The sequence below is a fragment of the Hippopotamus amphibius genome, chromosome 13, assembly GCF_030028045.1.
Source record: "Hippopotamus amphibius kiboko isolate mHipAmp2 chromosome 13, mHipAmp2.hap2, whole genome shotgun sequence".
Lineage (NCBI taxonomy): Eukaryota > Metazoa > Chordata > Mammalia > Artiodactyla > Hippopotamidae > Hippopotamus > Hippopotamus amphibius.
In genome coordinates this window covers 103,045,736-103,184,057 of record NC_080198.1, presented here as the reverse complement: position 1 = coordinate 103,184,057, position 138,322 = coordinate 103,045,736, and the positions used below count along the sequence as shown (strand labels likewise).

Genomic DNA, 138,322 nt, shown 5'->3' with positions numbered 1-138,322 from the left:
CTGCCAATGCAGAGGACACAGGTTCGATCCCTGGTCCGGGAAGATCCCACATGCCACGGAGCAGCTAAGCTCAGGTACCACAACTACTGAGCCTGTGCTCTAGAGCCAGAGAGCTACAACCACTGAGCCCATGTGCTGCAACTATGAAGCCCCAGCACCTAGAGCCGGTGCTCCACAACAACAGAAGCCACTGCAATGAGAAGTCCGTGCACCACAATGAAGAGTAGCCCCTGCTTGCTGCAAATAAAGCCCGAGCACAGCAATGAAGACCCAACACAGACCAAAATAATATTTTTTATTTTTTAAAAAATTTAAAAAGAAAAAGAAAAAGTCTAGCTGTCTCCTAATTTTAAGGACACAGTTAAAGCAATAAGGAAAGAGATGTACCAGGTAACTGCTCACCAGAATAAAACAGTTATAATTTTACAATATTAAAGTAGGTGAAATAGACTTTAAAACAAGCAGCACAGTTATAATAGAGTGACCGCGACACAATGAAACCCTTTATCAGGAAGATTTAATAACTCTGACCTTGTATGTACCAAAAACACAGCTTGAAAATACATAAAGCAAAAATTGACAGAATTATAAGAACAAATGATCAAATCTACAGTCACAGAAGGAAAGTGTGGTACATCTGTGTCATAGCTGATAAGACAGCCTTACAGTGACTAAGGTTACAAAAACTGAAGAGCACAGTTAACAAGCACGACTCAATATGTAAAACCCAGCACCCCCAAATTAAATAATTTATTATTTTCAAGCACGCATGGAATGTTTCCTAACAATGGACACATTGCAAGGCCACAAAACCAAATTCCTACAAAATACCAACTATTCTATATTCCACTGACCGTGTTTTCCGTTGCAGTAACAATAGAACTGAGAAACAGTCACCAAACATTTGTAAATGTAAAACCATAAAACCGTACCTGACTAATGGTTCAAAGCCTGGATTGGAATGGGACTTAAACCATGTAGAACTTGGCAGTAAAGAAAATGTTTAAGATGCAGCTAAACTCACACTTGGAAGGGAATTTCTGTTCTGAAAATGCACATGTGGGAAGCGAAGAAAGGTGGAGAAGCAGTAGGAGGTTAGACGTGGATAGCAGGGCGAAGCCATGGAGAGGAAGGAGGAAAACAGGACTAGAGAAGTGATTCATGGGACTAAACATCAGAAAGAAAGCAAACATTCGGCAAGATTAACAAAACCAAAACCTACCTGGACTTCCTGATGGTTCCAAAGACTAGAATACAGCAGAAGTGATGAGACGTCACCTCCAAGGCGAGGCTACAAGAAGGCGGTGGCTCTCGTTTCTCTCTCCCTCCCCCTCCATCCCCTTCCCGGTCTTCATCCCCTTCCCAGTCTTCATCCCCATCTTCATCTCTATCCCCATCTCCAGCCCCATCACCATCCCCATCCCATCCCTTCCCCATCCCCAACCTTATCTCCATCCCCATCCCCATCCCCATCTCTACCTCTCTCGAGCTCTTTGCTCTGGGGAAAGTAGCTGCTGTGTCCTGAGCTGTCCCGTGGAGGGGTTCCCATGGGGAGACACTGACATCTCTAGCCAGTGGCCCTGTGAATGAGCTAGGAAGTGGCCGTGACCCCAGTTGAGCCCTCAGAAAACTGAAGCCCCAGCCAACACATTGATGGCAGCCTTGTGAGACCCCGCGGAAGCAGCCCCAAGCTCAGCATGTCTGGTTCCTAACACAGGGAAACTGTGAGGTGACACATGTTTGTGGTTTTCAGTCACTGAGTTTTGATGTAACCTGTTACACAACGATTAATAACTGATGTAAACTACGGAAGTCGTAATGTGTAAGACTGAAGAGTAAACGCGGAAAGAAGGTTTACTGAACAGTATTATGAATGAGCAGTAAGACATGACCACAGATAGAACAGAGATTTTAAAATCAAAAGAAGATATTATAGGGCTTCCCTGGTGGCACAGTGGTTAAGAATCTGCCTGTCATTGCAGGGGACATGGGTTCGATCCCTGCTCCAGGAAGATCCCACATGCCACGGAGCAACTAAGCCTGTGAGCCACAACTATTGAGCCCATGTGCCACAACTATTGAAGCCCACGCACTTAGGGCCCATGCTCTGCAACAAGAGAAGCCACAGCAATGAGAAGCCCATGCACTACAATGAAGAGTAGCCCCCACTCACTGCAACTAAAGAAAGCCTGCACAGCAACGAAGACCCAACACAGCAATAAATAAATTAATTAAAGAAAAAAACCCAAAAGAAGATATTATAACCAACTTTGTCAGTAAATTCAAAGCTTAAATAAGATAAACAATATTCTGTTAAAAGTAAACTTATCAAAACTCACTCAAGAAACAATAGAATACTCAAATAACCCAATAACCACAAAGAAGGTGAATCACCAGTTTAAAGATGAAACCCCATCCAAAAATGCAGATGGTTTAAAGAAAAGTTCTATCAGATATTTCAAGAGTAGGTAATTCAAATCTTATAAAAGTGTTTCAGGTAATTGAGAAGTAGGAAAGCTACCCAAATAACCTTGAGAGAGCAAATGCAGATGTTACAATTAAAAAATTTTAAATATAGACTAGTCATATTTAGAAACAGAAATACAAAATTATCAAATAAAATATTAGCAAACCAAATCTGTCAATATGTATAAAAATAATTACACCAAATTAGGTTTATTTCAAGGATATAAAGATGATTTATCATTAGAAAATAGATTAATATTTAACACATTAACAATCAATGGAAATTTTCGTTGAATCACCGCAATAAATACAAGGAAAATATTTGGTAAAATCTAACACACGTTATTTTTTCATCAAGGTGAAGCTGACATAACATAAAATTCAATCATTTTAAAGTGGACAATTCAGTGGCTTCTAGTATTTTCACAGTGTTTTGCAACCATCACCACTATATAATTCTAGACCATTTTCATCAACCCCCAAAGAAACCCTGTGTCCATTTAGCAGTCACTCCCCATTTCCCCCTCCCCTCGTAACCTTACAACCATTAATCTGCAGATAAATGTCTCCAGAATTTTCCTATAATTTCATCTAAATTCAATTATGCAAGATGTAGCTTTTCATGTCTGATTTCTTTCACTTAATATAATGTTTTCAAGGTTCACTCATGTTGTAGCAGGTATCAGTACATCATTCCTTTTTATGGCTGGATAAAATTCCATTGTGTAGATATATGTTTTGTTAGTCCATTCATCAGTTGATAGGCATTTGATGGTTTCCACTTTTTTGCCTGACTTTTTACTGGAGAGTTCAATCCACTTATATTTAGTGTAATTACTGATAGCAAAGGACCTACCTTTACCATGTTTCTATTTGTTTTCTATTTGTCTTACTTTTTTTTTTCCCAGAAAAATATATATGTGTTTATTTGTTGTTTTCTTAGTGGTTGTTCTGTGGATTACAAGTAACATCTTGGCGCTTCCCTGGGGGTCCAGTGGGTGAGACTCCATGCTCCCAATGTAGGGAGCCTGGGTTTGATCCCTGGTCAGGTAACTAGATCTCACATGCATGCTGCAACTAAGTAGCCCACAGGCCACAAAGAAAATCCTGCTTGCCACAACTAAGACCCAGTGCAGCCAGAAAACAAACCAAAAAAAAAAAAACTTAAAAAAACAGGTAACATCTTAATTTATAATAATCTAGTCTGAATTAATACGCACTTAGTTTCAAAAGTTTACAAACCTTTATTCCTGTTTAGTTCCATTCCCACCCCTTTATGTTGCTTTTGTCACAAATCACAATTTTATACATTGTATGCCCATCGGTATGCTTTATAATTATTGTTTTATGTAACTGTCTTTTAAATCAATAGGAAGTAAAAGTGGACTTAGACCAAAGCACAACGATACTGTTTTTTGCATTTACCTGTGCTCTTTGCTTCTCTGTGTGGATTTGGGTTACTGTGTAGTGTCCTTTCATTTCAAACTGAATGATTCTCTTCTTGAGGGGTAGGTCTGCTAGTGGCAGACTCTCTCAGTTTTTGTTTATCTGAGAATGTCTTAATTTCTTCTTGAATGTTGAAGGATAGCTCTGTGGGTGTTGAATTCTTGGTTGATGGATACTTTGAATGTACTTGTCATCCCACTTCTTCCTGGTCCCCATGATCTCTGATGAGAAGTCAGCTGTTCCTGTTATAGAGGCTCCCTCATATGAGTCAGGGTCTCACTTTGTATTTGGTTTTCAGCAGCTCGATTATTATTATTTTTTATTTGGCTGCAGCGGGTCTTAGTTGCAGTAGGTGGGCTCCCTAGTTGTGGTGTGCACGTGGGATCTAGTTCCCTAACCTGGGATTGAACCTGGGCCCCCTGCTTTGGGAGTGCAGGGTCTTACCCACTGTGCCACCAGGGAAGCCCCCCAGCAGCTTGATGATTATGTGTGTTGTGGATCTCTTTGAGTTTATCCTACTTGGAATTTCTTAAGCTTCTTGATGAAGACATGCATGGTTTTCATCAAATTTGGAAAGATTTTGGCCATTATTTCTTCAAATATCCTTTCTGCCCCTTTCCGTCTATTTTCTCCTTCTGTGACTCCCATTACGCATATATTGGTTCACTTAGTGGTATTCCACGTGTCTCTCAGGCTCTTTTCATTATTCCTTTTTCTCTCTGCTTCTCGGATGGTCTAGTGCCGCTTGACTTATTTTCAGGTATACTGAGTCTTTCTTTTGGATTGCCAAGCCAAGCCAAGCCAAGCCAGGGACTGGGGGTAAGCCAAGGGTGAGAAAAATGACACAAATCCCCCTGCTGAGCGTGAACTGCCTTTTTCTTAAGTATTCATCTTGTTGCTTTAAATCTTTGACTATTTTCCAGAGTTTTGATAAAGCTGATTCTGATAGTTTTTGCCAGTTTCTTTGCTAGTTTTTGGAGTTCCACTTGCCACCATCTCACTGTTTGTTAACATTTTTGATGCAACCCTGTGAGAAAACTATGAGGAGATGGGGAATTCCTTAACTTAATAAAAAGTATTAACCACAAGTCGACAGCAAACATTGTAAGCAATGGTGTGGCAATGGTTACCCAACAGTGTGAGTGTTCTTATAAATTTATTTTATTTATTTATTGGCTGTGTTGGGTCTTCGTTGCTGCACACGGGCTTTCTCTAGTTGCTGCGAGTGGAGGCTACGCTTAATTGTGGTGTGCAGGCTCCTTATTGTAGTGGCTTCTCTTGTTGTGGAGCACGGGCCCTAAGTGCGTGGGCTTCAATAGTTGTGGCGCATGGGCTTAGTTGCTCCGTGGCATGTGGAATCTTCCCAGAGTAGGGCCCAAACCCATGTCCCCTGCATTGGCAGATTCTTAACCACAGCGCAACCTAGGAATTCCGAGTGTTCTTGATACACAGAACTGTACACTTAAAAATGTAAGTGTATTGAACTTGGTGTACCCCACCAAAAAAAAAAAATTAATTAATTAAAAAAAAAAAGTAAGTGTAAGTTTTATGTTGTGTATATTTTACCACACACACAAAATCTGAATCCAGTAACCATAAAAAAGTGAGATATTATAAACATTCGATGTCAGGAACCGCAAAAATACATCCACCATTACTGCTTTCATTATGCCAAGATCCTAGCTACGAGCAGAGCCAGGAAGATTGAAAAGGGGACTTCCCTGGTGGTCCAGGGGCAAGGCTCCGTGTTCCCAATGCAGGGGCCCGGGTTCCAACCCCAGTCGAGCTAAGATCCCGCATGCCACATGGTGCGGCCAAAAAAGAAAGATTGAAAATAATCAACCAAACTCCAACGAATTGTAGGTTATCTGAAAATCTACACAGAAAATTAAAAGTCTGCAGACTAATGTTAGAACTAATAAGACATCTTTTAAAATCAAAATGTAAAACAATGAGAAAATGTAATCTTTAGAGAAAAGGCACAGAGCCAGGACTGTGATCCCCACGTGGTTCTCTGTCCTCAGGCCTCCTCAGGCCTGTCGCGTTGGGGCAGAACCAAGACACAAGTCATGGTCGGTGAGCACCTGACAGGACTGTGTGTCACTTCTGAGGTAGAACGTGGAACTACTGGTACAAAATCCTGCTGGACTCTCTTCTGCCGTGGAGCCCCAGGGCCTTGAGCGTGGCAGTGCTGGATGGTGGCCCTCCGATGCCTCTACGCCCTGTGGACTCCCGCTCCCTGAGTGACACATTCACGTCCACAATCGTGACGCTTGAGATTTTAGCTCCTGCCTTGCCAAGTGACTGTCTCCTTTACTGGATTCAGGAAGGTCCACCCTCAGTAGAGGCTGAGGGTGGCCTCTAGCCTCCAGCCAGCAGTAAACAGGGGCCCCAGTCCAGCCACCTGCCAGGACCAGGGGGCTGCCGACGACCACGAGGAAGCTCAGGGAAGACCTTCCTGGCCCGGCTTAGAGGAGACACGGCCGGTTAAGACCTCGCCCACTGCCCTGGGACCCCCTAAAGCTAAGAAGCCCCTCAGCTGGGCCCACTCCGGACCCACAGGATCTGTGCTGGGTGCAGTCACTGACTGCGTGGAGATGCTGTCACGCAGCCATCACTGACCAGTACACAAGCCATGGCGACACCCTGTGTGTTGGCCCACAGGGGTGGGGGCCGCCCTGGACGTGGTGAGGGCCTGCAGAGGCGTGAGTGACAAAGAGACCCGTCTTGTCTTAAGCCACTGATATTTGGGGCTTTGGTCACTGCTACAGAACCTGGCCTAATTATTGCTGGAAGATGATGGAGGACATTCTACACCTGAAGACAGTGTAGGGCTAGCGATGGGAGAGATGAAGCATGAGGGGGGCGGTTCCAGTGGCTGGGGGGGGAGCTGCCCCGAGAGTCCCTCTGGACAGAGGCCACGGCCCTTGCACGAGGACATGGCCGGTCCCAGGTGACCCAGCACCCCTCACCTGACGCCCTGCCTGGATTCTGAGGGTCCAACCCAGCCAGTGTGTGGGCCCGGCGTCCTCCTGGGGCTGGGGGCAGGGGGAAAGGGGAGAAGGGGTACTGTCTGCTGTACCACCTTCGTCACCTGACACCAAATCTCGACCTCACGAAGGGTCACATGAGTCCAGGGGAAAGTCAGCCCAGTGCCAAAAAGAAGACAGAGCAAAGCCAGAGCCACCGGCCCCCCACCAAGGACCGGAAGCCGTCATGGTTGCTTGTCCCTTCTGTTAACCAAGAACAAAGACCCGGTGGTAATAAAGAGGCTTTATTTGGGGTTTGTTAGGATCGAAGCCCAGATCTAAGCCCTGGAATTGTGTTCCAACGGCCTGCAAGATGGGGGCTTGGAAAGGCAACACACGGTCCCAAAGCAAACACAAATTGCTTCTCGAGAATCAGGATGGGGGGACTTCCCCGGTAATCCAGTCCTAAAGAATCTGCCTTCCACCCCCCGCAGGGGATGCAGGTTCGATCCCTGGTCAGGGAACTAAGATCCCTCATACTTTGGGACAACGAAGCCTGTGCGCCGCAACTACAGAGCTCAGGTGCCCCAACTAGAGAGCCTGTGTGCCGCAAACTACAGAGCCCACACACCGTGGAGCCTGCACATCGCAACTAGAAAAGAGAAAACCTGCAGGCCACAACTAGAGAGAAGGCCACGCTCCTCAACGAAGATCCCACATGCCCCAGCCAAGACTCGACACAGCCAATATATAAATACACGGAGAAAGGAAGGAGGGAAGGAAGGAAGGAAGGAAGGAAGGAAGGAAGGAAGGAAGGAAGGAAGGAAGGGAGGAAAGATGGATCAGGATCGGAGCTGGAAGAAGTGAAGCCAGGATGGGTTGGGAAACTTTGAAGCTACAAGGTTGCAGCTGACAGCTGCTCACTGATGTTCTTTTGAAAAGGGCTGGTGATGTCCTTGAGTCTGATACAGTTCAGAGAAAATCCAAGCTCTCAGAGATGCCAGAAGTGTTTGAAACCACATCCACACGGACCACGTGGCTCCATTCTGGATGCCCGAACCAGAGCCACGCCATTTTGATTTAAAAAAAAAAAATCCTCCTAACCATGTCATCACCTCCCACCCCTCCTCCCCCTTTGTATGCCTCCCTCCCTCCCTCTGTGACAGGAGTTTGGGGGGTCAGAGCACCCCAGCCCTGCGGCTCTGACGACATGGTTTAGTAAACCCTTGGACGGTCCTGCCTACAGGGTGGAGGTCAAACTGTGAACAGGAGAGGGAACCATCACCACGGCAACCGTTTACTTCCTCCTCCAGCAGGACAAATCCAAACAGCTCAGCAGAGGTATTTCAGTCTGTCTGTGAAAGGAAAGACTGCATTTCATCCTTTGGGTTGTGTCTGCAGGAAACTGGGCCACGGCAGCCGAAAGTGAGGACTCCGGCGGATTCGTGACACCAGAGCTTGGGCGCTCGGCCTGGCAAAGCTCCTTCCCCAGCACAGGCCTTCCAGGACCCCCCTCAGACCTGGCTGGGGGCAGAAAGCGGGTTAATTCGGGGTCGGGCAGCAGTGCGGCCCCCCCAGGCCCGGACCGGCTCCAGCTCTCAGGGCCCAGGCGTCACCGAGAGCGGGCGGGGGTGAAGCCACGTCCTCACACGCAGAACCCGAGGCCAAGGACGCCCCAGAGCCGGCAGATGAGAAAGAGGGGGTGGACGGGTGGACACAGAGGACGGCGCGCAGGCTCCAGGGAGCACGGAAGGCAAGCTCGCGACCACCCGGGGCAGAAACTCGTCGCTAAGAAAAACCCAGAAGGACGGGTGTGCGTTGAACTGTCTCCCCCAAAAGACAAGTCCCAGCCCCCGCACCCAGGCCTGCGGATGCAAACGTGTTTGGAAACAGGGTCTTTGCAGATGTCATCACGTTAAGATGAAGTCAGCAGGTGGGCCTTGATCCAACCTGACAGGTGTCCTTCTCAGGAGAGAGAAGTTTGGGCACTGACACACAGAGCAGGCCGCGTGGCGATGGAGGTGGAGACGGGAGGGGTGTGGCCACAAGCCCAGGACTGCCATGCACACTGGGCACCTGGAAGCCAGAAGGGGCAGGAAGGCCCTTCCCCGGGGGCCTCCGAGGGAGCACTGCCCTCTTGACCTTGACTTCTGGCCTCCGCGACTGAGGAGGTGCGCCCCCCCCCCCCCCCCCCCACTGCGGGGCTTTGCTGCGGGAGGCTGACAGAGACCTCACCCTCCTGTTGGTTTTCCCCATCTTTTTTCTTAATTTGGAGGAACTTGCTAGAAACAAATATCTCTGGTAGTAAAAAAAACCCACATCTGACTTTGACCCGTGCACTCTGTGTCCCTTGCTTCTCTTTCTTCTGTTAAACTGACGGAGAACGGGAATGAACGCTATTAGAACAGCGCCTGCCTCACCAGTGCGTTAGGATGGAGTTGCTGCGGTCCTTCCCTGCTCCCCCCCCATCCCTCTGTTTTCTCAGCATCACGCGCCCCAGAATGGGTGCTCAAGTGACATCCGTAAGGATGGTCACCAGAGGGCTCATGAGAGACGGACGGCAGCACAGGGACTCGTTTGTTGCTTTTACAACTTTTGTACTTTTCTCTATCTCCTGGGTTGCTCTCCTAAGATTGCATTATTTTTATTAGCAACCATGCAATTTAAGCAGATTAAAAGCAGTCAAACAGACTTGGGAGCCTGAAGCATGGAACTAGGAAAGGGAGGTAGGTCATTCAGGCACCAGCTCCCATGGAAGCCCCTCTTTCTCCTTGGTAAGTGTTATTTTGTCACATGTTTTGATTCAAGACTCTTAACCAAGCAGGACCTCACGGGATCTCCTGCCTCTTGTTCGTAGAAAAGCTTTAGCCTCCTAGGCCTTCCCTGAGTTCCAAAGAGCAAATTTAATTGGAGAAGTGAGAAAATGCAGAAACAAAGGGAAACAGCCAAGCAAGACTAAATAATAATCGTTTCGCCGTAAAACAGAGTCAAAGACCTTCAGTTGCTCCCCCAGGGCTGTAGATACTGTTCTGAGCCATGTCCTCGTGCTGTTCTGCAGATACTGAAACCCCACCAGGGGGAAGAAGTTAACTGTGTGTCACCCACCTGCCCATAGACCCCAGACTGGGTGTAGCCAGGAAACTGATCATTGAGATTCCTGAAACGTCACCCAGTCACCTCACCACCAACCAATCAGAGAATTTTGCACAGGCTGATCAAGCACCCTGCAACCCACACCCCTCCCACTGCCTTTAAAACCCCTTCCCTGAAAGCATTCGGGGAGTTTGGGTCTTTTGAGAAGGAGCTGCCCTTTCTCCTTGTGGGGCCCCGTGCTAGGCACCTTGCAGTAAACGCTGTACTTTCCTTCCCCACAGCTGGGCGCGGGTAGATTGGCTTTACTGCAGATGGGCTAGAGGACCCACGTTTGCTTCCATAGCCTGGGACCGCCGTAACAGAGTACCCACAAACCAGGTGCCTTAAGACAGCAGAAATGTATTGCCTGGCAGTTATGGAGGACAGAAGCCTGGGGTCAAGGTGTCTGCAGGGACGCACTCTCTCCGGATGCTCCTGGCAGAATCTTCCTGCATCCTCCAGTGTGAGAGCCTCCGGAGCTCCTGGGCTTGAAGCCGCAGCCACCCATCTCTGCCTCCATTGCCACGTGGCATCCTCTCTCATCTTCCCATGAGGACCCCAGTCATATTGGACCTAGGGCCCACCCTATTCTAGTGTGACCGCACTTTAACTAATTCTATCTTCTACAACCCTATCTCCAATTAAGTTCACTTTCTGAGTTCCTAGAGGTTAGGACGTCCATATAACGTATCGCTGGGTACAATTCCACCCCCAATGGCTGGCTGGGGCTGGATATGTCAGACACCCTCCTTGCTTCCTCAGCTCAGCCACCTTCCCCCAGAGCTGTCCATCAGAGCCGGCAGAGATGACCAGAGGCCCCAGCCCACAGAGCCGGGTGTGGACAAAGCTGAGGGTGGGCCCTGGCCAGGGGGCGCAGTCGCTGCTCAGCCCCAGCACTACAGGACGTTCCGCGGGGTGCCCTGCGCATGGGCGCTCTCTGTGCTGAAGGGAGGTCGCCCCGCCACTTCTGCTCTGCGTTGACATCATCTACCATCACTGTCATTATTAAAGTCAAAGTCCTTGTAATTAAAGGCATAGATAATTGTTTAAAAACCTTATTTTCAAAACCCTCCAGGGACTTCCCTCGAGGCACAGGGGTTAAGAATCTGCCTGCTAATGCAGGGGACATGGGTTCGAGCCCTGGTTGAGGAAGATCCCACGTGCCATGGAGCAACGAAACCCATGCACCACAACTACTGAGCCTGTGCTCTAGAGCCTGCAAGCCATAACTACTGAAGCCCTTGTGCCACAACTACTGAAGCCTGCACGCTTAGAGCCTGTGCTCCGCAACAAGAGAAGCCACCAGGATGAGAAGCCTACACACCACAATGAAGAGTAGCCCCTACTCGCCGCAACTAGAGAAAGCCCATGCACAGCAACAAAGACCCAATGCAGCCAATAAATAAATTAATTTTAAAAAATAAATAAAAATAAAATAAAATAAAATGCTTTTTTAAAAATAACTTTTATTGAGATACAGTTAACAGACAATAAACAGCATATATTTAGAGTGTACAATTTGGTATCCCAATCTCCCAATTCATTCCCCCCCAACCCTCCCCGCTTTCCCCACTTGGTGTTCATATGTTTGTTCTCTACATCTGTGTCTCTACTTCTGCCTTGCAAACCGGTTGATCTGTACCATTTTTCTATATTTTGCATATATGTGTTAATACACGATATTTGTTTTTCTCTTTCTGACTCACTTCACTCTGTATGACAGTCTCTAGGTCCATCCATGTCTCTGCAAATGTCCCAGTTTTGTTCCTTTTTACAGCTGAGTAATATTCCATTGTATGTATGTACCACATCTTTAAAAAAAAAAAAACCAGCCACTCTCCTGCTCACCACGTGCCCTCAGTCAACTGGGAACATCCGTCATTTCTTTGCTCACTGTTGCTATTTGTGTCCCAGATTTGGTTTTCTTCTTGTTCTAACAGTCCTTTCAGAGGGCATGGGCGTAAACTTTGGGAACCCTTGTATGTCTGGAGATAAGTCATCTCCCAGTTCCTCTCAAATGATCACTGGGCTGTGTGCAGAGTTCCAGCTGCAGGTCCTTCTGCGCAGGGCTCGGAGGCGCTGCTCAGCGTTGCTGGGAAGAAGTCTGCGGTCAATGAGCTTCCTGTCCATCTGTGGCAACGCAACGTGGGTCTCCAGTGGCTTTCTTGATGGAATATGTGGCCGCAATTCATTTGCTTAAAAATAGTTGTTGGGCGTCTGCTGTGGGCCAGGACTGCCCCAGGTGCTGGGTGCACGGCAGGGAACAAGAAAGACAAGCCCCGCTCGTGGAGCTGCCGGCCACGGGGCACAGACCGTGCGCCAGGTCGCTAGGCCACGCAACGCCAGACACCGACAGTGGCCGTGAGGGGAGAATAGAAGGGACGGTGCCAGGAGATCAGGTGGCGCGGGAAGGTCCCTCCGAGGAGAGCCCTGGATGAAGGGAGCGGCGGAGCCTGGCGGGAGCTGACGAAGCTCGTGGAGGAGGCTCACGGCGCCGTGTGGGCGGGGAGCCTGGTCGGGTTCCCTTTGCTCTATGGCGACTTGTCCCGCACACTCAGCGGGCCCTGCCCACCTGCCCACCCAGGCCTGAGAGTTTCGAAGGGTCCTGTTCCTTTGGGTCCTGCTCCTCCGCTCCGCCCAGCCCCCTGCAGCGCCGGTGGGGGTGGGGGGTGGGTGCGGGGACGACTTGGATTTGCCTTTCCTACCTCCCACCTCTGTACCCCCATGTATCGGGTTCTAGAAAAACTTCTCAGTGTGATTGTCCAGCTAACCACTCTGCTCCTCAGCTACATTTTCCAATCAGCCCAGCTCGAAAGAAAATAACTTCCGTCGGTAACGGCTTCTTCACGATGCCAGGCGGCTTGCACAGTGTTTGGGGCGTGGAGGTCGAGTGGGATGCAGGGTTGCGCCCGGATACCTGCCCCTGTGGCGCGGGTGCTCCCACAACCCCTAGGGTCCCCAGCTGCTGCGTTCTGATCATCTCGCCAACCCGCTTGAAGGAAGACCCCTCACTACTGATCTCGGCTGGGGGTAGGTGCATACAGCCAGCTGACCTGGCTCTTGGTCAGTGACCCTGACGTTCCTCAGGCCCTGCTCCGGGCTCCAGGCCCCCCACCCCCGGCACAGACACCCTGTGAGCTGCCCCGCCGTCTTGACCGAGGCATACCCACCCTGGGCTTTGCCCCCTGCAGCTGTCTCCCTTCGCAGCTTCTGTTGGCTTCCTGGTCTTCCTCGGAGTTGGTGCTTCACAGAAGGAGGCCCATCCTGTTTCCTGCTGCAGTCCACTCGGCGGGGGGGGGGGGGGGCAGGCAGACAGGCTGAGGAGCACGGGGTTGAGGACACAGTGGCAGTGCCCAGCGGAGGACCAACTTCTGGAGCCTGCTGGATGGCAGGTCAGGCTTTGGCCAAAATGGAAGCGTGTGGAGGGGCCTCCAGAATCTCTGGGTGCCACTGAGGTTGGTCTGGTGGGAGGGAAGGGGGGTCGGGGGGAGCCCTTTCTCAATGAGCAGAAATTGCTTCTCCTCCTCCAGCAACAAGTGCGGGGAAGTGGTGCGTGTCAGTGGCTGTGGCTGCGATTACCGGTCCAAACAGGAAGCAGACAACCCCGTGTTCCCCGACGTCAGGCAAAGAAGCGAGCCCACAGACTCAGGAGAGGTGACATCTCCAGCCCGTGAACCCCTGCTGGGAGTGTGGAAGACGCCTCCCCAGGCCCCTCAAATCCCCATTTTCCCATTTTAAGCTTAGCTTGTTAAGCGAGATAATATCTGAGCCTTCTGTGCTGGAGTGACTACCAGTGGTACCAATGACACAAAAAGGATGATTACAACACATATTGATGCCAAAAACTCCAAAGAAAGGCCCTGCAGGGGTGTGGGCACCAGTGGGCCGTGGGGCTTAGGAGAGGGTATCTTCCTTGGGTGGACTTAGGGTCCAGGGTGGATGGGGTTGCAGCCAACCCTGGGGCCCACCTTCAACAGATGAGCCAGCGTCCACGAGCCTCTCCCACCAGAGCCCGCATCCAGGTGAAATCCTTGGAAAGCGCTCTCCTCTGTATGTTCCCCACTTTGCCACGAGGTCTTTAAAACTGTTACTTCCGATCTCTGCTCCCATTCCCAACTCCTAGGGTTTCTCAAACTTCCACTTTCCTTTCCAGATTCTTATTAGGCATTTTTGACAGCACATCGATGTCCATTTCCTTGAGTCCTACGGAGAACGACTGTCATCAGGAGGCTGTGGAACATGGACTCCAGGGCACAATGCCGGTTTGGTTCTGGAGCCTCCGCTTACGAGCGGGGTGCCCGTGGCGAGGAGCCTGGCAAATGGAGACTGGGTATCACCTTCCTCATGGGCAGCTGGAAACGAAGAGAACCGATGTGAACTGGAGACCGTGCTCTGCCTTCCCCAGGGATCTGGAGACGTGAGATAGTGTTGATGCCTTCTTCGTGGGTGGTTGGGAGGGTGAAATCAATTGATGAAAAATGGAGATGATAACAATCTCTTCCCCACAGATCACTGGGAGAGTAAAGCAGCTTGATGGAAGATGAGATTAGCAAGGCTTCCCATAGGAGAATGGGAGGAGGAAGTGGGTTGACGGAACGTTGAGATTATTTTGCGCCTTTTCCGTGAGTGCTTGGGTGGAAGAAAGGGGCTGATGGATAACTGAGATTGTGGTATGCCTGCCTTGGGTGAGGTTGGCAGGTTAAACTAGATGGATGGGATGAAGGAATTATAACTTGCTGTCCCCTTGGGAGGTTGGGAGGGTGACACGTGGGGATGGAAAGTGGAGATTACGACATAAACCTCTTCGAGGGTTGTTGGGAGGACAATGAGGATTGAGAGAATATGTGTATTTCACAAGGCCTTCTTTGGGTTGGTTGGAAGGTTAAAGTGGGTTGATGGGGAATGGAGGTTATGACCCCACCTCTCCCCCTGCAGCCAGGGAGTGGCGGCAGTGAACAGAACGTGGGGCTTTGACCCCACAAGGCCCTGCGTGGGGTCTACATAGGACCAGACGGACATGCTTGGGAGGCACAGCATGGGGGACCCAGGGAGGAGCGCTGCCTGCACTGGGGTTTGAAACATCAGCAGGAGTGTTTACAGGGTAGACTTGGAAAGGGCTTCACACCAAGCAGAGCCTCACCTATGCCCCGAATGACTGGCCCTTGAGGCTGCCGCCCTTCTGCCTTGTGGCTGGTCCCACGTGAGCCCCAGGGCCTGCGCCCAGCCCCTCCGGTGCCGCCCAGGGACCCTCCCCAGTCTCTCTCCTAGCGTGCACCCATGACGGCGGCGTCCAGAGTCCAGCTACGGATCCCTGGTGCTCGCCCACCCGCTGGCTGGCTGTGGATGAACCAGCCGGGCACCCCTCGTGGTACCCAGGTCCGCACGTCCTCAGCCCGTGTCTACTGTTTGTCCCACGCGGGAACCTCTTTCTTGCTACTCCGCCTTCTCTGCTTGCCCTCGGCCGTCTCTGCCCACATCAGACTGGGCTGGTTAGAAAGTGGGATCAGCACGAGCGATATTTACTTAGATTATTCTGGGAATGAACTGGGTCAGCTGGAGCGACTTCACTTTCACACAGCACAATTTCTGGCCCAGCGCGGCTTCCGTGCAGGTGGTGATGAACTCACCCACGAGTGCAGCGTCAGCAGCTCCAGGGTGGATGACGTCCCCTGGTCAGCAAGGGCAGGTCTCCGCGTCAGCTCCTCTGGGATTCTCTCTGCCCCTTTCCTCATGGCCTCACTTTGACTGCTGCAGCTCCGTCACACATTCACCCTACCAGGTCAAAGGCAAAATGTGATGACTGGCATCTGCCGTTCTTTACGGAAGGAGATAAAACGTTCCCAAACACCACCTGCCTTCTACACAGGTATCCTCTCAGGGCTCATTGGCCAGAACTGGGTCAAATGCCCACCCTACCCCCAATCAATCCTAGCCGGGAGGAAGGGGAGGGCCATGGCCGATCTCCTCCGGTCATGGTTCATTCCTGGGGGTGGGCCTACTTTCTGTGAGCCCATCGCGTCAGGAGACCAGAACAGCTTACGTTTTATTTCTTAGTATTCATTGCATTCAGCATAGAAGAAATGGCTGCTGGGAAAATACCAGCAATGTTCACAACAGGAGGCAAGGAAGTCAAGGACCCAAAGTCAAGGACCCAAGGTCCAGGTACAGAACGGATTGTGCCCGTGGATGTGAAGTTACCGAAAATAGAGCCGGGTGTAGCAGCGCCAGCAGCAAGTGGAGCTAAAGCCTGCAGTGATCCGCGTAATGACAGAGAAGGGACAGACGACTGTGTCACAGAGACCGGGCGCACAGCCGGCGGAGGGCAGCCTTACCGCTACCGTTACCAGGCAACCGGACAGTTAGAGCCAGACCCACAGGCAGGTAAGGGGCCCGTTAGGCCAACGGTCAGGGGAGTGGTGGTCGTCAAGGGGCGCGTGAGGTAAGAGGCAGATCCCACCTTCTCCCCCGGAGCCCTCCCGCGCGCGCACCTCGGCCTCGGGACGCCTGGTGAGCTGGGGGCCCAGGGAACAGGCGGGGGGGGGGGTGTCCCGCAGGGCTCCAGAGCCCTGGCCAAGACCGCCCACTGGCCGGGCCCAGGCGCTGAGGCAGCGGTGACCTCTCCCCCAGCCCACCCGCACCTCTGTCACCTAATGGCAGTAGCAGTTTGCATGGGACACAGTCTGGGGGACCTGGCCCCCGCCGTGTGGGCGGCCTGCAGAGCCTGAGGGCCAGCTGGGCCCTGGGCGCCCGGCTCCCTCAGTGAGGACGGCTGGGCAGGGTCTGGGGACCTGGCCCTGAGGGCACCGCCCGCTGAGAGCTGCCTCTTCGGCCAGGCCTGGGCACGGGCGGCAGGACCCAGACTGGGTGCTGGACAGACGCTCTGGGGCAGGGTAACCGCCCCCCACCCCCAGGGACCCCTTTCTCTTAGCCAGGCCTGGACCTGGGAGGCTGAGAGCTGTGCTTGGGACCTTGCCCTTTCTTGTCAGAACAGAGAGGGACATTGGTTTGGTGGAGGTTTACAGGAACATCCTTACCTGACCGTGACCTGACCTCAAGAACAAAGGATCTGACATGGAGAAAAGAAAGCTGAAAGCTTTTGGGTTTGGGGTGTTTTCAAGCATGAGCTCCCCAGCTCTAGCATGGCCCTGCAATAAACCTTCCTCTGATCCAAACTCCGACGTTCTGGCGCTGTTTGGCCTCACTGAGCACTGGGCACACGGACTTACGCTTGGCAACAGCTGCACGGGAGACGTGATGGGGTGCTGCCCAGGAAGGCGACGGCCACCTCATGGCCTCTGTGGCCCTGGACCCTCCTGTGCCATGACCCTTCCTCCTCTTCGAGTCTCACCTCCTCTGTCCTTGCCGCGCGCCGCCTGCAGTCCCTCCCCCCCGCACTCCAAGCGCCCTTCACGGAGGGCCTGTCCTCCCAACCGGCTATGGATGGCGGACGCGGAGGAACCCTGGGGAGCCGTTGCAGCCCCGGGATCCAGGCAGGCTCGGTGTCACCATGGGAACCCTGGGCGGAGCTTAAGCGAGCGGCGGGGCGGAGGACCGCGAGGGAAGCGGAGAAAGCCGCCTCGCGATTGGCCGGAGGCGCGGCGGCCGTCACAAGGGGGCGTGGTGACGCGCGGGCGGGTATAAAAGGCGGGCTCCGGCGAGGCCGCGCGCAGAGCGGCGATGGCGGCGGTGCTGGGATTCTCTCTGCTGCTGCTCGTCGCGGCGCCCTGCGCCTCCTTCCCCGAGCCCGCCGACGGCGCGCCCGGCGCCCACTCGTCCTTCCCCGGGCCCCTCTCCCGCACCGAGCCCTCCACGTTCGCGCTCGCGTCCACCTTCGCGCCCCTCTGCGGGCCAGCGAGTCTGCGCACCCGCAGCCGGTGCCTCCCGCACCCGCGCCGCCCGTCGGGGATGGCCCGGCTCCTCGCCCTCGCGTTCGCCTTCCGCAGCGGGGATCCGGCGCCGGAAGGCGAAGAGCAGCGGACCCCCGCTCAGCCGGGGGTTGCCCCTCCCGGTCCTCCGGCGTCGCAGACCGGCCTCGCACCGGCCGGCGGAGCGCGCCCCGACACGTGCCCGGGCTCCAGCTCCGCGCTGAGCGGAGGGCGGCCGCCGACCGTCGACTTTGGACCGCCACTGCCCGACCCCAGATCCAAGGTCTCGACCATGGACTTCCTGCTCCACGAAAGACAGCCGCCGGCTCTCAGGGAGAGTTCCTGGGACCCCTGCCCACCTCCATGCGAGCTCTCGGTGGACTCCCTGCAGAGCCGAGGACAGCCACGGACCGTCGGTCACAGGCTTTGGTTTAGGAATGTTAAAACCCACGTCTCCTTGGACTCCACGCCCGGCCAAGGTCCACCCCTGATGCACACCGAGATTCCTTTGGCCCTTCCTGAGCTTGGGGACCCTACAGCTAATCTTCCTGCGCTTGAATCTGCTCCCCTAAAAGGACGAGCTCCATCCCAGCATGAGCCACCCAGAGCCATCCGCGGAGTTGTAGCTTTCCCATCCGAGGTCCCCACCTCAGCTGCCCCGCTGAGCAGGGGACTACCACCCACCAGCACCAAGAGTCCCTTGGATGCCCCGCAACGTAGGGAACCGAAGCCCGAGGTCTCTGGTTTGCTCTCCCCACAGGACAAAAGGCCACCTTCACGTGCAACTGAGGGTGCCCCAGACCCTCACCCACCAGCATCCAAGCTGTCTGCACTGAGGCCCCCACTCAACCAAAGGCCGCCTGGGATGAGCAGTCAGTGGCCCATAGACCCCCACCTCCTTGGGGACCGTACAGCTGGGGTCTCTGCTGAGGACTCCCCGGTCTGCACACAGCACCAACCAGCCCACGGTCGGAGCCGCCCGCAGCCCCATCTGCCTGCTCAGGCCCCCTCTAGCCTCTCTGCCCCTAACCATGGATTTGGTGGGGGGCAGCCCCCAGCCTGCCCTCAGGAAGCCGAGTGTGTGGGCCCACCTGCTTTCTCTCCTTTTGTTCCTGAGGTGGACTCCCCGTGCAGCCAAGGGAAACCAGCCCACGTGGAGAGTCACCTGCGCCTCCACACCTTTGCAGACCCTCCATCCAGACTTTCCCACTTTGACCCTTCAGGTGGCAAAGGGCCACCGCCAGCCCTGGCTCCCGCCCCTCCAGGACCCCAGTCCTGTGTGCCGTGGGGACCCAGCCCTGAGCTTTCCCTTGGTCTCCAAGTCCTTATCTGCCCATGGGCCTTGGCCCCTCTGGCTGGAAGGGGCTGGTACCTGGTGGAAGAGAAACATCTCATCCCCGTCACTGTGCACCCCCCCACCGCGCGGCCCTCCCAGAAGCAGCGCCCAGAAGTTGCAGAGGGTGAGGAGAGTGGCCTTGGAAACCGCCCATTGCCACTGGATGACCTTGGCCCTGACCGACTCCCTGACTCCCCAGTGGCGCCCCAGCCACCAGAAAGGGAAGGACAGGCCCTGGCAGCCCCTCCTGCCCAACAGGAATTCAGTCGCTCTGGGAGACCAGCAGGAAATGGGGAAATGGGGCAGGAAGAGCGACCTGGACCCAAAGAAGTGGGGCATCCTGACCCAGACCGGAGAAATCCCAGGCCACCAGACAGACTTGGAAACGGCAGCGGCTCATGGCCCGTGCTTGGAGCCGTGCAGGATGTGGTCCCCTGGATGAGTCACTGTGCCAAGGTGTTGATGGGCCCTTGGCCTGGGGCCAAATTCAACTCTCTGTTCTGGTGGTATATCACCTGGGGGGTCCTCCTCTTCTTGGGAGTTCTCTGGTTCAGAGGGAGGAAGGAATGCCGTTCCTTAGAACAGGAGAAGCTGGAAGAGCTGTCTGAAGGGATGAAACTCATGGATAAAGCTCTGGAGGTGTTTCACAGTAAGCTGAAATTCATGAAGACAGTTTTTCACAGAAAGAGGGAAATTAATAAAAACCTCTCTAAGAAAGTGTCTGAACTAAAGGAATTGCTCAGAATGTCTGAAGAAGAAAACCAAAGGTGGAAAAACCTATTTCACTTGTTACAGGAAGGACACCACTTAGAGAACTTGCTGGAGGAACAGATGTCCCTGCACGTGGCTGGAGATGAGGCGGGAGCCTGTGAGCACGTCCCAGGGGAGCCCCAGGCCCTGAGCACAGAGGGGTCGTTGGCTGAGCTCCTCCAGGTCAAGGACAGGTTCTCCCGCCTGGAGGGGGAGGTGGAGGCATTACGGGAACAGGCTGAGCGCTGGAGGCGGCAGGAGGCTCAGGTCCGAGAGCTGGAGGGCTTCTTCCTCGGGATGCGGGACTTACTGGAAGCTTCTGCACCAGGGATGTTTCCACGGTGTGAAGGCCTGGCATTCCTGTGCACCCCCACCCCTGAACCGGGGGCCTAGAAGGGGGGCGGGGGTGGCGTGAGCTTCACCATGTGCATGAGTTTTGAATAAATTGTTGTGTTGGAAGGCAACAGAGGTGTCCCCCGGTGACTGCCTCCTGGGGTCGCGGCTGCGCCAGCCACAGGTGTCCTCATGCCCTCCAGCCCGCTGGGTCCCAGCTGGTTCTGACCTGCAGACCCAGCGGCCCTCGAGGCCAGCACCAAGCCTGAGGGCAGGAGGCCGAGCGGAGGGGCCACGGCCAGGTGTTCCGAGCGTTCGCGGCAGAGCCTGAGTTTGGGCCCTGGTGTGATGGCAGCAGGTGCCTGTTGGATGCGGCCTCTGACGAGCAGACGTGGGGGGCGCGACGCGGGTGGAGAGAGGCCCGGGCCGTGGGGTGAGGGGTGGGCGGTGAGGGTGGCAGGTGAGAGCCTGGAGCGGGTCCGGGCCGGTGGGCCGCGTGCGCGGAGCCGCGGAAACCCTGCAGGACGCGGGGGGTGTGGGTGGATGAGGAGGGTGGTGTGGACAGGACACAGCCGAGCAGGGACGCGTGGGAACAGGTGCGTCTGGGAGAGGAGCGAGGTGGCTGCTTCCTGGAGGCAGAGCCGAGGGTGCGTTGGACGCTGGGGGCTGGGGGGAGCTCAGGTGAGCTGGGGCCTGGGGCAGTGCGCCCCACACCTGGCCTCTGCCCCCCCAGCCACAGGCTGCAGCCCACCACCTGCGTTGCCTCCCCACTGCCACGAGCCCCCACCCCCCACGGCAGGGTCCTGGGGGCCCCCAGGGAAGCTTGGAGCTCCAGGGAGCCAGGGTGGGACGGCTGGCTTGAGGGAGTGTTGACAGATGTGGCGTTAGAATGTATATTATTTTTGAAACATGTATAAGGTCCCAGGCGCCCTTCACCCCTTTTGCCCTGATGGTGACATCTCACGGTAGGAGGACATTTTCCAGGATGCCGGCCGGGGCTGGCACGTGCTGTGTGAGTCAGGGGCTGTCCGTCTGTCACGTGACCAGCTGCCCCGCCCCCACCCCTCCTGCCCCCGGCAGCCACCCGTCTGCTCTGCATCTTGGGAGCTTTGTGCTCTGGAGAGTGCGACCTGAGTGGAAGCACACAGCTGCGGCCTTTTGAGATACGGGTCGGGTTTACGTTTAGCTTTTTAAGAACCTGTCAAACTGTCTCACGAGCGTGTCTTACACTCACACTTCCCCCAGCCGCGTGAGACCTGCCTTCTTTCCAGTGTCGTCTCGCAGCAGGCGGGCCGTGGTGGCCTTCAGGTTTCCCGTTGCATGTCGCTCGGGGCCAGTGCAGTCGACTGTTTTCTCATGCACTCATCTGCCATCTGTATGTTCTCTCTGGTGAATGTTCATCTTTTGCCCGTTTTCTATTTGGGTAGCTTGTTTTTTTTAAACGTTGAGTTTGAGAGTTCTTTTGTCGGACACGTGATTTGCAAGTATGTCTTCCCAGTCTGTCACTTGTCTTTTCGTCCTAATAGGATCCTTGGTAGAGAAAAATTTTAAATTTTGATAGAGTCCGATTTCTCGCCTGTTTTATTTTATGGGTTGAGCTTGTAGTGTCATGTTTGTCCTGTGCTTCCTTCTGAAAGTTTTATAGTTTTACATCTTACTTTGAAATCTATGCTGTGATCCGTTTGTGTTCGCTTTTGTATAAGGGGTGAAGATGGGGTCAAGATATTTTTGTTTATCCGTTTTGTCTTTGTTTTGTGGCCTTTGGACATCTAGTTGCTCTGCGACCCTTTGTTGCAAAGACCCCCCTTCTCCGTTAAACCGACTTTTCACCTTTATCAGAAATCAGCCACATGAGTGCAGGTTGGCGTCCGGGTCCTGCGTCCCGCTTGGCGGTCCTGTGTCTTTTCCTCCACCGATAGCGGCCTTGAGATGGAGTGTACGGATTTCATTCTCCCACTTTGTTCTGCTATCCTAGTTCCTTTGCGTTTCCATATAAACTTTAGAATAATCTTGCCTGTGTCTATAAAATAATAAAACTTTCTGGGATTTCTGTAGGACTGTGTTGAACCGGGAGACCCATGTGGCAGACGGGGCATCTTGACTGCGGTGTCTGAGGACCTCTCTGCATCCTCCCCCCGCCATGGGGGTGCCGTTGCTGCCCCCGACCCCCTGCCTGTCCAGCTGCTGAAAGACCGGGGTCCCGACGATGCCCAAAGCACGCTCGGAGGCGCGCACCCCCGGGGCCAGGCCGCCCCGGCCCTCAGCGCCGCCCACCTCCCCGCCACCGAGCACAGCCTCTGCGGCATCGCGGCCGGGACGCGGGCACAGCCGCTCGGGGGGTCCCGCTCTCAGGGTGGACTTGGAGAAGGAGGGCGGTGGCAGCTGCTGACCTGCCCCCTCAGCCTGGAGCCCCCGGGCCCGGGCTCAGAGGTGCGCGGGAGCCCCGGGGGCCGCCGGCCTGGGCCGGTGTCCGTGCGGAGCAGGAGCGGGGCGGCTCCGCGGCCTGAGGCCTCGCCCTCCGCCCGGGGTCTCGGTGCGGTTGGCACAGGGCCTGGACGCCCGTAGCTTCCGTCTGTTCCAGAGCAAACGCGTCGTGACCGTGGACCCTCTTGGCGGCAGCCGCAGAGCCTCGTGACCTGCTGAGTTGCCGTTTTGAGCACCTGGGCCCGACTCGCAGAGAAGGGGCCGGGGGTCTGGCCCCGCCGGCGTCCGGCCCCCGCGAGCCCGCAGGCCTCCTCCCCGGGGCGCGCTCAGCGGGCCGCGTGCGGCGTGTTCTCGGGCCGCGCCTGTGTGGGGGTCTGCCCTCCGCTCTCTGGGGTCCCTCCGCGGGAGCGGGGCCGCCGGCCTGGCGTTCGCGGCAGCCACACCGCGTTCCCCGTCGCCCTCGGAGCGGGAGGCTTCCCGCTTCTCCGCACCCTCGCTGACCCTTGCTAGTTTCGGTCTGGGGTCCTTTTGCTGTTTTCCATCTTTAGGCCACGACCATCATGGTGGGTGTGAAGTGGCACCTCGTGTGGTTTTGATTTGCATTTTCCTAGGGACTGAAGTGGGAGGTAAGACTCCTTCACCCCCTCACCCTTCAGCCGCGTTGACGTAGGACACGGCAGCGGGAGAAAAGCAGAGACGTTTTATTTAATGAAATTCTGCCTGCGGGTGGGTGTCCTCGCAGGACAGTGAAGCCCCGAGGGGTGGTGAGGCCCCGCAGCTTATAAAGTGAGTCGACAGGGAGTGGCAGTTGTGGGAGAGACGCGGGAAGGTCTGGGGGCGTGAGGGGAAAGTACGAGGGGCCTGACGAGGGCTGTGTGCCGAGCCCTCGCCTGGCCGCCCGCCTCTGGCGACAAGTGCAGGAGGGTGTCCTCACGTGGCGTCTCGCCTCTGCTCTCAGGTAGAAAAGGGGAAGTCAGAGCACGCTTCCTGCACCTGCTGTTTTCCAGGTGCCTTTAACAGAGCCTAGCCAGTGTGGCAGAGCAGCGCAGCGCGGCGCGCCCTGAGCCCCTCCCCGGCGATGCCAAGCGTCCTTCCACCTGCTCAGCGCCGTTCGTGTGTCTCCTTTGGAGAAATGTCTGTTCAGGTGGTTTGTCCGTGTGGACGTAGGGTGTCTGTGTGTCTGTGGTTGAGTTGCAGGCATTCATCTGCATTCAAGGTTCCAGATCCTTATCCGACACACAATTTGCAGATTTTTTCTCCCATTCTGTTGCTTGCCTTCTCACTTTCTTTTTTCTTTTTTTTTTTTTTTGGCATCTTAGTTCCCCAACCAGGGATAGAACCCACGCCCCCTGTCGTGGAAGCGCGGAGTCCTAACCCCTGGGCCACCAGGGACGTCCCTCTTCTCACTTCCTTGATGGTGTCCATTGATGCACAAAAGTTTTAAATTTTGATGAAGTGCGATCTTTGTGTTCTTAAGTGTTGCTGCGGGTGCCTTTTGTGTCATATCTAAGACTCCATCACCAAGTTGAGTCCTAGATCTCTTGAGGGGAGTTGTGCCCTGGCCTCTGTCCCCACCTCTCACCGCTCTCATGCTGCACCGTAGTCTCCACGTGCCCTGCCACGTGGCGGCGGCCACACCGATGCCCAGCCACCGCGCATCTGCCGCCTTTCCTCCTGGGTCCGCTCACGTGGGCACCCCGCGCGCCCCCTCCATCGCCTGCCCCTCGGCCGCCCCTCCGGTGCGTGGGGGCGGGGCGCGGGCCCCAGGACGGCTCCCGGCCGGGCAGGGGGGCTCTGAGGCTGCGGGCGTCGGCAGCAGGGTCCAGGGAGGGGCGAGGGCAGGGGCAGGCGCAGCCCGAGATGGACACCAAGGACGGCACTGCCTCTGCTGTGCCTCCTTAGGGCAGCGCGCGTGCGAACCACACCGGCTGCAGTGTCACCTCCCCTTAGGAAAAGGGCTCCTTTTCATTCACGCCTAACCGGGAACAAGGGAGGGCCCCCACCTCCACGGGACAGCACGTCCTGGGAGGCTTCTTTTGTCAACTCCGCTCTTTCCTTCTTCGTTACATTTTCTACAAAGGAATTTAAAATTACTGTTAGTGCTCTAAAGGGATTTTCTCAGTAACATTCTTCCTGTGAGCTTAAGTGAATAAAATAAACCTGTCAGAGTGCACTGGCCATTCAACATGAAAGTATCGCCAGAAATCAGGGAGTTACCGTGTGAAATGTGGAAAATCCAGAATGAAGATCCTTCAAAAGCAAAAGGGGCGCCGACCTGCGGGGGATGATACATCTGTTGTTACTGTAGCAGAAGGTTATTAGAAGCAAATGCGCTGAAAGAACCAAGCAGAACACTTGTCTTCCTAACGTGTTGGGGGGACGGGGCCCCGCCATCGCAGCTCCCAGTGGAGGGACTCCCAGGTGCGACCCTTCACCCTGCGTGTCTCCTGGGCGTGCCCGTCGACCTCCGGGGGTGCTCCTGCCACCACGGAGAACGGGCACCGTCACTCGGCCTGTCACCAAGAGGCTGCTGGACTTGCCTGTGTTGTTTTTTTCCAACGTCGTCGAGACCTGAGGATGGAGGGCCGGACCACATTCTGGAAAGTCTGGGGCCTTCTCCGGAGAGGGGAGACCACCCCTGCGTTCCCTCCCACAGAGGCGGGAGGACTTCAGCGCGCTCTTCCCGCTGCCCGTGGCCTGGTGACGGTGACCGTGACCTCTGCCGCGTGCAGGTGGCAGCTCGCGGAGTTGGGGACGGGGAGGGACATCCCGCGGGCAGGATGGGGAGGCTGGCGCCAGGCGTAACGCCACGATACGGAGCAGCTCGGCGGGGCTCAGGTCCCAGGTGCTGCCGCCCACCCGTGTCCTCGCTTGCAGTCTTGAGGACTGGTGTGAACTGCCTCTGATTCACGTTGCGCGTGAACTCAGACCCAGCCCAACTGCAGGTCAGACGGGCTCACCCTCCACACACGTGCCTGACCAGGAAGGAGCCTGCCCTCCTCCAGTGTAAACTGCGCAGAACATAGAGTTCTCCATCTTTGCTGCTCTAAATGCACAGCTCAGCGGTGAGTGGTGTCAGATACACTCACAACATGGTGTTCTCATGACCACCACCTATCTCCAGAAAGCCTCCATCTGGTAAAACGGAAACTCTGTCTCCACTAAACACCGGCTCCCCCAGCCCCTGGCGCCCACCGTCCGACTTCCTGCCTCCGTGGTTCTGACTCCTCCAGGGACCTCCTATCGGTGGAGTCACACAGGGTCTGTCCTTGGTGACCGGCTTGTTTCACTGAGCATCACGTCCTCAGGGTCCACCCTTGTGGCAGCAGGTGTCAGAATCCCCGCCCTGCTGAAGGCTGAATCAGGCTCCAGGGTGTGGGTGGACCCCGCTTTGTTTCTGCGCCGTCCTCTCCACCATCCCCCCGTGGACGCTTGGGTTGCTTCCGTGCGTTAGCTGTGAGCACAAGTGTGCAAATCGCTCTTTGAGAGCCTGCTTTCAGTTCATGCGAGGATAACCCCAGAGGTGGGCTCGCTGGATCACACGGTAGCTCTGGTCTTACTTTTCTGAGGACCCTCCGTGCTCTTTCCCGTAGCAGCTGCACTAACCTGCGTTGCCGGCGCAGTGCACGGGGCTCTCGTTTCCCCACCCCCCGTCCGCAGCTGCTGTCTCCTGGGTTTTGATCATAGCCTCCCTGATGGGGTGAGCTGGTGCCTCACGGTGGCTTTGCCGTGTGTGTCTCTAAAGATTGGTGGTGTATTAGCCATTCTCGTATCTTCAGAGAAATGTCTGTTCACGTTTTGCTCATTCTTGAACAGGGTTGTTTGCTTTTTGCGGTCGAGTTTTAGGAGGTCTCTATACTCTGAGTATTAATCCCTTATCAGGGATACAGTTTGCAAATATTTTCTTCCAGGTATATGGTTGCCTTTTTGCTCTGTTGATAATATCTTCCGATGCACACATTTTTAACATTTTCGTGAAGTCCAGTTTGCCTGTTTTTTCTTTTGTTGCCTGTGCCCTTGGTGTCATATCCAAGAAACCATGATGAATGTCTCAGAGAATGTAGTAGAGAAGGTGGATAGGGGATTCCCTGGCGGTCAGTGGTTAGGACTCCGCGCTTCCACTCCAGGGGGCACGGGTTCGATCCCTGGTTGGGGAACCAAGATCCCGCATGCCGCGTAGCACGGCCAAAAAGAAAAGGAAGAAAGAAAAGAGGTGGACAGTACACATCAACAGATGGGAAATTCCTGCCAAATAAGGACACTCAGCTAAGAGCTCATTCCCAGCCGACCTGCAGCGTGAGAAATGCCGAGCGCAGCAGTTGGAAGGCTGGACTCAGACGAGGGGAGGAGAGACCAAAAGGCCGAACGTGTGGGCGACGGTACAGTCATAGCTCCTTTCTGTACAGGTGGAGGGAGATTATCTCTGTCGAGAAAGATTTATGTACTCTGACAGCTTAGAGCAAAGGTAATAAGTTCTGTTGGGTTTATAGTGTAACAGAAGGGAAAAGAGAGGATGACAAGCGTGAAGGGTGTGGAGAGATTAAAGGCAACCTCCTCCAGAAATTCTTGTCGTGTGATGTAGCATGAGGTGACGTGAGAGGTGTGAACACTGAAACCCAAACCAAACCCGCCCAGTTCCAGCACCTCCACACCCCCCCCCGCCCCCGCCCTGGTCGTGTTTAATCTCAGAAGGGTTTGAGCGCTCAGCGCTGAGGTCCTGCATGTCTACTGTGATGGTATTTTACACTCTTTGGTCCCCATGCCTGTTGCTCAAATATGAGAAATACAGTTGATTTTCAAGTTCTGGCTGTACTACAAACAGCCCCCAAACAGAGCATCTTTCTTCAGTTCCTGACGCCATGCGTGGACACATGTCAAGGTCAGGCCCAAGGTCGCTGTCTGGGGCCAGAGCCCAGGTCCCAGGCTGCCCACGCAGCTGAGACAGAGCCTCTCCTCAGGGATGCGGGATAGGAGTTGGGGTCCCTTCCGACCACCCCCAAGGTGCCCCCCTGGGCCAGGGGCCCCCACTGGGTGCTGAGAACAGGAGTCAGCCCAGGCCTGCCCCACGTTCTCCAGGACCCCCTCACCTGGGTGAGCAGAGGAGCCCTCCGTCACCCCTGCTGCTCTTGAGAGCCTCCTTCTGCCCCCAACCCCCGCCTGCCAGCCGGGCCCTCACTGTAGGAACCACAGGGTGATGGGGAGGGAAGCGGGGATGGCCCCAGGGGAGAAACGCATGTTTTGTGGATCATTCAGCCACCCGCCCGAGCAAGCCTGTGCCGAGCCTGGTCTGTGCCGGCCCAGCCGTGTTTTCCAGGGCGTCCTGTGGCTAAAGGCACGTTGCCCTGGACTCGGCGGATAGACAGTTACGTTGCTGATGCAGGACCGTGCGGGATCCCTTTACTGTGTTACAGAAACAAGGCCAGAAGTGCAGACAAAAGAATTTCACTCTTGACTCCACTGTCTCTTGTGGGCCAAGAAAGTAGAAGCTGCTCTTTCGGAACCGCAGGGCTCGGCTCGTGCAGAGTTTGGTCCGCCCTCGAGACAGAACGCGCGGAAACAGAGCTTGCTCAGGCAGCCCTGGCCTCACCCTTCTGCCGGGAGGTGGGCTCTGCTCCCCTGGGGGTCTCCTCCCTGGGGGCGCCCCTGCTGGGGGCTAGATGACCCCGTGAATTATTCCAGGATGGAAGGCCCTTGTCTGCAAAGATGTCTCATTACAATTATTTACACGTTGGAACACGGTGAAGACAGCGTGATTACCCGGCAGTTGCAGGTATTTTCCTCTGTGGATCAAGACACAGGTTCCTGTGACATCCGGGCTGAGATCCGGCCACGAGGCGACCAAACGCCGGTGCCCGCTGACAGCTGTGGCAAATGGCATTCCTGACGGATGAGACGGTGTACCAGAGTAGGGAATGAGACCCCAGAGCATACATTTTTATTGGGGGACAATTTCGTGACAAGCAAGCAACGTGCAAGCCTCCAAGCGTGAATGGAGCTGAGCAGACCCGGCCTTGTGGTCCAGCGTGAAGCCCGGCTTTCCCAGCACCCGCGAAGCGTCCAGCCTTTGGAGCCGCCAAGCAGCGGAGTCGGCGGTGCAAAGGGCATCTGTGGCTTCACCCAAATCCCCGCCGCCTTAGACCCTCTGCGCGCGAGAAGCGATTTTCGCGAGTGTGTCTGCTGCTCACACTGGAATTCGTCAGCTTCACTATTATTTGTATCCTAGGGAATTATTACTCAACAATTAAATCCCCATTTTGACTTCTTGAAGGTACATTATTAGGGGTTTAGCTACCTTTTTCTGTAGTAGCTACAGGATTGGGAACATTTAATGTAGAGATCAATGTTTGTGCACCAGATGCATATTTCTTCGTTTTTACCGGGTATCGAAACGCACCGCCACCCGAGCATCTGAGAGGGACTGGGTGCTGGTCTGTCGCCGCCGCCGCCTGAGCCGGGAGCCCACAGCCCTGCCTTCCCTCCCTGGGGGTCCGGCAGCCGGAGGCCCGAGGGGTCTCCCCTAAGGGGCCACCTCGGAAACAGCCCCTTCGTCAACCCGTCCTGCCGCGTCCCTCATCCACACGGCCACCGTGCCCACCTGACGGGACAGAAGGCACAGGGTCACCTGCTGCCCAGGGAGGACCCCGGCGTCTGCGACACGCTGTGCCGTCACAGTGGCCCAAAGCTCCGCACAGAGGCCCAGGGTGGAGCCCTCGGAGGCCGTGAGACTCCGGCAACACGGGGGACGAGACATCCAGGTGCTTCTGACGGCCCCGGAGGCGCCAGGGAAAGACGGACACCGGCCCTCCCTTCCCGCGTAGCCTTGAGGGTCCCTTGGGGTCAGAAGCAGCTGGGGATCCGGGTCGCGGCTGACACGCGGCCTCCGGGAGGGAGGAGGGGGCCTGAGACTTGGACCAGACATCCAGGCAGGTGTTCCCCCAGCATCCCTCACCCCCCAGGTGCACTTGCTGTAGAAGCAGAGCCTGTCCAGGCCTGCACCTGGGACGTGGACTTGAAAGGAAGAGCCGTCCCCCAGCCCCGTCCCCAACCCGGGATCCCTCACGCTGACGGCCCTGCCTCACGTTCACCTTGGAGCCAGCGGGTCCTGTGGGGTGGCCGTGAACTTACTGCAGACCTCACTGAACGGCCGCCGCTCCGACCGCTGGTGTGAGCTTGCTGCAGACCTGACGGGGGCGGCCTGCGAGCCTCTCCGTGAGGATGAACGTCACCGCTCGGAGGGGGTCTTGCCCTCTCCCCAAGCAGGCCGACGCCCCAGAACGTCAGGCTGGTCCTCTCTGTGGATGACGCACGAGCTTTCCAGCACCCCCAACGGAGCACCACAGAGTGGGTGGGGGCCGGCAGCCCGCCAGCCAGGATCCGCTCCAGGTCGCCCAGGTTCCGGGGTTGCCGGCAGTCTTGGGGCTGCTCGGCTTGTCGACGTGTCACCCCGTCCCTGCCTTCATCTTCGCACGTGCGGGGTGTGTCCCAGGGTCCCCTCTGTAAGGACCCGGCCGTAGGGGATGCAGGCCCACCCTGGCGACCTCAACGTAACTTGCTCATCGGCAAAGACTCTGTTTCCAGATCAGCTCACGTTAAGAGGTACTTAGTGTTGGGACCCCAACGTGTGAGTTTGGAAGGACACAGTCCAGCTCACAGCAGGTGGTTTAGGACGAGGAGGTGACAGCAGGGACTGGGAGCCTTGGTAAGAAACATGAGCTTCAGAGAACGGAGTCAAATCCACGAAGGCCAGGGCCCCCACATCAGAGGGGCTGCCAGGGGTCCGGGGGGCAAGGGGGGGGTCACCTTCAGAGAGCACTTAATGTGAGGCTCGCACCTCCCGCCCGAGACAGAAGTGTGGCCTCTGGGTTCTGGGGCAGCACATCCACGGACACCAGTCCACCCAGGGCCGAGGGGCCCCCAGAGCCGCCGGGGGCGGGCCAGGCTCCGGGCCAGGCCGAGGGCAGCAGCCGTGCGACCCCTCAGTGCCAGAGGCACCTAGAGGAGGAAGACCCAGTGCAGAGGGCGTGGCGGCCCCACAGGGCAGTCAGAGCCGCCGCCTCGGGCTCTGCCGCAGGAGGTGAGCCTGTCGGCCGTCTGTGCCGGAGGCGTCCAGGCCCCCGTCCTGAGCTGACCCCCCGGGCCCGGCCCACGGCACAGCCGAGCTGGCTGTGGCTCAGAGGTTTGGTCCCATCTTCTGACTTTCTTCATTTCCGCGCGAGGTTAAGCTGAGTCTGCTCTTCTGTCCCAACTGGAAGGGAACGTCTTGTCTTCCCTTTTGTGTCTCTCTGGTCATTTTTAGCAAGAACTGCAGCTTCAGGAAGCATCTTTCTTGGATCTGGTGTGTGCTGGAGCTGAGTGGTTGTAAGAAGCTGCGGGCAGCGGGGACGCCGTGTCCCGGAGCACGGACGCTGTGACAGTGGCCCTTGCCGGAAGGCACAGGAGATTCATCCCGGTCCCTTGAAAGTGGCATCTTTCCAGGAGCAGCGCCACCTCCGCACTGCTTCCCAAGACCCCCGCCTTCCAGAGACACTGGCGTCTGTGAAGGACACAGATGATGGAGGACAGCGGGACGGCCTCCTGGAGGAGGCGTGGCCACGTGGCCCGGGCTGGCTCCCGCATGCCGCTGGGGACCAGGCTCCCAGGCGTGTCTGTCATCACTGGGACCCACACCTGGGACCCACCTGCTTCTGCTGAGGGCAGGAGAAGCCAGGTCCCCTCGTGAAGGACAGGGCACCCCTTCCCCTGCCTCGGGGGACCCCCGGCCACCCGGCACCCTGTCCTTCAGCCCCCCGGCAGTGGACGCCTTCCTGGGGGCAGAGTCTCCACACAGTCCCTCACCCTCCCAGCCGACGCCGCTGTGGTTATTCGCTCCTCTGAGCCACACATCATGGAAGGCGTGTCACATCCGGCACCCTTCCACCCCACCCCGGGTCCCTGCAGCCTGGCCTCCCAGGTGCCACCAGGCACCATAGACCCTGCCAGTCGGCGCATCCAGGCTGAGGCCAGCTCTGCCTCCCACCTGACGTTCGCCTGGCCCCCTGGGTGACCCCTCGGCCCCACACTCAGCCTGCCATGCCCACGGACCCCCACCCCCAGCCCTCCCATCAGGCCGCCATGGTCCTAAGCCTCAGCCACTTGGACAGCCTGTTACAAACATTTGATATTTTGATCGCCTTTTCCTATTAACATAAAACAAAGTTAATAAAAACTCAGACATTACAGAAATATAGAAATTCACAGGGACTTCCCTGGTGGCGCAGTGGTTAAGAATCCACCTGCCAAAGACATACGGACGGCCAAGAGGCACATGAAAAGCTGCTCCACATCACTAATGATTAGAGAAATGCAAATCAAAACGACAATGAGGTGTCACCTCACACCGGTTAGAATGGGCATCCTCAGAAAATCGACAAACAGTAAATGCTGGAGAGGGTGTGGAGACGAGGGAACGCTCTTGCACTGTTGGTGGGAATGTAAACTGATACAGCCACTATGGAGAACAGTATGGAGGTTCCTCGCAAAACTGAAAATAGAACTACCATATGACTCAGCAATCCCACTACTGGGCATATACCCAGAGAACACCATCATTCAAAAAGACACATGCACTCCAATGTTCACTGCAGCACTATTTACAACAGCCAGGACATGGAAGCAACCTAAATGTCCATCAATGGATGAATGGATAAAGAAGATGTGGTACATACATACAATGGAATATTACTCAGCTGTGAAAAGCAATGAAACTGGGACATTTGTAGAGACATGGATGGACCTAGAGACTGTCATACAGAGTGAAGTGAGTCAGAAAGAGAAAAACAAATATCGTATATTAACATGTATATGTGGACTATAGAAAAATGGTACAAATCAACCAGTTTGCAAGGCAGAAAAAGAGACACAGATGTAGAGAACACACATGTGGACACCAAGTGGGGAAAGCGGGGAGGATTGGGGGGGAATGAACTGGGAGATTGGGATACCAAATTGTACACTCTAAATATATGCAGTTCATTGTATGTTAACTGTATCTCAATAAAAATTCTAAAAATAAATAAATAAAAATAAAATGGAAAAAAAAAGAATCCGCCTGCCAATGCAGGGGACCTGGGTTCGAGCCCTGGTCCAGGAATATCCCACATGCTGGGGAGCAACTAGGCCTGTGCACCACAACTACTGAGTCCACGCACCTAGAGCCCATGCTCCACAACAAGAGAAGCCACCACAATGAGAAGCCCACACACCACAATGAGGAGTAGCCCCTGCTCGCCGCAACTAGAGAAAGCTCATGTGCAGCAACAAAGACCCAACACAGCCAATAAATCAATCAATAAATAAAGAAGCAAGACTATTGAGGAAAATAAAAAAGAAATGCACAAATTAGGAGACACTTCCTTGCACAGACCCCAATCTGGTCACTGTCATTGCTTATTCTGAAAAGAAATGAAGTCACACTTTCCTGGGGACGCAGTGACAAATCAGCACAAGATCGGTGGCTTAAAGCAACAGAAGTGTGTCCTCTCAGAGTCCCCGAGGCCAGGGGTTCACAGCCAAGGCGTGGTCGGCGTGTGGCGGCTCCGAGGGAAGACTCGCCCGAGACCACCTTGTGGCTCCCAGGGCCACCGCCCTCACCGTGGCCACCTGGCTCCATCCCACCTCTGTCTTCATGTGGCCCCGCAAGTGTCTCAGTTCTCTCCTCTCCCTTCAGAGGACACTGGTCGTTACAGGCAGGGTGACCTCTTCTCAGACCTTAACGTCATTGCATCTGCAAAGACCCCGTCTCCAAGCAAGGCATCCACAGGGGTGGGGGTCCAGGTTGGCTGAACCCTGGGGGCTGCTCAGCCCCCTGCAGGTCCCTTCGCCACCTACTGATACACTTTGGATATTTTTTTGTGCCGGTACTTGCATTCCTACCATATTTCTTTGCAGGTTCTGAACACCACTCCCCAATTTGGGTGCCCCCTTCACACGGGTGGCGGGGTGACAGGCAACCCCGCAGTCAGCACTCTTGTCCATGTGTCTCCGCGAACCTGTGGGGCGCGGCCGCAGAGAGAGCCTGAGAGTGTGTCCGTGGGGCAAAGGGTATCGACGTCTACACATTCAGCTGTTACTGGTAAAGTAGGAAGGAGTAGTTATATAGACAATATCCAGTAGAGTGACAGGAAAGGGAAAAAGTAAACCCAAAGACACATCCACGAAGGAAAGAATCGATGGTTGGACTTCTTTAAAGTTACACTTTTTCTTTTGACCATTTTCACCTGTTTCCCCCACCTCCACCCCCCCACCCCCGTCTGGCGACCACCGATCTGTTCTCTGTTCCTGTGAGCTCAGTTTTAGGTCCGCACGTGAGATCACACAGCACTGTCTTTCCCTGTGTGACTTACTTCCCTTCAGCATAATTCCCTCAAAGTCCACCCACGGTGCTGCAAATGGAAGGATTTCCTTTTTCATGGCTGAATAATATTCCTGTGTGTGTGTGTGTGTGTGTGTGTGTGTGTGTGTGTGTGTGTGTGTGTGTACACCACATCTTCTTTATCCATTTATCTATTGCTGGGCATTTAGGATGTTTCCATGTCTTGACTATTATAAATAATGCTGTGCTGAACATAAGCGTCCATGTATCTTTTCAAATTAGTGTTTTCATTTTCTTCAGATAAATATCCAGAAGTAGAATTGCTGGATCATGTGGTAGTTCTATTTTTTATTTTTATTTTTTTATTTTTTATTTTTTGGGCACACGGGCTTAGTTGCCCCGTGGCATGTGAAATCTTCCTGGAGCTGGGACCGAACCTGTGACCTCTGCATTGGCAGGCGGATTCTTAACCACTGCGCCACCTAGGAAGCCCAGTTCTATTTTTTAAACCCACCACACTGTTCTCCACAGTGACTGCACTAACTTACATTCCCACCAACAGGGCACAAGGGTTCCAATTTCTCCATATCCTCGCCAATCCTTTTTTGGATAATAACCATTCTAGCAGGTGTGAGGTGATATCTCATTGTATATTTTTTTCTTAATTTTTAAAAAAATTTTTTCAGCCGTGCTGCGTGGCACATGGGATCTTAGTTCCCTGAGCAGGGATTGAACCCTCGTCCCCTGCAGTGGCAGCGCGGAGTCTTAACCACTGGACCACCAGGGAAGCCCCTCATTGTGGTTTTGATTTGCATTTCCCGAGTGGTTAGTGATGTGGAGAACCTTTTCATGTAGCTGTTGATCATCTGTATATCTTCTTTAGAAAAATGTCTATTCAGTTCCTCTGCCCATTTTTAATCAGACTGCTGTTCTGAAAATTAAACATTTCTTTTCAGATTGCTTTTTTGAAAATTAAAATTTCTTTTTTAAAATTAATTAATTTATTTATTGGCTGCATTGGGTCTTTGTTGCTGCCCACAAGCTTTCTCTAGTTTTGGTGAGCAGGGGCTACTCTTCGTTGTGGTGCGTGGGCTTCTCATTGTGGTGGCTTCTCTTGTTGTGGAGCACGGGCTCTAGGCGCTCAGGCTGCAGTAGTTGTGGCACGTGGGCTCAGTAGTTGCGGTGCACGAGCTTAGTAGCTCTGCGGCATGTGGGATCTTCCCAGATCAGGGCTCGAACCCATGTCCCCTGCATTGACAGGTGGATTCTTAACCACTGCGCCACTAGGGAAGCCGAAACATTTCTTTTCCTTGAAAGACACTGTCAAGAGAATGAAAAGACAAGCTACAGACTGGGAGGAAATATTTGCAAATCACAGGTCTGACTGTTATCCAAAATACAGAAAGAACTCTTAAAACCCAACAATAAGAAAACAAACAACCTCATTAGAAAACGGGCCAAAGACCTTAACAGACACCTACCGAAGAAGGTATACAGATGGCAAATAAGCACATAAAAAGATGCTCCACATCCTGTCGTCAGAAAAATGCAAATTAACACAAGATCCCACTGCACACCTGTCAGAACGGCCACAATCCAGGACACTGACACCACCACACGCCGGCAAGGATGTGGTGCAACAGGAACCCTCAGCACTGCTGGTGGGAACGCAGGACGGTGCAGCCACATTGGGAGACAGTTTGGGGGTTTCTCGCAAAACTAAACACACTCTCACCATGCAGCCGAGCAATCATGCTCCTTGGTAATTATGCAAAGGAGTTTGAAACTTATGTCCTGCACACAGAGGTTTACAGCAGTTTTATTCACAGTTGCCAAAACTTGGAAGCCGCCGAAGTGTCCTTTAGAAAGTGATGGATAAATAAACGGGTCCATCTGGATAGTGGAGTATTACTCAGCACCAAAAAAGAAAGGAGCTGTCAGGACGTGAAAAGACTTGGAGGAAACGTCAATGCATGTGACTGAGTGAAAGAGGCCAATGTGAAAAGGCTACAGACTGATTCCAACTATATGACATTCTGGAAAAGGAAACACTATGGAGACAGAAAAAGATCCGTGGTTGGAGGGCAGGAAGAGATGAGCAGGTAGAACACAGAGGATTTTTAGGGCAGTGAAACTCCTCTGTGTTGATGCTGTGATGGAAGGCACATGTCGTACATTTACCCAGACCCACAGAAGGTACAAAATGGGGAATGACCCGCAGCATAAACTTGGGGTGAGGATGACGCGTCAGTGGAGGTTCGTCAGTTGTAACAAATGTGCCCTCTGGGGCGGGATGTTGATGGCGGGGGAGACGGGCTATTGGGACCCTCTGTACCTTCCCCTCAATTTTTCTGTGAATGTAAAGCTGCTCAAAAAAAAAGTTTTTTTTTTTTAAATAAAAGTGATGTTAGGTTGAACTCCCAAAGAAATTGTTGATATTTTTCTATTGTTGATCTATAGAAGCGATCGCTTCATATAATTATGAATAATCAAATAGAGTTTGGTCTTTAAAAAAAAAATACAAACTTCTGGCAGGTCTGTCCATTTTTGTTTTGTTTTGTCTTATTTTTAATGAAATAGAGAACAATATTCGGAATGAGAAGGGCATTAACAGTAGTTACAGACTGTGAGGGGTTCTGTGAGCACTCGTGTCTGTCTTGTTCTTACAGCAGGTTAAGGGCGTGACTGTCTAAGAAAGCAAGTCTCTGGGACGGAGTGATTACGGAGGGCTCTGAGTCTCCACCTGGGCTGGGGACAGCAAGGCCACCCTCCCTGGGGGAGTGAGACACCAGCAGGCCACACGAAAGGGCTGGGAAGATGTTCTGTGGCCCTGAGAGGGGCTGACCTGAGGCAGGAGTGGGAGGTTAGGCGGTTTCTGGAGACGGCCGCGCTCCGCCAGCCGGGGGACCCAGTCACCCCCCCCCCCACTCCCACTGCCACCGCAGGACACACACGCTCAGTCTATGGCACCCACAGAACTTTGGAGAGACATTAAGGGAGACCTGAATGCTGGGAAAGCTGTACCACGTTCATGGTTTAGAAGCCTTGGTATCATCAATATGTCCGTCGTCTCCCAAACTGATCTATAAATTGGATACGATCTAAATCAAAACCCCAGACTTGACTTTTTTTTTTTAGAAACTGACAAACTGATTCTGAAATTTAAATGGAATTGAAAAGGATCTAAAATAGCCAAGACAATCTTAAAGAAAAAAGGAGGAAAGTCAGAGGGCCTATACTCTGTGATTTCAGGACTTATCATAAAGCTACAGAACCTAGGATAGTGTGATTTGCTGTAGGGATGGACCCAGAGGTCACTGGAACTCAGTCAAGAGTCCAGAAATGGACCAGCGCAGAAGCAATCAATGGATTTCACAGGAAGCTGCCGATGCGATTCAGTGGGAGAACATTGTGGACACACAGCGCGGGGCCCCCGGGCGTCTGCACGGAGATGAGCGCTGGCTGCTGCCTCACCGTCTGCAAGTTAATTCAAGGTGGGGCGGCGGCCGCCACGTCGAAACCAAAGCCGCTAGGGAGTCAGGGGTTTCTCAATAAGAAACGGAAACCAAGCTCCATAACAGAAAATAATGGGTACATTAGACTTCAATTCAAAAGGCAAATTCAATACATAACAAGCCAAGCAGGTTGGGAGGAAAATACCACGAACCATATATCTGGGACGATACTTGTATCCAGAATAGACCAAGTACAATCAATGATGAAAAGAGCACACAATTTAAACAGAAGCAAACCATTTCAGCAGAGCGTTCACAGAGCTGTGTGTGCGCGTGACCAGTCTTCACGTGGAAAGGTGCTCAACATCACTAACCAGGTGAAGTGAAAATTTAAACCACATGCACCAAAACAGCTGCAACGGAAAAGGCAGAACGTCGGGGACGGAAACTGTCTCCTGCTGGCGGCAGTGGACGTCGGGACAGCCACTTCGGAAAGCAGCTGAGCAGTTTCTGGTAAAGCTGAACACCGCCCCAGCGCTTCCATCAGAGACGTGCTCCAGGGGAGCTGGGGGCTGGGGCACAGCAGTGCCCGGCGGGGACGTGCAGCTGGCGACGGCCCACACACCCGCCCCTCCGGGACGCGTGGACCAGCCAGGCATGGGCACCAGCCGGCCGCCCGCAGCGGGAAGGGGTGACGTGCCGACGGATGAGCGGGGAGGACCCCACCGGCCTGGTTAATGGTAGCAGCTGGGCGAGACGTCCACGTGTCGTCTGAGTCCGTCTGACAGACTGACACAGGGCGAGGCGGGGCTCTGCGCGTTTCCAGGAGCTTCCGCTCTTTGATGTAATTCCTTTTATTTCTTAGCGGTTGCCCTGTCATAATTGCTTACTTTCCACATTTCTGTCATCTTGCTTTTTTAAAAACATTGGCCAGCTAGTGGGGTTGTCTGTTTTATTTTCTGAACAACCATAGTCTGCATGTCTATTTTTTCTACCGTTGTCAACTTTTCTAACCTTTTAATTTTTGACTTTTATCTTTATTATTTCTTCTATCTGCTTCCTTTAACTGTCTCAGTAAATTTAAAAAATAGAGTCTGTAGGTTATTATTTCTCTCCTCTGTAATGAATGCAACTCTTTTTATTGAATGAGAGATTCTTTGAATTCTAGAGTACGTCACCGCTGTCACACGTTCCCCCCACACGATTTCGCAGAATCCCATGGTAACCCCCTCCCCCCGATACCCCTGTGTTGCCCCTCCCCCCTTCCCCTCCCCGCCGGTGACCGCTCCTTCGTCCTCTGCACCTGCGAGTCTGCCTCTGTGCTGCTACGTACATCTGCTTGCTTTATTGTTTAGGTCCCTCACATAAGCGATATCACAGTATCGGTCTTTCCCTGACTGGCTTACTAGCATAAGGCCCTCCAGGTCCATCCATGCGGCTGCAAATTTCCTTTTTTAAGGCTGAGTGATATTCCGTTGTGTATATGCACCACATCTTTCTTATCCCTTCCTCTGCTGAAGGACAGTTGCGTTGCTTCCATCTCTTGGCTACTACGAATAGTGCTGCTATGAACATGGGGGCGCACATATCTCTTCGAATGACTGCTTATTTTGGGGGGTATACAGCCGGGAGTGGGGTTGCGGGGTCCTAGGGCAGCTCTATCTTTAGTTTTTTGAGGACCCCCCACACTGTTCTCCGCAGTGGCTGCCGCAGCTCACATTCCGGCCAGCAGTGCACGGGGTCCCTGTCCCCCACCCCCTCACCGACGTTTGTCTTCTTTACGATGTCCGTTCTGACAGGTGTGAGGTGAAGGCTCACCCTGGTTTTGAATTTAACGCGATGTTTAAAGCTGTGGAGCTCACTGTGCTCTTTTATTTTTACTGTGCTCTAGAAAGTCTGTCTCTGTTCCTAGCTCCTCCTTGGCTGCAGAGAAAGGCTCTGCCATTTCAGGGTGGAAACACATCCGGAAAGTCACGGGTCCCGTGTCTGCTCTGCGATGCCCTGCCTCTCCTTTGCGGCCTGCGGGGTGGGCCGTTCCAGCGCCTCGCCTGGGAGCCCCTGGATTATCTGCTGGGCTCGGCTGTTGAGAGCTAGGGACAGGGTGGGTCCAGGTCACTGACGTGACCCCAAAAGGAAGAAAACCCGTCACCGTGCCTCGCCGGCCTCGGGCCACAGGCGGTCTGCCCTCCACCCCGGTCACCGTCTTCTTCCTCCCAACACCCATTTCCGAAATCAAACCACAGGCTGGGGGTGTCTCTGGGAAGATCTCCCGAGGCACCATTGCGTCCTTTCAGGGGGCCTCACCTGGGGGAGAAGGCTCCGTGCACGCACGCTTGTGCACGCACGCACGTGCCCGTGGGTGCCTGCTTTCTTTCGCCGGAGTCACAGGGGCCCTGGCCCCGGGCGGCCGGCCCCTCTCCCTGCAGCTTTCTTGGCTCCCGCGTCCCGGCGGGGCCGCACCTCTGCCAGCGACACACCAGCCGGGTCTTAACTCTGTCCTGGGTCCCAGCCTTCTAATTCTCAGGCTCACAGCACCTTGCAGTGGGAACGTTTACATTCTCGGGCCCTGACGGGAACGCTCTCGAACACCGGGCACACGTTTGAGCTCCGCTCAGGACCAGGGAGGCCCCCCTGCCCGGCCGCACGCCTGGCCTCCACCTCGCGGCCCTGGAAGCTGCTGCCTCGGAGAGTTTATCAGCAGCGGGTGTTGTGAAAATAACAGTTATGTAGCTCGGGTGAATTTAATCTCTTCAGCTAATCGTAGAAACTAAGTATAGGTTGTTTTGCCAAATAATTTCAGGGGAAAACCAAACAATGTTATTTTCTTACCCGCTGTGTGTAAAGTCTTATTCTGTGTGGGGCACATGTTTTATTCAAGAATCAGTTTTTTAAACAGAATTGGCAGGTGTTGGCCACCTCCTGCGAGATCAAAATGAAGATCGAATCACCGAGGTCAGTTCCGGTTGGATAGGGGCCTGGGCAGCGTCCCTGAGCCCTGGGGGGGTGACTGATTCTCCGGCTGTCCTGTGGGTGGCTGAGATGAAAGAAGGGCCCCCGGGCTGGACACCCCTCCTCCGTGACAGACAGCATCCACCCTCACCCGTAGGACCCGGGGGAGGGGACATCCTCCCGGCGACCTGTCCAGGAGGCACGAGCCTCTCTTCTCTGACCCCCGACCTGCGGGGAGCGCCTCTCGTGACCCCCCCTTGCCCCTGCACAGCTGATGAGTGTGGACCTTGGATCCTAAGATTCTGGAAGCCTGAGTGGGGCCGACCGGGCAGCGGGTGGGCCCTGCAGAATCACAAAAACAGTTTTGTCTTTGATCCTCAACCCCCTGGGATTTCCTGGGTGATGGGCGTGTCCTCTGTGATTCATGTGCCTTCCCAGCACAGGCGGGCGTCTGCCAGCGAGGTGGGGCCGAGGCCCCGAGCGCCGTCGGGACGGGCTCCAGGGACTGGGGCGGAGCCTCGGCCCCCAGCCCCGGACCTCCGTACCTCCGGGGAGGGCGTGGGGCTGCCGACGGTGTCAGAGCTCCTGAATGCTGAGACTGGAGAGGGCCCCCAGCCCCAGACCTCCGGGGAGGGCGTGGGGCTGCAGACGGGGTCAGAGCTCCTGAATGCTGAGACTGCAGAGCGCCGGGCTGGTGAAGGCGAGGGGACGCTGGGAGGGTCAGGAGGGCGAGTGAGTGCAAGGAAGTGCCCCCACCCCTCACCCCCCACCTGTGCTGGGCTCTTTGCTGGTCCCAAGCTTCAGCCTTTATCGTTAACAAGTAAACATAGATAAATGTGCCTGAGATTTGTGGATCGTTCCTGTGAATCGGAGAAGCCGAGTGAGGGGGGGAGCCTCTGATTGTGTCGCCGCGGGGGGACGCGTTGGGGAGGGGCTGCCCACGTGCAGCTGGTGCTGGAGGGAGGCAGCCTTGCGGGACTCAGCCCTCCTGTGGGCGGCACCGCCGCGGGGGACAGGCATCCAGCTGGTGGGGACACCCCCGGCACCTGAGGGGTGGGGCCTGGGAGAGAGGCCCTCGGTCTCCCCCAAGCAACGCCCTCCCATCTCCATCTCTCTCTGTCACTCTCCAGCCTCTTTCCGTCTCTCTCTTTACCTCTGCCTCTGCCTCTCTCCCTCTTTGCTGTCTCTCCCTTTCAGCGGGCTGGAATTAACCCCCATCACGCAGGACCGGGGTCCTCGTTACCCTCTCTGCCGTGGAGCTCGAGTGCATCTTGCTTTGGGCCTTGGTCAGGCCCCCTGCCCATCCCCCAGCCCCCGCCCCGTGCCCTGTTCCACGCCAGGCCCTGCAGAGTGGTGCCCTCGGGAGCAGCAGAGCAAGGGGACCCAGAGACAGCCCCTCGCAGGCAGGAGGGATGATGGGTACGGCCCTTGGGCCAGCGGCCCTGAAGGCATTTCCAGGATGCAAAGGTGTGACTCACCTGGGTCCCCCCACCCCGCCCTCCCACAGCCCGCAGGCATTCGCTGAGAACACCGCTCTGGGTCTTTCTCCCAAAAGTGCATCCTTGCACGGGGGCAATGCTTTGCATGGCCCGAAAGGAAGCGTCGGAGAGAAAACCAGAGTGTGAAGGCTGCTTCCACACGGACAAAGTAAATGTACAAGCACATATATGTTAATAATAGATGTAAACTGCAAAAGGATGCACGTCGTCTGAAAATCTGTTCAGCCGCACGTGCCCTTGGGTTCCTACAGGCTCTGCTCCGAGGGCCACTTGTGCACACAGACGGGCCCCTCCCACGACCCCGGGACCCAGAGACACGCTGCCTCCTCCTAGACAGTTCCGTGACCCGTGGTCCCGGACCCCCGAGTGACTCTGCATGGCTGGGCCGCCAGCAATGGGCCCTCGGGTCACCTGACACCAGGGCCACGCGGGGACCCGGTGGGAGGGGGACGGGGTGCAGCGGCTGCCGGGAACCCATTCGCCTCTGTGTTCAGGCCCCGACGCCAAGTCTTGTCTGCTCAGAGCATTCGAATTAGCGAAAAAGCGAGGCCTTCCAACTTGACCTTCACTCCCCCAGGGTCAGGCGCTCTCCTCACTCTGACCCCAGTGCAACCCCACAGGCGACTGTCCCACGCGCCCAGCCCCCGCCTGCGACGCAGACGTTCCATTTTCATTGCATTTGTATTGAGGCTAAACATTCCAGAACCAACTTGCAAAAGCGTGACTGTGCCCTGGCTCAAGGGCGCCACGGGCAGGCGGGCAGGAGGCCGAGTGCCAGGCGCTGGGCACCAGGCACTGCTGGGCACCTGCTGGGCACTGGGCAGTGGGCGCTGCTGGTGCACAGGCCGCCCTCCCGCAGGCGTCCCAGAGGAGAAGAGCTGCCGGGGAAGCTGCATCCGAGGGCAGCACACCAAAGGCTTCCCAGGGCAGGAACTGGGGAGCCCCCCGCTGCCGGCCCCCCAGCACTGACATCTGTGTGACATGAGCACCACGCACTGGGCTAAAGCAGAAGGGGTAAGAACATCCCACATGTCTAGGGGCTCACAAAACGGACCATAACTGGCAGGTGTGTAAAAGAGGCAGCAACTTGGTTCCCTCCAAGAAGGGGGTCACGCAGCCCCCAGGCCCTCAGAGCTGAGGGGGGCCGTTCCCACGGGGCTGACAGGCGAGAGCACCAGCCACGAGGCCTGGCCCACCGTTCAGCGTACCCACAGCGACCAACGCGGCTCCAGAGGCTGGGGCTGGGGCCTGACTCATCCTTACGGCAAGGGACACAAAGTAAGTAACGTTTTCATACCAGTAAAGATTATTCAGAAAGGACCGATCACTCAAGTGCAGCTTTGTCTTCAAACACGAGAACGGCGAGAGTGAACGGCCCAGAGCTCACACAGTGTCCATGGCGGGCAGACCTCTGGGCAGTGGGCTGAGTGTTTGTGTCCCCAGACCCTTATGTTGACACCCTACCTCCTGTGTTTGGAGGTGCTTGGAGGTGGCCTCTGGGAAGCCCTTGGGTGCTGCAGGCGGCACCCCTGAGACCGGACCAGTGCCCTTGTAAGAAGAGGGAGCGAGCTGGGACTTCCCCGGTGGTCCAGGGGCTAAGACTCCTCAGGGCGCCCGGTTCAACCCCTGGTTGGCAAACTAAGATCCCACAAGCTGCGCGGCCAAAAGAAAAAAAAAAAGAGGAGCGAGTGAGGGAGGAAGGCTACGCACACTATTGCGGCAACGCGCAAGGTCAGGACTGTGCAAGTCCACGTCCACGAAGCTTGAGGAGGCCGATGTACGGGGTGAAGGGTCAGGAGCAGGGCAGCCCTTGGGGGCACAGACCAGGACAGGGCAGGCAGCCATGAAGGCTGAAGGCGGTGTCCTCGATCCTGCCCAGGGAGGCGGGCACGTGACCTTCCACGCACAGGCAGCCCTGCTCCCTGATAAGGCAGAACGGGTCTGAACACAGGTGCGACTGACTGCATCCAGCTCTCACCTGGCGGCCCCGGCGACCACCTCGCTGCTCACACAGCCTCCAAGGCCAGGCTCCTGCCCTGTGGCTGCACGTGGCCTCAGGTGGTGGCGTCCAGGGTTTGGGGACAGTTTTTAGTTGTACCTTTGTTCACTTCAGTTCGTTTAAAATGTGTTTTTTTAAGTTTATTTTATTTTATTTATTTATCTTTGGCTGCATTCGGTCTTCATTGCTGCGAGCGGGCTTTCTCTAGTTTTGGCAAGCTGGGGGCTACTCTTCGTTGTGGTGCACGGGCTTCTCATTGCAGTGGTTTCTCCTGTTGTCGAGCACAGGCTCTAGATGCATGGGCTTCAGTAGTTGTGGCACGTGGGCTCAGTACTTGTGGCTCTCAGGCTCCAGAGCACAGGCTCAATAGCTGTGGCACATGGGCTTAGTTGCTCTGTGGCACGTGGGATCTTCCTGGACCAGGGATTGAACCCACGTCCCCTGCATTGGCAGGCAGGTTCTTAACCACTGTGCAACCAGGGAAGCCACATATTGTACATTGTTCATATATAAAAATGCAAATGATTTTTGTGTGTGTGTTGACTTTGTATCCTGCTACTTTGCTGAAATCATGTATTTGTTCTAACAGTTTTTTGTGTGTGTTTGAATCTTTAGGATTTTCTAATATAAGATCATATCATCTGCAAACAAAGACAATTTTACTTCTTCCTTCATAATTTAGGTGCGTTTTATTTCTTCTTGCCTAATTGTTCTGGCCAGAACTTCCAGTACTGCTGAAAGCAAGAATCCTTTCCTTGTGCCTGATCTGAGAAGAAGTTTACAGTTTTTCACCATGGAGTATGCTGTTCACTGGGCGTTGTTCACATATGACTTTTTTATGTTGAAGTAGCCTTTTTTTTTCTTTTCCTAGTTTTTGTTTTTAATTTTTTATCATGAGATAGCTTTAATTATTTAAAATATTTCTTCTGTGTTAATTGAGATGATCCTGTGGTTTTTTCCTTCATGCAGTTAATGTGGTATATTGCATTGACTGATTTTCCTATGTTGAACCATCCTTGCATTCCAGGAATAAATCCCACTCAGTCATGGTGCGTAAGCCTTTTAATATGCTGCTGGATTCTATTTGCTATTTTGTTAAGGATTTTTGCATCAGTGTTCATAAAGGATACTGGTCTGTAGTTTTCTTGTAGTGTCTTTGTGTGGCTTTGGTTCAGTGTTATGCTGGCTTCAAAGAATGAGTTAGGAAGTGTTCCCCCTTCCTAAGGTTTTCTGAGACGTTTGAGAAGGATTGGTATTAGCTCCTCTTTAAGTGTTGGGTAGAATCCACCAGGGAAGCCATCAGGTCCAGTTTCCTTGTTGAGAGATTCATGTTTGTTGTTACTGCCGATTCAATCTCCTTACTAGTTATATTTCTGTTCTCATTTTCTATTTCTTCGTGATCCAGGCCTGGTAGGTATTGTATTTCCAGGAATTTGTCCATTTCACCTGAATTATCTAATTTGTTGGTGTACAGTTTTTCATAGTGCTCTCTTATAATCCTTTTTATTTCTGTAGAATTCGTTTCAATGTTTCCACTTTTATGTCTGATTTTAGTAGTTTGAGTTGTCTCTCTATTTTTCTTTGTCCATTGAGCTAAGATCAATTGTGTTGATCTTACCAAATAACCAACTTTTGGCTTTACTAATTTTCTTTATCATTTTCCTATTTCCTGTTTCATTTATTTCTGCTCCAATCTTTATTTTTTTCTTCCATTCTGCTAGCTTTGGTCTAGTTTGTTCTGCTTTCTCTAGTTCCTTAAGTTGTAAAGTTAGTTTCTGGATTTCAGATTTTTCTTTTTTTCATGTGTTTATAGCTATACATTTCCCTTCAACACCACTGTCAATGAGTCTATTACTTTTGGTAAGTTGTGTTTTCTTTTTTACTCATTTTGAATTATTTTCTAATTTCCCTTTTGATTTATTCTTTGATCCATTGGTTCTTCAGTTTCCACAAACTTATGAGTGTCCCATGTTCCTCGTGTTGCTGATTCTAACATCATCCTGTTGTGGTTGGAGGAGGTACTTTTCTATGGTGTCTGGCTTTTTAAGTCTATTGAGACTTAATTTGTGGCTTAACATGTGATCTACCCTGTAGAGTGTCTCATGTGCACTTGAGAAGGACGTGCATGCTGTTGTCTTTGGGTAGAGTGTTCTGCACGTCTGTTAGATCTAGTTGGTTTACTGTGTTGCTTAGGTCCTCTATTTCCTTACTTATCTTCTCTCTGGTTGATCTATCCAATATATGAGTAGGGGCCTATGACTATTATTTTGGAACTCTCTATGTCTCCCTTCAGTTTTGTCAGTTTTTGCCTCATATATTTTGATGTTGTCATTAGGTGTGTAAATGTTTATATGTTATAAGTTCTTGCTGTATTGATCCTTTTGTTAATATTTAATGTCCTTTTTTTGATTTAAAGTCTATTTTTTCTGATATTAATATAGCCATCCCAGCTCTCTTTTGGTTACTATTTGCAAGGAATATCTTTTCCATCCTTTCAATTTCAATCTATTTGAGTCTTTGGATTTAAAGTGAGTCTCTTGAGGACAGCATATAGTTGGGACATGCATTTTTACCCACTCTGCCAAACTCTGCCTTTGATTAGAAACATCAATCCACTTACATATAAAGTAATTACTGATCGGGAGGGACTTACATCTGTCATTGTGCTATTTGTTTTCTTATAGCTTCGCCCCCCACACACACTCATTTCCTGCATTACTGTCTTCTTTTGTGTTTAGTTGATTTTTTATAGTGAAATGTTTAAATTCCTTTCTCATTTCCTTTTGTATATATTCTATAGTTATTTTATTTGTGGTTACCATGGGGTTACATTTAATATCCTAAAGCTATAACACTCTAATTTGAATTTCTACCAGGTTAACTTCAAGAACAAAACCCCTGCTCCTTTACAGCTCCATCCCCACCCCTTTCGGTTGTTGATGTCACAAGATGACATCTTATGCACATTGTGTGCACAGAAATATAAATTAAACATTCTTTTAAACGTATCATTCTTTTAATTATGTAGAAAACAAGATTTGGAATTATAAATCAAAATTACAATAATACTAGCCTTTAAACTAACAATTTTAAAAATGTATTAGTCTCTTAAATAATATAGAAAACAAAAAGTGCAGTAACAAGCCATTGTTTCAATACCGCTAGCTTTTATAATTGCCCATGTAGTTACCTTTCTTGAGATCTTTATTTCTCCATATGGTTTCGAGTTACTGTCTAGTGTCCTTTATTTTCCTTGCGCATTCCTAGTAGTCATGACCTTCCACAGCCTGTTCATCTGGGAAGGTCTTCATTTCTTCCTCACTTTTGAAGGACTTTTGTCAGATACAGGGTTCTTGGTTGGCTTCTTTTTTTCTTCTTTTAGCACTTTTAACATGTCAGCCCACTGCTTTCTGGCCTCTAAATTTTCTTTTATCTTTCTTTTTCTTTCATTTTACATACAGATGTTTATTTCTCCACAGTTTACATTTTTTTAAATTGAAGTATAGTTGATTTACAATGTTGTGTTAGTTTCTGGTGTACAGCAAAGTGAGTCAGTTATACGTATATATATATTCTTTTCCATTATAGTTTATTGCAGGATACTGAATATAATTCCCTGTGCTATACAGTAGGTCCTTGTTGTTTACCTATTTCATATATAGTAGTTTGTATCTGCTAATCCAAAACTCCTAATTTATTCCTCACCCACCCCCTTTCCCATTTGGTAACCATAAGTTTGTTTTCTATATCTGTGAGTCTGTTTCCTAAATAAGTTCATTTGTTTCATATTATAGATACCACATATAAGTTATATCATATAGTATTTGTTTTTCTCTTTCTGACTTACTTCACTTAATTTGATATCTTTGAGTGTGCCCATGTTGCTGCAAACGGCATTATTTCATTCTTTTTTATGGCTGAGTAATATTCCATTGTGTATACGTACACCACATCTTCTTTACCCATTCGTCTGTAGATGGACACTTAGGTTGCTTCCATGTCTTGACTGTTGTAAACAGTGAACACTGGGGTGCATCTACCTTTTCAAGTTATAGTTTTCTCTGGATATATGCCCAGGAGTGGGATTGCTGGATCATATGGCAACTCTACTTTTTGCTTTTAAGGAACCTCCATACTGTTTTCCATAGTGACTGCACCAATTTACGCTCCCACCAACAGTATAGAAAGGTTCCCTTTTCCCTACACCCTCTCCAGCATTTATTGTTTGTAGACTTTTTGATGGTTCTGACTGTGAGGTGTGAGGTGATACCTCATTAGAGTTTTGATTCGTTTTTCTCTGATAATTAGCAGTGTTGAGCATCATTTCATGTGCCTGTTGGTCATCCGTGTCTTCTTTGGAGAAATGTCTCTTTAGGTCTTATGAACATTTTTTAATTGGGTTGTTTGGGTTTTTGTTATTGAATTGGATGAGCTGTTTGTATGTTTTGGAAATTAAGCCCTTGTTGCTTGCATCCTTTGCAAATATTTTCTCCCAGTCTATAGATTTTTTTTTTCATTTTGTTTATGGTTTCCTTTGGTGTGCAAATGCTTCTAGGTTTGATTAGGTCCCAGTTGTTATTTTTGCTTTTATTTCTATTGCCTTGGGAGACTGACCTAAAAAAACAAATTCTCTGATTTATGTCAGAGAATATTTTCCGGCCTCTAAAATTTCTGGTAAGAGATTTGTTGATAATCCTATTCAGGAGTGTATGTGATGATTTGCTTCTTTCTTGTTGCTTCCAAGATTCTCTGCCTTTGTCCTTTGAAAGTTTGATTATAGTGTGTCTCAGCATGGGTTTCTTTGAGTTCATCTTACTTGGACTTTGTTGAGCTTCTTGGGTGTTTATGTTCATGTCTTTCATCAATTTTGAGAAGTGTTCAGTCATTATTTCTTCATTCTCCCTGCCCTTTTCCCCTCTCGGCTCCCCCTGGGACTCCCACAGTGTGAATGTTGCTCTGTCCCACATGTCCCTTAAGCTCCCTTCACTTTTCATCAATCTTTTTTCTTTCTGTCCCATGGACTCAAGAATTTCCATTGTTCTATCTTCAAGTTCGCTGATTTTCTTCTGTCTGCTCAAATCTGCCTTTGAATCCATGTGTTGAATTTTTATTTTCGTTATTGTATTTTTCAGCTCGAGAATATCTTTTTTAGGTTTTCTATCTCTTTATTCATATTTCCATTTTATCCGTACATTGCTTTCTTGACTTTCTCCACAGCTTCTTTCAGTTCTTTGAGGATCTTTAAGGTGGTTGTTTTAAAGTCTTTGTCTAGAAGACCTACCATCAGGTATTTTCACTGGCAGTTTCTGTTGATTTATGTTTTCCTTTGAATAAGCAATACTTTCCTGTCTCTTTGTGCACCTTGTGGTTTCTTGTTGTTGTTGCTGAACACTTAACACTGGACATTTGAATACAACAACGTGGTGACTCTGGAAATCAGATTATCCCCCTTCCCCGGGGTTGCTGTTTTGTGTTATTGTTGTTGTTTATAGTTGTAGGCTGTCTCTGTGCTGAAGACTAGCCCGAGGTGTAAACTTAAGGTCTTCTCAGGTCATTTCTGAGCCTTTTCCCGGGCATGCAAGGTCACTTTCTGATTTTCCTCATGTATGCATTTGTTTCTGAATGTCTGGCTCCCAAAAGAGGAAAAAGAAAGGGCTGCCAGCCTTTTAAATCCCCTGGAAGTCACTTCAGCTGGAGGGGGAGGGTCTTGCAGAACTGGGGGAGGTGCAGCAAAAGTGCCACCGATGTGTTCATCTGCACATCTGTGACCAGAAGCATCAAGCAGTGATCAGAGCCATGTCCCCAACATTTGTATAGGGTCTTTTTTCCCCACCCCTGGTTCCTGCAAGCTGTGTGCAGGCTGCTCCAGAAACACATGCACAGCTGTCTTCCACGAGCATAGGGGGTCCAAGGTGGGTAGCTGCTACTGTGCTAAGAACTAACATTGACCAGATTAACCACAATTAACCATCCAAGGCTTTCTCTGGATATTTCAAGCCTTCAACAGACCAGTCTGGAGTTCCCAGATGGTTCCATCAGAGGGTTCTGCCCCTGCAGTTGCTGTCCAGGTGGGAGACGGAGTCTCACCTCACAGGTGCTTCCTGCTCTGTCATCTTCCCTGAATCCTCTCTTTAGAAAGTACTTGTTATAAGGAACCTATAAATAACAGGAACACAAACTAAAATGTGGGATGTGTCACACATCTGTGTGTGCATGTTTGTTTGTTTGTTTGTTTATTGGCTGCATTGGGTCTTCATTGCTGTGTGCATACTTTCTCTAGCTGCGGCAAGCAGGGGCTACTCTTTGTTGTGGTGTGTGGTCTTCTTATTGCAGTGGCTTCTCTTGTTTCAGAGCATATGCTCTAGGCACATGGGCTTCAGCAGTTGTAGCACGTGGGCTCAATAGGCTCTAGAGCACAGGCTCAGTAGTTGTGGCTCGTGGGTTTAGTTGCTCCACGGCATGTGGAATCTTCCCGGACCAGGGATGGAACCTGTGTACCCTGCATTGGCAGGCAGATTCTTAACCACTGCGCCAGCAGGAAAGTCCGTGCATGTATTATTTAAAAGCATTATTTCTTATCGATCACATGGTAGTTATAAGAATGTCAGATATAATGACCTATGCAATCTAAACAAGACAGACTGATTAAATAATTCCATAGTGGGAAAATAGCCATGTGTGTGGACAGATGTCTGCAGCAGCAGGAATAGGTGATGGGATGTCAGGATTGAAGGACCATGTGCACTAAGATTGCTTTCCCCTCCATCATAGTAAATACCTTTCACTAACACATATATATTCCACAAATATCTGAATACACAGGAATGAAGCATGACCTGCCACATGTGCAAAGTGTTCTCACTATGATCTTTCTGTGACACTCCCACAAAATAGTCAATAGCAAACCTGGTGCAGGTAGCAGGAAGCCTCAATTATTTACCCCAGGTTGGACTTGGAAGGTGTTCAACTCAACATTAATATTTGTAAAGAGCCTATTTCTCCTTTTGCTGTCTCCTTCACTATTGACATGCACAATTGACAACCAGTTGATGCTTGTTTGACCTAAAGTTGATGACTGAAATATTCTTAAAAACAGAAGAATTTTAATGACATATTGTAGTCACCCAATTAACATAAAACGTGGATCATCTATAGCTTTAGATCAAAGGTAGAGGGAGTGCATCTGAATATCAACGTGCTAGGTACACTGTTCTGTACTTCCTACAACTGTCCTAAGGCGTGAACCTAATACAACCTCGTCAAAGCAGGCTCTAATCTGAACTCTTTGATCAGAGAAAATCCCAAACAGAAGAGATGTCACTCAATCTTTCCTCCGGGCCTTTTAAGAAAGTAGGCCAAATTTATAAATTATTCAAGGTTCCTGTTGAGCCGTGGTGTTTTTCTCTGTGTAACTGTCTAGAAAACAAACGAAAAAGAACCAGCTAATACTGTGACAGCACTGACCTGGCCTTCACTCATTAGGAATCAGGAGCCTTGGGACTTCTCTGGTGGTGCAGTGGTTAAGAATCCACCTGCCAATGCAGGGGACACAGGTTCAATCCCTGATCCAGGAAGATCCCACATGCCGTGGAGCAACTAAGCCCATGAGATACAACTGTTGAGCCTGTGCACCTAGAGCTTGTGCTCTGCAACAAGAGAGGCCACTGCTAAAGTTACTTAAAAAAAAAAAATTAGGAAACTTGAACAGCAGTTCAGAATGTTCTTATACATCCCCATTCACCTGGCTTTTTGCCAACTATTATGGCCAATGTGTTGGGGGGGGGCATGTTCAACAAATTAGGCTTAAGGACCCTCTCTAGCTGAGTAGAAACCCTTCTAGAAAGAGTTGGTGGTGATTTGAAGCTATGCTATAAAGCTATAGTAAATAAAACAATATGGTCCTGGCATAAAAATAGACACATAGACCAATGGAACAGAATAGAGAGCCCAGAATTAAACCCCTGCATATACAGTCAACTAATATTTGATAAGTAATTATAGACAAGACTGTATTAGAAACATTAAGCTTGCTAAGTGACTAGGTCTTAACTGTTCCCAGCACTAGAAGAAATGATAATTTCATGGTCAACAGAGGTGTTAGCTAATGCTACAGTAGCAACAATGTTGCAATATAAATGTATCAAAGCAGGACACTGTGCACCTTAAACTTAGGCACAATGTTGCACATCCAATATATTTGAAAAAAAATAGTTAGCTGGCTCTGTGAACCTATAGGGAAGACAATGTCTGCCTGAATGCTCAATTCCAAGTTCCCCTTGGAGAAAGAGCATTAAAATAACTTGAGGGTCTATTTTATTGGCAACTTAGAATGCAAAAGATATTATTTTTAAACTTCTGAAATTTATGTACCTAGGTTAAATAATACAGTTTTCCAAAGCTGCATATGCTCATTTCATACCCTTGAAGTAAGAGTTTTTCTGCTTGAAGTACAAAAACAACTTCCTAAAGCTCCTAGGCAGGAACACTATTGTTTTTATGACCTGTGATTAGATAAACTGATCAATTTCAGTTGGTAACATCCCTTTTTTGCCTTGGCAAGTGTTTAACAAATTCTAGAACAGATGCATTTTTCTAGGCTTACACCAACAATTTCATTCCAAATGTCCCCTGAGAGGTATATGCCATACACAGGAATCCATCTCTGTCCTTTTCACTTTCACACATTCCATCCTGTGTCTGTTCACCAACAGGAAGAGGGTGCCAGAAGTGGGATGTGAAGGCAGCGAGTCCCAAGAGGTGATGGCCCCTGGAACTGAGCAAGGTGCTCACACTGAGCCCCTTGTGCTCATCACGTCCATGAATTGCCACCTGCTTTTGTTTGGGTGAGTCTCTTCTTAGACCCCAAGCTTTTCTCTTTTTGCATTTTGAGCTCTCCAACTTTATTTGGGATCTGGAAGGTTTTTGTCATTTCAGGGGAAAAGTTTTGTCCTTTCCAGCTCAAGACTTTATTCTTGGTGAGTACTCAGTTGTTCTCTGGGGCATGGAGTAAGAAGATTCTTTTGGGGGGATTGAGCTGTGATCTAGGGGTTTGCTTTATTCCTTTTGGAATCTGGGCTAGGACTTGAGCAACTTTCTTGGGTTTCCAGGAGACCTAAGGGAAATGGGATCCTGGTCATCTGCATGTTTTGAGGGCAGCCTTCCTTCAGGGGCTCCAGCCAGTTCCATGTTTAAAAGCTATGGATCCCCCACCTGCATATCTTTAGCTAAGTGGGCTAAAAAAAGTAAAAGTCATCTGGAATTACAGTGGGCACTATGGGGGACTTTTGATTTCCCTAAACTTGTTCTTCTTAAGATTAAATTGGAAGACCATGGTTCTAAAATTAAACAAAATGAATGGCATATTTGTTTTCATTGGTAACTGGAAGCTGCCAAACATGCACAAAATGTAAAATTGCCTCTTTGCAAGATATCATTTCTAAATTGGCTGAAACAAACAAAAGGGGAAAAAAAAAAAAAAAGGAAAAGAACAAAATGGCTTCCAAAGCCCTAGTCCCCCCTCCGAGTTATTTGTCTTGGGTGGGGTCTTGTGTGTCTTCCCACTCCCTTTGCCTCAGACTCCACTCCTGGCCCCCACCACCTTCCTCTCCCCTCCTCTATGGAAACCTGCCTCTTTAAAATGAGCCTCCGAAGAGCCAAGTGCTGACCCTTAGTTACTGTTTTTAAGTTAACTGGGGCAAACCAGCTAGGTGAGGACATCCCGACTCTCGATCAGGAATGCTTTCAAAGAAAGATCTTGATCAAAAGGGGAAAATGTGGAATTAATTAAGGAACAGTCAGCTAACTGGTGGGGTCAGGACAGGCCTGTAGGGGGTGCTCTCACGCCCACCATGTTTGTCAATCATCCCAACAGGAGGATGCCTCTACCGGCTATCCAGCAGGAAAAAGGAAATGTCCCTCCGACCACGCCCCCACAGCCCAGCCAATCAGAGACTGCAGTAGCTCAGCCAGTGGGAAGCCTCCCTGCCTTGTCTGGCTGGCCGTCCGTCTCTCCCCCCCACACCCCACCCCCAGCTCCTCCAGTGGCCTCTTTGGTTAGCACAGTCCCTCCCAACTCCCCCTCTTCCCGACGAACGCAAGTCCCCATGCTGGTCCCCTGGATTTGCCTGCGGTCTGCCCTGTCTGCATATGCGGAACGGCAGGTCGCCCCGCTGTTCCTGCATCGTTCGCTTTCGCTGGAGGAGCAGCTGGCTGTCACATCGCCGCTGACAGGGGCTGGGCTAGCCTTGAGCGGCGCGGGCCCTTCCTGCCTGGGTGCGCTCGCTCAGGGTGATGTGGCCAGGTCCCAGGAACCTGGTTTTATCCAGGACAGGAAGCTCCGCACCCTCGCGCGGTTCTATCACCAGGACCTTGCTAGAATGCTGCAGGGCCCGGGGGGCTGGCGGGTCCGGGCGGCCCCCAGGACAGGGGCTTTCTTGCGTCGCCTTAGGGGTTTTTTTCAATGCTAAACAGTATTTCTTTAAAAAATCTTTTCAGGTTTTTCTCTTAACTAGGGAAATCTAATTTAATTTCTATGTCTCAAAGGAATAAGAAGGAATAGGCACGTGAAGCGGCTGGAAGGAGACGGGAGTGGGGGTGCACGCTCTCCCCGCACCGCGCCCCTGTGGCTCCGTGGGGGCCGCTTCCCTAACCTGTTCCGTTGCCCTCCGCCAGCCGGGCCCTGCGGCTCCGCGTCCCGCCCCAGCCGGCTCACAGGCCCCGCGGGCTGCGGACGTCCTGGCCGCGACGGCCGCGCAGGGTCCCGGCCCGGAGGGGTCCCTGCGAGAGCGGCCCTCACCACGAGGGAGGGGTGACTGCCTCCCGGGGCCGCCCCACGCGAGCCCGGCCGCACCACAGCCGTGCTCCCCGCGGGGCCCCGGCCCCCAGCCCCGGTGTACGCGCTGCGCAGCTGGCGCCGGGACCACGGCGGCAGGGACCGGCGGGAGAGGCCGGGAAAAAGACGCGGGCCCGCCCCGCCTCAAGTTCAAGGAGAAACCCCGCCCAGGCAGGCTTCACGCTGATTGGCTGAACGAGAGAAAGGCCGGTGGTGATTGGGTGGGGTGGACGCCTCTCGGCGCGCACGCCGCGGCCGCGCCTTCTTCCTCCGCCGCGGGACGGGGGGCGGCCGCGATTGGTGCAGACGGCGACGCGCCCCGCCCCGCAACGTCATTACCCGGCGTGCCGCGCGCCGCGTTTCCCCTCCGCCCGCTGATGTTTTGGCCGATCCAAGATGGCGGTGCAGGAGTCCGCCGCTCAGCTGTCCATGACCCTGAAGGTGCAGGAGTACCCGACCCTCAAGGTGGGGTGTGTGGCGGGGGCCGCCCGCGCCTGGCCGGGCCCGCGGGCCGGGCGGCGGCGGGGGGAAGGGGGGCGGGGCGGGGGCCGGGCCGCGCCCTGGGGCGCCGGGCGGGGGCCGGGGTCTGGGGGCCGGGCTTCCCCGGGGCCGGGGTCGACGCCGGGGGCCTGCGGGCGGGCGGGGGCCGGGGGCTGGGGGCCGGGCTTCCCCGGGGCCGGGGGCGCCGGGCGGGCGGGTGTGGCGCTTGGGCGTCCGTGCCCCCGCCTGCCTTCGTGACGGGGCGGGGAGCGCGTCCGCCCGGCGCCGCGTTTTGGCCTGCGGGTACCGTGAGCTGCATCAGCGACGGCCCTGGCCGTGGAGGGCTGGGGGCGCGGGGGCGCGGCGCCCAGCACGGGGCCCGTCGTCCTCCCGGAAGCGGGTGTCGGCGGTGCTAGCCTCTCGTGAGGGAACCTGTGAGGACAGAGCTCGCGACCCAGCGGGAGCCCGGTCGCGGGCGTCAGCCAGCCTGAAATGCAGCCCTTGCCACTCGGCGCCGGTTGGGTGACCTTGGATGGTCGCTGAGGCGCGGCGCCCGAGGCGCGGACGAAGTCGCCGTCCCGGGGAGGGGCCGGTGCTGGCTCCCGCCCGGTGCGTGGGGCGCCTGCCGGTGCGCGGCTGCGGGGGGGCCGCCGGGAGCAAATCCCCTCCGCGCTCAAGGTGACGGCGCTCCCGGGAGAGCCGCGGCCGAGCTCACGTGGGTCCGCCCGCCTTTCCCGGGGGCCGGCTCGCGTCTCTCCTCCGGAGACGCCCGGCATCCCCGCCCACCCGGCGGTGCCAGGGGGTGGGTGCGGCGCGGCCGCCTCGCTGCGAGCGCTGTGCTTCCGCCTCCCGGGAGACCGCGGGAGGGTCCCTCATCCTCTGCGGCTGCTCCCTGCTGTCGGGCGTGGGTGGGGCGGGGGCTCTCGTTGCGGGGAGGCGCTGCCGGGGCACCCGGACGCCTGTGCGCCGGAGCCCAGGGGCAGGGGTGGTGTTTGTACCCCACTTGAGCAAGGCCCTGCGGCTCAGAGGCCCCCCACTCCCCCGCAGGCGGAGGCCGAGTGGGGAACCGCTCACTGCGGCCTTTTGTCGCGCCCGCCCGGTCAGGCCTGCCGCTTGACTGACAGGTGAGGAGGTTCGGCGATGAGAACTGTGGTGGTGACGCTGGGGAACTCCAGACGGGAAGGAGCTCTCCTCCCCGTCCTCCTCTAATCGTGAACGTGGTGTGAGTTGCAGACTTACCAGATAGCCTTTGATTACAGTAGTCATGGAGATACTCCTAGAGGTAAAGAAATAGTGTCGTGTCATTTCAAGGGAGCTTGCCAGATAAAAGAGTTTTACTTCTTTTTTAGAATTTCTTTTTAAATAAATAAATTTATGTATTTATTTCTTGGCTGTGTTGGCTCTGTTGCTGTGCATGGGCTTTCTCTAGTTGCGGCGAGCAGGGGCCACTCTTCTCTTGTCGTGGACGGGCTTCCCATTGCGGTGGCTTCTCTTGTTGCCGAGCATGGGCTGTAGGCGCACGGGCTTCAGTAGTTGTGGCAAGAGGCTCAGTAGTCATGTCTCGCAGCCTCTAGAGCGCAGGCTCAGTAGCTGGGGCGCACGGGCTTCGTTGCTCCGCGGCATGTGGGATCCTCCCGGACCAGGGATCGAACCCGTGTCCCCTGCATTGGCAGGCGGATTCTCAACCACTGAGCCACCAGGGAAGTCCTAGAATGATTTTTAAGAGTAGAATTTTTGCAAGATACTCTCTGTTTTCTGTCACAGATTATTTAGATCCCACGTGATAATTCCCGTGTTCTCTTGACACGTGTGTCGCTGCTGAAGTAACATATTTTTCAGGAGTAATTCCTCGTGGATAATGAGGAAGTTTCACTAGGAGACCAGGGATGCTTGATTTAAAGGCATTTGTCAGTGGAGAATTAAACAGAACATGGGGAGAGCTGCTGGCTGCGGAGCTGGGGAAGGGCTGAGGGCCAGGGTTCTGAAAGGTGTAGGTTGTGCTTCTTTAGTGGGAAGGCAGGTTCTCCCGCAGGGGATGGGGAGTCCTTCCTGTGGGAGGGCTGGGCAGCTTCCTCCCAGCCTCAGGGCGGCTGGGCGGTTCCTGGCTACCTGGTGAGCACTTCTGTTCTTCTCTCCTGGCAGAGTGGCCAGAGGCTGGAGCGGCCCTGGCCTCCAGCGACCAGTGCGCTCTGACCTGGTCCCTGTCCTCCTGAAGCCGCTGCTCCTGCTCCACGGGGCGCGGCGGGGGCCCGGCTGGCACAGGCCTGTGGACGTTTGGCTGCGTCTTTGCCGGGGGAGCTGTCGGATGCTCAGCTGCGGCCGCCCGCCTCTGGGATGCCTCCGGCTTTGCCGCGTGTCCGTGGCGGGGGCGGTCCCACCACTGGTTTGGACCTTGCTGTCTGGAACTTGTCCTGACTGCAGCAGGCGCTCCCGGAACACGCCTTTCCTGGGAGTGCTGCCGGGTGTCCGGTTGTGGGTCATGTCCCGCAGCCCTCAGGGGAAGAGAAGTGGAAACTCAGGTGCGTCACGCACCACGCGGAACCGGAAACCCTATTTTAATTATGTTTTTCGAAGTTTTTTCTGATTATAAAAGCAATTCGTGTTTATTCTCCAAATTATTTTGTTAATTATTCCTTTAGTCTTTGGAGTTTCTACTTCTGTTTTTTCCTGCAGATAGCTGAAGGAAAATCATATTTTAGAGGTTTTCTTTGTCACCACCCAGACCAGGTGGGTGTTTGCTCAGCCCAGGGGAAGGGACCTGGCGTCGCTGCGGGAGACCTGCTCTGGACCCTGGCTCCTCCCCTTGAGTCTCACCTGGGCCCACCTCGGGCTCGCCTGGAGCTTCCTCTCGGCACCCCAGCCTGCGGTCCCCAGCATCAGCACCCCTCTCGCAGCTGTGTCCTCCTCATCGCGTGTGCCAGGCCAGGGAGCGGGGGCCTTGCTCCTAACTGGGTCTGGAGGCCGACTCTCCTGTGTCTTTGAATTCTCTTCAGGAATATTTAAATTTTCTGCTTTTAATGGAGTGACAGTCTTGTTGACCAAGTACTACCCTGCAGTTTCAAATCCTGTCTTTGTACTTGTAGAAAGTTTGTGTGCCAATTATATGCCTAACGTTATACCTTTCAATGCAGTTTTCCAAACTGGGTCTCAGCTGGGCTTGGGAGTCATGCGTTCTCAATTTTGAGAAACACCAGTAGCATGAAGCTTTCGGACACTGGAGACAAGTACCTGGTCATGCTGCGTCCCAGGCGGTGGCCCTGGGCTGGGCCCGAACCTCTTTTTACTTTAGGTTTTGTGACTTAGAGAGTGAGCGAGTCCCTCCCTCAGGTGCTGGTCCTCTCTGGTCTGCAGACACTTGCATCACCATTGCCGCCTCCTTCTCAGGCTTCAGCCTCGTCACACCCTCAGAGCACTGTGTGCTCTCAGCTGAAAGGGCCCCCGCGTGGCTTTGGCCTCCCAGAGCCCCGCAGACCCGGAGCTCGGCTGGATGCCCCTTCCTGAGGCGCGCGCCCGCCCCGTGTCCTCCCGGCCTCGCGCTCTCCTCACGCTCACGCGCTGGCGGGATGTGTGACCCCACGAAGGACAGGGCGTGCTGTGTCCTGCCAGGGATCTCGTGTCCTCCACGCCGGGGCCGTCTGGAGAGGTGTGGGCCGACCTGAGGGGCCCCTGCTTGCTGTTTGTGTTTTTAAGTATTGTTAGTGTTTTGAACGCGTCTGAAGTCTGGAGGAGGAAGGGCCTTCTCACCTCGCCTGCCCTGTGAGGGGCGGGCTGTCGGGCAGGCGCTGACCCCCGGCCCGGGGCAGGTGCTGGCAGAGCTGCCGGGCAGCCGTGCGGCCCCCGCGCACGCCTCGGGCCCCTGGCTCCGGGTCGCATCTGTCACGACCCTGACTGCTGAGATGCCACGTGAGCGCTCTTGTAACTCGGAGCGAACCCAGGTCCCCGAGGTGCCGGAGCCCCCGCCTCCCGTGCTCGCGCGCAGGGCGGCCGCGGGGAGAGACGAGGGAGGCTGGGAGGAGGCGTTACGCGAGGCGCACGGGGTGTCAGTGCAGTCCCGGGAGGAGGGCGGGGGCCTTGGGGGTGCAGTGGCCTCGGGGTTGCCGGGGAGGAGCTGCGTGGGCTGAGTGGAAGTCTTGGCGACCCTGACGCCGAAGGCTCTCGTTCCCATGGAGCAGGGCAGCTCCAGCCGCCCACAGAGCCCTGTGAAGAGGGCAGGGGCCACCGGGTGCCTGGCTGGCGACGCGGCCCCCGAGGGGCAGGATCGGGACAGGGCGGGCAGATGGGCCGGGAAGAGGCCCCAGGCCGCCGGGGAGGATGTTTGATGCTCCCCTGAACCTGGCCGAGCAGTTTCCGCCCGGGTAATGGTGGGTTATTTTCAGGTGTACATTTTTAAGAACATGTTGAAAATGAGAATTATTCACTGTTTCGGTCACTGCTAACCCATAGTTAACAGCTAAATCCTGCTGAGTAGTTTCGTAATCAAACTTAGTACCTTGAACGTGGCAGAGTGGAGAGAACTGCGGCTGCGCCGCTGGCACGGACCGCAGAGCCAGTCCGCCCCCAGCCCCCACACGCGGCCCCCGGCCTGGCCTCCTCTTCCCCTTTCCCGTCGTGAGGATGGCCCCGCTGCCCTTCTTGGCAGGTCATCTGCCCCGTCCGAACCAAAGCTCCCCTGGCTCCCGACCCCCTGCCCTCCCAGCGCCTGGAAGGGCACCCAGCCCGAGGGAGGTGCCGGCGGTAGCTGTTGACCAAGCAGGCTTCTCCTTTGTCTCAGGGGGAATCCCTTACACATTCACATCTCATGCCTGTCCACCAGCAGCACTCTGGGTGTGGCCGCCTTCAGAGCTTCCTTTCTCACGGCCCCACCTCCGCCCACAGCCCCCTCTCTCTCCCTCTCCCCCGAGACTCAGCCGAGGGGGAGGCGTGTCTGCGCCCTCTGTCCACTCATGGGCAGGACGGTCCCATCCATGGTATGAAGGTGTGCACACGTGACCCTCTAGGTGACAGGTGGACAGCACCCCCTCTGAGATGGCCGCCTCCTGGCCCCATGAGCAGCTCCCGGGCAGGTTTTGCTCCATCGTTCCCTGGCAGGGCTCTGACCAGGGTCTCCAGATGAACCCTGACAGCGTCTGCTGCTCACCCCCACATCTTGCCACGTGTGCCCACGGGCCGCCCTCTCCTTGAGATACAGCCCCACCCAGCTCCTGTGACGCCACCACGCATGGTTCCTCCCAGGCTCCCACCGTGCCTCATCCTCCGCGTCGGGGCCGCCCGCTGTCTTGGTGACCTGGTTTGAGGCCCCCTGCGTGCACTGGTGACTCCCAACTGGATCCCCTCCCGCCCCAGAGCCCTGGACCCGGGAACCTGTCAGACGTCCTCTCTGTGCGGTGTCACAGCACATGGGAGCCTGAGCTCGCCATCTCGCCCACCTCCTCCCCAAACCCACTCCCCCGTCTTCCTGGCCTCCGTGGGGGACAGTGCTTCCATGCCATTCGGCTCAGGCTGGACCTTGGAGCCAGCCTTGACCCATCAGCTCTCAGAGTCCACATCCAGCCCGTCCTCACCTCTTCACTCTGCCTTCAGAACAGACTCAGAGTCTCACTGCCTCTTACCGTCACTCCTGCTGCCGCCATGGCCTAAACCTGTCCCCTCTCTGGGTTGTTAAGGGCGTTCCTAGCTGTCCCCAGCTCTGCCCCTGCCCAGTACAGCCACCTGGTTGCTAGGGGATGCCTTCTTCTGTCCTGCCAGCTTCCTGTCTTTCTTGAGGTAAAGTCCAAGCTGGTTGGAGTGGCCTCCTCTTCCTCCTCCCCCGCCTCTGCCTTCCCCACCTCCGCTCCTTGGGACGCTGAGCCACAGGGGCCTCCCCGCTGCTACAGGATGTGCCAGCACGGGGGTGCCTCAGAGCCTTTACTCTCACTTACTTGGTCCAGAATCCTTTGCCCCAGGTGTCCATCTGCGTTATTCCCTCACTTTCTCTGGTCTCTGCTCAGGTATCACCTCGGTGCGGCCACCTCATTTAAACTGAGCGTCCCACCGTCTCCCCCTTCTGCTCGTTTTTCTCCTTAGCTGCGGCTGCTGTCTGACTCACTGTGTTTTGCTTCTTTGTTTCTAACCACTGGGATTGTAAACTCTGCGGATCGGAGCACAAAGAAGAAATAATTCCTCAAATAACAGATGAACTGTTAAATATTATTTTGGCAGTTCTATCCAAAGAAGTAAGAATTGAAACAGAAGCAAATGTAACTGTTAGAGTGAATGAGACAGAATATGTTTACCCAGAAACACAAGCAAACTAACTGGAAAATGACTACAATTAATTAGAAAGGTCAACACAATAGCTGGGTACACGAAAAACAGACAAAAATCAGTCTCTTTTCTGCATCCCAGCAATAACCAGTAAAACACCTCCTGGGAAAACGCCCAGAAAAGGTAAAGCGTCAGGGTAGCTGGCAGCAGGCCAGGCGGTGGACACCGAGCGAGGCACTATGCTTTCTTTAGAGGCTGCTGGGTCTCTGTTTGAAGATGCGAAAGCAGCTGTAAAGATACCACCTGACTTCGTGTGCTTGATCAGACGTTTCTTATGTATAATGAGGGAAGCACCAAGAAAGGTGTCTCTGCTGAACACCAGAGTCCAGTCTGAAACTGCTCAAGTAACAGCCTCGTCGTAAAACTGCTGCTTTGGTTGTATGGTGTATCTGGAAGGTGAGAAAGTGTGTTTCCATGGTGTGATGTGTGCCGTTGGCACCAGTGCCCGCTTGTGCTCTGCATGTTGTGGTTGGTCAGTGAGCCATCCCAAGGGATGAGGACCCGGCCCACGTGGAGGCCCAGCGCCAGCTCCCCATCCGGCTGCGGCCGCGGTCGGTGCCAGGCGGCCTGTGTGCATGCTGCCGGATCAGGACTTGAGCGTGTCCTGCCCTTGCTGAAGTGGGCATGAAAAGCGGCATGAAAAGATTCCTACAGGTAACCCGCAGTTGTGTGGGAGAGAGCCTGCCTCCCAGAGAGGGAGCACGGAGGTGCTGACGGTGCCCTCCCCGCCTCCAGCTCTGTCAGCACTTGGGGGAGTGAGAAGTCAATCTCATCACACCCCTAGAGGTGGACCAGGAACGTGTCATTTTCCAAGAGGCCCGTTTAAGAGCCTGTTTGAAGCACTGCTGTCCTCGGTGAGCCTCCCTCGGGTGTGCTGTGCCGGGGAGGTCAGCCCAGGAGAGCATGGAGCCGCCCTGATTGGTGAGACTCGGGCCACACACAGAGGCAAGAGACAGGGGCTCTCCAGGAAGGGGGTGGGGGGGGGGGGCGTTGCCTGCCATCCAGGGCACAGCCCAGCACTGTAGGGGATGTGGTTAGAAATCTCTTCTGAGGTTTCTTCATTGTGAAAGATAAACGGTCTCATGCCATTGGGGAAGTACTTTCTTCCTGTGCTGGTAAAAATGGCTGAAAACGTTATGATGACAAACTACAATGCATTTCTTTGTCAGCAAATACTGTGAGAAAACCCACAGCAAACACTGGAGAAGGTTTGAAGAAACACATACTAAAGCAAATGACACAGTGTGGGAGGATTGCTGTAGAGCTGGATGAGAGTACAGATGTTTCATAACAGGTCTCAACTTAGGGTGTTTGCCAGATTCTGTTTCAGTATGAAAACAGGAAGGATTACTTTTTGTGAGTCACTGAAGGAGAAGGAGGTACTAGAAGAAATATAATTTAACATTCAGCTAATTAAATGGAGAAATCCTATCATCTTAGAAGCTGTATTGCAACAAATTACCAAGGAAACATGAAGCAGATTTGATTAATACAAATTTTAGATCTTTGGTATAACCAGATAAGAAAAAAAGAATTAACATTGGTGCCACACAAACAGCCAAAAAATGGAAGAGGAGGGAAATTTCCCAACTTGTTCTGTGAAGTCAGTTTTACCCTGGTGCCAAAACCAGACAAACAATACCACAAGGAAACTACAGACCAGTCCTTGTGAATGAATAGAGGTCCTGAAGTGCTCAACTACATGCCAGCAAACTGAATCTGACAAGATATGAAAAGGACTGTGTACCATGACTAAGTGGGATTTACGCCAGGAATGCAAGGTTGGTTCAACATGTAAAAACCAATGTAATGCCATATTAATAGTATAAAGGACAAAAACCACATGATCATCTCAATGGACACAGACAAAAGCACTTGGCAGAATCCATCACCCTTTAATGATAAAAACACTCAACAAACTAGGAATAGAGGAGAACTTCCTCAACCTGATAAAGGACGTCTCTGAGAAAACCACAGCTGACATCATGCTTAGTGGTGAAACACCAAAAACTTTCCCCCTAAGGTCAGCAAAAAGACAAGGATGTCCACTCACCATTTCCGTTCAGCATTGTCCTGGAGGTTCTAATTGGGGCAGTTAGGCAAGAAAAATAAATAGCAGGCATTCAGATTGGAAAGGAAGAAGTAAAACTCAATTTGCAGATGAAATGATCTTATAGATGGAAAATCCTGAGGAATACACACACACAACACACACGCCCCCCTGTTAGGACTAATACTGTGGTTCAGCAAGGTTGCAGGATACAAGATAAGTATATAAAAATAACTTGTGTTTCTATACCCTAGAAATGGACAGTGAAAAGGGAAATGGAAGAAACAATTTTATTTATAACACCATGATAAATTGGATTTCATTAAAGAGCAAAAGCTTGTGTTTCCAAGGATGCTGTTAAGAAAGTGAAACGACTACTCACAGAACAGAGAGAAAATATTTGCAGATCATTTCTGATAAGGATCTAGTCCCCAGAAGATGTAAAGAATTCTTCAGTCCAATAATGTGAAGACAGCCCAGTGTAAAACCGAGCAAGTGATTTGAGGAGACCCCTCCGAAGGAGAGATACAGATGGCTGCTGAGCGTGCATCGTGGGTCGTCATTGACACAGCACAGCCACCATGAGGCGCCGCTGCGTACACACGGGATGCTCATGCTCACGAAGATGGACAGCAGCGACGGCTACGTGAGGCTGTGGAGAAGCTAAGATCCCGGGACATCTGAGGAGTGGGGAGTGGTGCAGCCACTGTGGAAGACAGCCTGGTAGCTCCTCAGGAAGTTAAACATAGAGTTCCCACATGATCTGGCAGTTCCAATCTGAGATACCTACCAAGAGCAACGAAAACATGCCTGTACAGGGGCTTCCCTGGTGGTCCAGGGGCTAGGACTCCACACTCCCAATGCAGGGGGCCTGAGTTTGATCCCTGGTCAGGGAACTAGATCCCACATGCCGTAACTAAAGATTCCACATGCGGCAACTAAAGATCCTACACGCAGCAGCAAGGATTCCGTGTGCTGCAAGTAAGACCCGGCATAGCTAGCTAGCTAGCTAGCTAGATATTTTTTAAAAAAAGAAAGAAAGAAAACATGCCCATACAAAAACCTGTGCAGGAATCTTTATAGCCTTATTATTCATAGTAGCTCCAAAGTGGAAGCAACCAAAATGTCCATCACCTTAGGAGTGCTTAAACAAATATGGTATTTGCATAAAAAGGAATAAAGCAAAAAAAGGAACTCAGCCAGAAAAAGGAATGAAGTACCTGCTACGTCATGGATGAATCTTGGAAACATTAGGCTAAGTAAAAAAAGTCAGACACAGAAGGCCATCGAATGTATGATTCCATGGATATGAACTGTCCAGAGTAGGCAGGTCCATTCAGGTAGACAGATTAGTGGGTGGCTGCCTGGCTGTGGGGAGGACTTCCGTAGGCAAGGAGTTTCTTTTTGGCGTGGTGAAAATGTTCTGGAAGTAGATGGTGGTGATGGTTGCACAACCTTGTGATTAAACACCACTAAGTTGCATACTTGAATTAAAGAGGTGAATCCCGTGGTATCTGAATTACGTCTCAGTTAGAAATTGGTAAAATAAAAAGATGCAGCTTACTTTAAATTATCTTTATTCTTAAATTGTCCTTCAGAGGGCAAAAGTGTTCGTAAACTTTTGATAAAGATTCGTTTATTGATTTCTCTTTTACAGCTAGTGTATCCCTGCCTATTTCACAGTTGTGGGGATCTTCTCCTGTGTTTACGTCTAGGAGTTTTACAGCCTCAGCTTTTGTGTAGGCCTGTGTTTCAGGGGAGTGTGTGCTGGTCGCAGCAGGCACAGGTTTGTCCTTTTCCCACGTTGGGGTCCAGTCCCGCACCTCTGCTGTGGAGATGGTCGGTCCTCCCTGCCCTGAATCGCCCTGGCTCTCTGGTTGGCCACGTGGACCGTGCGTGTGGGTCCCGCCCCCGGGTCCTCCACCCTCCACGGTCTCCGTGCCTTCCTGGACCAGTGCTTTGAATCAGGCACCATGGCCAGAGTCGTTCAGAATATTTTTTTATTGTGGTAAAAAACAAATTAACCACCTTCATTGTGTCTGCGTGTCCGGCAGTGCTGGGCTGTGTACAGACCTCTAGGCCTCTTAGTTGGCTCGGGCCTCTCCCACAGAACGCCCCCCCCAGCGCTGTTCCTCCCTGTCCGGAGGCGGAGCCCCAGAGCAGGGGCGGCCCCGAGGCCAGCACAGCGGCTGCCTGTTGACCTGGGAGCCCCCGAGGCGTGCGGTGCCCTTGGCGTGCTTGTGATTGGCGCCTCCCCGAGTGTCAGTGCTGCCGAGCGCCTGCTCACACGCCACGGAGCCGTCGGGGTTCTTGACGCAGCCAGGATGGTGACCCTCATCGGGCATGGGGTGTGCAGGCACGTCCCCCCGTTCCCGGGTTGTCGGGTCGCTCTGATGAGTGATTGCTTTGCTTTGCAGAAGTTTTGAAGTTTAACATGGTCTTGTTTGTTACCCTGTGCTTGCCTGTGCTTTAGGGATGTGTTAGAGAACACACGTCTTTTCCCTTGGTCTGGCCCTTCCTTGGTTTTCCCCCTCACTGCCATTTCTTATGTCTCCTGATTTCGTCGTTGTCTCACCAGGGACGGTCTCTGAGTAATTTTCCTCCCAGAAAGGGTTTGGCTGCTGAGCTTGGAGCCTTGCCTATCTGAAAGCATCTCAGTTTTGCCTTGTTCTCAGTGATGCTGTGGCCGGGTTTAGAGTCTTCAGCATTTCTGAAATTCCATCCCTTCTTCTGGCAAAAGCCCTTTGGGAAGGAGCCTGTGGAGCTGTGGGTGACAGAAAAACGGGACAGTTGGGAAAAGGCGGGAGAGGTGAGGCCTGGGAGGCCCGGTGTCCCCGGGAAGGACGTTGATTCCAGGAGCTCATGCAGGGGGAGGGTGGCCAAGCTCAGAAGGGGGCATGGGCCGCAGAAGGCAGGACTGAAAGCTTAGTACCGTGGAGCGTGTGGCCCGGCCAGCGTGGCCTCTGAGCATGTTGGCCAGTGGTCTGCGGCATGGGAGGATGGCCAGGTCAGGAGAGGCGCAGGGCTGTGCGTGGTTTGGTCCCACACGTGGCCTCTTTCCTCAGAAGAGAAGTAGCTTGACTGCCACCACGCAGTACCTGCTGTCGGGGCTGGATCCTGACGAGGGACTGAAGGGAAGATGAGAGCATCACGGCTTCCTTTCCAGATCAGAGGTAACAGTCGGGGCCTCAGCCTCCTGAACTTGCTTTGAAATCTGCCCTCCTCCCCCTTTGGGGGATGCACACAGGTGCCTGGCATGTGCCCCGTGTGTGCGGGCTCCCCGGGCAGAGACGGGGACATGCGGGCTCCCGGCCCGTGATCACACCTGTGCCTTTGCCGGCGTGTGACTCTTCTCCTGCGTCGTGGTGATTTTGATTATATTTATTGGAATAGCATTTTAACGTGTAGATGTGATAAGAAAAAACAACTTTGGAGTTTTTATTGTGCATTGTGGGATTTATTCAGCGTGTTTCCTGGTAATTCCACTGTTTCGTTTTATGTACGCGTGGGTCCAGCTCAGATTGGAGGTGCACAGTGTGTTCATGTAGCCGGCCTACACGCCCCCGTCCTCAGGGCATAGCCAGTGACCTGCACCCCGTCCTCCTGGAAGCGAGCACCCCTCCTTCAAGCAGTGACATTAGCGCTGACCCTCACGTGGGTTTAACACGGTTCTAGAAGGGAGTTTGCAGTCATCAGTGACACCCCACCAGCCCCCGACCTCAGCCCCTGCAGGCGTCTCCCCTTGTCTGCACAGCATGGGGGCTGCCCAGGGGGTCGTCGGGTCAGGATGATCCCCAGGGTCAGTGTTACGCGGTCTTGGGGGTGCTCTGCATGTCACTCCCATGGCACAGACCCCACCCCCACCCCTCCCAGTCCTGGTCGTGGAGACCGCGGGTGGTGGTTGAAGGCTGGGCTGCACCTCTACCCTCCAGAAATCCCATTCTGTGGTGGGACACACCCTCCGCGGGGGGTGGGGGTGGAGTGTCATTCATTGCACGTGGTTTGTTATCTACCACGAGCCCAGGACCATGTTGGGTGCTGTCTGTAGGAGGGCTGTACACAGTGGTCACTTCCAGACCCAGTGGACATGGAAGGAGCCCCCTCCATTTTTTCCTACATGAAGTACCGAGTCCAGAGGAGGCGGGCAGTGTTGGGGGTGGACCGCAAGGACCAGTCTGGTGGCCTGTGCAGGGGAGCCCACCGCCAGCAGGGGGCCCTGAACGTCCTCATCAGGCCATCTCCCGTATCCCACCGGGCTCCATCTCTCAGCTTGGCTGTGCTTTGTCAGCCATCCCCCAGCAGCTCATCGGCGAGCCCGAGTCCCTGTGACGTGGCTGCCCTTCCCCGCGCCCTCCCTGTCACACGTGGCAGATGTGGCTCGGCACATGGCATTCTGCCCCTTGGACCGATGTGCCCTGGGGTGTGAACAGGCCTGTTTACGCCCTGCCAAGGGGGAGTGGGAGCCGGGGGCAAGGATGGTGCTGGCCTTGCTGGGTCTCTGGGAAAGAGTCCTGCTGTGGTGGCCCCCTCTCGGCTGGACCCAGGCCTTTCCCACCTCTGCCATCACCCCGGGGTCTCTGCTCCCGGGAAGCCCAGGCTCTGAGCCAGGCCCTGTACCTGGCACACGGTTGGTGCCTAGCAAGTGTAGGTGAAGACAGCTCTTCCCCCGGGAGGGGGTGCTTTCCCGCTGGGCAGGGCTGAAGGCGAAGCACTCAGAGCGGACGGCGCGTGGCAGCCGTCACAGAACTCCACCGAGACCCTCCGTGTGAGCAGCGCGTGCTGGTGGGGAGGCCCCATATGCAGTGGGTCTCCCTGTGAGTCCCCAGGGTGCGGTGCCGGACCCTGCCTGCCGCACTGTGATGACCCTGGAGCCCAGGAAGGGGGCCGACGAGCGTGTGAGCAGCAGTTCTCCAGACTTTTCAGGGATGCTTTGTGGGTTTTCTACCTTCCCATGTTCTATAGGGAGTGGGTTGTTTTTTATAACTGGGGGGGATGGGCGTCCTCTGAGATCAGTTCAGTGTGTGCCTGTGATGTCTCATGAGCGCGGACGCCCTCCCCTTCCTCACTGAGGTGCTGCTTTCTGTCCGTCCTTGACCTGGTGCCCACCAGGCCCATCAGTGTCTCTGCTGCACCTGCCGGGCTCATCACAGGGGCATCGTGGGCTTTCACATCCATCCATTAAAGCCCCCAGTGCTGCTCTCCTTTTTGGTCATTTCCTTAACTGTGTTCTTCTCGATGAATTGGGGATCTTTCTGTCTGCTGACACGTGGGAGGTTTCTGGGAAGAGTGGAGGTGGCACTACATCTTAGATGTGGGTCAGGCTGCATCTCAGACGTGGTGTCTTTGTCCGGGAACACAGGGGACTGTTGCTCACACAGGCCTTTTGTGGGGCTCAGGCGGGTTTTAGAGGAGACACATTTTTAGAGAACGAGAAGCTGAAGCCTCTCGCCTCAAAAAGTGCCAAGAAGGAGCCCACACATCCTGCGTGGAGGATGGGTGGTGCCCACCCACCAACGGCATGAACTCAGCGGCCTTCTGTCTTCCGCAGGTGCCCTATGAAACGCTGAACAAACGCTTCCGCGCCGCACAGAAGAACATTGACCGGGAGACGAGCCACGTCACCATGGTGGTGGCCGAGCTGGAGAAGACCCTGAGCAGCTGTCCGGCCGTGGACTCTGTGGTCAGCCTCCTAGATGGCGTGGTGGAGAAGCTCAGTGTCCTCAAGAGGAAGGTCAGTGCTGCTTCTGGGCGGTGCTGCCTGCCCTGCCCCCAGGCTGCGTGTACCCCATGGGTTCACCCTTCCCTGGTTGTCCTGAGACGGGGCCACCTTCTGGGGGAGCGGCAGTGGGGCGGAGCTGCAGTGGAGCGGTGTCCCCACCCCTGCTGTCTGCATGCTGGAGTCTGTCAGCTGTAAGGCCTGCTTCCTGACCCACGTTCCTGTTCCTGTAGAGCTGGGTCATCCTGTCTCCAAACGTCCCAAGCCCAGGTCGGGGGGCCAGGATGAGTAGTAGAATGATTTATTATTTTCACAATTTCACCTCAAAACAGCACATACAGTATCTTGTTTCTGGGAATGGTAGGTGTGCCCACTGATATGCCCCCAAAAGTGAGATATTTGAAAACATTTTATTCACCAGAATTGGAGCCCCCTGGTCAGGGGGACCAGAAGGAGAGGGACCCCTGCTACCTCAGGAGAGCCCCCACCGAGGGCCTCACTGGCCAGTGACGTGGGGCCATTGGTGGGGGGGTCTGATGGCAGGATCCTGCAGCACTGTACCTCAAGAAGCGGACTTGCTCGGCAAAGCATTGCAGCCAGGTTCACAGCACGTGGGTGAGCCACGACCCATCCCCCACCTTCAGCCTGGTATGAGGGGTCCTGGCGGGTGCTGCCTCCAGGCTCCAGGTCGAGTTCTCTCGAGTGGAGCCTGCCTTCCATCTGAGCATCAGATTGTTCAGCTGTAGTAACCAGGACAGTGGGATATAACAGGTATCCAGGCCACCATGACAGACACAGCAGGAATAGAAAGAGAGCTGCACAGACTTCAGATATAGAAACTGTCAAGTACCATACTTTACTGTGTTTAAAGGATGAAAAAACAGCTTGAAAATATCTGCAGGGTATTGAAAGTATAAGTGATTTAAAATTAAAAAGAATGAAGTGAAAATTCAAGAAGTGAAAAATAACAAATGAAAAATTCAAATGTTTGCTTACAAAACAAGCATTTTAACACTTAACAATCAGACCAAGCTAAAGAGAGAGTTAGTGAGCTGGAAGGTGGGTCTGAGGAAACTACCTAGAAAACAGCACAGAGATGAAAAGAAGAAGGTACGTGAGAGGGCGAGAGATTAGAGAGTAGAGCAGAGACTCTGCCATGGGCCAGAGTCCAGGAGAGGCGGGCGGGAGTGGAGACATGCAGGGAGCATGACGGGGAGATCTTCAGGCTGATGAGTCTGCGATTCAGAGGCCTAAGTAGGATAAATAAAGTAAAGCTGCGCGAGACTGTCACATAGTGAGACTGAAGAAAACAGACAGAAAAATCTTAAGGCAGGTAGAGGAAAATCTACTTGTGAAGGAGGAGCAAACATCCTGAGAGCTGACTTCTTAATGGCAGTTGGAAGCCAAACCGTAGTGGAATGTGCTGGAAGAAAACAGGGCTGACTGGAATCCTGGGCCTGCTGTCCAGGGCATGGCCCCCAGCCATGTGCGCCTGCGAACGCTTAAATGGAACCAAATCCAGAATTCAGGGCCAGGGTTGCACGAGCCCCACTTCAGGCGATTGACAGTGGCTGCTGTGTGAGGTGGCTGTCTTAATGTTGAACAAAATTGCCTTTAAAGGAAGCTGTTATAAAAGGTATAAAGTCATGTTATAATAACGAGTGGCTTCATTGCCCGGGAAGCTATGGCAGGCGTGAAGTTCCCCGCCTCCAGCAGCACGGCTCCAGAGTGTGTACGGCAGCAGCGTCCCTGAGAGGAGGACAGACCCTGCTGTCCCCTCGGCAGCGGCGGCCCCGGGCCCCAGCTCCCCTCTGATCTCCCTGCCTCCCGGTCCTCGGGGGTCAGGGTGGGGCGCCCGGTCGCCACCCAGCCTGAGCCCCCCTCTGTCCGGCGTCACAGGCGGTGGAGTCCATCCAGGCGGAGGACGAGAGCGCCAAGTTGTGCAAGCGCAGGATCGAGCACCTCAAGGAGCACAGCAGCGACCAGCCGGCGGCGGCCAGCGTGTGGAAGAGGAAGCGCATGGACCGCATGATGGTGGAGCACCTGCTGCGCTGTGGCTACTACAACACGGCCGTCAAGCTGGCGCGCCAGAGCGGCATTGAGGTGGGCACGGGGCTGGGGTGCTTGGGGCCGCGGGATTCCCGGCCCTCCGTGTGTGCTGAGCCAGGAGGTCCCCTCCCACCTGTGACGGCTCTGGTGGTTGCGCCTGTTCTGAGGACCAAGAGTGTGGGTGGGGATGGCCCCCCCTCCGCCATGCGCCTGTGATCATTCTCCTTGCGGTGAGTGGTTTTCTCTGGGGCCGGACGTGTTTCCCATCAGTCCGTTTGCGGTGGCCCCAGGGTGCGCGATGCCCTAGGCTGCTGGCCTGCGGTGAAGGGGGCTGTCACCACCCCTGCCAGCCTCTGGAGGTCTGCCTGCACCTTCCTCTGGCCTTGAGGGCGGTGTGGCTGGGGGCAGTGGTACCCTGGTGTGGGGGGCAGGGATGGGGTGGGGGAAACAGTGGTTGGGGCTGCCCAGACCAGCGTGCGTGGCCGCCCCCCGCCCTGTCCGCGTCCTGTGTTGACTGGAGCCTCTGGCAGCAGGACCTGTGCAGACGGCAGGGTCTTCCTTGTCTCTACGTCCCAGGTGGGGTCCCCTCTCGGCCTGCTCCTCTGTCGCACGCTCAGGACCCACTGGGTCCGCCCCTGCCACCCTCACGTCTTCAGTCTGAGCACCGCTGGCCGCCTTGGGCCCACCTACCCCCACCACAGCCCCATCCCCTGCGTGGCTTAAATACTACCCATGTGTGGGTGGCTCCCACCCTGGGCCAAGGGGCTCAGCCCTGGTGGCTCCAAACCCCAGCATGAGACCCTGTCCCCTGTCCCGGGAGGTGGCCTCGGGTCCCCCGCAGCATTGCGCCGTCGCCCCCAGCAGACATCCGCGGGTCCTGGCTGCGTGCCCAGCTCCACCACTTCCCGCTGTCTCCACGTTCCTGTCTAGTTCCAGCCCCAGGCCTGTCCTTCAGTGTGGCTGACATGCTCATGTGGTGGGGGCTGGGGATGGGAGGCCCTCTCTCCTGCTTTCCAGCCCGCGTGTGCAGGCTCCTGCTGTGCACGGCAGGGCCGCTGGGCTCGGCTTCGTGCCCAGTGGTCCCTGGGGCCCGTTTCCCCCCCACCCTCCCTCCCCAGCTCTGCTAGGCTCACACGCCCGGCAGAGCCTGTCCGTCTGCGGTGGGCGTCGGGCTTCCCTCCCGCCTGCCCCTCCCCTGCACCTGCGAGGGCGTGGCCACACACCTGCAGCGGCTGGGGAGGTGCGAGCGCCCCGCGCCTCCTGGCCCTCAGACGTGCGCCCTGTGGGGGGAGACGCGTGAGGCCAGGCGAGATTTGGTGAAGGGGACGTGTCTGCAGAGGGGCAAAGTGGGACAGGAGGGCGGCGGGGAGGGGCTGGCGGTCCCCAGAAGAAGGTCAGAGCCCCGGAAGCTCGGGGCGCACCTCGCCGAGGAGACAGTGCTGGAAGGGGGTTTCTGCATGAGCCCCGAGCTTCACCGTGAGCACAGAAGTCCAAGTCTCTTGCAGAAGCAGACACAGGAGGACATCCCCGTGGCCTCAGGGTTGAGCGAGGCCTCCGAGGAAGAGGCTGCCGCGCCGCGGCTCCTGAACGTTAAGCACTTCTTTTCACCCAAAGACACCGTGAAGGGGTGGGGGGGGGGGCGCGGGCCACGCAGACGGCTGTGGAGGAAGGAGTGTCTGGCGGAGTCCGCCGTGGCCCCCACCTCCCGGGAGGGGACCGTGGGCGGCGCTCGCTCAGGCCCACCTTCTGCCGGCAGTTTAATGTCCTCACTGTGGCTCCCGCAGCCAAGGGTCCGTGGACGTCAGAGGACCGTCAGCAGGAAAGGAAGGACTGGGGCGCTGGGGGGCACCGGCAGGAGAGGCCACCGCTTGGAATTTAGAGCAGAACTGGAAGAGATGGGAAGTGGGCGAGAAGAAAGACTAGACTGTCATCTGGAGCCCGGCTTTTGCCCAGCAGGGAGGCTTCTGAAAAACGAAGATGGTGGAGAAACGGCCAAGAAAGCAACACAGGAAAGCCCACCTCTGTGGTGAGGGCGGCAAGCCGAGGACTGGATTAGTGAGTGCTGGTTGCAGCGGCCACAGGGCACCTCCTTGTCAGAAACCCCTGTGGGGGGCGAAGCCGGGGGAGCAGCGGGAGGCGCAGGGCCCGTGGCGGGAAGGCTTGGAGTCCGGCGCTCGCCCCCGCCGCACACCCAGCCCTGCCTGGCGGTGTCTTGCTCTGTAAGTGGCAGTCAGGCCGTGGAGCCGGGGAGGGTGTCAGGCCCGGGAGGGTGGGGGTGCCTCCTGCGGGACCGGCCGCCGTCCCTTACTGAGGACATGGGTAGAGCTGCCCTTGCGTGGCCGCCGTGAGCTGCCCGCTGTCCAGAGTGGCCGTGCAGGAGCTGGAGAGCTGACGGGGCATCTCTGATGTGCCCCCTGACAGCAGTACACCCCGGACTCTCTGGTCAGCTGTCCTTCTGCCCTTGGCCATCACCCCTTGGGTTCCACAGAAGATGCTCCAAGAGCTGCTCCACGGGTGCCGCCTTGTTGCCAAGTTAGTGTCCTCGATGGTTTCTTGCTGATTTTGCCGAACGTGCCTGGTGTTCACTGCGGCGTCATCAGCTGTGTGCATTCACTGACTGTTCCTCTTGAAACAGAATAGGTGTCTTCTAGCCGTACTTGAAAGCTCACACCTTACGCTTCACCCACCAGTAGGACTCTGCACCCTCCTACGGCACAGCTTTCGGAGAGAGCTTGAACCGGCCCTGGGGCCTGGACACGGGAGTTCCGTGGCGAGCCCCTGGCTTTCTTTGCTGTGGCAGACCTTGGTCGAGAGCGCCTGGGCGAGCAGGCTCTCTTGTCCTGCGTTCTGTGGTGCCGAGCGCCCGTGAGGCCTGATGGGGGAGAGGAGACACGCGCGCTCCAGGGATGTTCTGCGTCGGACGGTCCACCTGGTGACTCAGAACGTGATCTTTACTAACACTTTCTGCTCGACTCTGTTCCAGATGGAGGAGACATTTACCTTTTCAATTTTTCATTTTCTTCAAGTGCTCCCCCCTCCTTTTGTGATGTCGGAGCGTTCATCCCCTTGCCGTGTGCGGCCAGGGAGGTCCTTCTCGCTGGCTGTACCCTGGCCTCTGGCTGGGGCCATGCGCTTTCTGGCACGGCACGGAGCCCCCTGGACTGCAGCAGGTGTGCGCTGGAGTGATGGGGCTCGTTACCGTGGGTGCTCGGCCCTGCTGGGATCCGGCAGCCCGGCAGCCACTCTTCGTGCCGCCTGCCCTCCCAGACCGCCAGGCCTTCACACAGAGAGAGGGGAGCAGACGACGGAGGAGCGGGACGCGGCCCCTCCACCCTGCTGCCCCGTGGCAAAAATTGAAACTTTAAATCAGCCTGCAGAGCAAAACTCAGAAAATGAGAGCATGGACTGCTGGGGTCTCCGTGTCTGCGCTGTGAGAGGTGATGGGGGCAGACCTCTGTCCTCCAGGCCCCAGGTGCTCTCACCCGGCCTGGGAGCCGGCATCTGAATGTGGCGCAGGCCTGTGTGCTGTGCAGACCCGGCCGCGGAGGGGTTGTCCCGGCGAGGGGGAGGGGGGTGCTCCTGCGAGATGAGGCGCGGGCCTCGGACTGCAGGACGCCAGGTGATGTGTCCAGCCGGCCTTGAGCGGGTCCAGGGTCCAGTTCTCCAAACTGGTGCTTCCTTCCCTGCAGGACTTAGTGAACATCGAGATGTTCCTGACGGCCAAAGAGGTGGAGGAGTCCCTGGAGAGGCGCGAGACAGCCACCTGCCTGGCCTGGTGCCACGACAACAAGTCCCGGCTTCGCAAGATGAAGGTGTGCGGGCTGTGCCTGGGCGGGGCTCCTGGAGGAGGCGGGGCTGGGGCTGCGCCTGTGCCTGGGCTCCTGGAGAGGGCAGGGTGCACCTGGGCAGAGCTTGCAGGGTGGGGAGGCTGCTGGCCCACCTGCACCAGAGCCAAAGTGCTTTTACCTGTTGGTTCTGAGTTCTGTGGTTCTGGTTATTGGGTTTGGTGTGGATTTGGGGTTTTATTGGGGGTGGTGTTTGAGGTTTAGAGAAAATCCCTGAAAAGCGCACCCCTCTGCTTTGTGGTCTGGGCAGATATTCTGAGTGTGAGGTTCTGAAGGCATGAACTGTTGACCACACGTGCCCTGTGTGTGGCCGCCGCCAGGGGTTGGAGCCGGTCGGCCTGCCCGTCTGCTTGGGCCTGACTCAGGAGGCCGGTCGGAGCGGGTGCCCACCTGCGAGGGTGCAGTAGGCACTTAATGTGCAGAACTGAAGCGTGCTTACTGAAGGGTGCCCGCGCCCTAGGGCTCGCGGAGATGCTTGACCGTATTAACCTTTCCTGCCTCCGGGAGAAGAACTGTGTTTTCTGTGGTCTAAGCTGAGCGCCTCTAACCCCGCCCCGCTGAGCTTGTGTGCACAGTCACCAGCCAAGGGTGACACTCTCTGCCACTCAGGGCCGCCAAGGCGAGCACGACGCGAAGACGGCACGGAAAAGTAGAGCGGCCAGTGGCTGCCCTAGAGAGGGTGAGGATCTTGGTATGGAAACCGTAAAAGGAAAGCCAGAATTGGTATGTAACACGCGCCCGCTCTCCTGCTGCGCCCCCACGGCTGTGCGCTGGGGGGGACCGGGGCAGAAGGAAAGCAGGCCTCCGATCGCGTCAGGCGGCTTCTGCACGCCCTGTTCCCTCCCAGAGAGCACTGCTGCACGCCACCTGGGCCGGGTCACGGCGGGGGCCTTGCAGCTCCCAGGGGGTGGGCCGGCGGGGGCCGAATCCACGGAAGGCGCGTTCCTGTGGCCACGCCACGTAACTTGAAGGAGCAGAAGTAGTTGTCCAAGAGCACATTCGGAGGACAGCCTGACGCCACCAGCACGTGCTCAGTCCAAAGCAGCGACTGAACACAAGTTGGTACACGGTCTCTGTACAGCTTGCACACGCGTGGGCACACACGAGCTCCTGCACTTGATCACTCACAGGCCCGGGAGGGGAGGGAGCCAGGCGGGGGGGCGGGGGCCCGTGCCAGATGCCCGGGATCCCTCAGATCGGGGATGAGACTCTAGACGAGAAGTGAAACTTTGAGAGCCACTCGTCCTGCGGCTGGAAAATACCTCCAAGGTAGCAGGCGCACCACGTGACAGTCTCCGGACTTGACCCGGGTCTCTGGACATGTCAGGCTGACAGGCAGCAGCGTGAGCACTTTGTGTCTGCAAGCTCGGGCGGGCTCTGAAACAGGAGAGCGCCACGCCTTTCTCAGCAGGGTGCGTGCTCACCGCGCAGCACGTGACGTGCTCACCCAGGTCGTGGCCGTCCACGTGGAGCCTGCACACTTGCGTGTGCGCGCCCCTCTCAGCGGACTGGTTGAAGGTTAATCTGGAGAGCAAAGACCTGCCATAAAGAATGAAACACGTTTGCACGTGTCAGTTGTGTAAAGCGCTGCCCCGGGGGGACTGGTTCCCGCCCCCCGGCTGAGTGTGCTCCTGGCAGCTGCGGCGGAAGCTGTCATCAGGCCCGGGAGGCAGGCGGGCCCCTGCCCTCTGTCCCCCCCTCGGGCCTGCTGGCTCAGCCTCTGAGGAGGGCGTGTTCTTCTCCACTGGTTCGTGTGGCCCGTGCCCTGCCCCACCCGGTCGGGGGTCAGGACAGACTGCTGCCTGGGGCCTGGTCCCCCGTGCAGAGGGCAGGGAGGGGGGCTGGGGCAGGACGCACGGGTGGGGTGGACGCGTGGGCACCAGGTAAGTGGCTCTCTGCGCCCCTGCCGTGCCTGTCAAGCCTGGGCAGCACGGTCCAGCGGTCATGTCAGCCCGGGCTCCACCCCGTGTCCCTGGGGCGGGGCTGGGGGCGTTGTGGAGGGTGTCCTCCCAGGGTCAAGCCCAGGCGCTTCCCCAGAATGCAGTGTGCCCACCGGGGCACAGGTGGGGAGTCGCGGGGTGCACAAACTTGAAGCGTCAGGCGTAGAGCACTGTTCACGCCATCCTGTGACCTGGGCGCTGTGGCAGTGACAGGAGACCCTAAGGTTTGCCTCCTGTTCTGTTAGTTCCACGTACCCTGTTTCAGCTTGGGAACACTGAGTGTCTTCTGAAACCATGTTGAAGGTGTTACAGTCTACATTACTTCTTTTGTAAAATAATTCAGGTTTTTCATCTTAAGTCATGAAAGTTAATTTTACCTGCTTGCCCTCTACCCCCAGCCGCAGGAATTTTAGCCCATGTTGAATTGATGTTGCTAAGATGTCACAGTTAGTTTGGGCTTCCATACAAGCGACCCTGCTGGGGGGACCCTGTAAGCCCCGCAGAGTCTCCTGTGGGACAGATGCCTCCGAGACACAGCTGGACCACGGCTACCTCCCAGCACAGCAGCCCCAGCCCCAGACACTTCGCACCCTCAGCAAATCCCAGGCGGGGTTCCCGCCTCTTCTAGGAGTTGGCCTCTGAGTGGCTCTCACTGCCTCTGCCATCTTCACCTGGCCCTGGCCAAGTGCCCCATGCCCCGCCCACTCAGGGCCTCTGAACTGGCTCTTCCCTCTGCCTGGAACATTCTCTGGGAGTCCGTGTGGCCCCCACCCTGACGGTCCTCACCCAGCGCTCCCTCCCACCAGGTTCCCGGGCCCCAGCGTGGCCTGGCAGGGGAAAGCACCCTGCGCAGCTCTGAGGGCTGCCGGCCAGCAAGGCTGGAGGTGGAGGGTGGCAGGCGGTTAGCAGGACGCGGCCAAGGGCACGCATGCTCACTAACGGGAACCCGGCCGCCGTCTCTGTGCGGTCCCCGCCGCCCCAGAGCAACCCCCCACTGCTTCTCAGGGGCCGCACTGGGTGGGGCTGGGCCACGGCCCGGCAGAACCCGGGAAGTGATGGCTACGGATTGAAATCGTGGCTCTGGCGGCTGCTCTGCCTCCCCGGCAGCTTGGAGCTCCCGTAGGGTGCGCGCAGCCTGAGGCCGGGACGTGGCTCTGGTGAACCCGTCTGAGCTGTCCGTTGTCTTGTCTTCACCCTCAGAGCTGCCTGGAGTTCAGTCTCAGGATCCAGGAGTTCATTGAGCTAATCCGGCAGAACAAGAGGCTGGATGCGGTGAGGTAGGGCTTCCCCCAGCTCACGGGGCCGGCGTTTCGGGTCCCTTCGGGTCTGGGTTCAGGGCAGGCAGCGCAGGTGTCCAGCAGGTCCTCTCTGGCTGGCCGGGGCCTGCCTGATGACGTGCGACCACCTCTCTCCCATCACAGAGTGGGGGTGAGGCCGTGGGCCTGTCTTTTCACTGGGAGAAGGGTTGTGCGTGTACCCCTCGGGCCGGGCCTCCACCGGCTCGCAGTATCATCAGGCAGAGTTGTTTCCGTCATGGTCCCTGGAGCAAATGGCCATCCCCAGGCAGGCCGTGAACGGTGGGGAGTGGGGTGTCCCCAGGGCAAGAGAGCCCCAGGCAGCCGAGGCAGGCCTCCCGCCGGTGCAGCTTCCGTGTCGCGCGTGTCCTGAGCTCTGCGCAGTGGCAGAGCTGTCGTTGCCTGACAGCGTGGGGCTCCAGGTCGGGGCGGCTCCCGGGACAGAGAATGGTGTTCAGAGGGTGAACCGAGAGCGCTTTTGCTCTCAGGATGGGAGCCTCCGGGAAGGAGGCTGGAGTGTGGGCGTGGCACCGGGGGTCTCTGCACCCTCCCACTGTTGCCACGCGCACACCCAGGTCTGGGGGCCTGGAGTCTGATGGGTGGACGTGAGTGAGCCTGTCCTGGGGGTGGGCTGGGGCCCCGGGAGCTGTGCGAGAGGAGGGGCAGATCGGACCCGGAGGCCACGGGTGTTGCTGGGCCTGGGCTTGTGGGACGCAGGGCCGCCTGGCAGGGCTCGGGCAGGCTCTGTGCGGGCAGGCACTGCCTCCAGGTTCTTTCTGTGTGGGATGCTGTACGTGGTGCCTCGCACCCTGTCCCCGTCCCCGTGCCGTTGAGGAGTCGGCACCGGAGGAAGGAGGCTTTTCGCATGTCTGGGTGGGGGCGGTGCCCTTGGTCCTGCGACTCTGGCAGAGACCCAGCTCAGCTTCCTGACCGTGGAGTGCAGACTTCAACAGGCCGCGCTGTTTTTTTCCAGACACGCGAGGAAGCACTTCAGCCAGGCCGAGGGGAGCCAGCTGGACGAGGTCCGCCAGGTCATGGGCATGCTGGCCTTCCCACCAGACACGCACATCTCCCCCTACAAGGTAGGGCGCCGGGGGCTCGTAGGGTCTGCTCTGTCGTCCCTGCCGCGGTGGTGTGTGGCCCGCACACCACATAGGCCCTTTCCTATCTTGTTCCCATTTTGCCGGTAAAAAACTTAGATCAGAAGAACTCATGAAAGCCCCTCAGCTGGAAAGCGCAGCTGCGAGCACCTCACACTTCCCGTCCCTCCCAGGGGCTCCTCTCCCTCTGGAGCACCTGGTCAGGGCTGGACAGGCCAGGGCCTCTGCACCATCTCTCCCTGCCTCTCTTCTTCCTGCCCTTTCTCTTCCCTGCGCCGGGATCACTGGGCACTTCTGCCGTCAGTGTCTCCCCCGTGGATGGCTCTCCTTGACCTTGAGGGTCCCTGTGGGGTCTGGGCAGGGGCATACCCCCCACAGCTACGGTCCTTTTGAAACCTGAGGGCCGTCCTAATGACCTGTGAACCTTGTCTTGGAAAAACACCACAGGTCCCGTCATGAAAACTGAGAAGTCTGACAACCGCTTTCATTCCTTCCCGTCTCCTTCCCCCGGGGTTCACACTGATGGTTTTCCCCGGGGGCAGCCCCCACCACCGGTCTCCTCTCAGCAGCCTTTCTCAGTGCTTGCAACATGGACAGTTTTCCAGATCCTGAAGTCGAGCATCCTTTCGATGAACCATTCTGTCTTTAAGTCATTTATCGCTTCTTGGTTTTTGTTATAAACACTCAAGAGAAGCCAAGCTACATCTTCAGCACTTTGCTCAGAGACAGCTCATCACCCACAGCCCCGTCCATGAGCACAGTTCGGCCAGGCCCGAAACACCGTGTGACCGGGAGCCCTCCCTCCAGTTCCCAGTAACACGATCCTCCTTCTGTCTGAGGCCTCATCTGTGGCCTGGACGGTCCGCGGCTCTTAGGTTTCCCTGTGACATTGGAGTGCCCTCTGCCGCTGTCTTCCTCCTGGGCCTCACTGTGAGTGGTGCTTTCTGTCTGGCGTTACCGCCAAGCTCCAAGCTGCTGCCCGTTGCCCACTTCCGAAGCCACGTCCCCGCATTTAGGTACTTGTTAGCACAGCATCCGCTTCGGCGGCCCTCCTCTGTCTTAGTGCTGTGTGGGGGCTGTGGCAGCGGAAGGCACTGCTCACGGTCCTGGGGCAGGAAGTCCACAGTCAGGTGCCAGCAAGGTCTGCGGAGGCCCTCGTGCGAGTCGCAGGCTCCTGCTGGGTCCTCCCGTGGCGGGAGGGTCAGGAGCTCTCTGGGGGCTCTTCTTCAGTGAGCACTAAGCCCATTCGTGAGGCTCTACCCTCATGACCTGTGACCTCACCCCCCCAGGGGGCCGCCCTGACCATCGCTTTGGGCCTCAGCACTTCAGTGTGCGCGCTCGGTAGGGGAGAGGATAAAACCCCTTCCTTGTGTGGTGAACCGGCCCTGTTCTCTGGGCCTTGAGCTGGTCTCTGTCCAAGGCTCTGCATCCTTGCCCTGCAGCCCCGCCCGCCCTGCTGTGTTTTGTGGGAGCCACTGGGCAGACCCAGCCCCCACCGCCCGGAGTGCTTGGCTGCAGGTCTTTCGGAAGGCTGATGGAAGCGTCTCACCCTAACTGAATTCACACTTTCTGAGGTGTTTGGAGATATCTTTTAATAAATCAGGTCACAGAGATCTTCCGGTCTAAACTCAGATATAACTCACAGCATTTGTTTCTCTTCGTGCTCTGGAGATGTGTTAGAAGTGCCAGGAAGGCGAGCCTGCCTTGGGGGTGAGACGTCTAGCTCAGGAGGGCGTGCAGCGTGTCCCTTCCCTCCCCTGCACGGCCTTGCAGCGACTGTAAAGAGCCGGGCGAGTGCTGCCATCGCCGCCTTGGGGACAGGAGGGGCCGAGCCTCCGGGCCAGGGCAGAGGCCACGGCCACCAGGGCGTCCCCTCCTGGGGGCAGAGCTCTCCACCTGTGCGGACACGGCCTCCCACAGGTGAAAGTCGGTCAGACAGATTGAGCAGCATGGAGAGAAGACCTAGAAGGCACAGGAGAACTGCTCAGAGCAGGTGGGGGGGGGGGTCTCGGGGGTGGGAAACTCAGAAGCAGAGTTGGGACAGTGGATGTCCTGGAAGCAGGAGCAGGGAGGGAACCAGACATCCTCGCGATGCGCTGGAGCAGCCTCGGTGAGGGAGCCAAACGCTCGTCCCTCGTGGCGGCAAGTCACAAGCGTGTCCAGGTGGGCCATGGTAGGAACGGGAGGAGGTGCTTTGTTCTGAGAGGTGGTTGTAGCAGAGGCTGCACAGGGGCTGGGAGCCAGCACTGGGCAAGTGCCAGCCCCTGGGTGTGGGCCTCGTTCTCCATGGACTTTGATAAAAAGTATTGAAAGCATTTTTTTAAAGGCTGGAGTGTGATGTGTTCCCTGTGCCAGAACTGTGAGGAGCTTTCACACAGCCTCTGACCGCGCTTTCGTGTGCTCCCCTCCCGCCCCCGCTGCCCCCCCCCCACCCCGCTTTTTGAGTCTAAACCTGGGTGGTTTTAGGGATGGACCAGGGCCAGATTTAATCGTCTCTTCTCATGCGTTGTTTCCTGGAATAAACCTCCTTTCAGACCTTAATGCTCTTAGCAAGAGGCTCTGCGACTTGCGCCGTGCTGAGCTGGCCTTCCAGCCCCAAGTCCTTGACTTGTCCCGAGGACACTCGCTCTAGAGCCTCCGTGTCCCCTCGGAACAAGTCAGCGTCCCGGAAGGCGAGTGAGCAGCGGGCTCGCCACGGGCGACCCGAGTCCAGGCTGCGCCCCAGCCGCCCGCGTGAGCGTCCGTCGGGGGTCTCTTCCTCCCTTGGCCTCTCGCCTGCAGGGGCGACGTTTCGCGTGTGTTTGCTGTTGTCACCCCAACTCTGGCCCGCTTCTTCCAGGACCTGCTGGACCCGGCCCGGTGGCGGATGCTGATCCAGCAGTTCCGGTACGACAACTACCGGCTGCACCAGCTGGGGAACAGCTCGGTGTTCACCCTCACGCTGCAGGCCGGCCTCTCGGCCATAAAGACACCGTATCCTTCGCGCTGGGCGCGGCTGCCCGTGTGTCCCTGCTTCGCGCCCCCCTGCGTCCTCCGTCTTGAGACGGGCGCTGCAGCCCCCCGGTGCCCGACGGTGCGGGGGAGGGGGGTGCCCAGGGGAACCGCCCGGAGTAGCCCCCCACGTGGTGCCCGGGGACCCCTAGACCCTCGGCCGGCCCCCGCCCTCCTTAACCCGCGCGCAGGCAGTGCTACAAGGAGGACGGCAGCTCGCGGAGCCCCGACTGCCCGGTGTGCAGCCGCTCGCTGAACAAGCTGGCACAGCCCCTGCCCATGGCGCACTGCGCCAACTCGCGCCTGGTTTGCAAGATCTCGGGAGACGTGATGAACGAGAACAACCCGCCCATGATGCTGCCCAACGGCTACGTCTACGGCTACAACGTGAGGCCGGGGCCTGGGCTGGGGGCGGGGCCTGGGCGGGGCGGGAGGGCACAGGGGGCGGGGCGCGCGGAGCTGTCCTTTGCCGAGAGGGTCGGGACAGTGGGGAAGGCGCAGGGCTTCTTGGCAGCGGTACCTGCAGGAAGGAGCTTGAGGAATGCAGTGGTGTGATCCCTGAGAGTTGGTTCTGGGGGTTTCTCATAGAAGCGTTGACTTAGACCCTCGTGGCCCGTCTGAATGTGCCCGGTCTTTCTTCGCAGTCCCTGCTCTCTATCCGGCAGGATGATAAGGTGGTCTGCCCGAGAACCAAAGAGGTCTTCCACTTCTCCCAGGCTGAGAAGGTGTACATCATGTAGGCGGGTCGCCGCGCCCGGGCGGCCGCGGGTCCCTGCCTGCCTGCCTGCCTTTCTGTTTCTTGCGACCAAAGATCAGTGAGCAACAACAGACACTCTTGGGAAGAGAGGAAGTAAGATTTAACGAGCTCGTACTTGATTTCATAACAAGTCAGCTGTTCGACGCTTCTGAAGCGCTTTCACCTTTCAGAGAAACTTCTTTCAAGACTGACCACGCGGAGGGAGGCCGGAGCCTTTCACAGCAGGAGCTGATTCCTTCCTGTGTTCTCACAGTTCCCTCCCTTTTGCTAACGAGGAACCCCGGGGGATGCGCTGGTCCTCGGCTGTGGCCCGGGAGCGGTGGTGGCCACGCCAGGGCGACCTGCGTTGACTCGGTGCCACGAGGGACCCTGTCACTTCTCTGTAGAGCTGCTGCCAAAACGCCAGCGCCACGGCCGCGGGTGGGGCCGGCCTCCAGGACCACCGCTGCCCGCGCCCGCGGGGCCGTGTTAGGATGTGTGTGGGTTCAGTGTCCCGTCCCTCGTGCTGCCTTCTCGCCTGCCTGAGAATGTACCCCGTGGAAATCCACTGGACCGGTGTCTGCAGAGGCCTTTCCGACGGCTCCGTAACTTTAGCTCTAAACACTATTCATCACAGAAGCCAATAGTTCAGTTGAAGTAACCACCGATGACTTTTCAAATCAAACGAACCATCGTAGTTTACACGAAACCGTACCGTAGAGGTTTGTACTCAGCGCTTATTTTTGCATGTTGATGTTGATTAGCTAATAAACTGTGAATGTCAGACACGCGAATAAAAGGTTTCTACTTCTTGTTTTGTGTGCGGCAGCAGGCGCTGTGCACGGCCAACCCCGTGGGGGTGGGGGTGGGGTCTGCGCCCGGCCGTGGGTCCTGCACCCACGTGAGCTGTGCCCCAGCCCCTCCAGCCTCACCGCCTTCCCCCGCCCCGCCCCCCCCACCCCCCGCTGCAGCACCTGGTGACTGGGGGTCCCGCGGGGGTCCTTGCCCCTTCTTCCTGGCCTCGCCGCTGCGCCTCCCCGGCCCTCGGCCCCCTGGGCTTCTTGCTGGGTGCTGGCCGCTGCGGCTTCTGGCCTCGGTCCTGGGTTTCTGCTCCCCTGCCAGGCGCCCACGCCGACCCCTGTGCCCTGGGCCCACGTCCCAAAGAGACCACGGCCTCCAGGTCGCCGCCGTGCTCTGCTTAGGGGCTCCAAGGATGACTGCGCCACCCGAGTGGGGCCTCCCCGTGCCCTGTGCACACCTGCCAGCAGTCTGGCCGGCCCACACATGGGCTCGCGGTTCTGCAGGGACACGGGCAGAGCTGTCCGCAGGGAGATGAGCTCTTTGCCAGCGCCCGCACCCAGGGAGGGGGGCAGCAGGGGTCTCCGCGAGCCCCGCCCCCATCCTTGCCGCCTGCCTCTTGCCTTTTCCTTCTCGTGGAAGTCTTAACCGAGCACACGCATGAGTCTGAATTCCTGCACGCGTGCTCGCCCGTGTGGCCCGCAGGGCTGCCGCTGGGTGCGTCCCCGGCCAGCGTGCCGGCAGCAGGTTCGTGGGGAGAGCGGCTCCGCCGGCTCCCAGCCTTGGCGGAAGCAGAACCCCACTGCCGGCTCCCTGGGCGGCCGGCCCGCGGCAGGGGAAGCTCCTCCTTTCCGCTGTGCGTAGCGTCCCACTGGGCACGTGGGGGTGACTTCCCATCCTCCCGCGGGTGGACACTTGGTCGTTTCCAGATGAACCTGCCACGAGCACTCCTGTACGTGGCTTTTGCGCACACGCGCACGCATTCCGCGGGAGCACGCGCGGTAGCTGGTCGTGCGTCACCCGGGCCGGAGAGGCAGCTGGCCAGCGCGGCCCCCCTCGCCCTCGGCGCCCGGCCTCCCGTGTGCGCTGGGTGTGCAGTGGGCCGTGAGCGCCGCTCCCTGCGGGCGGGGGCAGCTGTGACAACAGCCGGGCGAGTTTTGCTAACTGTCCACACGCGCTGGCCGGCGGCCCGGGTGGCCGGCACCCCGGCCCCTCCAGACTGCCCGCCTGCCCCGTGCGCAGCCGTCGCCCCGGTCTTCATCACGCGGGTGTTTCGCCTTCACGAGAATTGAATCGTGGGCTGAGCGCTTGGTCCCGACACGTCTCGCCCAGGAGCGCCCGTGGTGCCTGCGGGCGGCGGCTCCACGCACACCCGGCCTGGGGCGAGCCGCGCCGCGGACACGCGGGCCCTTCCCCATCGCGACATTCCTTCGTTTCTCCTGGGTAAGCGCCGACAGCTAGAGTCGCTGCGTCCCAGGGTCACCACGTGTGTAACTCTGCCATGCCGCACCCCTCACTCCTTCCTGTGTGCGGGCTGCGGCCTCCCGGGCTGGCCAGTCACGACTGTCAGGTCTCCGCCCGTGTTTCGTTGGATGATTTCTTACCTTAATTAGTAGGAATTCACCACATGTTCTGCTTACAGACTCTGTCAGAAATAGGAACTTGCACTTTGTTGACACCACCATGTGATCCGTTTCATCAGGAGAGGCTTTAATTTTAGTGAAGTTCAATTTATCAGTTTCTTCTCTTATGATGAAGGCCTTTTGGTAGTCTGCAAAATATTTGCCTATCCCAGGGTCACAATGATATTCTCTTATATCTTCTAGAAGATTTAGTGTTAGCTTTCATGTAGGTTTGTAATGCATCACAATAACCTGTGTGTGATGTGAGGGAGAAGCTGACCATCACCTCTCCCGGGTCGGCGTGTTTATCCTGCTGTTCCAGCGTCAGGAGACTTTGTCCCCATTGAATGATGGTGGCTCCTTTGTTGGGAAAACCATCCCCTGACCCTGTCTGTGGGGGTCCACTGCTGGACGTCCTCACGCCACACCCCATCTCAGTCACTAGAGCTTTAATGGAAATCTTGAAACTAGGGAGTGTGAGTCCCTTTTGTTCTACTTATTTTCTAGGTTTTCAAGATGGTGTTGGCTGTTCTACTTCCCTTGCATCCCCATGTAAATTTTAGAATCAGTAAAAGTCTGCCAGAAACAAAACAAAACAAAACAAAACAAAACAAAACAGCCTGTCGGGATTTAAACTGGAATTGCATAGAATCTCTAGATCAATTTGAGGATGGTCTTAGTCTGCTGGAGCTGGGCGGCTGAGACAGGAGGATATCTCCTCATGGTCCCAGAGGCCAGAGGTCCAGGACTAAGGTGCCAGCAGCTGGGTCCTGGTGAGGACCCGTCCGGCGCCTTCTCCCTGTGTTCTCACAGGACTCTGGTCCTGTTGGATTGGGGCCCCACCCTTCTGACCTCACTGAACCCTAACTGCCTCCCAACACAGCCACATGGAGATAAGGGTTTGAGGGAGGGGGATCCAATTTAGTCCGTAGCGGGGACTTAAACACTGACAGTTCTGAGTCCTGCAATCCGTGAACACGGGGTGGGTGTCTCTCCACATATTTATTCAGATCTACTTTCATTTCTCATTTACATTTTATAGTTTTCAGTGTACATATCTTGCACATATTTTGTTAATTTAACCCTTACCATCTCGTGATTTTTAATGCTATTGTACGCTTAATCTTTAAATTTACCTTTCCAATAGTTCCAGTATGGTAACAGACAGACATAGAGTGATTTTGTATATTGACCTTTTATCCTGTGACCTTGCTAAACTCCCTCATTAATCTTAGTAGGTTTTTGGTAAATTTTAAGGAATTTTCTACATGCGTAATTGTATCATCTGTAAATAAAGACAGTCTGCTTCTTTCTTACGAATCTCAGGCCAGGCGTCTCTTTTTCTTTCCTTCTTGTACAGCCAGCACCGCCAGCTCAGGGTTAAGCAAGAGGGTGGACATCGCCGCCTGGTCTCCAGTCTTGGGCGGAAAGCGCTGTCTTTCACTGCTGAGGGTGATGCTTGCTGTAAGTTTTTCTGGGTGTTCTCTATCAGGTGGAGGAAGTCTCCTGAGAATTATTATCATGAACTGACGTTGAATGATCCCAAATGTCCTTTTCTTCGTCTAAGGAAATTAGCATATGATTTTTCTTTACTGTGTTGACATGGAGAATTATTCTTCAGTTTTGAATGGTTAAACACACATGGCATTCCTATGATAGATCCCACTCGGTGTGTTACATTTTTAGTGTATTGCTGGATTTGATCTGCAAGGGCTTTGCTAAGCACAATGTCTGTACTGTGCTCTACATGGAGCGAGGTGCCCGCTCACTCCTGGGGTTGCTCATTTACTTCTCCTTGTTTAGCTGGAGTCAGTTTCCTATCAATCAGACTTTCTATCAGTTTTATAGATTATTACAAACAAGCACACTTTGGATGATTTCCCCCTATTGTTTGTTTCCTATTTAACTGATTTCTGCTTTTTGCTGTTTTCTTCCTTCTGCTTATTTTGGGTTTAGCTGTCCTTTTTCCAGCCTCTTAAGGTGAAGATTAGATGACTGATTTGGGGCCTTTCATTTCTAACATAAACATCCCATACATTTTAATGTTTTCATTTTCATGCAGTTCAGAATATTTTAGTTTCCCTTGTGATTTTTTTCTGTTACCTGCAGACTATTTAGGTGTCTGTTGGCTAATTTCCAAACATGTGGAAATTTTCCAGATGTTTTTGTTGCCAAATTCTGATTTAATTCTGAAGAACTTCCTGTAACATTTCTACCACCGCAGACATGCCGGTGATGAGTTCACTCAGCTTTTATTCATCTGAAAATGACTGTATTTCCCCTTAGTTTACTTTGGGAGCGACATTTCACTGCACAGACAATTCAAGGCTGACAGTGTTTTTTCTTTTCCTGCTGCGAAGGGTTTGTTCCATCGTCTTGGAGCTTGTGTTGTTTCGGCCAAGACATCTGCTGCCTCTTATCTTTGTAACATGCCTTTTCTCTCCAGCTGCTTTTAAGGTGCTTCTTTGTCACTCGTTTTCCACAATTTGATTATGACTTGTGTTGGGTGGTCTTCTTCATGTTCATGCTGCTTGGGGTTTATCATCCTGAAAAATCCCAGTTGGTTGTTTTACAGTATCTTTTAGTTCTCACCACAGTTCAGCTTGGCTAATTTTATTCATTGATTCAACATTCAACAAGTATGGAGGGCTTCCCCAGTGGCGCAGCAGTTAGGAATCTGCCTGCTAATGCAGGGGTCACGCATTCGATCCCTGGTCCAGGAAGTTCACACATGCTGTGAAGAAACTAAGCCCGAGAGCCACAACTACTAAAGCCCGCGCACCTAGAGCCCATGCTCCGCAAAAAGAGAAGCCACGGCAATGAGAAATCAGTGAACCACAATGAAGAGCAGCCCCACTTGCCACAACTAGAGAAAGCCCACGTGTAGCAACAAAGACCCAACACAGGCAATAATAAATAATTTTTTTAAAAGTATGGAACACCTGCTGTGTGCCTGACATCATGATACAAGGTGAAGATCCCTGTTCTCATGGAGCTTATGTCCTGAGAGCGAAGAGGAAAAAACCCAATAACCTAGTAATAAGATTACAAGTCTGTGTGAGAGAGAGTTGTACGGCTACGGGACAAAGTGGGCGAGGTTAACACAGGGCAGGCGGGGAGTGGGGTGGTTGGGGCTGGCTGGTCACAGCAAGGGAGGCCACGGCCTGCGGGAGAAAGTGCTGAGGTGGGATGAACACCCTTCCAGGCACGGAGTGGCTCCAGGAAGCCTGACGTTGCTGCAGGGACGAAGGGAGAGCAGGAGGGAGGTGGGGCAGCCAGCACAGACCAGGAAGGCCCTGTGGGCTGTTAAAGCCTTTTGCTTTACTCTCGGATGGAAGCCACTGGAGGGGGGGAAGGGGTGCCATGATCTGACCTTAGGCTCTAGAGGGTCCCTCTGACTGCTGCAAGGTGAAGGGACTCTAGGGGGCCTGAGGACAGGAGTGGGCCGAGGTGACTGTGGTGACACGCTGAGGGGATGGTGGCAGGGACCTGGTGGTGGCAGAGGGGTGACAAAAAGTGCTCAGATTCTGAATACGTTCTGAAAGTGGGGCTGTCTGGACTTCGCAGTAGGATGAAAGGAGGAGGGTTCCAGGAGGACCCCACGGTCATTAGCCTGCATGGTGGAAGGACAGAGATCCATCCGTCAACGGAGCGGAGAGGGCGGTGGGCAGGCGGCCTGACTGGGCAACCTGGGTTGGGGCACCGGCCTGGGGAGAGGAGTCGAGGGAAGAGCAGAGTCCTGCCAGGGCGGAAACAACCGCCCCGTGGCCGCACAAGGCAAAGAGCTAATGGCTGCTTGGAGCAAACCGGAGGCCCGGGTCGGCGCACAGAGGGGGCTGGCAGCCGCTTCCACTCCCGTTTCCTGTTTCGCTTTTTAATTCACTTTAGTCTCTTCTCTGCCCTCACTTCATTTTTCTCCCTCTCTCTCAATAGTTACTTATTGAGAGGTGACTCCCAAGAGCCACCCTCCCAGGACGCACACGTCGGCGTCGCAGCCGAGGAAGAGGTCGGGCAACAGGCACCTGCAGCTCCAGGGCCCGCGTCTCTCCGCCCGCGCCCCGGGCAGCCGCGTGCCCTCCGCGCCTCCCTCCGCCTCGGGGCGGCCGCACGCCTCCGGCCCTTCCCGCGGCCCTTCCCCGGGGCTGCGCTCCCCAGGCCCCCGTGTCGCGGCCGGCAGGCGCCCCCCGTCCTGAGGCGGGACACAGGCGCCGGCGGAGGGGCCGGGCCGCGGAGGGAGGGCCGCGCGTCCGAGGGCGCGGGGCCCCCGGGGGCGGGAGGGTGTCCCGGGGCGGGGACCTCCGGACGCGGCCGTCGGGCCGGGGACGCGCGGCCGCGCAGGCGAGGCTCGTGCCGACAGCCGGGGCGCCGCCCGCCGGGAGGGCTGGGGCCGCTGCCGAGGCCGCTTCCCGAGCGGCGACCCCCGGGCGTGCCGTCGCAGGGGCCGGGCCGGGGGGCCGCCACCCTCCCGGCGGCGACGCAGCGCCCGCCGAGCTCGCACCCCGCCGGCCTGGCCCGGCCCGGCCCCGCCCGCCCCCCTGCCCCCGCCCCCGCCCCCGCCCCCGCCCCGCGCACGCGGCCCCTTTAAGGACTTGCTGCGCCCGCCTGCCTCCTTTTTCTCGCGCGTCGCCCTCCCCAGCCGCCCCGCCCCCGCCGGGAGCGCGCCTGCGTCACCGCGCAGACCTCGGCCGTGACCCCGCGTCCGCGCCTCGGGGGTCAGGGAGAGCCACTGCTTGCCGAGCTTGGAGGCACGTGACGGGAGGAGGGCGGGGCCTCCGCCGGAAGGGGCGGGCTACCTTGAGACCCGCCGCGTTGCGGCGAGGACGCGGTTGTGGCCGCGCAGGCCTTCGTCCCCGCGCCGCCCGGGTCAGGGCGAGCCAATGATTGCGGGGATCTGGGGCACGTGACAGGGGGCGGGCCCTTCGCCGGAAGGGCGGGGTGAGGCGAGCGGCCCGGTCCCGCGGTAGGTGCCGCGGTCGCTTCGCCGCCGGGCAGGGGCGACGGGGCGGGGTCAGAGGGCGAGCCCTCTCTCGGGACGCCCCCTCCCCGCGTCCCGGACTTCAGGACGGCGGCCGAGTCGGTCCTGACGGGTCCGTGGGCAGCGAGGTGCCGGGGCTGCCGGGGGAGCGGCCCCGCGCCGGCGCCGAGTGTGTTCCGCGCCGGGGTCGCCGACCGGACGCGGTGGTGTCGGCGAGCGCGCCCGGCCCCTGCCAGCAGCGAGGCCGAGCCCTGCGGCCAGCCAGGCGTCCTCGCCGCCCAGGCCCAGAGCGGCCCCGGCCCCCTGCGTCCCCGGCCCCCTGCGCCCCCGGCCCGCTCCCCGCGCGCGGCTTGAGGCGCAGCAACTCGCCCCGCGGTCTTAGAGGCCGCTTGTGGCCTCTGGACGGATAGCCGGGGGCGCAAGGGAAGAGGGGCGGCGGCGGTCCTGGGGGAAAGCCAGGTCACGTGTCACTCAGACCGTCCCGGTCCCTGCCTTAGCGCACTGCCTGCCCAGAGGGCAGCACAGCTGTGGCTGCAGCCTCTGCCTCGCTCGTGGGGTCGGGTCACTCATGGCGGCGAATCGTAGACCTCCAGGGCTCACGTTCTGTTGTTGCCCTTTTCCTGATTACCGCAAAAGTCGTGTTGGCCTGGCCCGGAATCTCGTCTTGAATGGTTGCGTTTTAGCATCCAGGGGTCATCGTACAGAGGCCAGGGCACGGGGCCCCAGCCTTGCACCCACGCCGCAGTGCCCGGCACACAGTGGAGCCCAGCAAACATGTGCTAGTAAAACCCAGGGCTGTGAAGTACTAGGGAGGGGCTTAGCATCTGTGCATTCATGTTTCTAGACATGGATCAGAAACTTTCACAGTTGGTAGAAGAGCTCACAACTTCAGGAGAGCCCCAGCTGAATCCCGAGAAAATGAAGGAACTGAAGAAAATTTGCAAGTATGTGTGGAGGGTCCACGTTTCAGGTGACAGCTGGCTCAGGAAGCCCATGACAGCCCTGGGAGGTTGTGGGGCTCCCCGGGCCAGCCCTCCCCACCTGTCCCCTGGATCGCCTGTCTGCTGGAAAGAACCAGCAGAGGAACACGCCTCGCACATCTCCCCAGGGCCCTGCAGCACCTGGTCATGCTCTGGGGCAGGGGTCCCAGGCGGGGGTGTGCAGCGCCGGGAAGAACACAGCGGGGCTGTGATTGGTGTCTGTTTCCTTCTCTGTGTGTGCGTGTGGCTTATAGGTGACTTACTGTTGGAACATACGATGTGAGGAAGGTTAGAGGTCACAGTGCGTGGGGTCCCTGGGCGCTTTCTGTTCTTTCAACACCACTTTTTTTCCACTGCTGAGAACCTTTTGTGTAGGGATGGAGGCCGAGGGGGTTTAGTGATTGTCCGTAGCCTGTACTTGCAAAACAGGAGAACTTAAGTGGTAACAGTTTACGTTTTGATAAAAGTGTTGATTCAGATCAAGTTTTGTTGCTGCCCTCGAAAACCCTCAAACAGCACGTCTTACAGGGTGGGGAGGATAGCCAGGGAGAGGAGCGGCAAGGGGGGTCAGGGTGTGTGCCAGCCACCCCACCCACACCCCCCACCACAGAGCTTTGGTGGGGGCGGGTAGGGCTAGGAGGTGGGGTCTCTGTTATATGACCTCTGTGGGCCGGCAGGCGAGTGGGTAGGGAGTCTTTCAGGATCCTTAGGCTGTCAAGTCTGTTGCAGGCACTCAGGTGTAGACAGGTGGTCAGCCGCCAAATGAATGAACGGTCCTGGCCAGCTCCCAATAAAACTGGGCACCAATGCTGAATCTCACACGGTTTTCACACGTCAGGAAGTGGTGTTCTTCTGATTTGTCTTAACCAAAGAAGTAGAAGTTGTTCTTTATTTCTGGGCCACACAGAAATAGGCAGGGGCCAGGTTTGGCCGGTGGGCCAGTAGTTTGTCCGCTGCGCTGGAGGCAGGGCAGAGGGCGGTGGGTGGGCCCGCGTCCCTGCCACCCAGGGGTGCGTCAGGCACCGGGTGAGGACGGCTGTGTCCCCAGGTCTTCAGAGGAGCAGCTCGGCCACACCTACCACCTGCTGATGGCTCAGCTGAGCCAGGAGCACGCCGAGGTCCGCCTCTCCGCCTTCCAGGTCCTGGACCAGCTCTTCGCCAGGTCTCACCAGTTCAGGACGCGGGTTGTTTCCAACTTCCAGGAGTTCCTGGAGCTCACGCTGGGCACCGACCACGAGCGGCCCCTGCCGCCCCCCAAGGAGGCAGCGCGGAGGCTGAGGCAGGCGGCCGCGCGTGCCGTCCGCGGCTGGAACGAGAAGTATGGCGAGGCCTACAAGAAGCTCGCCCTGGGCTTCCACTTTTTAAGGCACAGCAAACAGGTGGGCAGACCCTGCAGCGCGCTGGCCTTCCCGGCGGGGAGACCGGTCTGGTCCCCGGGGTACTGGAGGGGGCGGGTCTTTGGGGGCAGAGCCACGGGTCATCCCCGCACGTGGGTGGTGCGGGGACTTTGGGCCTGGGCTCCACGGAGAGCTGGACGGGGAGGAGCCGTAAGAGCCCGCTGCTCAGCTGCAGCCCTCGCTTGTGCTCGGCTCTGCGCCCAGCCGTCCCCCTTTCCCTGCCAGTGCCTGCCTGCCTGCTGCGGGCTCTGGCTGGCCTGGGGGGCCCACACCCGCCAGCACCGGTGCTGTCAGCACCCACCACCTGCCCTGCTCCGGGCTTGCGGCTGCTGCCTCCCCAGCGCTCCTGCGGGGCCCCCTCGCGTGTTGTCCTCAGGTGTCTGTGTCCGGCCAGCAGCCTCCCTTCCCCCTCATCGGAGCGAGGCTGCTGCCTGCCCGCCTGCACTACCCGTGGGGCTGGAAGCCTTCTCACCTGTCATCTTACCTGCAGTCGCAGTTGGCTGTGTCCTCTCAGCGGGTTAAAATCACAGTTGACCACATTGCCTTGTGTGTTAAAACAGCTTGTGTGATCTCGAGACCCGCAAAGCTTCTGGTCGTAGCTGGTGCTGCTGTGTCTTCTCTCAGGCCTGTTTTTGATTCCTGACTTCCTTGCGTTCTTCATAGTCAGGCCTGATCTTTACCATAACTTTCCAGGTAGATTTCCAAGATGTGGATGTTAGGACCCTGGCAGAAAGAAAGCGAGCGGAGGAGAAACAGAAGCGCTTGGACAGAATCTACAAGGAGCGGTCTGAGCGAGCCGCGAGGGAGATGGAAGGTGAGCTGTGGGTACGGCTGGTCCAGGTTGAGGGCGCCGGCTGGCAGTGGGGTGGCTCTCAGCACAGACCCCAGCCCTGTCCCCAGAATCTCGGGTGGCCGCCTGCGTCCACGCCTCTCCTGCGGCCCCTGGCGGCCATGCTTGAGACGTGCACCCCGCAGCGGTCTGAACATCCATCCATCCATCCCTCCCTCTCCCCAGCCACGGTCTTGCCGGTCTCCTCCCCAAATCCTCTCCATTTGGCAGCCCTTCCCGTGAGGGGCAGCCAGGGTGAGAGCAGCTTGGGAGGCAGCCGGGTTGAAGGCGCTTCCGGAAGCAGGGCAGGGAGAGCTGGTCAGCCCCAGGGAGGTGCCGGACAGTGGGCGCGGCCAGAGTAGGACAGCAGAGGTGCACTTGGGCTGCAGAAGTGGTGCGTGTGTCCCCACGGCTCTCGGCAGGCTGCCCTCTCCCGGAGGTGCTGTCTGCGGAGGCTCTCACCGGGTGTTCGCAGATGCAGCCGGCCAGGTGGTCTCTGGAGCAGGGCTCCCGCCTGCCCGTGTGGAGGAGGAGGGGTGCGGGGCGGCATCCCCGCCCCCGACGGCCACATCCTAAAGGAACCTCGCGAGCCCTGTCGCGTCCTTGCAGAAATGTCCGGGGAGATCCGGAGCTGCCTCACGGAGCTCGAGAGCTGCTTCCGACTGCTCGTGCCCTTTGACCTTGACCCGATCCCGGGGGCCGCCTTGCCCGCCGTGGCCGAGGAGGGTGGCAGGGACGAGGAGCAGCCCTGCTGCAGCAAGAGCCTGCCTGCCTGCACGCGCCGCCCAGGAGCCTGGGGCGCAGAGGGGCTGCCCTCGGAGGACGAGGACGGGGACGGGGACAGCGACCCGGAAGGCTTCGTGCGGCACCACGGGCTGGGCTCCCGCAAGTACACGCTGGACGTGGAGCTCTCCCCAGGTAACCGGCCGCGCCCACACCAGGCTCCTCGGCCACGGGCCCGGGACACTTCCCAGGTCTCAGGCTCCTCGGGGCCGTGCGACGAGGGGTTGGGATGGGGGTGACTTAGGCTCGTAAGTCCTGTGGCCCCTGCCCCGCGGCCCTCATCGCGACACGCAGGCCTGGCGTTGAGGGTGGGCCGACACTCCTGTGGCGGGGTGCCCCTGGGAGGGGTCAGAGGGCAGCCGAGAGGAAGAAGCGCAGAGCGGCGTGTCCCCGTGTTGGTGACGACGCGGCGGTGACGTGCTGGCCTCACACGGCTCCTGCGTTCCAGCCGCTGGTAGGGGAAGGGCCTCGAGCATCTGTCTCACCCCCCGTGGCCCAGGCCCCTCAGGTGGGGTGTGGGCGGGGCTGGGGGGCAGCCGGGCAAGCCCCACGAGCCCCAAGGAGCCGGTGCCCTCTGGCTGGGGCTGCGGATGCAGGGGGCGCGTGGGAGGTGGGGGTGCCCGGCTGGGGACTGCGCGGGTGGTGGAGGGGGCACCTGGGGCCTGCATCCTGAGAGCAGGGCGGGGAGGGCCCTCTGACCGCCTGGGGTGGAGGGAGGCGTTGGGGTCCGGCCGAGTGCGCCGTGGGCAGGGTCACAAGGCAGCGAAGCTCCTGGGGCAGGTTTGGGGTCCCGGGTGACGTGTGGCTGGGGCGGGGTGGCAGGCAGTGCGGGCGGCCCCGTCTGGGGTGCCCAGGGAGCTGCCCGGGCGGTGGTCCCCGTGGTGACCCACGTGCTGGCTGCAGGCGGCCTGAGGGTGCACGAGGACGAGGACAACCTGGCCGTCATCCACGCGGCCCGGGACACGCTCAGGCTTATCCAGAACAAGTTCCTGCCGGCCGTGTGCTCCTGGGTTCAGGTGGGCCGGGCGTGCGGGCAGAGGGGCGGGGGCCCCCCCGGGGTGGGGGGGGGCGAGGGAGGGTGCCCGGCCTGCGGCGTGACGCCCTGTCCCCACAGCTGTTCACCCGTGCGGGGACGCATGGCGGGCACTTGGAGGGCGCCATCGACCTGAAGGCTGAGCTGGAGACCGCCCTGAGGAGGTCTCGGGAGCTGGACATCGCGCCCGAGGGGGGCCGCAGGCGTGAGGTAGGGGCCGCAGGCGTGAGGTAGGGGCCGCCGGCCGCTTGGCCGGCCAGGAGGACAGCCAAGGGACCTCCCCTCTGACCTGAGCTCGGTCTCTTGAGCAAGCAAGGCGTCCCTGGGACCCTGGGGTGTTCCGTCTGCATCCTCAGTGGGAGCCTGGGACGGAGCCCCAGAGGCCACAGCCAGGCCCTCGCCGGGGCGGGGGTTGGGCAGGAGGGTCTGGTTGGGGGAGGAACCGCATGGCCCAGGCGGGGCTGTGGGGTAGCGGCCTGGCTGAGACCCGGGCTGCCTACCTGAGCGCCCCATGGGGCTCCCCTCCCCTGAGCTCGGTAGCAGGTTCCAGGCTTGGGCGATTCTCCCGAGCGCTCGCTGGAGCCCAGGGTGCCCGTGGGGCACAGGGAAACAGGACGTTGCTTAACGTAGAGGGCTGTGTTCCAGCCTAGGGCCGCCACACAGGGTGCACGTGGGGACTGGTGCCTGCTTTCGGGTCAGTGCTTCAGGCCCGCCACGGGCCAGGCACACAGCCCCATTTCCTGGGTACCGCGTGGTTCAGTGGGCGGCCGCTGGTCTTTGATGGCTGTGTCCCCAGCAGGCGTGTGGAGCAGGCTCAGGGATGTGGCCAGATCCAGGGGCCCTGGGGACTGGGCAGGGGCGAAGCCACCTGCGACCGGACACCAGGCCTCAGTGTGGCGACCCTCCGCCTCAGAGGTGGTGGCATCCGGGCCCCCTCCCATGCGCCTGCCGGGAGCTGGACTTTCCTGCCTGAGAGGAACAGAGAGCGCGTGGGGTTCTCCCGGGGGTGATGGGGGGTGTGGGGGAGGGGGACAGCCAGGACATCTTTGGTCAGAACCCATGGGAAAACAGGCAGCAGAGTGCCCCGTGCCCGGGGGCTCCCAGAGCCCGACCCCCACAGGGTTGCGCTGTGGCCGCTGGAGGGGAGGAGAGTGGGTCCCGTTCCCTGAGGAAGCCCTGGGGTGGGGGGGGGGCCGTTCCTCGCTGAGGACGAGGGCACGTTTGTAGTTGCTCAGGGGGAGAGGGGCCAGCAGCCTGGGCCTTGGGGTCCTGTCCTTCCCCCTGGGGGCCTGCGGGGTGGGCCCCGTGAGAGCTGCTGAGCCGGGGCTGCCCTGCACCTCCCTCCGCTTTGTGGGTGCGCGGCCCCCAGGGACCGGCAGAGGGCGACCTTGACCGTCTCCTGAGGCGCGCGGGCGTGGGGTCTTGCCGGCGGCTGGGGGCCTGGCCCTGCTTCCCTGGCCGCCAGTCAGGTCCTAACGGGGCTTTGCTCAGCGCGTGACTGAATGGGAAATGAGTTAGTTGTGTGGGTTTTGATCGAGAGACTCGTTTCACAGTAAGGAAGGGTGTTTTCTGGGCACAGGAGGGGACCTGACCCGTCAGCGCATCCTTGTGGCTCTTGGTGGGGGGTGTCCCTCGGAGCCTCAGCAGGCTCCAGGCACAGCATCAGGGCGGAACGCCAGGCTGAGAGCAGCGAGGGGTGTGCGCGTGCGGGGACAGCACTGTGCGCCCCCTCCACAGCTGCCTGAGCCCGGCCTGTCTTGCACGAGGGCCGCCTTTCCGTCGCTGTGTCTGGCGGGCGGGGGTGACCCGTCCGGGTGGCTCCCGCCGTCCCCAAGCGGCAGGCATCCTGGAGGCAGCCGGGGCTTTGGGAAGAGCCGCGAGGAGAGACCAGGAGGCACAGGCTGGTCCCTCTGGACCTGGGGCCAGCCTGCACGGCCCGGGCCAGCAAGACTCGGAGCCCGGGACTGGCAGCAGAACCTCCCCGATGTCCTGACGCAGCTCCCTTGAGGGCCACTGGGGCAGGCCAGCTGCTGGGAGCGAGCCCTGAGCAGCCCGTTGGGTGCAGTTCCAGCCTGAGTGTCAGCACATCACTGACCACAGCCGGGCAGCCCCAAAGCCTGGGAGGCACGTGGCCACGGTCAGGGCAGGTCGGAGGGGACTCCTGGCAGGGAGGTGGCCGAGGGCAGGAGCTGGGGTGGCCAGGGCCTGTCGGGGCCGCGTGTTGGGTGGGGGGGGTGAGGCCGTGGTCAGGCCAGGTAGCTCCAGCGGGGGCAGTGGCGCTGTCTTGTGGGGCTTCTCCAGGAGCTGATTTCCGAGGCCTCGCGTCCTCAGAGCACGTGCTGGCTGTTCGCTGTTGGCGGCGGTGGGCCTGGTGATGGAGCGATTGGGGCTCAGCCGCCGGGTGGCAGCGCCCGCCCGCTCGCGGACTCGCGCGGGCCGCCTGCTTCCCAGAATAGACGTGGCGGCGGTATTTGCCCACCTGCGCCCGCTCCGTGCGGCCCCGTGGTGATTAGAATGACCAACCAGTGTTCCTCACTCCCGCGTTTTCACTTGAAACATGCAGGGCTTAAATCCTCTGCCTGGTGTGTCCGCACTTCGTGTGGGCTGAGCTGGACGCGTGTGGTAAACGTGTGAGAACCGTAACGGATGTGTGAGAGAGCGGAGCCGGCGTGATGGTCCTGCTGGAGCTCTGGCTCCGGCTCCGGCTCCGACCAAGGAAGGTGCAGGGCGAGCAGGGGCTTCTCCCGGCAGCCTGACCAGGGCGTTTTCTTCAGATTCCCCGTTTCAGTCTGTGTTGCTGTGTAGTTTTCCTTTTGATGTAGCTGTTCTGTCTTTAAAGAATATTTAAGCCAGCTTAAATACGTTTAACTGTTTGTTTTGTAGAGTGTCTGTCCCAGCTCCGTGTGGAAGCAGGCCGGGGATAGATCTTAACTAGATCAGTATCAAGCAGCGTTTGGTAGATTTAGTTTCCAGCCGCGGTGCTCCAGGAGAGGTCTCATAAGCTGTGGCTGCTGCGTCCATTAAACTGATAAAAACCCTTTGAAAATTTTTAAGTTGCCCACTGGTTAATCATGAAGCTATGGTCAGCGCTTGCTTTGTACTGTGTAATTCACAAAATAGTAATCTCCCCCAGCAGAGAGGAAGAAAAATGTGATTCCAGGCGTCAGTCTGTTTAAGCTGTGGTCAGTGTGGGCCGCGCCTCAGCTCCCAGGTTCCTCGCGTCCACGGCTGGGACGCCCACACGGGTGCTCGTGTATGGTGTGGCTGGTCTGATGTGGCAGCCGCAGGGTTTTAACTTGCACACACCACAGTCGTGGCAAAAGCAGAGGTCACACCTCTTCCTTCTGGGTGAGGTTCTCTTCCTGGTGGTCGCCCGGGCGGGTGCGTGGCCGAGGCCGAGTTGCCCTCCAGACTGTGCTGCCGGGCTGAGTACTGGCTTCCTGGAGGTGAAAAGGACGGAGCAGGGAAGCTGGGGAGAGAGATGCTGACCGCGTTGGGCGCCCCAGGGCGGCAGGGGAACTAAATCAGCCACCGTCAGGACCTTGTGCTCAGCAGGGCCCGTAAACAACCTTCCCGGTGACGGCCCCTCCATCACCCTGGTGCTGAAGGCCGCTGCGCCGGGGCTGGAGCCGGGGGAGGGGGCTGCATGTGTCCTCACGCGGACTGGGAGCCTGTTAGCTGTGTGGGTGGGGGCAGGCCTCCCCCCACCGCAGCCCCTGGGCCCTCCCTGCCCTGCGGCCCAACCTCCCAGCGCCCTTCAGGGCAGCTACACTCTTCGGAACACTTTCACATGGGGTCCCCTTAATTCCAAAATCAGCCCTGTGAGGTCGATTCTGTTCTCACCCCCATTCCACAGGTGGGAAGACTGAGTCCCGGGGAAGCTGCGTGGGTCTTCTCGCCAAGGCCAAGGCGGCAGGGCGAGCCCCGCGCTCTGGCTAGGGGTTGGGCTGAAGGAGGCGAGCGAGCATCAGGGCCGCGTCGGGGCGCCTGGGAGGAGAGGGCTGCCCATCTGGACGCAGAACAGACTCAGGCCGCCCAGCCTCAGCCTGGAAGTGGCTGTCCAGGCGTCTGGTTGACCCAAAGGGCGGCGGCCTCCTCACGCCCCCGCGACAGGCGAGCTTCCGTGCCACAGCAGCACGCAGGGCACAGCCACGTGAGCAGGTGTGAAAGGGCCGGTCACTCTGGGACAGGTGGCTCTCGGGTCCCCATGCAGGAGGCGAGCACAAGCTCCATGGCCTGTCCGTGTCCTGTTCTGGGGCCTGTGGTGGTCTCCGCGCAGCCTCTGCCCTCCGAGGTGCGTCCTGCAGCGGAGGTGTGGAGATGCGCGTGCGGTCCTGGCCCAGCTGGGCGACGTGCACGGTGTCCAGGGAGGGCATTAGCATATAAATAGCAGATGTGCCGACCATCACAGCTGAGCACGTTTAATTTTTGGTTTATAAGATAGAATGGGGTGTTAAGTGCGTTGCCGTCAAGCAGTGGAGACAAATGCAGCTTGGAGCTCACTGGTCTGACGAGGCCTTACATCATTTTTTTTTAAAAAGGGAAACAGACACACATAAAACTGAACGAAAGTGATTTCTTGGGTGGAAAGGAATGGAGATGGCGCCCAAGTTAATTAGACTGCACAGAATTTATTGGATGGCCCAGCTGTATCTTGGGCACGCCTTGGGCGGGCAGACCTGGGAAGCGGCTGTTCCCATCCTTCTCGAGTAATTAGCAGCCCGCCACCCTACTTCTGTAAACAGATTACGTTGTATATTTTAGCCGTTTTATTGCTTGTTTAATTATGATCGCGGAGCCTTCATTTTTCTAAATCCTTTTAACTGTGGTGAGAATCAATTTGTGTGAAACCAGAGGAAGGCCCGGGGCATCCTCTGTGCCTCCCTGCAGGCTCGGGAGGGTCCCGCGGGGGGCCTGGCCCCCACCCCAAGCGTCCCCGCAGGGCTCGGACCGCCTGCCCGGGCCCCCGAGGCCCCAGGACTTGACCTGTTGTGCAGGGTGGGCGCACGCCTGGGGCCGCGTGGCGTGGCCTCCTGGCCCTCAGACGAGGGTGGGCTGCCTTCCGGGGTGTGTCTGGTGGCCTTTCTTCACAACTGGGAAGCTTAGCTCCCAGTAAACTGCTCTTGAGGACCTTTGGCAAGTCTGACCCGTTTTGAAGGCCACCCACCCTCAGCCGATTCCTCCACAGGGCATGACCTCCTCCCAGGATCCTCGGGCATCTCCGTGCCCCTGCTCTGCCCCCGGCACCTTCCCGCCTGTGCCTGCTGTGGCTTCTGACCTGACCTGTGACCTTTAACCTCGAGGGGAGGTTGCCACAGTGGCTGCCTGGGACCCCTGGGCTGGCCCCTGGAGCACAGGTGGACCCTTTTCCGTAAGGCCTCGGTGTCCCCAGCCGTGTGCTTTTCCGGGGCCTGGAGAGGACTGTCCATGCGGGCAGGCCCTTGGCCCCCAGGTGTCCCAGCCTCAGGGACGGTGCCCCCGGGCGCCGGCACCACGGCCCCCACCCCGCCCCCCTGCCCCTGCGCAGCCGGTGCGTCTGGAGCCAGACGTGAAAGGTGAGCTGTGAGCTTAGGACCTCGGAGCCCAGGCCACCCAGTGTGAGCTAGAACTCGAGAATGGATTCGTTCAAGCTTGAGTTGAGTGTCTGCAGTGAGGCCCCAGCCTCCGCGGGGACGTGGTTTGAGGGTCACCCCAGCCACTAAGGGGTTTAGGACGTGAGCATGGCAGCGACGGCTGCGGTAGCTCTTGCCCGAGGACCCCGGGGCCGCTCATGGCAAAGCTGTGCCCGAGGACCTGGCCGGGGACCCTAAGGAGGCAGCTCTTGAGGGTCCGACCGTCCTCCTGGACCCCGCGCGGCCTCACGCCTCGTCAGCGCGAATTTCAAAACAGAGAGAGCCAGGGCTGCACGTTCAGTCACGGGGATGGACCGCCTTCGTTGGAGAAGAAGGTGTAATTCCTGGTAGTTAGCTAAGCAGCTGAGTGTTTTTTAGGAAATGAAAATTTAATAAAAGTCCCAGGTGAAACTCAAGGGTGTGAGCGGTAAGCGTAATATTTTATGGAAATGAGCCCCGTGTTGAAAGGCCGGCGCCGTGCGTCATGCATTGTGGCACCCGGGCCACATCTACCTTTTAGAAAATTAAAACACATAAATTCTGTTTAGTGTTTGATACGCACTGCACGAGCTGGGCCCGTAATGCCCTAAAACCTTGGGCTGCTCTCCACCTTTCATAAATTCCTGGGTGGATTCTCTACAAAAATAATTTTCAGGTCCGCAGCTCGTTGTTATTCACACGTGATTGATGGGCGTCATTTGCTCAGCCCCGGAGTTAAGTGCCCCTGTCATTTCCAAAGAGTATAATTGGGACGTTTCACAGGTCAGCGGTGGAGACAGGCTTCCCTTTTGATCAGTGTTAGACTGATAACAAAAATTACAGTTTCCAATGATTAATGTCTCCGTGCTTCCCAGACGCGCGCCGCGGGGTGTGCCCAAGCTCAGTGCGTTTGCATCTGATTAGGCTTCGCGGGCAGCTCCTCCGCAGCATCCGGGTCTGCAGGGCGCGGGGTGTCCCGGGCCTGGCCGTGCCGAGGGCACCTGTGGCCTGGCTGGCCTCCTGCTCGGGGAGGCTGCAGGCAGGAAGCGCCCCCGAGGGTTTCAGGGTCGCGTTGGTGGTGGGGCCGGGCTTCTGGGTGCCTCCCTGCCGTGGCCTCCTCAGGAAGAGCAGGCCTGCACACCCCGTCCGGGGGTGAGGGCAGGGGGAAGGAGGCTGTGCTGGCCCGGCCTCGGCGGGGCTCTGCGTCCAGGTCTGAGCAGCGTGGGCTGTCCTGCGTCGCGCCACCCGTGGCCCTGGCGCGTTGGCGCGTGTGCGAGGCCGCCGGTCACCTTGCTTTCTGGAGGCCATCCAGCTCCCACGAGGTGGCCCTCTGTGCTCAGGGTCCCTGCCACTCCCACCCAGGTGCTGCCCAGGAGGGGGCGGGGCAGGGGCAGAGGAGGTGGGCCTGGAAAAGAACGCCTGGGTGCTCCTCGGGCCCCTGGGCTTGGAGTGGGGGGGGGGGGCTCCAGGCACAGCACAGGGACCCTGCCTTGCGGAGCTGTCGGGCAGGTGGCGTTGTCCACAGGAAACTTTCCCTTCGGTGGCTTTTAAACAAGCCATTCTTGTTTAAAGAGTATTCTGGAAGTGCTGTGTCCACAGCGGCACCGCTGGATGCCACAGCTGGCCTGGGGCAGGACGAGGTGCTTTGACCTCGCTGGCGCTGGGCAGAGGGCTGCCTGTGTGGGGGAGACCTGCCCGCTCCTGGGGGCTCTGTGAGCTGAAGCCGTGTCTGTCCGTGCTTCTCAGAGGGCAGGCCAGTGGAGGAGCACGTGGGGCTGGCGTGGTTTAGGGACGGGCGCAGACCTCCAAGGTGGCCACCCTGGTGGACCCTAAACCCAACCTGGAGAAGGTCCTCAGAAGAGGCCTGGGGTGTGCGGGCCTCCGCCTGGGCTTTTCACTCACAGATCTGGGGGTGTTTCCACAGATGGCAGCCCCGGGGGACGGGGACGGGGACGAGGACGAGGACGAGGATGAGGACTTCGTGGAGGTCCCCGAGAAGGAGGGGTATGAGGCCTGCATCCCTGAGCACCTGCGGCCTGAGTACGGTGAGTGGCTGGGCTGCGGCCAGGGGGAGGCCCCTCCCAGGACACTGCCCCTTAGGGAGGACGTCACGTCCAACCTGGGGGTTGGGGGCTGTGGTGGGTGCCCCCAGTCTGTGCCACGTGGTCCTGGGCTTCACGGCAGCCCTCCTGGCGACCCTGCAGAGCTGCCTTCGTTGAAGATCGTGGGATTCTCCTTTGGTGATAGGGCGCTTGCTGGCCTGGGCCCTTCCTCAAGGCCCACCCACCCCAGGTTCCTGCTCTCCCCTCGGTGGACAGGCCCTGCCACCAGTTTCTGTGCGTGCAGCTGTGCTGTCCACCCAGCACGGGGACAGTGGAGTTCCCCGAGCCAACACAGGCTGGAGCTGACCTCCTTGCCCTGAAGCTTCAGGCCCCAGCACGGCAAGGAGCGGCCCTGCTGCAGGTCACAGACGTCTCGGCCGTCGGGAGCGCATCCAGGATGGGAAGGGCACCCTCGGAGCAGAGAGTGTGGCTCCTGCGCTCAGGGCAGGGTGCTGGGGTGTGTGGTGTGGTCCCCACAGCGGTAGGGCTGCTGGGGCTGGGAGGGAGTCAGGGGAGGCCGCTGCCTCGGTGAGGGGTGGGCAGCCACCCTGTGTTCTCCGGGCCTCCTGCTGCCCAGTCACCGTGTCTTGGGGCTGTCACAGGGTGGGTGCGTCCTCCTTCCTGTTGGGAGTCACAGGCTTGGCGTTGGGCCTAGGAGCAACGACGCACCCTAGGAAGGTGCGCTGCTCACCGGCTGTCTTTCCGCATAGGATTCTTTTCTTTTTCAAAAAGTCGCCAAAAGCCACATCTGCACAAGAGGCCTCTCTTGCCCAGAGGAAGCAAATGAAACCAAGGCCACGTGTGGCTTTCATGGCAACGTGGACAAGTGGATTTGAATTGGGAGTGTGAGTTGAGGTGTGGGTCTGTTGAAGGAGTTTAGCTGCTCAGGCAGCTGGAGTGTGAGGACATGGCTCACTCGGCACGTCACACAGTTACTGCACCAGGCTTCACGGTCCTCCGGTGTTCGGGGCCTCCCTTCTGCCACTGCGTGACCCTCCTTGGGGGTCCGAGGGACCCCCTTGCAGCCGCCGCCTGCCCCTGCTCTCCCAGCCAGTACCTCGCCCTCAGTGCCAGCCGTGCGGCCGTACCGTCCCAGCAGCGGGTCTCCTCGGACCACGGGGCCACTCCCGGTGCCCTCCGTTCTGCCGTGTCCTCCAGGTGCCTGGTGCCCCCTCGCCACCCGGTGAGGTCTCGTCCCACGCCCGCAAGGCAGCCGGGGGTGCTGGAGGCCCTGAGGTTCCGTGACCGCCCTCCCGGGTTGCTGGGCACCACTGTGGGTGACCACCTCCAGGTGTTGCCAACCCGCCACTTGTTTTCCTAGCTGGTGGCCGGGGCTGGAGCAGAGCAGAGCCGAGCTGTCCCTGGTTGTCCACGGGCCGGGCGGCCCGGGAGCCCCCGCACGGCGGGACCAGCTGAGCTCCGGGTCTGTCCTGTGGCGGCGGGTGGCTGGGATGCCCTGGCCAGGTGCTGTCGCCTCGTCCCCCGGAGGGGTCCGGGGCCTGGTCTCAAGCGCGGCGCTCTGGGCTTAGGGCCACCGCAGGACGTGCTGGAGCCAGTTCATAATGCTGGTCGAGAGTCCGTCACTGGTTTTTCAGTTAAACGTGGGTGACTGTGCAGTCGAGTCTGCGTAAATCCACAGCCGAGGAGACGGGCTCCCGTTTTCTTTCTCACCTCTTTCTCTGAATTTTCACTGAGGAGCTTTTATCTTCCCCTTAATCCTACCATTTCTGTCAGGACATAATCTCTTTCTCAAATTTACATTTTAATTACAAGGCCAGCTGAACTCGGTAAAATCAATAGTGTCAGGCTTGCAGCCCAAGTCCGCTCGGAGCCCTGCCTCTCCATTTTCTGCCATCGATCCCGCCCGCCCCGTCCGCTTTAGTACTGCAGGCAAGTAGGTGCCACTTGGTCCATTTAAACAAAAAAGGGGATTTGGACATTTTTATGATTTTTTTTAAGAGCCACCGTGGGAGGAAATGTGAGCCAAGGTCTGTGCTCGCGTCGGATGCCCTTTAGCCTCTGGTCTCCCCAGAGTCCCTACTCTGCCTGAAAGCACAGCTCCTGGGGCCAGAGGATGCGCCTGCTTTTTGGGGTTTTACCTTGAAAGTATGTTATGGAGATCGATTTTCTGCAACAATGTGAGAATGGTAGTGTTCTTTTAGTGCCCTGAGTGTTTACCCAGCTTCAACACGCTTACCCATCTCTTTAATGGTTTAAAACAACAAATCAATGAAAAATATATTTCATTCTTGTAACTCTTAGGAGTTCTCACATCGATCTCCGGGCTGGGGTTGTATCCACCTGTGGAAGCGCCACAGCGGCCACTTAGCAGGCCCCCCGCGTGCACGTGTGCCTGTGTCAGGGCCTGCACCAGCTGGTAACGCTGTTGTCAGAATCCCGAGTGGGGGCATGGGGAAGGCTTCGTGGCTGGACCTGGGATGTGTGCGTGATGGCGCCAGGCCCCCGCCAGCCTTCCGAGAGCACTCAGGCCTCAGAGCTCCGGGTCCCGCCAGGCGGCTCCGCCCCGTGTCCTGCAGTCCCAGCCACGGGCACCCGAGACCCAGGAGAGGGCCCTGTGCTGGCAGAGCTGTGTGTGAGCCTGGGGGCGTCTGGAGCAGGCAGGGCCGTCGCTTTCCGCGAAGGGCCCGGGGCACACGTTTTCGGCATGGGTGAGCCCTGTGAGGCCTCTGTCGCAGCTGCTCACCTGCTGTCGTCTGCAACAGCACCAGACAGCACGCCGACAGCACCAGACAGCACGCCGGCAGGTGCGAGGCCGTGTGTGTGTGTGTGTGTGTGTGTGTGTGTGTGTGTGTGTGTGTGTGTGTGTGTGTGTGTGTGTGTGTGTGTGTGTGTGTGTGTGTGTGTGTGTGTGTGTGTGTGTGTGTGTGTGGAGGCCACGTGTGTTCTGGGAGGACTTGGCCGCAGGGTCTGCCTGCCTGCTGCAGAGAGCATGTAGCTGACAGTGGCCTGAGCTGGCCTTCCCGTCCCCTCCTAGTCGCCTCTCTCCCCTCCACCCTGGCCCCCTCCTGCCCCGGGAAGCATCCAGTTCTCGGTGCTGTCATTTCCTTTCTGGTTTGTCTCTTTACGCGGGGCACGTTCCTGAGTCCACGCGTGTGGGTGCAGGAATGAGACGGGCCGGAGGAAGGCCAGGTGCACCGCGTCTCTCACAGCGCCTCGCATCAGTCTCTGCTCTGCTCCCCCGGCGGCTCTGTGGCCCCTGGAGCTGCCCACCTGGCTGTCTTGTCAGTTTTGTGTGTCCTGAGAAGGATTTCTTGGACGTGAGGTCCCAGGGTTAGAAGCCACGACCTCACTGACCCTTTGTCCACCCCCGCCGGCCAGGGTCCGGCCAGGGCTCCCAGAACCCTCACGAGGCAGAGCCGTTCACATCCATCACGCGTTCACCCACTCCACCTTTTATGCCCCTTCATGACGTGAAACCCAGTTTTTCTTGTAGTGGCACCGGCTCAGCTTCCTTCTGGCTCCGGTTTGCATCGGTGGGCTCTCATCCTCCCCTCCCCTCCCTGCCCTTTCCTGCCTTTTGTTAACCTTTTCTTTGAAGTGGTTCTTACTAAAGTGGTAAATTGCCAAGTGGTTTTAAACTCATGGGTCTTCTTGTTGACTTTAAGCCATTCATGAGTTACTACCGCGTTCTCAGCTGTGGTCGCTGGTCTGCTGTGCATCTCTTCACCACTCTGCTTCTTCGGTTTGCTGTTGTTGCTGCTGTTTTGTTTTTTTCTTTTTCCCACCTTTTATTTGCTGGATTAACTCTTCTGATGCTGGTTTTGGAAGTGTTCATCCAGTATAAACAGAACAGTGAGAGTATGTGTGGTCCTCACGGCGACGCCTGCCCTGGAGCGTCGCGTCACGCCTCCCCTCACTGTGCGCCTCCCCGCGCGTCCCTGTCCCCACTTCCTGCACAAGGCGGGGGGCACGCTGACTCCCGCTCGCTCTGGCCTCCCAGCCCAGCACGTTGGGTCATCCAGGGACCAACTACATTCTGATGGTTGTGGGTACTCAGGTTTGGGGGCAGGAGGAAGTGAATGTTACCAAGTCATTTCCTGGCCTTTACTCCCCTGTCCCGCGAACCCTCCTGAACATCCGGTGGGGCCATGTCCTTCACCTGCATGTTGAAACCTAGCACAGCTGGGTATAAAATTCCGAGGTTGGACGTCATTTCCCAGACCTTATGCTCACCATTGTGTTAAGGACGCTGGTGCCTGTGGGATGCTCACGGCTTCAGAAGGAAAGCTTCTCAGGCCTTTCTCTTCATCTCTGATGTTCCTGAACATCCTTGTAAGTGACTTGAGCGTGCTTCCTTCTGTCTTCTTCCTGATGCTCAGCGAGCCCCTTGGTCTCTATAATTCCAGGAAGGTTGGGCTCTCTCTCTCTTCCTCTGCAGTTATTTTCTCTCCTCCCGAAGTTCAGTAATGAAGACGTTGGTACCCGTGTGTCTGCCCTTCACGCCTCTGCCCGGAGAGAGCTGCCCACGTGGGTGTGGCCAGGAGTTGTCCTCTCCCCACTTGTCTGCCATCTGGTTCGTCCGTCTTCCTGGCTGCTGGATGTGGGTCCCCGCTGTGTCTCCAGCTCCTGTTCTTTCTCGTTTTCCGCGTACTTGTTCACCTGCTTTCCAGGCAGCAGCTCCCTGTCTGGAGGAGAGTTTGGGGAGGGAGGGGCCGTCTTTGCCCTCGGGGTGGAGTGTCTCTAGGGTCCTAACCCACATCTCACCGTGTGCCTACCGGGCAGCCCTGGGACCCTGGCCCGGGCACCCAACTGGGAGGGGCTGGCAGGGGTCGGGAACTGCCCAGGAGTCGGCACAGGTGGCCCAGTGGGGCCAAGGGAGCAGGGTGAGTGGGGCCCGGTGGCAGTGGGGAAGCTGCCTCCCCCCTGCCCTGGGGACCTGGGCACGGATGCTGGCCTTGCGGGTGAGATGTTGGCTTCCGGGCCTCGTCTGGCTAGCGGGGCACGTGCTGTGCGGTTGGAGGACTCGGCACCCTCACGGGAGCTGTGCCGTCACGGTGGGGTGGGGACGCGGTGTCCTCCAGGCGTCTTTCTGGGGTCAGGACGGTGGCCAAGAGCAGACACGTTTCTGTGGCAGGGCTGGAGAGAGACCCGGCCGCACCGCGCTCGCAGGCAAGGAAGAGCACGGGGGCTGATGAGGAGGCCTGCGACCCCACCTCTGCGGCCGCCCAGCGGCATCGACTCTGGCGCCAGCCACCCCCGGCATCGCCCCCCGGCCCCAGGTGACGCCCGGACACCCGCCCCTGCCCACGCAGCCCTGTGTGCACACCCCCGGCCGGGCAGGTACCCGCCGACATCCGTACTAGGGTGGGGGCCGCAGGGGCCGGGGGTCCTCAGCGCTGGCCTTCCCGTAGGGCCGCAGGCCTGAGGTGGCAGAGGGCACGGCCCAGGTGTGTGACCAGGGGTTGCGGGGAGGGAGAGGCAGGTAGCGGCGGCCAGCTCTGGGCACCATGTCCCAGAATCCCCTGCTCTCTCCAGGGCGCCGCGGGGACTGGAGGAGACCGAGAAGCTGGCGGCAGAGCGGGCCCGGGCCCCCGTCGTGCCCTTCGGAGTGGACTTGTGCTATTGGGGCCAGGAGGAGCTGACGGCCGGGAAGATCCTCAAGTGAGTGCGGGCGTCCCGCGGGTCCTGTGGGCCCCCGGCCTGCCCCGGCCTGGGCGCTGGACACACAGCTGGGCCAGGCCCCGGTTCTGCACACAGGCTCTCGCCTGTCCCACCAGTCGCGGCCCACAGGCTCTCGTAGGTGCGGGGCCCGGGGTCATGCAGCCCTGCCTGGGGGCCTGGGGACTTTTCCTGAACCATCTTTTGCTCTCTGGTGGGACATGCCCGTCATCCGCCCGGCTGGTTGGGCGTCAGGGCAGCGTGCGGGGTCGTCGGCCAGGGACTGGGGCGCTGCCCGGCTCACTGCTCGCGGCTCGGCGGCCGGGCCTGGGGCTCCGCGAGGAGTTCCCGGGAGGCCGCGGCCATCGCTGCACTGGCTGCTTTCTCTCCGGGGGCGGCAGTCCTCTGTTAACCTCCGTCAGGGAGCTTCTGCGCCGGGTCCAGGCCGGGCTGGGGGCGAGGTGCCTGGCAGCACCCCCGTCGTGCTGGGTGTCTCTGCTCCTCCTGGGTGGGCTCACAGGCCCGGGGGTCCCCCCTCCTCAGCCGCCCAGCCCGGCCTTGCTGCGGGGGTGTCCCCATGATGGAGCTGAGAGTCTGGTCCGTGTGCAGGTCCGACTCTGAGCACCGCTTCTGGAAGCCCCACGAAGTGGACACAGAGGTGGACAGTGCCGCGCTCTCCGAGTCTCTCCGGAGCCGCTACATCACCTTCGCGGGGCGGTTCGAGCCCGTGCAGCACCGGTGCCGCGCCCCCCGGCCTGATGGCCGCCTCTGTGAGCGCCAAGACCGCCTAAAGGTGTGGGGGTTGGGCAGCAGTGGTGCCTCTTCGGCTGGGCCAGGACAGGGTCGGAGGGAGGTGCTGGGCTCCGGCCTGCTGCTACCAGAACTCTCCCCGGGGCGGGTGGCCTGACACGCGGGCACAGGGCTGGGTCACTCTGCTCTGGTCCCTGCGCCGGGTCCCGGTGTCCCCACCCACATGCGTCTCCTGAGTCTGCTTTGTGCTGGGCTGGGGGGTCCGAGGAGGCGGCCTTGTGCACCAAGCGGGGCTGCGGCCAGACTGACTCCAGACGCCCCCCTCCCCGCGCTGCCAGCTCCATCCGGGCCCCTCCTGTGAGGGGGGTGTGACCGGAGGGCGGTGTGGGTGGGGATGGCCGGCGGCCCCTCCCACATCAGAAGCGCTCCGTTCTGCGCAGTGCCCTTTCCACGGGAAGATCATCCCCAGAGACGACGCGGGACGGCCCCTCCACCCAGAAGACAGGGCCCGGGAGCAGAGGCAGCAGCTGCAGAGGCCGGCAGGGCGCCCAGGTGGGTCTGGGGGCTGCGGGGGGGCGGGCGTGGCGTGGGGGACCCGGACCCCGGCAGCCTCCAGGGTGGCCCGTGGTGTCCGCGAGAGGTCCCCTGCCGCCGCCTGCTGGGCTGTGAGTCACGGGTGTGGCTGGCACACGCTGCCCTCTGGGCCGGCGAGATACTCGGCCTCCGGCCCAGCCGCGTTCTCACGGCTCCTGGCGGGCGGCGTGGACAGATCCACTGCCAGAAACCGTCCTGGCATCATTTGTTCAGGCTCTGGGTTCTGAAACCCATTTCCTTTTTCTTTTTTTAAAACACTTCATGAGTTTATTATTGTTTTAAGTGCATGAGTAAACAGCAAATTTTAAATCTCTTCAACTTTAAATGCCAGGAAGATAACAGCAGGACAGAGTCTCATCTCACAGACTCTCTGGGGCCTCAGTTACTCACAGGGCCCTGGAGGTTGGGAGCCTCTGTTTCAGGGGCTGGAGGACAGGACGGCCGGCACACCCCAGGGTCTGGGTGCCCCACCGTGTCAGGGGCTCCCACCCTCTGAAGGACGGCCCCTCCTCAGCCCCGCCAGCTCCCCTCCAAAGGGGGCTTCCTTCTGGGCCTGCTGGTCCTGGACCAGCTGCCTCTCAGGAACCCCCAGATGGTGCCCAGTCCCTCCACAGGCCGCCCCTGGGTTCCGACCCACCCCAGGAACGACCACACCGCAACAGCCACAGGGCACAGAAGCACCCCTGGCCACGCAGATCCCGTTCCCACACCCAGTGCGGGTCAGCGGCCCCACCCCATGCACCCCCCAGGTCCCCCCTTCCTGCGTCTGCCCGAGGGCTGAGCAGGTCACCATAGGGCTGGCCAGGGCACCGAGGGTCCCATTTGTACCCCTGCCCTGCAAGGTCTTGTCTGGGGGCCGCTCAGGGCTCAGCAGGCCCCTCTTTGGGGAACAAAGCCCACTCTTCCCATGGCTGGACCTGCCCAGGGTAAGGACCCCCGCAGCCCGCCCCCGCCCCCACGAGGCTGCCTGTGGGCTGAAGGCCGACGTCTGTCTCCGTGGCTCCAGGACGCTTGGGCGGGGTACCCTGGCACTTTCATGATAAGTCTAGTTAGGTATCCCCGACTTCTAGCCGTGGGTCGCTTAAATCCGTCGTTGAGCAGATGGAAAAACCAGGGCAAGAAGAGGTCGCTGGCTGAGCCCCGAGCTGCTGGCAGGACGCCCGCTGCTGTCTCCTGGGCCCCTGCCGCCTGCAGAGCTGCGCACGTGGGGCCGGCGGGAGGGCCGTGGGGCGTGTGCTTGCGGACCGTGCGTGGGTGGAGGTGAAGGTCCTGCCCGGTGGTCCCAGGTATCGCTGCTGACCTTCTGAGCCTGGGGCTGTCTTGGGGGTCCTCAGAGCCCCCGTTTTCCAGCCCATAGGCCAGTTTTGTGCCATACGGACCGGAGCCACGAGACATGGTTCTCTGTGGTTCAGGGAGCTCGTCTCATCGCGGCTCCTGAGCGGCATGTGCTGGCACAAGCCCAGGTAGGCAGCTGCCCGGCCCCCAGAGGCCGCTGGACAGCCAGGCGGGTTGGGGGCCCGCAGGAGCAGTGGCCCCGGCGGGGCAGCACGGGATGTGCTTGGGATGGGGTGGGGGCCCCCGGGGTGGCCCTGCCCCGTGTCGAGGTCCCTGTGGTGTTTGAAGCCTGGGCTGGGGTCTGGAGGCTGTGCCGCCTCAGGCCCCCTTTCAAGAAAAGCCAGGCTCAGAGCCCCCTCCCCCCCCGCCCCAGGCAGACCGCAGCTGTGTCCGTGGCGGGTGCTGGCGTGGGTCTCAGCCCAGCCGCGTGTCCTCTTTAGTGGGGTTTTTTTCCCTTTGTCGTGGAGACGTGTTAGATGTCGGCCTCACCCCCGGGGTCAGCGCCTGGGCGCCTGGGCCCCTGGAGGGTGGCGGGGAGGGGCCCTGACCCACTCCTCCGCGGGGCCGGGCCTTCCCTGCTGGCCCACACGCGGGAGCAAATTAAGTGCCTGTTGTTTGTGTCAGCCCTGGAGAGGGTCGGGTTCTGCAGCCTCGGTGACTTGTTAACAACAGGTACCGGGCCGGCGCGGGCCGGTCAGATGTGAAATAGCATCTCTCTACTAACTACACGATCGATCCTGCCTCCCGCGCCCGCCGGGCAATTTTCTTCTCCCCGGCGCTACCCTCGGTGACAACGCACGGGCGCTCCCGGCCCGTCGGCACGCAGGACGGCCCGCGGCCCGGCTCCTATTGATTTTCTTCAAAGGCTTTTAAATTGCTGCTTCATTTTCCTGAGATGCTCATTCCGCCTCTGCTGGGCGCCGGCCTCTCTCCGTTGTGTTTAAACAATCGCTCCATTCACCGGGTTCCTAAGCTGTGACGCCTTCTCATTACTGGGAGATAAACTGTTTGGACAGTTTTCCTTAATCTTGGATGAATCGTTCCTGTATCTGGATGGTGCAGCCCCGTATTCCTTCACGTCAGAAGTCAGCCTGGGGAGGCCTGGCCGTCTGTCTGTCTGGGTGCGCAGCTCCACCCGCTGCTGGAGGTGCCCTGTGCGCCGCCCGGCCCCTCCGCCCCGGCCCCACGGGGGCCGTCGGCTCCGAGCGTCCAGCGCCCTCCCTCCAGCCAGGGCCGGGCCTGTAGGTCCGGGCACGGTGCAGGGCTGTGCTGCCGTGCTCCTCCCTGGGGGGCCTTCGCGAGCCAGCGGGCGGGGTGCACGCGGCATCTCCGGGCCCCCTGCAGGCCAGCCCTGCCCCCGCCCCCAGGAGCAGAAGCAGATGTCGGGGTGGAAGGCGCTGCCAGGGCAGCAGCACGTGGACCTGGGACGCTGGCCTCTGACCCCACGCCTGTGCCCCTGGGTTGGGAGCCCCCCCCCCGTTTAGACAGTTAACGCTTTGCCTCGGCAGACGGGCACACTGCCCTGGCTCTGGTGCAGCCGTGGTGGCGAGGCCAGACCCTGGGGCTGGGGGGCATCTGTTTCCCCTCGCAGCACTGTCTCTGCTGCCCTGAAGGGCCTGGGCCCTGGCCGGAGGAGCTGGGCCGCCTGGGTGCGCTGACACCCTCATCGCTGGGGCCTGGGGCCAAGGTATCTTCGGACCAGGAAAGAGGCCGTGGCCGCACTGCTGTGCGCACCCTCCGGCCAGCAGACAGGTCTAGAGGCCACGCCTGGGGGCCTGGCGGGGCACAGTCCAGCCCAGAGGCCAAAGCAGCCTGTGTGTGGCAGTGTCCACGGGCCGCCAGCCTCGGTTGCCTTCCTGCCCAAGGGGTCAGTGGAGGCAGCCCTCCCTGCCCGTACCAGGGATGAGCTTGGTGCCGGGTGTTTTCTGAAGTCTCGGGGTCTGTTTGCAGGCGGGCTGGATCCCGGGTTTGTTAGGGACGTGGAGGCGGCCACTGGGGTGGATCTCGGCTCGTCCAGGCTCAGCGGGAGAGGCGGGGGCAAGAGGAGCAAGCACCCTGGCCTCACCGACCTCAAGCGGCAGGCGGACACCGCGCGCGCGCGCATCTCCAAGAAAGTCTTCGCCAAGTAAGAGCCCCTTGGCCCGCATCCCCCGCCCATCCTGCTGCGTGGCAGGCCCAGGCGTTCCTTGCTGCCAGGTGCCCTGGAACACTCCTGCAGCCCCTGCGCCTGCCCTGGTCTGTGCCCAGGCCTCACAGGGCGTCCCCACCAGGCAGAGGACCCGCCGGAGTCGGGTGGGCAGGAGGTAGAGCCCCTGTGGCTGTGGACACAGCTTCTCGCTGCCGGTCTGCCGTGCGCGTCTGCGTCCAGAGGCAGACTTGGCCTCCGGGCTCTGGGCATGAGGCTGGTTTCCCGTGGCTCAGCCAGTGGTCCCCGTGCCGTGGGTGCCGGTGTCTCGAGGAGCGTGAGCTGGGGGCGTCCTCCGAGGGGTCGGGAGCAGGGTCTCGCGGCAGCTGTGGGACCCGGAGGCTGTGCCTGACCCCTGGAGTGTGGTCGTGGCCAGGCTTCCTTGCTGCCAGGCTTGGCGGCTTCCTCCCAGTCACGGACGCCACCACATCACAGCAGCCAGGCGTGTTCTCGGCTGGACGTGGAGGTCCGTGCACAGCTAGGCGAGACAAGTTGGGCTGAGTGGATCAGGCGTGTCCTGACACCTCCACCCACATGCTGCTCCCCACCCTCTGGCTGGGCAGGCCGTGCCCTTGTTCTGGGGTGTAGCCTGGTGCTGGCAAGGTTGGGGATCCTGGGAGCTGTCTTCAGGGCTCAGGGAGCGATGGGAGAGGTGCCAGGCTGCGGGCAAGGCCATCTTCGGGGCAGAGCCACCCACCATGGTCTCCAGCCCTGGACAGGGAAGCTCTGGCTATTTCCAAGCTGTGTCCCCCGTCCGCAGGGAACTCGCAAGTGGTCTGAGCGTGGTGGTCACCCCAGGACCAGTGCCCGAGGCCAGCTAGGCTGTAGTCAGGAGCCTGGAGCCCTGACAGGGTCCTCCCTAACAGGGTCCTCCCTGACCACATCTTGCTGTGCTTTCCTTGCAGGGCAGCTGTGCAGAGGGTGGTCACAGCCATGAACCAGATGGACCAGAAGAAGCACGAGAAGTTCGCAAACCAGTTTAACTATGCGATGAATTAGGGGGCCAGGCCGGGTGTGTGTGGTCCACTCTGGTCGTCAGCTCCTCTTCTGCCATCATGCTAGGATGGGAAGGCAGACTTGGGTCTGGGCAATGACGACAGCCACAATTACAGTGTGTGTGTGATGCGGGAAATAGCGTGCATTCTGCTTAAAACGCCCCAGAGATGTGGACTCTCCCCTGCTGCGGGGACCACGGCCATCGCTCACAGCTCTGCCAGCCTCGTGGGCTGGGGTGATCTCAGGCAACGTGTCTGTGGTGGGCGTCATGTACAGCCTGTCCGCTTTGTGGTGTGGTTCAGGGTGGCCCAACCTCCAGGACAAGTGTGCAGCCCCCAGCCTCTCCCCCCAGCCTTCTTCCGCTCCAAGGAAAGCCCACACTGCACGCTGACACGAGGGGGCCAGCGGTCCGCTTGGTGTTTCCAGCTCACAGGCGGCCTGGGGGTGGCGCCACGGCAGAACGTGGGGAGCTCCCTCACTCTGTCTTTTTCACAATGTCACTCACGTATCCTAGCCTTCACGCCGGTGATGTGTGCAGCTCGGTGGCGTTGCGTAGGTTCACCGTGTTGTACAACACCCCCCCGCCCCCCACTGTCTAGCTCCAGGACGTCGCATCACCCTGAAAGAAACCCCGCACCCCCACCCCCAGCCCCGGCCCTCTCGTCTCCTGTCTGTTTCTGGACTCGCCTTTGCCGGACGTTTCCTGTGACTGGGTCGCGACAGCAGGCGGCCCTTCGTGTCAGACTGCCTTCACTTAGCGAGTTGTTTTCAAGGCTCCTCCCAGCGGGGGCCTGTGTCATTGCTTCAACGCTTTCTGTGGCCGGATGACACGCCACAGTGTGAACACACCGCGCTTCGTGTACCTGTTCGTTGTAGGTGTTTGGGTTGCCTGCACTTTGGGGTTATGGATGGTGTTGCCGTGACCATTAGTGTGCGGGTTTTTGTGTGGGCGCGTATTTTCAGTCCTTTGGGGTTTATACCTGGGAGTGGACTGGCTGGGTCACGCGGTAGCTCCGTGTGTGACTTACTGATGGAACGTTCTGCATCCCCTCAGGCAGGGACTAGCGTTCTCATTTCTCCATGTTCTTGGCAACACTTGTTATTATCTGTCTTTAATCTTAGCCATGTTAGTGGGTGTGAAGTCATATCTCGTGGTTTTGATTTGCATTTTTCTAATGACTAATGATATTGAGTACCTTTTCATGTGCTTATTGGCTATTTATGTATCTTCTTTGGAAAGACATCTAGATCCTTTGCCCATTTTAAATCATTGTTTTGAGTTGTAAGAGTTTGTTGTATATTGTGAGTACTAGACCCTTGTATGATTTGCAAACGTTTTTTCCCATTCTGTGTGTTCCCTTTCCTGGTAGTGTTCATTGAAACACAAACATTATGAATTTTGATGATATCCAGTATAACTAGTTTTCCTTTTGTTATTTGTGCTTTTGGTGTCATATCCAAACAGCCACTGCCTACTCCAGGGTCGCGAGTATATACGCGTGTGTGTTCTTTTGAGAGTTCTAAGACCTAGCTCTTAATTTTAGGCCGTTTGTCCATGTTGAGTTAATTTTTGTCTGTGCTTCATTCAGGGAGATGTCCAGTTGTCTCAGCATCATTTGTGAAAAGGTTTTCTTTCCCCGTTGAATTCTCTTGGTGGCTTTATTGGCCATCAGTCAAGCGTGAACGTGAGTTTATTTCTGGGCTCTCACCTCTCTTCCCTTGGCCTGTGTATGTCCTTGTGCTGCTACTACAGTGTCGTGATTAATGTAGCTTTGTGGTAAGTTTTGAAATCCTCCAACTTTGTTCTTTTTAAACATTGTTTTGGCCATTTGGATCTTTTGCATTTCCAAATAAATGTTTAGGATCAGCTTGTCAATTTCTGCAAGAAACAAAACCAAAAAAAGGAATCTGAAATTTCAGGGATTGTGTTGACTCTAGAGGTCACGTTGGGAAGTATAGCTGACCTTTGACAACAAGGGATTGAGTACATAAGTCCACTTACACAAAGACTTTGCCACAGTAAACACCACAGTACCACGTGAGACGTGGTTGGTCGGATCCTTGGGGACAGAACCGTAGATGCAGGGCACTGAATGCGGTTACATGTGGAGTTCTGACTGCACAGCAGATCGATACCCCTAACCCCTGCGACGTTCAAGAGTCCAGTGTGATGTCTTCTTAAGATTAAATTTCCTAATTAATGAATGTAGAATATCTTTCCACTTATTTAGGTGTTATTTTATTTTTTTTTTAATTAATTTTTTATTTATTGGCTGTGTTGGGTCTTTGTTGCTGTGCACGGGCTTTCTGTAGTTGGGGCGAGCAGGGGCTACTCTTTGTTGCAGAGCATGGGCTCTAAGCTCACGGGCTTCAGTAGTTGTGGTGCGTGGGCTCAGCAGTTGTGGCTCACGGGCTGTAGAGTGCAGGCTCAGTAGCTGTGGCGCACGAGCTTAGTTGCTCCGTGGCATGTGGGATCTTCCCGGACCAGGGAAGGTGACCCGTATCACCTGCATTGGCAGGCGGCTTCTTAACCACTGCGCCACCAAGGAAGCCCCTAGGTGTTCTTTATATTTCTTCTCTTATGTAGTTTTCAGTGTACAAGTTTTGCATTTATTTTGTTAACTTTATTTTTAAATGTCTTATTGTTTGATACCATTGTAAATGTAATTGTTCTCTGAATTTCAATTTTGGATTGTTCATTGCTAATGCATAGAAATACAACTGATTTTTTAATGTTGGTCTTATATTCTGAAACGTTGCTGAACTTATTTATTAGTTCTAATAGTTGTGTGTGTGTAGATTCCTTAGGATTTTCTATACACACTGTCATGTCCTCTGCAAGAGAAAGTTGTATTTCTTCCTTCGCAATTTGGATTCCTTTTATTTCTTTGTCTTGCTTAGTTGCTGTGGCTGAGAGAATTGGAGAGAACAGACATCCTCGTCCTGTCCGTGATCTGAGAGGAAAAGCTTTCACTCTTACACCGTTGAGTGTGATGCTAGCTGGGGTTTTTGTAGATGCCTTATATCAGGTTGAGGAAGTTTCCTTATGTTCTTAGTTTGTTGAGTGTTTTCACCGTGAAGGGAGTTGAGTTTTTGTCAAATGCACTTTCTGCATCTACTGAAATGGTCGTGTGGTTTTGGTGCTTTATTATATTGGTGTGGTGCATTATATTAACTGTTTCATATGTTGAGCCACCCTCGCATTCATGGGATTAATCCCACGTGGTCAGTTTCAGTAGTTAGTGTATTTCTAGGAATTTGTCCATTTCTTTTATCTCATTTTTATTTTCTTTTTTAAATTTTTGGCTGCGTTGGGTCTTCGTTGCTGTGCAGGCTTTCTCTAGTTGTGGCAAGTAGGGGCTACTCTTCATTGTGGTGCACAGGCTTCTCATTGCAGTGGCTTCTCTTGTTGTGGAGCACAGGCTCTAGATGTGCAGGCTTCAGTAGTTGCAGCATGCAGGCTCAGTAGTTGTGGCTTGCAGGCCCTGGAGTGCACGGGCTTCAGTAGTTGTGGTGTACGGGCTCAGTAGTTGTGGCTCGTGGGCTCTAGGGCACAGGCTCAGTAGTTGTGATGCATGGGTTTAGTTGCTCCGTGCCATGTGGGATCTTCCTGGCCCAGGGATGGAACCCGTGTCCCCTGCATTGGCAGGCAGATTCTTAACCACTGCACCACCAGGGAAGTCCCCAGAATTTGTCCATTTGATCTAGGTTATTTGTTATATTTTGTTGACACACAGTTCTTCATAGTATTCCTTTATAATCATTTTTATTTCTGTAAGGTTGATAATAATGTCTCTTCTGTAATTTTTTTTTTTTTGTAATTCTTGATTTTAGAAATTTGACTCCTTTTTTTAATTTTCTTGGTTAATCTAGCTAAAGGGTTATCAATTTTATTGGTCTATTTAAAGTTGTTTTTCTCTATTATTTTTCATTTTTTACTTCATTAATTTCCACTCTAATCTCCATTATTTCTTTTGGGTTGCTTTGTGTTTAGTATTTTTCATTCTTTTTCTAGTTTCTTAAGTGGAAGTTTAGCTTATTGATTTGAGATCTATCTTCTTTTTAATGTAGGTGTTTACAGGTGTAAATTTTCATCTTAGCACTGCTTTAGCTTCATTCTTTACATTTTGATATGTTGTGTATCCATCTTTATCTCAAAGTATTTTCTAACTTCTCTTGTGATTTCTTATTTTACCCATTGTTTATTTAGGAGTTTGTTATTTAATTTCCACATACTTGTGAATTCCCCAAATTTCCTTCTGTTATTTGACTTCTAATTTCATTCCATGTAGCCAAAGCACATGTTTTGTGTGATTTCAGTTCTTCAAAATTTGAGGCTTGTGGTCTGCCCTGGGGAGTGTTTTATGCGCAGCTGAGAAGATGAGTGCTCTGCTGTGGGTGGGTGTCTTGTGGAGTCTGTTAGGTCTAGCTGGTTGACAGTGTTGTCTGTCTTCTTTCCCTTGTTGATTTTTACACCAGCTGTTAAATCCATTATTGAAAGTGGGTATTGAAATCTCCAACTACTGTTGTTATCTGTTTCTCCCTTCTCTGTCAGCTGTTGCTTTATGCATTTTAGGGTTCTGTTGCTAAGAGCATATGTGTTTATACTTATTTCTTCCTGATGGACTGACCCTTTATCTACAGCATAGCCTTCTCTGTCTCTAGTAACAGTTTTTGCCTTAAAGTCTCTCTTGTATGGTATTAGTGTAGCTTTTGGTTGCTTTTGTGGTATATCCTTTTCCAGCCTTTTACTTTCATTATAGCTCTGAATCTAGAGTCTTTCTATGGACAGCATATGTTTGAACATGGTTTTTTTTTTTTTTTTTTGGCACACGGGCTTGCTTAGTTGCTCCACGGCATGTGGGATCTTCCTGGAGCTGGGATTGAACCCGTGACCTCTGCATTGGCAGGCGGATTCTTAACCACTGCGCCACCTAGGAAGCCCCTGAACATGTTTTTTAATCTGTTCTACCAAGTCTGTTGCTTGAGTGGGTGTTTAATATACTTATCTTTAATGTAATTACTGATAAGGTAAGATTTATGTCTGCCATTTTTCTGTTTTTCTACATGTCTTTTTTATTTAAATAAATAAATTTATTTATTTATTTATTTATTTATTGGCTGGTTGAGTCTTCATTGCTGTGTGTGGGATTTCTGTAGTTGCGGAGAGCAGGGGCTACGCTTCATTGTGGTGTGTGGGCTCCTCATTGCTGTGGCTTCTCTTGTTGTGGAGCATGGGCTCTAGGCATGTGGGCTTCAGTAGTTGTGGCACATGGGCTCAATAGTTGTGGCTCATGGGCTTAGTGGCTCCACGGCATGTGGGATCTTCCTGGAGCAGGGATGGAACCCGTGTCCCCTGCATTGGCAGGCAGATTCTTAACCACTGCGCCAGCTAGGAAGCTCTACATGTCTTTTTAAATCTTTCTTCCTCTATTTTTTTCTTGTGTGTTAAATGGTTGTTTAATACCCTTGTAATACTTTAATTCCCTTGTGTCTCACTATTTTTAAGTAATTTTTTTCAGTGGTTGCTTTGAGGATTACAGTGAACAGCTTAATACAATCTAGTTTGGATTAATACCTGCTTAATTTCAATAGTGTACAGAATTGCTCCATTAGAGCTCTGTTTCCTTCCAGCCCCATCTCTGCTGTTTTTGTCATACAAATTGCATCTTCATAGAGTGTAAGCCCATCAACATAGGTCTGTAATTATTGCTTTATATAGTTGTCTTTTAAATCAAATAGGAAAAGATTTACAAACATAAGCACATCTATACTGTCTCTTATTTGGCTCTGCAGTTGCCTTTCCCAGTGCCCTTTATTTCTCTTTGAGGATTTGAATGTGCTTTCACTTCAACCTGAAACACCCCCTTCAGTGTCTCTTGTAGGGCAGGTCTGCTAGCAGTGAAGTCTCCTCATTTTTGTCTCTCTGGGAGTGTCTTCGTTTCACCTTCATTTTGAGGAATAGTTTTGCTGGGTATAGAATTCTTGGTTTAGCAGTCTTTTTCCTTCAACACTTTGCACATGTCATCCCACTGCCGTCTGGGCTCCAGGGTTTCTGGCAAGAAGCCAGCTGTTAGGCAGACGCCTCATACACGACGAGTCAGGTCTTTCTCTCGCTGCTTTCACCATGCCATTTGCCTTTATATTCCGCCTCTTTTAGTTATGACGTGTCTGGCTCAGGTCTCTGTGTGTGTGTCCTGCTTGGAGTTTGTTGAGCTTCTTGCTTGTAGAGGTTGTTTCTCATCACACTTGGAAGGTTTTGGCCACTATTTCTCCAGAGGTTCTTTCCGCCCCATCCCCTCTCTCTCCTCCTAGGGCTCCCCTCAGGTGTACAGGCTTGGATGGCATCCGTTGGCCTCTGAGGCCTGTTCATTTTTCTTCATTCTTTTTTCTGTGTCTCAAACTGGACCTGTTGGCTTTTCTTCAAGGTCATAGTCTTTCTTTTGCCAACTAAAATCTGGTGTTGAATTACTCTAGTGAATTTTTCATTTTCGTTACTGTACTTTCTCAGTCCAGAATTTTTTTTTCCTTAATTTGTTTCTTTTTATTGATATTCCCTATTTGATAAAACATCATTCTCGTACTTTATTTCTTTAGACATGGTTTCTTTTAGTTCTTTGAATGTACTCTAAGTAATTGATTTAAAGTATTTGTCTAGTTAGTTTAACGTCTCAGTTTATTCTGGGACAGTTTCTCTTGGCTGCTTCTTTCCCTGTGTGTGGGCTATACTTTCTTGGTTCTTCTTGTGTGTGTGTGTGTCTGTCTATCTTTTCTTTCTTTTCTCTCTCTCTTTTTCTCTCTTTCCTTCTTTTCTTTCTTTTGTGTCTTTCTTTCTTTGTTGAAAATTTGACATTTTAAACAATATGATGTGAAAACTCTGGAAGATCCTCCCATCCCCCAAATTTGTTGTTGCTGTTGCTGTCTGTTTGTTTAGTGTGTTTCCTGGACTGATTCTGTAAAATCTGTGTCCTTTGTTGTGCTTAGGCATTGAAGTCCCTGCCTGGCAGCTTAGTGGTTAGCTGATGATTGGAGAGACATTTCCTTAAATGCTTTGATCCAGTGGGGCTTGTGGTTTTGCTGACTAGCAGTGTGTGCGTGCGTGCGCGTGCACGTGCCTGTGTGTTGGACACTCCTTCAGTACTCTGCCAGCCAGGTGCCTTGGCTCTCACTTTGTGAATGGTTTTGATCTTTGCTCCATGAGAAAGTGGCGTGTTACAGTTTTAGTTGACATTTCTCTTAGGAGTGAGAGCCAGCATTGTTCATATGTTGAAGCGTTCATTTCTTTTTTTCCTTTTCTGTGAATTATGTTCCATACCATTTGCTCAATTTTCTTTTAGCCTATTGGTTTCTTATTAAACTGCGGGAGCTCTTTATTCAGTAAAAAAAACAAGCCGTATGTGATGAGTTGCAAACACTTCCTCATTTTGTTCTCTGATTTTGCTTATGTTGTTTTTTGCAATATACATTTTTTATGTAGTTGAATTTAACCAGTATTTCATGGTTTCTGAGTTTTGTATTCCTTCCCCACTCAAAGATTACATTAAAAAATTCTTCCATCTTTTCTTCTAGTACTTTCATAGGTTTCATTTTCATATTTATGAAAATGATCTACTTATTTTGATATAAAACGTGGCTCTGGAAATACAGTTTTTTATTTTAAATAGCCACCCAGTTGTCCCAACACCAGTAATGAATTCATTTTTTTTACAAATTTAAAATCCTGCCTTTCTCACTTATTAAAGTCCCCACATGCAGTGGTTCTGTTTCTGAACTTTCTGTTCTCTCATCAACTTGTCTGCCTATTTATATATCATCATATCGTCTTCATTACTGTACCTTTGTAATACATGCCCGTGTTAAAGACCTCTTATATTTCTGTTCTCTTTTGTATAACTTCAGGTAACGTTAGAGAACTAGGAGTAAGAAAGAAGAGAAAGTGTTTTTATAAAATTTAATTCAGGACTAATTTGTGACTGGTGCTCTTTGCATCATATCTTTTTTTTTTTTTTTTCTTTTGGCACACGGGCTTAGTTGCTCCATGGCATGTGGGATCTTCCTGGAGCAGGGATCGAACCCATGTCCTCTGCATTGGTAGGCAGATTCTTAACCACTGCGCCACCTAGGAAGCCCTGCATCATATCTTTTAATGAATCTCCGTGAGTGTTTAAGACAAACCCACAGGTCTGTGTGTTTCTGGCTGGCAGGAGCAGTGGGGGCTGGGCTGGCCCTTCTGGCCAGTGGGGCCCAACAATGGTGCCTCGGGGTGCAGGCTCCACCACGCTGAGCCCCTGAGACGTGACTGAGTGCTGAGGGGTCCTGGGGTGGGCCTCACTGCCCTCAGAGGCCCCAGGTGAAGCAGAGGAAGCTGCACGCCCTCTGTTGGTGCCCTCAGCACCGTGCGGCCCCCCCCCCCCCCCCCCATCTTTCACATGCTGCTCCGGACTCTGTGAGTCAGGAAGGGGCGGGGCCTGGGACAGCCTGGGCAGTAGGTGGGTTTGGAGCCAGCAGGGCACAGCCACACCCAAGTGCCTCCGGGAGCCCACCTGCATGCAGGAGGGCAGGGCCCCCACTGAGGACCCGGCAGGAGCAGGACCGCTTGGTTGGCGGTGGGGGGGCGGGGGGGGGGGTGGTCCCAGGCCCAGCAGCCACACTCGGTGGCCCTTCCCACTTCACCTCCTGCCCTGAGTGGTCTTTGGGAACCGACCACCCCGAAGGGGCTCCTGGCCTGGAGGGGAGAGGGTTAGGGTTAGCGTTGCAGGCCTGGGGGTGGGCCACAGAGGGTGTCGGACTGTGCTGGGTGGGACGGGAGCTGCTTGTCCTGTACCACCTGTGTGCGTGGTGGGGTGCGGGGGCTGGCGTGTGGTCCCGGTGCCCAGGGGAGAGGAGATGAGGGGATGAGGACCAAGAACAGCACTGCAGGCAGAGTGGGCCTTGGGCTGTGGGGCCTCCCGAGGCTGTGTAGCGAGGGGGCGCCAGGGCCAGCGTTCGGGCCTGGCGGGCTCTCTTCCGGAGGGCGGAGGGCAGGAGCAGTGAGTGGGGGTGCCCGTCCGTGCAGGTGGTGTGGCACAGTGCGGGCAGGGTTGGCAGGAGCGGGTCCTCGTGGGGGTTGCGGGAGGGCTGCGGGCTCTGGCTCCAGCCTGGGGCCACAGGGGCTGCCATGGGGTGTGGGGTGGGATGGTGGTGTGCCCTTGTCCAGGGCAGACTGGCTGGGCCGGCCCAGGGAGCAGCAGAGGGACGGCAGGAGGGAGGACGGGCAGGGCTGTTACAGTGACAGAGTGGCATAGTCAGAGCTGACTGCACAGAATGGAAGACTCCAAGTGACCGTGGCTTGTGAACACAAGGGTTTAAATGTGCTTCTCTCCTAAGGTGGTGCCCAGGCTGGTGAGGAGGCCATATGGAGCTGTTGGGCCTCATCCCTTCCCAGCATGAGTGTGGGGCCTGCGTCCCCAAGGCTACCTCTTGGCCCAAGGTGGCTGCTGGAGCTCCAGCCATCACTGGGTCTGCAGAAGCGGTGGTATGCCTCAGGCTCAGCCATTTCCTGTGAGGAGCCTCCCTGGGAACCCTCCAGCAGCACATGCTTTGCTCATGCCAACTTAGCCAAATCTAGTCACAGGGCAGCACCCAGCTGTCCAGAAAGCAGGAAAAGTTGTATGCCTGGCTACCATCAGCCCTGTGCTCTGGCAAAATGGAGAATGGGCCTGTGCCCAGAAGGGGCTTCTCCAAAGGGGGCCACCACACAGCTGTCTGGTATGGGGTGGCGCATGGCACCCAGAATTGTCACCTGCCTGCAGGGAATGCAGCCCTGGAATGGACGAGACCCCCCTTCTGCCCCCGTGGACCTGTGTGCCTCAGCCCTGCACCCTCCCCTTGAGTGACAGTCCCTGCACCCCTGAGAATGACCTGGTAGATCCCTGCCTGCCCCCAGGTGCCAGAGTCATCTCTCCAGCCCTGCCCTTCCCCATGGAAACACCACACCCTCCAGGAAGCTGCATGTGGCCCCAGGGAGGTCCCTCAGCTGAGTGCCACTTCAGTGGCCCATGATGGAGACCTGGGTGCCACCCTGGGATGGGGGACATGGTAGGTCATGCTGGCTGACCAGGAGCAAGGGCACATGGTCACAAGTGAGGAACTGGGGGGGTGGGGAGGGGGGAGGAGCACGGGAGGCTGAGTGATGGGCTGGTACCACTGGCCTGGGGAGGGCTGGGCGGCCTGGAGCTGCGGCCACAGGAGAGCCTCTGCTGCCGTGTGGAGGGGGTACCATGGGGACAAGGACACGATGGCCTGGGCTGGTGGGGAGCAGGAGTTCAGTGGGTCCTGGGGGTGGGAGTGAGGTGAGGCTGTGGTCACGTCCGAGCTGGGCTTGGCCCTGGGGCTCACCCTCGCCTCTGAGGGCCAGGTGGGTGCAATGAGCCCACTGAGCCTGGGGTCTGCTGGGGCTTTGAGAAGGGACCTGCTGGGCAAGGGGGCTGGCGAGAGGGCTGTGATGGGCGGGGGAAGGGAGGCCAGTGTAGACAGCTCTTTTGGTAATTTTGGCTCTGAAAGGGGCCACACAGCAGGCTGCCGGAAGCAATACTGGGTTGCGTGGAGACTCTAGAGAGTGTTTGGATGCCAATACAGGCCGGCAAGGAGTAGGGGAGGGCCGCAGCGGACGGGCAGGGGGCGTGAGCCTGCCGTGGGGGTGGGGTGGTGGGGGGGTGGGGGTCCCGAGCTGGAAGTGAGCACAGTGTGAGGCAGGCTGCAGGCCAGGCAAGCGTCCCCCCAGGGATGTGGCCATGGCTGGGGGAGGCTGACGGTCCCCAATGCACCCGAGTGGAAAGTTAAGTGGGGCAGGCGGGCAGGGAAGTGGGCAGAGCTGCTGGGGTGCTCTGCAAGTGTGGCAGGTCTGCTAGCAGCCCCCATACCCACGCTCCGTTTTTACCAGGAATGAGATCCCACCAGCTGAAAAAACTACATTTCCCAACCTCTCTTGGCTAGGAGTGGTCATGTGACCAAGTTCTGGCCAATGAGATGTGAGCAGCTCTTACATGGGCTTCTGGAAAGCTCCTCAGAAGGAAGCAGTCATGCCCCTCTTCCCTCTTCCTGTTTGCTGCCTCGAATGTGGATGTGATGGCTGGAGCCTCACCCTCCATCTGGGTCCATGAGGATGAGGCCCAGCCCAGCCAGGATGGGGCAGTGGAGAACTGGACAGAGCTGGTTCCCCAAGGACTCTGGGAAGGTGTCCTAGCTGTCTGGGGGTGCCAAAGGCCAGCATTCCCTCCCTCACACAAGAGAAAATAAACAATCTCCTTTCAGCTTCTGTTCATTCAGATTTTCTCTTTCATGCAACCAAAGCCAACCCTAACACAGGGCAAGGGACCGCAGCCAGCCAGCCGTGGGCTGGGCACGGTGGGGGAGGGCGGGACGCAGCAGTCCCTGGGCAGGAGGCTGGGGGCAGTGCGGGAAGGAGAGCCCTCAGGAGGCCTCTGGGTGCTCGTGCGTGTCCGCGCTTGCTCCTTCCACGTGATGGAAATGACTTGGATACCATTCTGGGATTGGGGGTGGAGGCTCTCTGGGGCCAGGGCTGCTCCTAGGGGCTGGTGGAGGGCCTTTCCGGAGCGCACCAAGATCCTGGGGCTGAGCCAGTCCTCATGACACGGATACCAAAGTGGGACCACGAGGGACAGGGATGAGGTGCCCGCAGGGCCACCACGCCCCTCTGTCTCCAGCTCGGGAACCCCAGGCTGAGAACTGGGCAGGCAGGGGCCCCCCAAAGCTTCTTGTGAGCAAGGGTGGTGGGGCCAACTTGAGGGTCCCTGGGGAAGCAGCCAGAGGAGCCAGCACCCCCAAGGGCCCCAGGCCCATGGCAGATTCTGAGGACCCGACAGGCGAGCGAGCGGAGAGCTGGGGCAGGAGCTGGGCCTGCGGACACCGCCAGGAGGAGCAGGGCCCCGCAGGCAGGGCCAGGGCCCACGTCTTCCCACGTGGCCGTGCAGATCACCACAGCTCGGGTGCCCCTGGGGTGTGGGGAGCCTCAGACGGGCCGACACAGGTGCAGCCCCACGGGCCCAGCACAGGCAGGTGTGTACCGGAGAGACTGGAGGGCCTGGAGAGGGGCGGGAGCCGCCCCCGCTCCCACCGCAAGGCCTGCACAGCTGCTCAGGGCGCCCCGCGTGTGCCTAGGGTGTGGTCTGATCACGGCTGTGGTACCAGCTCAGGGCTGAGTCCAGGAGTGGGGGGGTGGGCGTTGCTTCCCTACCTCATGCGTTCCAACATCCCTGCACCCCTGTTCTGAGCCACGGTTGACTGATGTCAGAGGGTCCCCAGGTGTGGCCGCCTTGTTTCTGGAAGACCTTGGTGAGTGAGGGCGGGATGTGGGATCGGGAGAGGGAGGAGGCCTGAAGCTCCCTCCCTCTTTCTTCCCTCCTGGCCTCTGCAGTGGCTGACTTTGCAGGGCCAGGCCTCACAGGGGTGGCAGGAAGGGGTCGGGGAGCCCTGGTCTTCCCTGTCCTCTCCCTCTGTTCCAGCTGGGCATGGAGACAGGGGACCCGTGGGGACAGACCGGGCTCCTGCCAGGTCCCGATGGGTCTGCCCTCCCCTGGACTCTCCGCCCAGCTTCATGTTTGGCAGCCCCTGGCACCCTGCTTGGGCTAAGTGCACAGTAATGCCGAAGACTGCAGGCCACGATCTTCTGGAACCTTCTGGGGCTCCTCTGTCAGCTGTCTACACCCTGGAGGCCCAGGCCTCAGCAGTGAAACCAGAGGTGTCCTCACCCTTCTGCACCCCGTCCTTTTAGATTCAGGGACGTTTCGGCTGCCTGCAGGTTGGGTGGAGGATTTGGATGGCGGCTAACCACCAGCAGGACGGTTGCTTAGAGAATTTCAGCAGCACCAGCCCCAGTGCTGATGGGGAGAGCAGAGGCGGGGGTGGTGCATGGCGGGGAACCCGGGTCTGAGGCAGGTGAGGAGCAGCCTGCAGGAGGCCAGAGGCCTGGGTGGTGGGGCTGCCTCAGTGGGCAGGGCATTTCCAGCTGCCTCTGTCCCGCCCCCCTGCCTGATGGTCGGGGGCTGCTCCTCCCCCACCCTTTGCCCACTAGTGATGGAGAGAGCAACGCGGGGCGCCCTCTTCCACTCCGTGGGGCTGGGATGGGGGTGGCTGCCACCCGCTTGCTGCAGGGTCATCCTGCTCCGCACCCCCAGCCTCAGCCCCAGCCCTGTGCACGGCGGCTGGTGGTGACCAGCGCAGGGAAGAGTTCCTCTGAGAGCTCGCTAGCCGAACTCAGAGAGGGATGCGCTCTCCGCGGGCGCTGGGCTCAGCGACGGAGCAGCCCCAAGCGGGCAGGCTCACCGCCCCCCGCGCCGGCGTCCAGCGACCGTGGGCGCCTACCCCGAGTGCCGGCGGGGCTGCAGCAGGGCCCGTGTCACCCAGCCTCAGCTCTCGCCTGGGGCAGCCACCTGGCCCGGCCCAGGCGCCGCTGCCTCTTCCCCCGCCCGCCCCCCGCTGGCTCCCAGGGCTCCAGGAGCCCGTGTGGCCGCGGCGCCCAGAGCGGGGCTGCCGGCCGCTGGAGGAGAGGTGGCCGCACCGGACTCCCGCGGGCTGGGCTTGGGGTCCGGCCCGGGCGCCAGCGGGCAGGTCGCTGCAGCCCGGCCAGCCCCAGCTCTCCCCCACTGCGAAGCGGCGGGAGCCCCGGCCTCCTCCTCCCCGGGCCGCCCTGGTGAGCCGGCCGGCCCGAGGCGCCGCGGGGCAGGAGCCCGGCGGGAGCGCCCCCAGGCCCCAGCCGCGCCCACCCTGTCCGGCTGGGCTTCCCTCACCCCCACGCGGCCCCGGCGGGGGCGGGGAAGGGCGGCATCCCTGAGGCGCCGCGGCGGGGCAGGCAAGGCGCGGGGACCCGCGACCTCGGCCCAGAGCCTCAGCCCGCACGGCCGCCGAGGCCGCGCGCCCGGCCCCAAGCACGCGGGGGTACCCGGGCCCAAGCCCCGCGCCGGGTGGAGCAGCCCGGGGCGCCTCGGTCGCGCCGAGGTCCGCACCCGGGGCGGCGAGGAGGGCGGGCGGCGCGGGAGCCTGAGGGACGCGGGCGCGGCCTCCTGCGCTTTATTGGTTGCGTAGAGTTCGGCACAGTGCTTCCGAGCGGGCCGGGCTCGGCCCCGACGCGCGCGGACAGTCGTTCATACACGTAAAACTCTTCCGTAGCAATCGGCCACACACAGCGTCCGCGAGCGCAGCCTCGCAGGAGGGCCGGCCGGCGGCGCCCCCGGGTCCTCGGGCCGCGGCCGCGGAGGCGCGAGGGCCGCCCGCCCGGCGTCGCGTCCGGTCCCGCGGCCGCGCTCAGAGGTGCGGCGCGTAGAAGGCGGGCGCGCCGTAGGTCTGCGAGCCCAGCACGAAGGGCGACAGCACCGCCGGGCTCGACAGGAAGGGCAGCTGCGCGGCGCACACCAGGCCGCCGGGGCCGTGCGCCGGGTACCCGGCCGGGCCGTGCATGGCCAGCGGCGCGCCCATGGGCGGCGACGGGCTGAGCGGGCTGAGACCCCCGGGCAGCCCCGCGCCCGGCCCGGAGCCCGGCCCCGGGCCCCCGCCGCCGCCGGTCGGCGCGCTGGTGTCTGCGCCCGGGTTCTGCTTCTTCCACTTGGTGCGGCGGTTCTGGAACCAGATCTTCACCTGCGTCTCGGTGAGGCTCAGCGACAGCGCCAGGTTGAGGCGCTCGCACACCGACAGGTAGCGTGTCGCCTTGAACTTGTTCTCCAGCGCCACGAGCTGCTCATAGGTGAAGGCGGTGCGCGCGCGCCGCGGCTTCCCCGACTTGGAGTCGGAGCCCGTGCGCTTCCGCTTGGGCTTCGCCGCCGCTGCCGCGCCCTGCGGGGTCGTCCCCGCGCCCCCAGGCCCCGCCGCCGCCGGGGCTCCCGGCTGGCCCGGCGCTCCGGGCGAGTTCCCACGGGGGCCGGGGGCCGCGGCCTCGTCGACGGCGCCGGGGGGCTCCTCGGCCTCGCCCTGGCAGCCCGACCCGCGGGCCCCGAGGCCGCTGCCGCCTCCCCGCGCCTCCGCGCCGCGCGCCGCCCCCGCCTCGGGCGCTTCGTCCTCGTCCTCGTCGTCGGGCGCCTCGTCCCCGCTGTCCGCGCTCGGGCTGCGGCCGCCGCCGCTGCTGTAGCCGTTGGCCTCGGCCTCGTCCGCCTTGCAGGGGTCGCCGGCGTCTGCGGGCGGGGTCGGGGCGGGAGGGAGGACAGGACAGTTAGGACCTGGGCCCTCCCTTCCACTCGCTGGTCCCTGGCGTCCTGCTCCCCCTAAGGAGTCCCTTTTCCTGTTTCCGTTGCTTCTCTTCTTGCCCCCTTTCCCCTTAGGTCTTTCGTTTCCCTGCCCTCTTCCCTCCTCTTCTCACCCTCCTGTGCTCTCTCCCTCCATCCCCTGTGCGTTCCTCCTCTCCAGAGGCTCCCCTTCCCACCATCTCCCGAGCGGGTGCCTTTGCCCAAGCGGGGCCAGACCGGCCCCCAGCACACTAAGGAGGGAAAGATCCCATCGATCTGCGGGGCAGATACAAACTTAATTAAACTCATTTTGTGTCATGTACAAAGTAGTTAACGGCCATTTAATTTATTTCAGCATCTATTACCCTCCAATAACCACGAGGCTCCGGGCCAGCCAATTACCGGGCATTTGAGAGCGGGCCGGCCAGAGGCCTGGGGTGAGGTTGGAGCCCGCTGCCGGGAGGCGATTTGGGGGACCAAAAATGTTGCCCTGGACCCATCCCTACCTCAAGCCTTGGGGCTTGGAACTTGGCCACCCTTGCCCCTCAGCTGAGGCCCCAGAGGGCCTGGGCAGGGGGGGTCCAGAGCGGTACTGAGACCAGCCGGGATGGGCGTCCCCACCAGGCCGAGTCTGAGCTGCGGCCCCGGCCCCGGGTCCTCCAAGCAGAGGCCCTCGCGGTGGCTGTGATTTGAATCTCAGAAATTTGGAAGAAAGCATCTGTCCTGGTCAGGATCTGTCAGGGGTTGGAGGGAGGTTGCGGGGGGAGGGGTGTTTCTATGCAGCCCCTGCTCCCACAGGTGGTCATACAGCCATGGGAGAAGCCAGGGCAGGTGCCCAACACCGTGCCGCCCAGTCACGCACCAGGCCCCAGTCAGGCTGGCACAGGGAACTAGAGAATAAAGGATAAATTCCATCCTGGAAGATTCGGCCAGGGTGACCCCAGGGGCTGCTCAGAGGCTAGCAGGGCAGGTGTCTTGGCCCCCACCCATACCCCTTAGCAGCAGCAGGCAGTGTCCCCCAGGTGACCCTGAGAGCACTTTGCCATCCGGCTCCTGCTCTGTCCGGGGGTGGGCTGAGGAGGCAGGGGACCTGACCACCGAGAAGCTGGGCCTTCAGACTGGGATGTTTTTTCCCCACTTGAGCGGAGGCTCTGCGGGGAAACTCCCAGAACCCTGGCCAAGGTGAAGGCCTGAAGGACTCCCCTCCAGCAAGCCTGGCTGTGTTCCTCCTTCATCTCGGCCCAACCCCGAGGAAGCCCAGCACAGGTGGGGAGAAGGCCCGCCGTGGCCCTGCGCCCTGTGCCGCCTCTCCCTGCTGGGCAGGGGGCCCGGGAAGTTGGAGGGAGGACGGGCCGGGGGAGGGGGCACCAAAAGCAATCAGGAGCCGGTCGAATGCAATTCTCGATCAATAGCGTCCCTAATAAGTGTAATAGGTTTTAATCGAGTAATTATCCGAATTTTGACCCTATAATTTAGATGTTCGGGGGGAGTTTGCAAGGTGCTTGAAAGAGATATGCATGCAGCCGTAATGGGATATCGACCGGGCCGGGGGCGCGGGCCGCCCCATTACCGGCCGCTTTCCGCCGCTAAGCACATTTCCCCTTAACTGTAATCGAAGGGATTTAATTGTTTTTCCAGAGATAACCAGCGTTTTGTCACAATTAGTGTGATTTGTCCAAAAAAAAAAAGGGGGGGGGGGGAGAGAGAGAAAGAAAGAAAAAGAAAGAAAGAAAAAAAGGAATGGAAGGAGGGAGGCCTCGGGAGGCCGCGTTGGGAGTGGGGAGGTCACGGGCCAGTCGCCGCGCGCGACCCCTCCTCCTCCGCCACCTACTACCCTCCGATGCCCGGGGCGCGCGGGGGACAAACGGGGGCCGGCCGGGCAGCCCGCAGCCCTGGGGAGGCATCTCGGGAGGCAGCGGGCGGCGAGGGCCCCGGAGTCCGGGTCGGACGCAGGCGGCGGGCGGGCTGGTGCGCGCCCCGCGCGCTGCGAACTTTCCACCGAGCCTCGGGGCCGGGCCGGCCAGGTTCGCCGAGGGGTCCTGGGAGCGCAAACGCGTAGACGCAGCCCGTCCCTCCGCCCCCGCGACCCGGCGCCGGCCGCGCCCTACTCACGCGGCGGCTCCGCTCCGGTACCGGCTCCAGCTCCTCCGGCGGCGGCGAGGGCCCGGCGCTCCGGCTCCTCGGGGCGCGGCGGGCGTCCCGGGGCGGCGGGGGCCGGGGCGTACGGGGCGCGCGGCGCGGGCGCCACGGGGCCCAGCAGCACGCAGCGGCGTCTTCTGCTGTTGAACTTGTTGGGGTCCAGGATGTCCAGCACCGAGAAGGAGGTGGGGCGCGGCGGCGGCGCGGGCCGGGGAGCCCCGGCCCCCTCGGGAGGCGCGGGCACCGTGTCGCTGGCGGCGAGCGGCGGGGCTCCGGCCCGCGGGAAGGCGGGCAGCTCGGCGCGCCCGTCCATGGCGTCCCGGGCGGCGGCGGCGGCGGGCGCGGGCGGCGCGGGCCCCGGGCCGGGCCCGGGCGGCGGCGGCGGCGGCGCGGGGCCGTCCGCGGGAGCCGCCGGGCCGCTCGCGCTCATGCCGGCCTGGCGCCGCTCCGGCCGCTCGGGGCCCTCCGGCTACTGGGCTCCCATCCCCGGCGGCCCGGGCGCCGCGGCTCGGCTCGCTCCCGGGGCCGCCCCGCGCTCGGCCGGTGCTGCCTGGCGCCGCCGCCGCCTCAGGCGCCCGCCGCGCCCGGCCGGCTCATTTATGGCGGCCCCGCCGGCGGCGCCCCCGCGCCCCCTCGCCGCACACACGTGCGCCCGCCGGCGGCCGCGGGCCCCGCCGCCCTCGTTAGCGCGCGCGCCTAATTGGCTGCGGACGGTCCCGGGCGCGGGAGGCGGGCCCCGCGCGGGACTCGCGGACGGCCCCCGAGCCCGACCGACAGACGCACGGCCGCGCGCCGGGGTGCGCTCCGCGAGCGCCTGTCGCGGCCGGCGGCGCGTCGCTGCGCCTCCGCTCGTCCGGAAACGGCGCGCCGGCCCGCGGGGCGCGGGGGCGGGGCCGGCCCGGCTCTTACGGCGCTGCGGGGCCCGTCGGCGGCGGGGCGGCGCAGGCCCCGGAGGGCGTGCGCGCCGGAGCGCTGGCCGCGGCCTCCCGGCGGCCGGCCGGCCTCTCCCCGGCTCCCGGCGCCCTGGCGGCTCCCGCGGCGGCGGGGGCGAGGCGCGCGCTCCTCGCCGGCCGGCTCCCGGGGTCTCGGCCGCGTGGTCAGCACCGCCCTCCCCCCCCCAGGCGTGCCGGGGACCTCGGCCCGGCCGCTCCCCGTCGCTGCGCTCGGGGTCTCCTCTCGCGTCGCGGGGTCTCCGGCCCCTCCCGCGCCGCCCCTTTCGCGTCGTCACATCAGGGTCTGGCCTCGGGTCCCCGGCGGGGGCGGGGCCGGCGGCCCCCGGGGTCTCTCGTTAGAAGTGCCATCGAAAATAGGGACGGCCGGCCGGCCGGCCCTCCCGCCCCCGCCCCCCAAAATGGGGACCGAAGGGCTCGTGCGAACGGCGGGAGGCCTACGCAGAAATCTATCGCCTTCAAGGGGGGGAAGCGTGACAGCACACTCGCCCTTTCCACGCCCGGAGAGAGAAGGCCTCGGGCCCGGGTCCGTGTGTGCGCACGTTTGCCTACGGCGGCGAGGTCTGCACCGCGGGGCCCTGCGGCCCTCGTGGGGGGGGGGGGGCGACCGGCCGGCGTCCGAGGGCGCGACCGCCGCTGCTCGCTCCTCCCGGCGCCCGCCAACCCGCACCCCGGCCGCGGCGGAACCCAGGTGGGAGCCGGCGGTGGGAGCGCGCGTGCGAGTGTCCTCAGGGTGTGCGGCTGTGTGGCGGGGGTGCGCGCGGGCGTGTGCACGAGCGGGGTGCGCCGCCTGGCACTGCGGTCCCCCGAGCCCGCTCTGCGCACAAGGACGGGTCCTTTGCAATTACCGCGGGCAATGATCCTTTGGAAGCAGAAATTAAAAGTTGGGAGAAATAATGGGGGACCGATTGGCTGTAATTTGGGCCAAGCTCGGACATGCTGAGCCTCGGGGAGGCGGGGGCGGGGTGGGGGGGGGTGGGGGAGGCAAGACCTCCCCTTCCCCAGCCCGTCCCCTCCCCCGCGTGCTGGTCGGTCCGAGATTCTAATCAGACCCACAACACTGTGTCCTTCCTTGCCAGGACTTGATTACCCTTTATCTTTAAATTATAAATCACCTCTGGGGGAAGGAGGGTGGATAATCTCTCATCACAGAGAGGCAATTATCTCTTTCCCGCCCCCACCTTCCTGGAGGGACTCCTAGGCTCTCTCCCCCCTTCCCCCAGCAAAGTTTGAATATAGATGTGCACATCCCTTCACGCGCCCTCACACACACACACACTCGTGCACCAGCACACGCCGCACAAGCGCAGATCCATCCATGAGCGCTCGCCGGGCACACTGGAGCTCCTGACCCACAGATACTCTCACACCCCTGCCCCCAGCCTCACCCTCTGCCCCACCAGCTCCGGGCTGGTCTTGGTGCCCCCTCCAACTCTTTCCGTGAGGAGCCGCACGGAGGTCCCCTGTCCCCTGGGCTGCTGCCTGATCCCCCGTGAGGCACAGCTGCTGGGCACCCTAAGGGGGCAAGTCCCATGCGCTGGGCCCCGACCTGGCTCTGGGTGGCCGCGTCTCAGTGTGACATAGTGTCACAAGCCCCTGAAAGGCAGGCTCACTCCATGCCTGTCACTCCACACGTCAACCCCCCCACCTTACTGTGGGGGGGGGGGCGGGCAGGGGTCTGCTCTCCCCCCACCCCCTCCTTTTATGCACACGTGAGAAAGAGAAATGTGAGCTCTCTTGGTACAAGTTTCATTCAACGTGAACACAGACACACAGAAAATGACGTTTTATATAATGTAGACGTAGTGTAATGTATGGTGACTATCACTAAGGCATAGTAAGTAGGATACAGTATATTAAAAATAATAGGTAATAAGCATAATGGAACACTATACCGTAATATACAACCACACTGTGCTCCTCTCCAAAGCGTCCCCCCCTCACACACACACTCAGCACGGCAAAGTGCTCTCCCTGCTGAGAGGTGTGGGCTGGTCCAAGGCTGAGCGCTACTTGGATGAAAGCACTGTGCCTGTCCTGCAGTTTGGAGGTCCTCCTCTCCCCTTTCTTCCCTGCCCTGCAACATTCTACTGGGGGCTTCTGCAGGCAGAGAATGAACTGCAAAGTCTGCAGTCGGAAATCTGGAGCGGGGGCGGGGCAATGGGGTGTGAGGGGGACCACGGGTCGCTTTTCCATGGAAAGAGGGGTTGCTGTGTGTGGACAAGGATCAGGGAGATTGTCGCATCCTCCCCTACCCCACCCCTCACCATCTCTGAGAAACAACCCATCGTGGAGATGCACAGCACCCCTCTTCCTCTCCCAGATACCTGGATACAACCTCCCATCTCCCCAAATTCAACCTAGAGTGTCTGGGGCTATAAAGACGTCCTTTTGCTCCTAATCACAATTGATTGTCAATTAGACCTTCATTTGTGCAATCTTTGCCCATCTGCCATATCGGGTTATCTCCAAGCCACCAGCCTCACGTGCGGGGCCCCAGGTGGGCGATGACAGGTGAAATCAGTGCTTGAGTTGGGGATGCCTCCACCTACCCAGTGGACAGGAAACACCCCCTCACTGCTAAGCCCCCACGCACTGCACAACCATCAGGACCAGATGAGGTCACTGGCGGGCTGGGGATGGGGGGAGGGTGTCAAGGCAGGAACCAACATGGACAAGGGTAGAAATTTGGAGAAAGAATGGTGATAAAAGGCCTTCAAAGTGGGCCCGGGAACATGAGTGGGCGGGGCCTGAGATTGTGCAGGAAAGGGGAGGAAAGGGAGGTGTTTGAGGGGGAGGGGTGGGGGAGAGCTGAGCACTCAGTCCTTTCAACCCATCCCCAGTATCCTCTGCTCAGCAACGGAGTGTTTGGAGGTTTTGGAGCAGGAGCAGGAGGGACATCCCACCATCTCTGCCACTAACTCGTCACGTGTTTGTGAAACCCCCCCCTCAATTTTTTTCTGTGAATTATGGAGGTTGGATTCCCTATGCCCTCTAAGGTCCCCATACCCTCCCCTCAAAGGATGAAGGATGACAAAATTACAGCCTGCATGGGACATGGTGGTGGGGCTGGGGGGCCTTCCTTCTCCTCTTGCACCTGAAAGGGCAGCAGTGCTTTGGGGTCTCCAGAGCACATGGATAAATAACCCCCACTTTGAAGGACGTTTGATTCATGCAAAGCACACCCCACCCCAGACCGCGCAGGGTCCTCCCAACATCGCTGTGAAATATGCAGGGCAGGCAAGGGTTACCATCCCCATCTACAAATTAGTGCTTCAACTCTTCGAATGCGTTCTGGGTCTCGTGGCTGACATTGTGCTCTCTTTGAACAGGCTACTCTCCCGTGCACCTATGGGAAGGATGCAGGAGGCAGAGGCGGAGACGAGGGACAGCAGGCTCCTATGCTCGCTCCTCTCGCCTCTCCACCCCTAAATGCCCCACGGCAACTGCTTTTGCTCACCTGGAGTTTGGCCAATGAAAGGGGGAACTTTCTACTTATTTGCTTCCTCATCTTCTCGAAGGTGTACCTCTCCAGGGGTCTCCTGACTACTCGAGAAAGGGTACCCCACACTCAGAACACCAGAGAAGGGAGGGAATACGGGCTGCTGCGCTGCAGCTCCGGGGGCAAGAGGGCCCAGCTCCGCGCAGCCGGGGCGCGGGGGGCGTCTTCAGCACCGCGGACAGCGCGCGCCCGAGCCCACGTTCAGCACCGCGGACAGCGCCCCACGGCCGCGGGCGCCTTCGCTCCCAGGCCGCGTCACGGCGCTGTCAGCGGCCGGTTGGCCCAGGCCAAGCCGGGACCTACCGAAAGGCAGGGATTTCCACTGCCTGGGCTTCAATCCTCCCGCTTTGTAAGCTGCATGAGTTCAGCGATAAAGAGCGTGTAGCGCTGGGCCTGGTTTGAGGCCAGGAGTCAGTGAGACACAAAGGTGAGGTTTAAGTCCTTTAAACAAAACCAAAAACAAACAGAAATCAACAACTGGGAGCGATTTCAGGCTGTGGGGGACCAAGGGTGCTGTGTGTGGAGGGCGGGGGCACCTGGTGCCCGCATCAGGGCTGCAGAGGTGGCGGCCAGCTCCCTCTCCCGGCCTCGGAGGGCACCCTGGCTCCCAAAGGCCTTCTGACCAGAGGGCAGGCCGGGGTGGGAGTCACCACCGCACAGACGAGTAGACCGCTGCTGGAGAGGATGGATGGCCTGCTCAAGACCCTCCAGCCGGCTCGCGGTGCAGCTCCGACGTGGATGCTGGCCCCTCTGGTGCCAGCATTTTTAATGCGCACAAGATACAGGCAGTTGCCTACCAGGTGCCACAGGTAAGACGGTTCAGGTAGGGTGCTGGGGCGGGGGGTCCTTGCCTCTGCAGACCCCCCTTGTGGCCCCTGCCCTCTGCAGCCTCTTTGCCTGTCACTGTCCGTCTCTGAGGGGCAGCAGGGGTATCCAGGTTTGACCCTGCCCAGCATGGCCGCCTTCCCCCCGGGTCCTGCCGGCACCCAGAGCTCCAAGCTCAGGCATGTTCATTGTCAGGGGTCACCAGGGTCGTCTGGGGTTTCTATGGTTTTGTTTTGGGTTTTGTTTGTTTGTTTGTTGTTTTTTTGCCCAGGTTAATGCCCAAGGCCCCTCTGTCTGGAGGTGAATGGTCAGAAGACGCTTCCCGAGTGGAGGGCCTGGGGGGCCTTGGGCACTGGGTATCAGGATCTCCTGCTGATGCCTCTCCTGCCCCTGCACGGCCTGGCCTCCAGTCTACCCCCCGTCATTCTAAAGTACAAATCCCATCATACTCCCCCTCTTCCAGAAACCCCTTAAGGCTGCCAGGGTCCAGGGCCGACTCTGGGCTCTGCAGTCAGGCGTTGAGGCCTTCCTGACTGGGTCCTGTGTGATGTCCCGCCTGGCTCTTAAGCCTGCCTGCTGTGCCCGTCCTGAGGTGCCTGGCGGGTCTGGCTGCCGAGTGCCTCTGCTGGCGGGGCCCTTCCCCATCGTCCACGTGCGTCCTTCCTGCTCACCTTAGTGAGGCAGCACACCTGGAAGCCCCCTGACTTCCTCACATGGAGGGAGGCGCCAGCCTGGGTGCCTATCCAAACCCCGAGCTTCACTCCATCACGTGTCTTAACACGTCGTGGGACCGTCA

At 57.3% G+C, this 138,322-nt stretch overlaps 3 protein-coding genes across 9 annotated transcripts; 2 read left to right on the top strand and 1 right to left on the bottom strand.

Annotated features, from left to right (window-relative positions):
• Window positions 1-55,143: 55,143 nt before the first annotated feature.
• On the top strand, window positions 55,144-84,103 carry MAEA (macrophage erythroblast attacher, E3 ubiquitin ligase). Of its 7 annotated transcripts, none has more exons than XM_057705200.1 (11): window positions 55,179-55,269; window positions 66,703-66,810; window positions 69,186-69,368; window positions 71,253-71,456; window positions 75,092-75,214; window positions 75,857-75,970; window positions 78,388-78,464; window positions 79,456-79,564; window positions 82,422-82,555; window positions 82,765-82,960; window positions 83,218-84,103. In XM_057705200.1, exons 3-11 carry the CDS (start codon window positions 69,261-69,263, stop codon window positions 83,311-83,313), a joined length of 1,161 nt encoding a protein of 386 aa, XP_057561183.1. In that variant the 5' UTR covers window positions 55,179-55,269; window positions 66,703-66,810; window positions 69,186-69,260; the 3' UTR covers window positions 83,314-84,103. The 7 variants fall into 7 exon arrangements, with proteins under 7 accessions (XP_057561181.1, XP_057561182.1, XP_057561188.1 ...); XM_057705203.1 differs by having other exon boundaries at window positions 55,253-55,269; window positions 66,706-66,810; XM_057705201.1 differs by lacking the exon at window positions 55,179-55,269 and adding an exon at window positions 61,624-61,983.
• A 6,451-nt stretch (window positions 84,104-90,554) lies between these two features.
• On the top strand, window positions 90,555-123,184 carry UVSSA (UV stimulated scaffold protein A). Its single transcript, XM_057705600.1, has 14 exons — window positions 90,555-90,689; window positions 91,549-91,648; window positions 92,733-93,063; window positions 93,775-93,895; window positions 94,520-94,828; window positions 95,597-95,709; window positions 95,808-95,936; window positions 103,242-103,362; window positions 108,515-108,659; window positions 108,916-109,041; window positions 109,648-109,831; window positions 110,229-110,340; window positions 113,668-113,842; window positions 114,808-123,184. Exons 2-14 carry the CDS (start codon window positions 91,551-91,553, stop codon window positions 114,899-114,901), a joined length of 2,058 nt encoding a protein of 685 aa, XP_057561583.1. The 5' UTR covers window positions 90,555-90,689; window positions 91,549-91,550; the 3' UTR covers window positions 114,902-123,184.
• Window positions 123,185-129,199: 6,015 nt separating this feature from the next.
• Window positions 129,200-132,679, bottom strand: NKX1-1 (NK1 homeobox 1). The gene is made up of 2 exons (XM_057706828.1): window positions 132,223-132,679; window positions 129,200-130,059 (listed from the first exon to the last, which is right to left on the bottom strand). Exons 1-2 carry the CDS (start codon window positions 132,677-132,679, stop codon window positions 129,200-129,202), a joined length of 1,317 nt encoding a protein of 438 aa, XP_057562811.1.
• Between the last annotated feature and the right edge of the window lie 5,643 nt (window positions 132,680-138,322).

What these genes read in the sequence shown, in the direction of transcription:
- MAEA (XM_057705198.1), top strand. Translation starts at nt 55,201, where the DNA reads ATGGCGGTGCAGGAGTCCGCCGCTCAGCTGTCCATGACCCTGAAGGTG. An exon ending in AGGAGTACCCGACCCTCAAG is followed by an intron (nt 55,270 to 69,185) that starts GTGGGGTGTGTG and finishes TGTCTTCCGCAG; the next exon opens with GTGCCCTATGAAACGCTGAA. An exon ending in CTCTCGGCCATAAAGACACC is followed by an intron (nt 82,556 to 82,764) that starts GTATCCTTCGCG and finishes ACCCGCGCGCAG; the next exon opens with GCAGTGCTACAAGGAGGACG.
- UVSSA (XM_057705600.1), top strand. Translation starts at nt 91,551, where the DNA reads ATGGATCAGAAACTTTCACAGTTGGTAGAAGAGCTCACAACTTCAGGA. An exon ending in GCATCGCCCCCCGGCCCCAG is followed by an intron (nt 108,660 to 108,915) that starts GTGACGCCCGGA and finishes TGCTCTCTCCAG; the next exon opens with GGCGCCGCGGGGACTGGAGG. An exon ending in GAGGCCGGCAGGGCGCCCAG is followed by an intron (nt 110,341 to 113,667) that starts GTGGGTCTGGGG and finishes GTCTGTTTGCAG; the next exon opens with GCGGGCTGGATCCCGGGTTT.
- NKX1-1 (XM_057706828.1), bottom strand. Translation starts at nt 132,679, where the DNA reads ATGAGCGCGAGCGGCCCGGCGGCTCCCGCGGACGGCCCCGCGCCGCCG. An exon ending in TACCGGAGCGGAGCCGCCGC is followed by an intron (nt 130,060 to 132,222) that starts GTGAGTAGGGCG and finishes CCCCGCCCGCAG; the next exon opens with ACGCCGGCGACCCCTGCAAG.